Source organism: Macaca mulatta, chromosome 17, assembly GCF_049350105.2.
Source record: "Macaca mulatta isolate MMU2019108-1 chromosome 17, T2T-MMU8v2.0, whole genome shotgun sequence".
Classification (NCBI taxonomy): domain Eukaryota; kingdom Metazoa; phylum Chordata; class Mammalia; order Primates; family Cercopithecidae; genus Macaca; species Macaca mulatta.
In genome coordinates this window covers 24,626,584-24,747,031 of record NC_133422.1, presented here as the reverse complement: position 1 = coordinate 24,747,031, position 120,448 = coordinate 24,626,584, and the positions used below count along the sequence as shown (strand labels likewise).

Genomic DNA, 120,448 nt, shown 5'->3' with positions numbered 1-120,448 from the left:
AAGATCTTATTCAGATGTCAGTTTTGTTTGTCAAAATAGCACGTCTATGCATAAAAGAAAAAAACAAAAATAAATTTGTAAAAACAGATTTCAGTTTTGATCTCTTGATCACAACCCTGTGCGTAAGCAGAGTAGGGGTTATTATTTTCCATTTAAAGATAAGCAAATAAAACACAGGGAGATGAAGTGAGTAGTCAGAGACTTTTCAGAGGGTGAAGGAAAAAGGACACTTTTGTGGCAGGGGTTGATACGCTCTTTTTAGAGGGAAATTTGCCGACAACTATCAAAACAGAGGCTAGAGAAATGGAGAGTGAGACAGAGAGAGAAAGAGAGAGAGAATATAGTCCTTGGATCCAGCCATTCAATCTTTCTATCACTGGGAAATTATTCTAGAGAAATTCTTATATATGCAAAAAAGTACATTTACAGGACAGTTTTTAATGGAGAAAAATTGGACACACCCTAAATGTACATCAATGGGGCATAGTTTTGTTCCTGTTGCCAATTGCTATATAAAAAACTAATCCAGGCCAGGCGTGGTGGCTCATGCCTGTAATCCCAGCACTTTGGGAGGCTGAGGCGGGCAGATCGCCTGAGGTCAGGAGTTCGAGACCAGCCTGGGCAACATAGTGAAACCCTGTCTCTACTAAAAACATAAAAATTAGCCAGGCATGGTGGCAGGCACCTGTAATCCCAGCTACTCAGGAGGCTGAGGCAGGAGAATCGCTTGAATCTAGGAGACAGAGGTGGCAATGAGCCAAGATCACACCATTGCATTCCAGCCTGGGCAACAAGGGCGAGACTTCGTCTCACACACACACACAAAAACTAATCCAAAAATTGTGTGCTTAACAATCACCATTTTATTATTATCTCATGATTTTGTGGGTCAGGAATTTCCAAAGGGCACATTAGGAAAGATCTGTCTCTGCTCACAATGTCTGGAGCCACAGCTGCAATGACTCACATGGCAACAGGCTGGACAGTTGAAAACTGACCATGGATCTCTACATCCTCACATAGGCTCACAGCCTCTGTGTCCACTGTCTCCAGCCAGTCTCTCAAGCATAAAGACATCAGGGCATTTCGACTTCTTTCAAACCTGGCTCAAGGTTTGAAGAGGCTGTTCCCCTAGTCTTTTTTTTTTTTTTTTTTTTTTTGAGACGGAGTCTCGCTCTCTCCCCCTGGCTGGAGTGCAGTGGCACGATCTCGGCTCACTGCAAGCTCCGCCTCTCGGGTTCCTGCCATTCTCCTGCCTCAGCCTCCCAAGTAGCTGGGACTATAGGCGCCCGCCACCGCGCCTGGCTAATTTTTTGTATTTTTAGTAGAGGCGGGGTTTCACCTGGTCTCGATCTCCTGACCTTGTGATCCGCCCACCTCGGCCTCCCAAAGTGTTGGGATTACAGGCGTGAGCCACCGCGCCCGGCCCCCCTAGTCTTTTTTTGACCTTCATAGAAGGTCACTTGTGCTGACAGAGAGACAGAGAGAGAGAGAACACCATCACACCACCATGGACCGCCCAGAATCGAGAAGGGAAATTGACTCCACTTCTGAAGGAGAGCAGCTGCAAATAACTTGTAATATTTTTAATCTACCACAAACCTGATACTTTACAACCATTAAAAGGAAGTATTTTGTGGATTCTACTTCTATATAATCTGTGAATTACCTAAAGTCATGAGAAAATTTTCAAAAGTGATTAAAATGTTATTTTGGTATAGTGATGGTCTCCCAAGTATACACATATCCCAAAATTGATCAAATTGTACATTTTAAATATGTGTAGTATACACATGCACATGTAATGTACTTCAGTTATACCTTAACAGAACTGAAAGGGAGGGGAGAATTGAGTATATCTGTAAGTACCAACATGGAAGAAAGCTCACCATATATTATTGAATTTAGAAAGCAAGTTACATCAATTACAGTATGAATGTAATTTTGTTCCCAGAACCAAGCCAGGTTCGGCTGCGTTTTCTTGAGGCCCAATAATGAGAAGCGGATAGACTAGGAAATAAGAGAATTTATTGCTGTAACTGGATACAGGGAGAAGGTTGGAAATAATTCCACCAGACGAACTCAAAGTGTTACAATTTTCTTAGGGCTTATATAGGTTGGGATTATGTGCCTACATGCAATATAGCATTTGCCTAAGTCTACTGGTAACTAATTTTGTTTCAACTCAAGTCAGAGGCAAAAAATGCTTGCTAAGTCTGATTTAAAGGGCCCCAGTACCTTCAAGGCCTGTCTACTGTGGTACTGGACTGATTATTTCTATCTTATCTCCTTTACAGCTTGGTCCGAAGAGCTGCCTTAGACTCTCCGATGAATCTATTCAAACAGCTGCCTCTGTTACCTTGACTTGTCTCAGATTCCGCTGACCCGAGACAGGTCCTGGCACTAGGAATGTGAAACTGTCTCTATTATTTTGACTTGCTCCAGGTTAGGGAGAAGCCTATGCAAGGCTCCTACTGACCATATGTTTCATTTCTAGCTAGGATGTCTGGGCACTGGTTTCCCTAGGTTTAACTACTTGCTCAGTGTTGAGGCAGTGCTGTGGATTATCCCTCTGTAACTGGAGTGCTATGTAGACCTGTCTGTGTGATTGTCATGCACACCTGTGTGATTGTCAGGGAGAATTGGCCTGCCACAATTCCATTTCTGGTTCAAAAACACAGACACACAGAGTAAAAAAGTCTGAAAAAACACGTAGCAAATTGTTATTTGTAGTTAACCTCTACGGGTTGGATTGGCAGAGCAGGTAGAAGACAGTAGGACAAGGTCTTCCTTATTTTAAAATTACTGAAAAAGGCTGGGCGCAGTGACTCATTCCTGTAATCCCGGCACTTTGGGAGGCCGAGGCAGGTGTATCACTTGAGGCCGAGAGTTCAAGACCAGTCTGGCCAATGTGGTGAAAACCCATCTCTACTAAAAATAGAAAAAAACTAGCCAGGCGTGGTGGCACACACCTCAAATCTCAGCTACTTGGAAGGCTGAGGCAAAAGAATTGCTTGAACTTGGGAGGCGGAGGTTGCAGTGAGCCACCTTGAAAGAGGGTTGTTTTTAAAAAATGAATATTGAACTGAAGATCAGAGTGAATTCTAGTTCGAGCTCTGCTGCAACTAGCTCTGATTATGTAAATTAATTTCCTATAAACATGTAGAAAATGTACATATTTATAGCAATACTTTATATCCTATTAACACCTATTCAAACCCACACATATAGTCCCCGTGCCCCGACTCTCCTTCCAGGCTGAGGTCTAGGGCAGATGGTCTACAGTCTGCTCTGGGCCAGCGGGCACAGGCAGTCACCGGCACAAGGGGAGCTTTCTTCTTCTCCATCCTTAAGCACATTAGACAAGGTGTGTTTTCCACTCTGCTGGGGCCCCTCTTTATGGCACCTACCTTGTGTTCTAGAGGACTGTTTTAACACATAATACTATAAAATGTTTGCAATTATTATTACCGGACTCATACCCCATACGGAATCATTGCCATAGGCCAGAGACACCCAGCTTATCTGAGTCAACACAAGTTATGGAGGCCTCTTCCTGCTCCTTCCTGGGGTCAAGGCAGGTGGAAACAGCTTTGTAGCAATTTCGACCGTTGCCTGGGTAAAGTCTGCAGGCTTTAGTCAGGCTTTATAGCACAAGCCAGTGCCTGGTTATGTTCCCAAACGAAGGCTCTGGTCTTTTAAGAACAGAATTTGAGGCCGGGAACAGTGGCTCACACCTGCAATCCCAGCACTTTGAGAGGCCGAAGCGGGTGGATCACCTGAGGTCGGGAGTTCGAGACCAGCCTGATCAACATGGAGAAATCCCGTCTCTACTAAAAATACAAAAAAATTAACTGGGCATGGACGTGCATGCCTGTAATCCTAGCTACTCAGGAGACTGAGGCAGGAGAATCACTTGAACCCAGGAGGCAGAGGTTGCGGTAAGCCGACATTGTGCCATTGCAATCCAGCCTGGGCAACAAGAGTAGAACTCTGTCTCAAAAAAAAAAAAAAAAAAAAAGAATAGAATTTGAAGTTGGAAGAGAATTTTAAAATTATATAGTCAAGCCCTTTCTGTCTACAGACGAGCAAACTACAACCTGCAGAGGTGAGATAAGCAGCCTAACGTCCTGCAATCAGGTGGTTGACATCAGAGTCACCACTAGAACTTAGATATCCTGACTGTGGCTGACACCTTTTATATACAACAGAGTTTCTCCAAGTTGACTGTTGTACAAAGCCCTTAAAAAATCTGCACATCCCCAATGTTGATGTAAATAATTGTATTATATTGCTTAAGTATCAACAAAAATAAGACTTGACATAAGCTTTGGATGTTTATACCAAAATAGACTTGCAAGTTACATGCCAACAGAAATGTAACTAACATATAACAGTATATAACAAATAACATTCAAATTAACAACTCAAGTGAGATGTGGGATATTATTTTGCTGGAAAACGAAATTGCTTCTGGCAACACGAAGACAGTCCTGACTACTGCTATACAGTTGCTTGGGAGTTCACCATGCTTCTGTTATACCAGCAGCATGATGTGTTCCCTGCCATTTGAACTACTGGGAAGACTTGACTCAGGGTAAATCCCTAATACCATTTTGCCTCTATCTGGCTTGTACATATCGTTGGCATATTAAAACAACCCTGCTGTTTTTTAGTAGCTTAATTAAAAATACTTTATATGCACAAAGAAGGAAGGCAGAAGCTGAAATCATGTGGTAATCCTAAACTATAAAACTGTCATGTCGGTGATCCAGAATATGCATTAATACAGTTTTAAGAGTTGAAATAAGGCCGGCATGGTGGCTCACGCCTGTAATCCCAGCACTTTGGGAGGCCCAGGCAGGCAGATCACAGGGCCAGGAGATCGAGACCATCTTGGTTAACACAGTGAAGCCCCGTCTCTACTAAAAATAAAATTAGCCAGGCGTGGTGGCGGACGTCTGTAGTCCCAGCTACTCGGGAGGCTGAGGCAAGAGAATGGCATGAACCCGGGAGGCAGAGCTTGCAGTGAGCTGATTGTGCCACTGCACTCCAGCCTGGGCAACAGAGCGAGACTCTGTCTAAAAAAGAAGAGTTGAAATGAAAACAAGTATTTTAAAAATATAATCACAAGCTCAAGTTTGAGAAAGACTGCACCACATCCTACTGTCTACTGCCTAATAAAGACACAGACCATGGTTAAACTTTCCTATTACCTACTACAAGTGTCTGCAATTCCACATTTCTTTGCTTGCTAGGGTTTTTTACCCAGTAATATCTTAGAATAAGCCCCTGGAGATGGAAAAATGCCTAAGGGATAAGGGGCAGAAGTGCTCTAGATCGAGGAAAGGGAGAGATAGGGAAGGAGACGATGGTAAGGATCCAAAGACCTCCTTATAGTGGGTGCTTCATAGCCTCACCGTGGTCAGCCCTCCTCAATGACTCAAACCTGGACACTACAAAGGACCCCTGCTGATAATGTGGCATTGCAAGAATAGTTCATGTGATGGTTTCCAAAGCACCTCTCATCTGCTCCTCACTTTCACTCGGGTAGGTAGTTGGTGGATATTATTTTTTGCCCTATTTAATGAATGATAAAAACAAACTTCAGGGAAGTTTCTGCTCAGCATAACAGTTAGTAAAGGGCAGACCTGTCATTGGAACCAGGACACTGGGCAGGACCTTCTCTTTTTCGTCTACGCTAACACAAATGAAAGTGAGGGACACAAAGACGTACATTTGAATCCATTAGTACTTTTTTTGTCACAGGACATCTTAGCAAGCATGAGTTCCAAGGATGAGTATTACAGGCTCACAGAACTGCCTCCCAGCCTTCTATACTACTTCAAGGTTGTACTAGGGCCAAAACACTAAATCACGGCGTAAAAGAGGAGGAACGTTAGAACACACAGACTTCTCAGATCATTTTCCATTTTACTTCATTGCTTATAAAACAGCAAAGTTACAAAATGGAATAGTTCAAAAGAAATCATTCTTACGCACAGCTGCACATGTACAACTGCCTCGTGAATTTTCAGAGTGCGTTCATGTGGAATTGATGGCTTTCTTTATGTATACTCTTCAGCCTATTATCAGAAGAACCACTTCCCTTGTTATAGGTTTCTAGAGCTTCATCAAGGGTCTGAAGCTCTGTTTTCCTTTTCAAATTATTTCCTTTCTTACTCACTTTATCAATTTCTCATTCACACATCAGTGACTATATAAATCACTGTAAACTTTGACAATGTATTTAAATAGTAGCTAAGGCTTTATTTCATAATAACAGAAGAATTAGACAAATAGCACCCCAGCTTAGAATTCAGAATCAATATTTAGAATCAAGGCATGTTTTGAAGAAAGACATAATTACCTTCCAAGATTTCAACCTCAAAAAGTTATGAACTGCCTCTTTGCTAATAATAAAATTAAAACACATGCAATAAAGTCATGTATAAATGTTGGTAAAAACATTTTTGGAAATATCTATCAGTAGCCTTGAAATGCTCACTTTTTTTTACTTCCTTTTCCAGCACTTTTTCATAAATTGATAATCTCTTAAATTTTTTTAAAAAAGCTTTATCTACAAAGATGTTCACAGCAGGATATTAACAAACAATTAGAAACAATTTAAGTATAGAATTATGGTAAATTTACTTGATGGCTTATTAGACAGTCATTTTAATTACATTTAAATTTTACTTGTATTTTGTTTTTTAAACGTTTTTATGAGTATGTGTTATTTATAATGATAAACATATATTATAATTATGCCTATATGTTTGTTGTGTGTGTGCATGTGTGTGTATGTGCTTATTGTGCAGCATTAGAGATCTCATAACATTACAGATTACCCATTCATTCATTCGCTCATCCTCTTATTAAACATTTATTGTGTGTTGGGTTCTGTATTAGTCCGTTTTCATACTGCTGATAAAGACATACCTGAGAGCCAGGCACAGTGCTCACGCCTGTAATCCCAGCACTTTGGGAGGCCAAGGTGGGTGGATCATTTGAGGTCAGGAGTTCAAGACCAGTCTGACCAAGATGGTGAAACCCCATCTCCACTAAAAATGTAAAAATTAGCCAGGTGGTAGTGGCACACACCTGTAATCCCAGCTACTTGGGAGGCTGAGGCAAGAGAATCACTTGAGCCTGGGAGGCGGAGGTTGTGATGAGCCGAGATTGTGCCACTGCACTCCAGTCTGGGTGACAGAGTGAGACCCTGAATCAAAAAAAAAAAAAAAAAAAAAAAAAAGACATACCCAAGACTGGGCAATTTACAAAAGAAAGAGGTTTATTAGACATATAGTTCCACATGACTGGGAAGGCCTCACAATCATGGCATAAGGAAAGGAGGAGCAAATCACGTCTTACATGGATGGCAGCAGGCAAAGAGAGAGCTTGTGCAGAGAAACTCCCATTTTTTAAAACCATCAAATCTCATGAGACCCGTTCACTATCACAAGAACAGCACCAGAAAGACCCACCCCCATGATTCAATTAGTCCCCACCAGGTTCCTCCATGACATGTGGGAATTGTGGAAGTTGCAATTCAAGATGAGATTTGGGTGGGGACACAGCCAAACCATATTACATTGTGTGCTGGTCTGAGTATTCAATACTAAATCAGAACATTTCCCGTATTCAGGGAGCTTACAGTCTGGTAAGGTAAACAGACAAACACTGGCAAGTGCAATACAATATAAAATGTGGTGTCTGTGAATAAGCATAAGGTGATATTACAGGAAGCAAGGAAGAAAAGCATCTAATCCATACTTGGACGATGAGGGTAGGTTTCCTGTTAAAGGTCTACCTTTAACAGTGCTTGGCATACAGTAGATGCTCAATAAATATATTTTGAATGAATTGGGATCTGAACAGCAATAAGACAGAGAAGGAGAAACTTTTTCAAGTGAGAGGGAACAGTATATGCTAAGGCCTAGAAGCAAGACCATAGAACATCTGTGGGAAGTAAAAAAATTTGACAATATGATTAGAATTTGAAGTTGGAGGTAGAAAGATGACAAGAAATGATGTTAAAGAGGTGCATAGGGACAAGACTGTGAAAGCCTGGGTGCCATGATAAGGAGTTTGGCCTCTGTGCTGAGGAGATAGAGCAGTGAGGACATTGCCCATTGGCCGTATAGAAAAGTCCTGGATGGTGTGACATATGCATTGACTAGAAGCCAACCCAGAAGTGGGGACACAGAGTAGAGGCTGTTTCAGTCATCTGGGCCTGAATTAGGAGTGTTGGTGGACATGGAGAGAGGAGAGTGAATGGAAGAGATATCAAAAAGATAAAGTCCACTGGGATTGAGGTGTAATTGACTGGACATGAAGGAGTCAGGATGTCTGGTTTGGACACATGGTTGTGTCCTTCACTGAGAGGGGAGCATGGAAGAAGACGGCTTGGCAGAGGGTGACGAGTCCAGTGTTGGACACAAAGCATGCTGTGAGAATGTTTTCCACATACACAGAGCTCCCTGTCTATTCTAATGAGCCAGACTTCAGTATCCACCACCTAAACGGAGGATTGCCACAGTAGACCCAACAAACAACCATGTCACATGGACAGTTTTTGAGCTTTAAAAGCAGCCACTCAGTTGTAAAACAGGTATTGGGAAAATACACCTATTTTTGTCATACCTTAAGAAACTAGGTGTTTTAGAGAAGAGAGGGAGTCCACAGAAGGGAGCAGGATGGTGTCTTGCAGCAAGTGTTTTTGAGAAGGGGTTCTACAGTCTGGGTGGTGGGGATGAGGGTGGTTCACAAATGTTCTGAGAGCAGACAAAATATCTCTCTTGCTTCCTAAGTATGGTGTTAGAGAATGAAAAAAGCCCAGAGTACTCCCAAGTCCTAGAGTAGCACATGAACAATGGAGTAGGAATGCATGAGAAATTCTGTAGGCAGCTTCACAAAGACCCTTCACACAGACTCAAGCATAGTGCAGGGAACGACACATGCTATTCTATCTCCAAGGGTGGGAGAAGAGACCTTGGAGCTACAGTTGGGCCTGGAGAAGCCTGGAGTCCAGTAATTTGGGGACCATTACAAATGGCTAGATATCCCTCAGTTCTCAGCTTTAATGTCTTTCTCAGGGGCATCTACTCTGCAGCCTGGCTGAGGTCCAGCCTCCCATCATATACTTCTGGGGCCCTGTACTCCCCCTTGTCAAAGGATAATTTTCAGAGCATGGCTCTCATATACATGCGAAATGAAGGACGCCCTGCATGGTGGCACATGCCTGCAATCCCAGGTACTGGGGATGCTAAGGCAAGAGGATCACTTGATGCCAAGGAGTTCAAGACCAGCCTGGGCAACACAGCAAGACTCCATCACTAAAAAAAAAAGAAAGAAAGAAATCAAGAAGTAAATCAAACAGGGGAAGAAGACTATCAAAAATAGCCAGGCAGATTATAAAATAATCATATAAAACTATACAGTTGACCCTCAAACAACACGTGTTTCAACTGTGCAGGTCCACTAATACATGGCTTCTTTTCAACCAGACACAAATTGAAAATACAGTATTCACGGGAGGCACAACCTGTGTATACTGAGGGCCAACTTTTGGTATATGCAATTTCCGCAGGGCTAACTGCAGGACTTGAATATGCATGGAGTTGACTATATGCAGGTGACCCTGGAACCAATCTCCTTGCATATACCAATGTATAATTGTAATGATAAATTTATAGTTTTTTTAAAAACTATATTTTTTAAACAATCCTTAAAACTGAAAAATATTATTGTCAGAATTAAAATAGGTAAATAGTTGAAGAGAGAATTACAGTAAGTTGGAAAATAGATATAGAGACATTTCTCCAAATACAGCACGAGACAAGAAGATGGAAAACAGGAGGTTTAGGGACACAGAGGAAAGAACTAACAGATTGTATTTGGATAGGGTCCCATCAAGAAACAGAATTTATCTGAGATTGTTCAAATAAAGAGACTTTAGTAAAGGAAATAATTACAGAGGTGTGGGGATAGTTAAAGAGACCAATAATAGATGTTAAGGCACTGTATTAGTCTGTTCTCACAATGCTATAAAGAACTACCTGACACTGGGTAATTTATAAAGAAAAGAGGTTTGATTGGCTCATAGTTCTGCAGGCTGTACAGGAAGCATGGCTGGAGAGGCCTCAGGAAACTTACAATCATGGTAGAAGGCGAAGGTGAAGCAAGCACATCTTCATATGGCCAGCAGGAGAGAGAGAGAGCAAAAAGGGAGTTGCTACACACTTTTAAATGAGATATCATGAGAACTCTGTCATGAAAGAGCACTAGGGGGATGGTCTAAACCATTAGAAACTACCCCCATGATCCAATCACCTCCCACCAGATCCCATCTCCAACATTGGAGGAATACAATTCAACATAATATTTGGGTGGGGACATGGAATCAAGCCATATCAGGCACCTAGAGACTTAGCAATAGTGGGAAACCATTACCACCTGTAGGGTTGAGAAGACAAGGTTAGAAAATAGTGACAGCAGAGCCCAGTGGTAGTTGTAACTGTGGAGCTATCGCCAGGGACATGGCAGTGAAGCAGGGAGAGCATGAAAAAATACCATCTTCTCTCTCTGCCTCCAATTTCCTGCTAGTGTTTTCCATTGGTTAAATGCAATTGGAAGCCAGAAGGTAAGGGAATCTGAGTAATGTCTCTGAGTCATGCAAGAAGCCGGCATCCAAAAACATAGAGCAGGGCACAGAAATCATAGATCTGAGGGCAAATGGAGATTAACTATCTTGTCCTTGATCATGGATTCAAGATTTCCAGTCCTGGAGGTATATACATACTGGCTGGAGTTCTAAACACTTGGAAGATTTTCTTTTCCAACTATTTTTCAGTGATACTCATGACTGGGGCTGTCACAGTGTGGCAATTCATTTCTATCTGGTGCCTATATATTGTTCAGAACCATCAATAAATGAGGCCTCAGTTTTTTCTTTCTCTGTCGACTGGCCATAGGGAAATGCCTACGATGCTACACGTGTGGTCTGAGGGAAAGGCAGCAGTAGATATCTCAGCCTCGACTCATGCCTTCAGGAACTGTTTGAATTTGACACTGTATATACCATACCACCTCCATTTGCTGACAGAGTGCTGTTGTGCACACCCAGCTCATGATGTGAGCCACCGCGCCCAGCCAATTTTTAAAAATTTTTTGAGGCCAGGAACAGCGGCTCCTGCCTGTAATCCCAGCATTTTGGGAAGCTGAAGCAGGAGGGCCTCTTGAACCTAGGAGGTCAAGACCTGCCTGGGCGATATAGGGAGACCCCATATCTACAAAAAATTTAAAAATTAGCAGGGTGTGGTGGTGTGCACCTGTAGTACCAGCTACTTGGAAGGCTGGGGTGGGAAGATTACCTGAACTGGGAGGTGAAGGTTTCAGTGAGCGGAGATCACACCACTGCACTCCAATCTAGGTGAGAGACCTTGCATCAAAAAAAAAAAAACTTGAACTCCTGGGCTCAAGCAATCTTCCTGTCTTGGCCTCCCAAAGCACTGGGACTTTTACAGGCACCACCAGTTACTACAGGACCCAAAAGCAGCTGTGCACTGGACCACTCTGCATTGTGTTCGGTAAGGCCGTGTCTGTGTATAGATACAAGAATGCTGAGGAACAGCACTGAAGAGTGACCTAAACAGCAATCACCAACTGCTGGTGTTTGGCTTTGTTCCTCATATGAAAGGATTCGAAGCCCAGGGAGGAGGCTGGTTGAATGAAAAATATTTGCTTGGCACGATAGTTGCTATTTCTAGATCAGTTCAGGGAACTATGGGAGCCTCTCACAAGTGTGAAAAATCCAAGCATTCAGATGGAAGTTGGGGCTCTTATCTTCCAGCTTGGGCTGTACCAGGGCTACAAGGACATACAATGCTAAATAAATTAAAAGCCAAAATCTACTCAAAACCATTTATTTCAAAAAAGTTCTGGAGATGGATGGTGGTGACGGTTGCACAGCAATGTGAATGTGCTTAATGTCACTGAACTGGGCACTTAAAAATGGTTAGGATGGTCACGTTTTATGTTATATATATTTTACAAGTAAAACATTTTTTCATCTCAGCCTGAACTGAACACTAGCTGACAGACGTTTCGATTTCTTTGACCATCAAGGAATCTTGGCCAAGCGCGGTGGCTCACATCTCTAATCCCAACACTTTGGGAGGTCGAGGTGGGCGGATCGCTTGAATCCAGGTGTTTGAGATCAGCCTGGGCAACATGACGAAACCCTGTTTCTAGTAAAAATACAAAAATTAACCAGGCTCAAGCCACGATCATGCACCACTGCACTCCAGCCTAGGCAACAAAGCAAGACCCTGTCTCAAAAGAAAAAAAAAGAAAGAAATCTCAGCAGGCTGAGATGGAACTCATTCTTCTCAAGAAGAACATGGCAAGCCATTATACAGAGGGGCCGTAGTCTGGAAAGCAGGGGATGCTTACAGACATATAAGTTGTTTCCAATGTTTTGCTCTTGGTACTCATGGTTCCACTATTTACATCAACCTTTTGAGAAACAGATCTATACACTGTCTTCTATTTCCCTCCTTTGCCACAGAATGAATCTACTTGTAATCTACCAAAAATTTATCCTGTCACATTTCCCCAGCTGCTGGTTTAAAAATAAATATCCTGGATTTAAAGCCAATTGTGTCTAGCAGGTGCTGCCATCCAAGTGAGGATTTCACTGTTCACAGGCATTTGAGACACACCAGCAGCTGGCGGTTCTCACTGCTCTTCATATGGAGGCAACCATATATGGATAAGTCATTCAGTCTCTTAGGTAGGAGAATTGAGGCCAATCTCCCCACTTTTAGGACTGTGAAACTGTATGATACAATAATGGTGGATATGCATCACTATACAGTCATCCAAATCCACAGAATGTACAACACCAAGAGTGAACTCTACTGTAAACTATGGACTCTGAGTGACAATGATGCATCAAATAGGTTCATCAGTTGTAATAAATGCACTGCTCTGGTGCAGAATGTTGATCATGGAGGAGACAGGGGTACATGGGAATCTCTGTACCTTCCATTCAATTTTGCTAAAACCACCCTAAAAAATAAAATTAAAGAAAAAAAAATAGCTCCCCTCTTTCCCCCATTTTACCATTTATTTATGCTTTGTGAAATGGAGTCTCACTCTTGTCTCCCAGGCTGGAGTGCAGTGATCTCAGCTCAATGTAACCTCCACCTCCCGGGTTCAAGAGCTTCTCCTGCTTCAGCCTCCTGAGAAGGTGGGATTACAGGTGCATGACACCATGCCCAGCTAATTTTTGTATTTTTAGTAGAGATGGGGTTTCACCATCTTGGCTAGGCTGGTCTCAAACTCCTGAACTCAAGTGATCTACTGTACCTGGCTCCCAATGTTCGTTTTTAAATAAACAACTATGTTTAATTCACATGCTAAAACAGGCACCTAGAGAATAGTTTCAGCTAAAAAGATTAATGAACCCACTTCGCATTGAGTTAGCTGGTTGTTTTCTGCCACCCAGGTGTCCCTGCCTGGTCCACAGTTGACCAAGGATCCCTCCATCTGCCTCTAGCAACACCCAACACTGTATGAAGGGCTGAGGGGATCGGACAGTTCACGTCACTGACGTCCTCCCACTGGTATTTTCGAATGCGAAGCCAGTCCTCAAATCAAGTTCACTGGCTTGGACTGAGCTGCCAGGTATTTCATACATGGGAAGGGGGGATAGCGGGGGAGGAGAACCACACAGGTGCCAGGCAATGAGTAAGATTATCCCAGCAACTTCTCCATGCAGAGAGAAATGTCTGCAGCTGCAACAGTATTTCTACTCCAGCCTTCTAGACTCCACGTAGTTTGCCTTTGTTTGAATGTTTCCATTTATCTGAAATAACCAGAAATCATTTTTATTATTATATATTACTCCAGTTTATTAAATAAATGAAACAAGGCTTATGTCACATATTCCAACAATGTTTAAATAAAGAGCTTGAAATACAAAGGCTTATGAAAACTTCATACTCTATATAATGTGTACTATTTCTAGCACATGAATAAATATAAAGGACAGGAGCCACTTTTTATATTACGAATCCACAACATTAAGTATCAATGATTACACAAATCCATAAGCACACAAACAAAAAAAACCCATTGGTTATAAAAACTAGAATTCCTTTTGGCATATTTAAGAATACCCAAAGGTGGGGAGGGACTTACAGCCAGACCCCTGAAAACAAGGAGACCAAGTCTCCCGATTCCTTAAGTTGTTTCTTGGTTAGAAGCTTCAACAATTGCATTAACTCTTCCAAAAAAACAGAAAAAGTAGGTTAAGATCCTGTTCAATAAGGCACTTAACAAATCTACACTGAAGAAATACTATGCTTCTATCTTAAATCATGCTTAGTTTCACCATGAGGTTTGAATTTCTTTCCACCTTGGTAGGAACATGTACGTAATCTGAATAAACTGGTAATAATGAATACTGTCTGACATTCACTCTTTACATGGTCTGCAGAATGAATTTGCTTCTACTGTTTTAAAAATCGTATGCACATTTGAAAAAATAAAATTTTTCTACATTAAAAAAAGAGTGGTTCAAGAAAAGCAATCTTTAAACTCAGAGATCTCAACAGTGAAAGCCTCACTATAGAAAGTCTTTATAAAATCAATGGAATGTTTTGGAAAGAAGAAAAAGTCCTAAGGTGTAGTTTAGAACCAGGAGCAAGGCCTGAATGAGCTCTGGGGTCCTCTGCTGCCCTCTAGGATTGCCCAGGGAGAGGTGGACTTTCATCTGAGTCTAAGCAATTAACAGGTCACCCTACCCAAACCCTCCCATCTTTTATCCTCTCTTTTTGATGATTTTGTCTTAGCTCTCACTTTTGGAAATAATATTCAAAGGGACCATTCATTCATAAGGAAAGCAAGGGAAAAATGCCTGGGAGGAAAAATTATCTGATCCCCCACAAAACCCTGCATTCCTTCTATTCTGTCTCAACGAAGAGACTGGCCAAACTGGGAATTTGGCCGCACTACTGTGGAAGGAGAATGCCCTGGAGCCCCAGCTAGCATGTATTTAATGTTCTCAAAGGGGGAACCGAAGGGACCCAAATAAATATGTTCCCTGTCCTGTGGCTGCCTTCTGGAAGTGGAGGTTCTTGGGGTTCTCACAGTCATCTTTTGTTTTGAAAAGAGTAAGATGAAGACAAGAAGGAAGAGGGCTCTTTCTCTGAAGCAGGTTAGAGAAAAGAATAAGAAAATAGAAAAAGAAAAAAAGAAGAGGGAGAATGATTTATTGTGTCTATAGAAGGAAAGAAAAAGGGAAAATATTACATGTCACCTATCAGAAACTAGCTAAATAGATGCATTAAAGAAATCATTGTTAAAATTTCAAGCAGGTATTTTCCATCCAAACTAAACAGGAAGTCCAAGGCAGGCACAGCACAAACTAAAGTAAAAAGTGGAAAGCTGGAGAAATCAACTCTTTGATTCACTACCAACATTTTGCTAAGGAAAATGTACTAAAGCCTGAACTTATACAGTGTTCTTTCTTTAATAAGACCTTAACAAAGGGCTTCATTCACAATTACCATGACAAGCCCAGGATAACACGCTCCTCTTCTACATAGACTGTTTAGAGCTATTCCACAGCATGATGTAAACATACTTACATTTCAAGTCAAGTAGCAGCAGCTACTTTTTGTTCTTCATTTGACCCTCTACATCAATAGATGTTATTATCCCCATTTTACACATTGGGAAATACATTTTTTTTTTTTTGCTAAAAATCATAAAGCTAATTACTAACATTACCTAAGACAGAACCTAAGCTGCTTGAAAACACCTCCCACCAATACAGACCTTGCAACCTTCAAAGCCAACGCATAACACCACCACGAATTTAGAGATTATTACTTTGTAACAATTTCTCACAAATGTCAAGTCTTCAAAAGCTTAAAATCACTTATTATAAGTGGAAGATCCTGCCAAAATAGGAAATTATAAAGCAGTGCGATATTCCTAGGATCCATTTCCTGCACCGTTTATACCTGGGGTTGAACAGTCCAGGTCTCCATACATGAAATTTCTTCAGCTGACAAGGAGCAAAAGTTCCCAGAAATTCAGAAGCCACAATATCTTCTCGGAGGCTCCATTCCATGGTTCCGATGAGCTTTTCTAGAGCAGTCTGATGTTCTCAGTCATGAGCTGAGATGCATCAGGAGCTACTCTCCCTGAATAAAACAATCCAGAGCTCCTGATTTTCTTGCAAGTTTTCTTTAGCAAGAAACATGCATTTCATATATTATCTTTGATGTTGAAGGGTGCTCCAACGGTAAAGACTAGTGTTTGGATGTTAGTTTATGCCATTAAACGTTTGATGAAGAGCATCCAATGCCAACACACAGCAATCTGAACTAACCCAATCTTCATCTGTTGCTCACATCCCACAATCTGTGATGAGCCAAGCAGTGAGAAGCAGCGTGAAACACAGGAAGCTTTGCTGTTTCAGAAGTTACCATTTTCAGAAAGATGTCTCATGCAGCCTTGACTTGTCACAAATCCAATTTCTTCAACTGCTCGTATGTCACAAAGAACTGTGGTTATGGGTTAAGGATGACACAGAAAATGCCATCTTCACAACTCCAGTGCATAACAACAGACTTACAAATGACACACTTAATAACAAATAGGTACAGGCAGACCCACGCTATGGACACGATTAAATAAAAGGGGTTCCATCCTTAACTACATCAAACTATCTGCCCATAAGCCTTCCAAGGTCAGCTTGGAACAGAAAGATCACAGCTGAGATATGTAAATCCCGTGGCATCATCCTCTTCTGAGATGGCATCTACGCTGATTAGCTTTTGTGGCTTTGCTGTGGTGGAAAAACTTTCCAGCACGGTAAGCTTTTGAGAGAGAGAGAAAGACAGTTAGCAAGTCCTGGGAAGCTCTCCTCAAAGGCTTCCACTACGCAGCCTTCCTCGGGAGGCGGGAGCTGATAAAGAGCAACAAGAGGACGGCGAAAGCCAGCATTCCTGCTTCACCATTCTGCCCTTCCGTGTCTAATTAACTGCCTCACGGGCGCGGTGGCTCATGCCTGTAATCCCAGCACTTTGGGAGGCCAAGGGGCGGGTCACTTGAGGTCAGGAGTTTGAGACCAGCCTGGCCAACATGGTGAAACCCCATCTCTACTAAAAAATACCAAAATTAGCCAGGCATGGTCGTATGTGCCTGTAATCCCAGCTACTCAGGAGGCTGAGGCAGGAGAATTGCTAGAACCCAGGAGGCGGAGATGGCAGTGACCCGAGATTATGCCACTACACTCCAGTCTGCGTGACAGAGTAAAGACTCAGTCTCAAAAACAAAAAAAAAGTTACCTGCCTTTCCTTTCCTGCCTCCCACTGTGGCACACAGGAAGCGTGCCGGCCTGCCAAACAATTCCGGAGCTAATTCCTGTTTATCTTCAGGCGCGCTCTAAGATAGGCATTCTAAGACATCGTTGCCAACCACATCCTTCCCAAGGTGGCTAGGGCTATAAAGCCAATCCTTCTCTCTCTCTCTGAAATCATAAATATCCTCAGCTTCTAGAACAGAGTCTAACTAAACATTTTTAGTAGTATCATTACTTTTGAATAATATCACCGTCAAAGCAAGATTCAGTGTCTAGCACAGAGACTTTACACTTCCTAAAAAAGAAACTAGTGACTTCCTAGCATCAGAGGAACTCAAAAGAATCAGAACCTACTTCTAAATTGTAATTAATAACATGAGAGTTTATACAAATGGTATTCTTTAGCTATATCATTTTCTAGATCTATTGCAACAGAAAAGGATACAATGATATTCCAAGGACCAAGTCTCAACCAATTTGGCCAAAAGCCTTTATAGAGAGCAAAAAACCCTTCATTCTTCCATGTCTGTTAAAAGAAAAAAAAAAGTTAACTTCCAACTTTCTAATTATGCCAAATGCATTACTAATTAGTGGCCAGGCCGGGCACAGTGGCTTTCGCCTGTAATCCCAGCACTTTGGGAGGCCGAGGCAGGCGGATCACGAGGTCAGGAGATCGAGACCATCCTGGTTAACACAGTGAAACCCTGTCTCTACTAAAAATACAAAAACAAATTAGCTGGGCATAGTGTCGGGCACCCGTAGTCCCAGTTACTTGGGAGGCTGAGGCAGGAGAATGGCGTGAACCTGGGAGGTAGAGCTTGCAGTGAGCCAAGATCACGCCACTGCACTCCAGCCTGGGTGAAAAAGCAAGACTCTGTCTCAAAAAAAAAGAAAAAAAAAATAATAATAATAATAATAATTAGTGGCCAGACTGATTTGTTTTTCTTAAAAATAAAATCCTGTTTGGAAGGACTGCCTACGAAATCTTTGCTCTTTAGAGGCTTCTGTGTGGGTGAAAGACTAAGGCTCCACGCCCAACAACCCCAAAGAGGACTGAATGAACTCCACACAAAACAGATAAACAGTGTTGAATGAGTAACAAATGAGATTTAATTCCAATTAGGGTCTTTTGCTTCCGTGTCATGTGGGCTCCTGAACAGGTCAGAAATGAAGCAATAGTGGTAGAGATATCATTCAGAGTACCACTATTTCCCAAGTTGTTGGGTGGATGAATATGGTAAGTGTCTTTGCTTTATTAAGGCAACACCTGAAGGGTAAAATGTGCTGGTGTCATGTCGGAAAACAGGAACCACAAAAGCGGCCCCTGTAGCCATAAAAAAGAAATCACCTTCCTTGCAGCAACATGGATGGAGCTGCAGGCCATTATCCTGAGCAAACCAACGCAGAAAAAGAAAATCAAAAACCACATGTTCTCGCTTTTAAGTGGGAGCTAAACAATGGGTATATACGGACATAAAGATAGAAATAACAGACACTGGGGACTCCTAAAGGGGAGACGCTAGAGTTGAAAAATTATCTATCTGGTGTAATGTTCACTATTTGGGTAATGGGTACATTAGAACCCCAATCTAACAAACATGGACATGTATCCCCTGAATCTAAAATACATTGAAACTTGAAAATAAATAAATAAATACCACCTAAAAAAAAAAAAGTGGCTCCTAATCTGACCACTGGCAATCTAGTGAGGGAGCAGTTGAAAACTTTCACCCACTCATAAAACAGTAGGCCCAATTATTTAAACTGAGAATTAAAGTAAGATTGATGTGTTCCTTTAAGAAGAGATGTCTGAATGAGGGATATTCATACTAGTTTGACCCAAAAGGAAGAAAGTATATTTTGGAAGGAGACCCAGTTCTTCTATAATCACAGGAAATATTATTATTTTCTCACCTTTCACAGGAGAATGGAGGTATAAAGAAAACAACATTGTATTTATAAACGTTAAGCACACTATGGCAAAAATGGTCTCCTATATGTACATCTCAGGGCTTTAAAGCATCATTCATCTTAGTTTTAGTAGCTCTCATAATTCAGTTACTTCTTAGATCAAAAAATATATATAATTCACAATCCTGCAGAGACAGACATTTGCTCTTACCTGTAACAAGCAATCCAGGGTTCCTGTGTAGCCAGAGCATCTGCCATCTTGAAGGACTCTCTGATTCATCATACGTGTCCTCACAACATCAACAGGGTTTGAGGCCAGGGCCCCTGCCAGACCACAGGTGAAGCTTGAGCTATAAAGACACCATTGGAAAAAAAAAAAGTTAACCACCACTGAGCTACAACCACCATCGAAGGCAGAAAACAGCTTCTGACCAAACTATGGGGTTTTCTTGTTTGTGGTTTTTGTGTTTTGTTTGTTTTTGAGACAAAGTCATGCTCTGTTGCCCAGGCTGGAGTTCAATGGTGTGACCTTGGCTCACTGCAACCTCTGCCTCCCAAGTTCAGGCGATTCTCCTGCCTCAGCCTCCCAAGTAGCTGGATTTCAGGCACACTCTACCACACCCAGCTAATTTTTTTCATATTTTTAGTAGAGATGGGGTTTTGCCATGTTGGCCAGGCTGATCTCGGACTCCTGATCTCAAGTGATCTGCCCACCTTAGTCTCCCAAAGTGCTCAGATTACAGGCATGAGCCACCATGCCCAGCCCCCAAACTATGTTAAACTAACATATATCAACATGAAACATTATCAAGAAGGGCCGTATCTAGAGAGCTTGATAAACTGCTTAAATATTAGGACCGATTATACTAGCTGATAAATCCCAGCCACAGCTAAGAATACTTGACATTCTAGAATGTCAAAGGATCATAAAACATAAAGGAAATCCTCCAAGGATGATCTTTCCCATCTATTTACCTGTAAGTGGACATCAGAGTAATTCTAGCCATATCATAATTAAATCGTTTCCTAGACATCAAAGAAAAAGATCTCCCTACTATAATGCCCCTCAAAGGTCTTAGGTTCTGCTATATTTTCAGTCCCACAAGACTACCACGGACCATACTTTGTATCAATTAATTCAGAGCAAGGTTTCTCAGCCTCAGCACTAGCTATATCCCTGCCTCTCCCACTAGATGTCAGTAGTATTCCCCTTGGTTGTGACAATCAGAACAGTCTCCACACATTGCCCACCAATGGATTATATATGATTTTATATATATATATATATGTATGTATGATAATATATATGTATGATATATCCATACAATGTGATAATCTGCAGCTATTAAAAATAAACGAAGACCAGGCCTGCAATGGCTGACACCTGTAATCCCAGCACTTTGGGAGGCTGAGGTGGGTGGGTCACTTAAGTCTAGGAGTTTGAGACCAGCCTGGGTGACATGGCAAAACCACAGCTCTACAAAAAAATACAAAAATTAGCCAGGTGTGGTGGCTTGCGCCTGCAGTCCCAGCTACTTGAAAGGCTGAGGCAGGAGGATCACTTGAGCCCAGGAGGTAGAGGCTGCAGTGAGCCGAGATTGCACCACTGTACTCCAGCCCGGGTAACACAGTGATACCCTGTCTCAAATAAATAAATAAAGTCTGTAAGTACTGACATGAAGTCTGTAAGCACTCAAAGATATTTGGAATATGTTGTCAAATCATATTTTATTTTAGAGACAGGGTCTTTCTCTGTTGCCCAGGCTAGAGCTCAGTGGCCCAATCAAGGCTCACTGCAGCCTCAACTTCCTGAGCTCAAGCAATCCTCCTGCCTCAGTCTCCCATGTTGCTGGGACCATAGCCATGCACCACCATGCCCAGCTAAGTTTTTAATTTTTTGTAGAAATGGGGCCTCATTTTGTCGCCCAAGCTGGTCTTGAATTCCTAGGCTCAACTGATCCTCCTGCCTCGGCCTCCCAAAGTCCTGGGATTACAGGCATGAACTACTGTGCCCAACCTGTTGTTAAATTTTGAAAAGCAAATAAAAGAATGTAAAACATGATCTTATCTGTGTAATAAAGTTCATATAATACACTTTTGTAGACAATGTTTGCATACACATAGAAAACGCCTGGAAGATACTTATCAAACTGTTAACAATAGCTGCCTACGTACAGGAATAAGGACTTTTACTTGGTCCTGCCTCACTTCTGCACTGCAACTTTTCAAATATGAGAATATAATACTTTTATAATAAACTTGCTTTAGAATTTCTATAAATTTGTGCCAAATTTCCACCCTAAACTCATGCATACCTAAAAGATTAATTTTTTAAAAATCCATACACATACAGGAAGTGGGTGTACACAGTGTCTCCCATCAGGCCCGAGAGAATAAGATGCTTCTTGGTGATGTCATAGACCGGCAGCTCCACACCAACAACAATAGCAGCCCTCTGCGCAGTAAGGGACACACCCTGGGTAAAAACATTAACAATAAAAATGATTCTGATTTGCCTCTGTAGAACGAGTCTTGCAAATGTGCAAAGGTTCTAATCCATAAACTATGATCAATTTTTATCTTTTCCTCTGGGGAGGCAGAAATGTAGAGTGACAGAGTGGAAAAGATCACAGGGCAAGAACTCAAAAACTCTGAAGTCTAATTCTGATGCTGGCATTAACTATATGACCTTGGGCCAGACTTTGGCCAGGACAAGTCACCTCTCAGAGCCTCCGGTTTCCTTGTATGAACAGAGAGATCGCACTGGATGATCTTTAGGGGCTATTCTATGAACTGACAAGTCATTAGAATACTAGGAAATAACACTGTACACCGCATGCATGCCTAATAACAGACTTCAGTTACAAGCCATGAAATCGTATGGATCAAAACACCCAATGGAACTGTAACCTACTTCTCCATAAGAATTAAAAAAAAAAAAAAAAAAAAGAGCAAACGACCAAACAACAATAAAAAAAGTGCTTATCCTTCACACAACATCTTATTCATAAATTAGTCAAAGGGAACTTTAAAAATCCTGACATAGGCCAGGTGCAGTGGCTCACAACTGTAATCCCAGCACTTTGGGAGGCCAAGGCAGGCGGATCACCTGAGGTCAGGAGTTTGAGAACAGCCTGACCAACATGGGGAAACCCTGTCTCTACTAAAAATACAAAAATTAGCCGGGTGTGGTGGCGCATGCCTGTAATCCCAGTCACTCAGGAGGCTGAGGCAGGAGAATTGCTTGAACCCAGGAGGTGGAGGTTGCAATGAGCCAAGATTGAGCCACTGCACTCCAGTCTGGGCAACAGGGTGAGACTCCGTCTCCAAAAAAAAAAAAATGACATATTCCTTATATGCCCATTTTATAGATAGGAAAATAAAGAAAGATATTTGCATGGGCAGAAGATGCCACTCTTCTTCCCTTACTCCATTACGACACTTGGATTAAAATTAAGTGATAGAAATAGAACAAATAAATTCAAAAAAGGAAGAAAGAACTAAATAAATCAGTTGGATCCATCCTTCCGGCTTACCTTCCACAGCCCTCTTGTCCCCTCTTGCTGGTAAATGTTCATGAAGTTGCCTATCATCCCTCCTTGAATGGTGCTGCTTTGCGCTTGCATCCGAATCTAGAGATTATTTTAAAGACCAACATCAGAAAGAAACTACCACAATCCCAGCCCCAACCAATGGATACCTCTGACAGTCAGTCACTCAGTCAGTCAGTCAGTTGCTAAATAACCATTAGCAGAGAAAAAACTGTCATATAAATACTGCTATGATGCTACCTTAAAATGACTAAAAATTTTTTCTTAGGAACTCTGAGATCCCCAAAAAGCATCTAGGAGAGTCCAGAGTCCTACGCACAGCAGTTCATTAAGTGTCAAAAAAGAAATTGATTTTGTGAAAAACGTCTTTCTAGAAGGATAGAAAACAGCACACTTCCCTACTACTATATAGGTGAGAGAAAAGTTAATTACAAAGGTTTAATAAAATTAATGAGTTATCCAGCGTACTTGGCAGCATTAAGCATAGACAAGCATAGTTCTTAAATTAGCTGCTCCAAGCCACTACAGTCTCCAACCAGCTGAACCGAAGGTATGCAGGCGAGCTGGCCAAGCGAGAGCCACATGATACCTGCCACACTCTGTTACGCTTTAATTAGTGGAATCCACATGACCAAGATTCCAACATAAACATAATGTTTGATGTAGCTCTTTGCATTTTTAAGAATGAAAACAGATTTTTTACTAAAAAATGTGTACCTTATTTTTGTTTACAGAGCAAATACATTACCACTAACTTCTAAAGGAACTGTTCTTGCCACACTAACATGGGAAAATGAACCAAGATACAGGAACTACCTTCCCAGAAGGCCTAAGATATAATTAAGAAATTAATAAGAGGGTGAATATTTTTCTCTAGCTCTCTTACCCCACTACTGGTAAACTTATGGCAAAGGTACCTTGCATTTCTTCCTTACCCACGTGGTCCCTTTGCTACAATGCATGTATAACTGTAGTGTACCCAGAACACTGCAGATGGCTGTAATGCTTGTCAGAATTCCCTATTAGATTGAAGGCTCTCTGAGGGCAGGGTCCTTGTCTTACTCATTTTTGGATTCTAACCATGGCATATACCAACTGGTACAAGGTAGAAGCATAGAATACTAGTTAAATAGTGGGGCAGAAAAAGAAAAGAGGGGAGATAGGAAAGGAATACTCAGTAGGAGTTCAAAAATAAGTCATACTGAATTTTTATTTTATTTAATTACTTACTTCCTTGCTTTATTCCAAAAAGGAATTAAGAAGTTATAATATCCCTAGTATTTTCAATAAGGTCACCTAATGTGTTATGTAATCTAATTGTAGTAATTAAATTTTTTCATCTGTATTTCCTGAATTAAATTTAACAAAGAAGATGCAGGCGGGGCATGGTGGCTCACGCCTGTAATCCCAGCACTTTGGGAGGCAAAGGCGGGTGGATCACGAGGTCAGGAGATCAAGATCAGCCTGGCCAAGACAGTGAAACCCCATATCTACTAAAAATACAAAAATTAGCTGGGCACGGTGGCAGGCGCCTGTAATGCCAGCTACTCAGGAGGCTGAGGCAGGAGAATCGTTTGAACCCAGGGGGGCGGAGGTCGCAGTGAGCTGACATCGTGCCACTGCACTCCAGCCTGGGTGACAGAGTGAGACTCCATCTTAAAAAAAAAAGAAAAAGAAAAAAAAAAAGATGGATTCAAAAATAATCATTAATGAGCAGCCTAGATTTGTGCAAAACTTGCAGTCCATCTATATTTAATGAACCAATAAAACAAAGAAGATTTTCCATGAAAAACGAAAATCAAATGCAGGCCAAGCCTAAATTTTTTTTTCTCCTCAATCACCAAAACCTGTCTCCAAAATGAGCTCTACTTTTGAGTTCATCTGTATCAGTGGGAAACCCACCTTGTGGACATTGAAAAGTTAGAGTCTTCATGGCACTTAAATTATAAACAGATTCACATATACACAGATGCTACATTCACAGATTCCATTACCTGAATGTTGTTCTCAATAAGAAAATGTGGAATGTGCCTATAAGATATAGATAGCACAGCTTACTTTCAAAACATCAGTTGGATTAGCAATGGTTGAAGATATGACTCCAGAGAGAATTCCACATATCACATTTATCAGTAGAGTTTCATCTGTAAACAATGACACGTTATTTGACTCTACATATTTACAGAGTTCTTCCTGTGAGAAACTCAACTTATTTACACATTACTTGTTCACCTTAAGATTTAAAAACGTATGCTTCAGGCTGGGCACCGTGGCTCACATCTGTAATCCCAGCACTTTGGGATACCAAGGTGGGTGGATCACTTGAGGTCAGGAGTTTGAGACCAGCCTGTCCAACATGGTGAAACCCCGTCTCTACTAAAAATACAAAAATTAGCTGGATGTGGTGGCAGCTGCCTGTAATCCCAGCTACTTGGAGGCTGAGGCAGGAGAATCACTTGAACACGGGAGGTGCAGGTTGCAGTGAACCGAGACCACACCACTGTACCCCAGCCTGGGCAACAGACCAAGATGCCATCTCAAAAAAAAAAAAGTATGCTTCATGAATCCAGTAATTTTAAAAGGATTAGAAATTTCACTAATGAAGGAATTTTGCTTTGCAAACTTTCTTGATATCTAAATGTGAGTTTATTTTTTTTCTTTTGAGATAGGGTCTCACTCTGTTATCTAGGCTGGAGTGCAGTGGCACAATTACAGCTCCCTGCAGCCTCGACCTCCTGAACTCAGGTGATCCTCCCACCTCAGCCTCCCCAATAGCTGGGACTACAGGCGTGCACTTCCACACCTGGCTAATATTTTGTATTTTTCGTAGGGATGGTGTTTCACCATGTTGCCCAGGCTGGTCTGGAGCTCCTGGGCTCAAGTGATCCACCGCCTCAGCCTCCCCAAAGCACTGGGATTACAGGCATGAGCCACTGCACCCGGCCCCAATTCACATTTATGTATAAATTCAGACCATCGTAATTCAGATGAGCTATGTCTGTTAGGACAATAATTCCTATGAGATAACATGACGACTTATTTGGCACAGAAAGTTTTCATAGCACATCATATGTATTTAGTTTGAAATATCCTGAAGTATTTCCAAAGCATCTTAGCTCTTGTTTGCCACTCTCACATAATAGTGTCTGGTACTCAACCCATTGTGAAAAGAGATGAAGACAGGCAGTTCTATGGATTAAAACAAAGCCACAGAACCAAAAAGCTGCAGAGTATTAGCATTCAGTGTTGTTAACATTAAGAAATGTATTCACTGTTTTCCTGAAAACTAGATGACAATTCATATGATTTTAGCAAATTTTAAGTTGGATGGAATGGTCACAACACATCCCCTGGTCTAGGCATTTTGGAAATGGGGACAACTAATTAAAATGGTTGCAGAGATGGTTCCTTTTCATTATTTCTCCCCTCAATTGAGCTGATAACCAACTTGCTTTCAGCACAATTAACTTTACACCCAGAGTTCTTGTAGCGGCAGGAAAGTCACAAATAAGCTGAAGAAAACCTGCTCCAGAACCACTTGAATAGAAAGACAAACAACCCACCTCCTGTTCACAGCGGGAAAACAGATTCCCCACTCACCTTCTGGGCGTTCAACGAATAGTCGCTTCAAGCTCTGGTAAGTGCCTATCTTGATGGTGCCATAGGATGCCTGGCGTAACATCGCGGGGGCAATCCTGTTAAATCAATGTACAAAGGGACAAAAGCAATATAAAAATCACTTAACATGGGCTAGGCAACCCACAGGCAGAATGCCATCCATAATCAAACTACGTTCTCTAAAACAATATTTTTTATTTTTTGAGACATAGTTTTGCTCTGCCACCCATTGCACTCATTGCATTGAGTATAATGGTATGATCTCAGCGCACTGCAAGCTCTGCCTCCTGGGTTCAAGCGATTCTTCTGCCTCAGCCTCCCGAGTAGCTGGGAATACAGGCACCGGACATCACACCTGGCTAATTTTTGTATTTTTAGTAGAGACAGGGTTTCACCATGTTGGTCAGGCTGGTCTCGAACTCCTGACCTCAGGTGTTGGCCTCCCAAACCTGAGGCTGGCCTCCGCACCCAGCCTCTAAAACGATTTCTTAAAATTCAGAATCCAAAAAAAAAACAGGTGGGGCCAGGCGCGGTGGCTCACACCTGTAATCCCAGCACTTTGGGAGGCCAAGGCGGGCGGAACACGAGGCCAGGAGATTGAGACCATCTTGGCTAACACTATGAAACCCCGTCTCTACTAAAAAAACAAAAAATTAGCCAGGTGTGGTGGCAGGCACTTGTAGTCCCAGCTACTTGGGAGGCTGAGGCAGTAGAATGGTGGGAACCCGGGAGACGGAGCTTGCAGTGAGCCGAGATCGCACCACTGCACTCCAGCCTGGGTGACAGAGCGAGACTCCGTCTCAAAAAAAAACCAAAAACAAACAAACAAACAAAAAACACACAGGTGGGTCCAGATAAATCTGTGCAAATTATTAGCTCACTAAGTGAAAGTCTGGCCCCTCATATTTATTCTCAATGAAAATGTAAGTGAACGAGTTCAAGACAGAATCAGGAAAAACAAGCCTACTTTCCTCCATCCAATATGCCTGTCCTATTATCCTCTCCAAACCACAACCACGGTGTGGCATCGACACTCCCCAGCTCTCTTTCCGCAATTCCCCAATTCCTTCTTGAATTGCAATCAGGGTTTCTGCTGCCCTCACCCTCAAAACTCCCCTCATCAAGGTGACCAACTGACACTTTTGTTGCTAAGTTAAAATGGGGCTTTTCAAGTAGGATCTTGTATAGGCTCTTTGCAGTGTGTGCCACGGTTTACCCTTTGTCCTACTTGTAGCTTTCTCCTCCCTGTTCTGCTGTAGCATTACCCCCTCCCACTTCTCTTCTTTTCTCTACAGCATCCTACCTGTGTCTGCTCGGGTTCCCCAGAATTCTATCCTATGCTTCTTCTCTCCTTACTGTACATGCTCCCTGTGTGAGCTCATCTACTCCCAAGGCTTCAACTACCATCTAAAGACTGGCTGGGCATGGTGGTTCATGCCTGTAATCCCAGCACTTTGGGAAGCCAAGGCAGGCAGTCCACTTCAGCTCAGGAGTTTGAGAGCACCCTGGGCAACATGGCAAAACCCCATCTCTGTAAAAAATATAAAAGTAGCGCCCAGACGCGGTAGCTCACACCTGTAATCCCAGCATTTTGGGAGGCCGAGACAGCAGATTACTTGAGGTTAGGAGTTTAAGACCAGCCTAGCCAACATGGTAAAACCCCATCTCTACTAAAAATACAAAAAATTGGCCGGTTGTCGTAGCTGGTGCCTGTAATCCCAGCTACTCGCAAGGCTGAGGCAGGAGAATTGCTTGAACCTGGGAGGCAGAGGTTGCAGTGAGCCTGGGCAACCAAGTGAAACTCCGTCTAAAAAAAAAATTGTGTGTGGGGGGTGTGTGTGTGTGTGTGTGCGCGCGCACAGGTAGGTGCAGTGGCTTGTCGTGCCTATAGTTCCAGCCATGTAGGGGGCTGCAATGAGAGGATCACTTGAACCTGGGAGGTAGAGGCTGCTGTAAGCCATTTTGTGCCACTGCACTCCAGCCTGGGCGACAAAGCAAGATCCTGTTTCAAAATAAATAAATGAAAAATAAAATAAAAGACTGATGACTCCAAATCCATGCTTCCAACACAGATCCAAAGACATATTTCCAATCTTCCTAGAGTCTCAATTTAGATGTCCTGTGTATACCTTCAGATAGGGTACCACACTGAACTGCTTCTCTTCCTTCTCCAAACAATCATCTTTCCTCTTGTGTTTCCTAGACCAGGGCATGGAACCTCCAGCTACACACTGGCAAAAACCACCAATTGAGACATTAGCCTCGGCTCCTCCTTCTCTTCTACCCACTTCATGTATGGAAACCTCATATTAGGTCACATAGTGCTATTAATCCTACACCCTAAATAGTTTTCTAGCCTGTTTTCTTTCTCCTCATCCCCGAAACCAATTCAGATCCTCATCTAGTCTTCCTACATGACAGCCCTGCTTCTAGTGCTGTCTCTTAATTCTTTCTCTCCATGGCAGGCAGGTGATGTTTACAATGTAAGCTGATCAGGTCCATCCTCCTTCTTAAACCCTTTCAGTGGCTTCTGTCTGCCATAGATATAGCAAACTAAAATGCTGACAGGTACCAAGAAAGCAGATGCTAAGAGTGAATGATCCAGGCTGGGTCGAACTGCACACGCATATACTATGTGGTTGACAGAGGTTTTGTAAACCAGAGACAGTATCCTTCACCCCAGCTACCACTGTCATAACTGAACAAATGTGGGCCTAATGTTGATTTCTCTCGAGAAGATGGAGTCCCAGATTTTTACGTGCAATTTCTCATTTTTTTAAATATTGGCTCAGTTAAAAAACAAAAACCTTTGGGGATTGGTGGATCCATGGCAGGGCTATGGGTCACCAGTTTGTGGTGTGGTATACTGGAGAAAACCAAGAGGCTTAGCATGGCATGAGGCTGTCCATGTTCTGTTCCTGTAGGTATTCTGATATAGATCTCACTCACTTTCCTATCCAGTGCCTACAGAATACTGTTCATTAAATACTGAAAGACTGGAAGTAGTTCATGGCAACTCTTATCCACATCATACAATTTTCATTATGGCAAAAACCTCCTTAATTCAGAATATCTAAGGAAAAGTGCTATTTTCAAAGAGTTTAAAAACTGAACAGAATGTTTTTAAGCAAACAGAATTTTTTATTGTTGTCTGTCTGTACTTGAATATAGTAAAAGTTTCACCAAAACATTTGCCACATAATATATATACTTAGAAATTAGAGTTGAAATTAAAAGTGAAAAATCTATCATGCTCTTTTCAAACATACCTCAAACTGCTTACTTGTGATCTGTGCAGTCTTGGTCTGAAGTCTACCCATGTGAAACAGTGAACAGGGACACAGAAATGCATGAAGGCCTACTCACCCCGAGTAGAGTGCTTTCAGTCCTTCTTCTCTGCCTATCCTCACTAATGCATGCAACATTCCTCGATATCTAATTTCTTTAAATTTTGCATCATTCGTCTGGCCTTGAATCTGGAGCCGTGTCTTGGTTAAATCAATTGGAAATGTACCTTAAAATTTAAAAAGAAATTCACTTAATAAAAAGAAATTCCACTAACTAAAGGATACGTCGTGATATATTACTGAGGAAACATTCAGACTATAATGTGAACTAAGAAAGTGATTAAGAAATGGCACTTTGCAATCTTGTTTATATTTTTAAAAATTGAGGAATGAAAAGACTAATAAAACCCAAAAAATGCATAAATATATTTTCCTTTATCTTTTTATTTATACCTCATCTTATTCTACATAGGATTTGGGTAGGCAGCATTGTTGTAGAAAGCAGATACACAGTATGATTTACCTAAACAGGAAATCCATTGAAAAACGTAAGTTACTATTCTGTATATAATTGAAGGTTAAAGTTAGGTTCAATGTGAACAAAGAGGTAAAAAATTTCATTTTCTAAAGGAGTTTTTCCACTTGGGAGAGTGTTTTATAGTCTAAAATTAATCTGGGCCAGGCGCAGTGGCTCATGCCTGTAATCCCAGCACTTTGGGAGGCTGAGGTGGGCAGATCACCTGAGGTCAGGAGCTCGAGACCAACCTGGCCAACATGGTGAAACCCAGTCTCTACTAAAAATACAAAAATTAGCTGGGTATGGTGGCAGGCACCTGTAAGCCCAGCTACTCAGGAGGCTGAGGCAGGAGAATCGCTTAAGCCTCGGAGGCAGAGGTTGCAGTGAGCCAAGATCACGCCACCGTACTCCAGACTGGGTGACAGAGAGAGACTCTGTCTCTAAAATAAAATAAAATAAATCTGATAATGCAAATAAATATGTTAAATACTTTACCTAACAAATAGTCCACCCAAATATATAAAACCCATCCTTAGACAGTAACCTTGATTCACGGTGTCAACGAGAAAGCCCACCAGCCCAGAGAGCCTAAGCTGGTGAGTGGGTGGTTACCACGGCTCATGCAGCTTACCCCTTGGCCTCAATTCCCCCCAGCCCCACAGGGGTAGTATTCTGTTCTTGGACAGCAGTGACTGAGCCCTGGAAGCAATGATGTGTCCAACCCAGCACAGGGCATTCAACAGTTGCTCAATCAGTGTTTGTTGAATGAATGATTCCAGAGAATAAACAAACAGGGTCTGATGTGGAACCCAACCGATGAGGAAGTCACAAATGGGAACTAGATAATGTGCATCATCAGAAAGTGACTAGATAACTACAGTCCATCTTATCTGGCTCAGGGAACACCCTTGAGCTTCTCAAACCTCTTTACAGCCAAACAGGTTAACAGTGGCAAAGCTGGGGAAAGGACAAGGAAAACAGACAGATACAATCCAAAAATGATTCATAAAACTTGTGTTTGGGGCTGGGCACGGTGGCTCACGCCTGTAATCCCAACACTTTGGGAGGCCGAGGCAGGTGGATCTCTTGAGCTTGGGAGTCAAGACCAGCCTGGGCAACATGGCAAAACTCCACCTCTAATAAAAATACAAGAATTAGCCGGGCGTGGTGGTGCACATCTGTAGTCTCCCCTACGCGGGAGACTCAGGTGGGAGGACCGCTTGAACACGGGAGGCAGAGGCTGGAGTGAGCTGAGATCAGATGACTGCACTCCAGCCTCAGCAACAGCACCAGACCTTGTTTCGAAACAAAAAATTTTTAAAAATTTGTGTTTGGTCAGCAGGATCAACTTTCTCTCCACTAAACTTTGAACCCTAAACTGCTAATAGCAGCCAAAATGACTATTTTGCCTTAAAAAGCATTACCAAAAGAAAACTTATTTTTTTTTTTTGAGACTGGGTTTCATTCTGTCACCCAGGCTGGAGTGCAGTGGTGCACACGTGGCTCACCACAGCCTCGACCTCCTGAACTTAAGCAATCCTGCCACCTCTGCCTCCCGAATAGCGGGGACCACAGGCCTGTGCCACCACATCTGTCTAATTTTTTTTTTTTTAACAGAGATGGGGTTTCACTCTGTTGCCCAGGCTGGTCTAGAACTCCTAGACTCAAGGGATTCCCCTGCCTCAGCCTCCTAAAGTGCTGAGATTATACGCGTGAGCCACCACACCCAGCTAAAAGACATTTTGAATTCTGAGACAAACATTTCATCATCTCACATTCTACACTTGAACTACATTCACATCACACACCATCACGCACAGCAGGCTATGTGACCCACCACCCTCAGGTCCTTACCGCACTCAGCTGTGATGGAGGCCAGCCCCCCATACACAAATGGCTTCCAGTTGAGGGCTGACATTCTCACACTGTCTGTTCTTTGATTTACAGAAACATCGCCTCCAGCGCAGTTTTTCCTGGACACAACAGCAAGATATGATAAAGCTGTAACTTCTCACACAGGCAGTGTCTTCTCCAAACTCTTCCCCTAGGTTTTATTTGGAAAGTGCTATCACCAAAACCCCCTGTAGCCATTCCCAAGGGAAGCCTCCCCTTAATAAAGCAAAGCACCCCTATTTCCTAAACCTCAAGTCAGCAATTTCCAAGCTTACTTTATCAGTGGTCTTAATTTTTACTGTGACCTCAAGAAGTAATCAGCTACTTTGGTAACTTGGTATGCGTGCTACGTATTCAGTGTAGTGCAGTGGAAGCTGTTTTCTGAAAGTCTATTTTATCTTAAATCTATTCTTCATACAATAAGTATTTGCAGCGGGCATGATGGCTCACGCCTGCAATCCCAGCATTTTGGGAGGCCAAGGTAGGAGAACTGTTTCAGCCCAGGAGGTCAAGACCAGCCTGGGAAACACAGTGAGACCCTGCGTTAAAAAAAAAAAAAAGTATTTGCTATTCATTCACCGCTATCTTAGTGAGTCCTTATTGGGGGGACATCACATCCCTCGGGTGCACTGCAGCAGAAAAATGTTGCAAACTTGTGTCATAAGGTAAAATGACAATTACTTAAAATTACAAGCTACTTATTTTATTTATTTTTTTTAAGACAGAGTCTCACACTGTCACGAAGACTAGAGTGTAGTGGCACAAACATGGCTCACCGCAGCCTCAACCTCCCGGGCTCACGTGATCCTCCCACCTCAGCTTCCCAAGTAGCTGGGACCACAGGCACACACCACCATGCCCGCCTAATTCTTTTATTTTTTGTAGACTGGTCTTGAACTCCTGGACTCAAGTAATTTTGCAGCCCTGGCCTCCCAAAGTGCTGGGAATAGAGGTGAGAGCCGCCACGCCCAGCCACCACAGGCTACTTGTAATCTATATTCTATAAATATCGGCTCACTTCTCTTAGCCTTATTACGTTACCAGCTGTGAGGCAGCTTGGCATGAGGAAAGAGGTTGACTCTGCGGTCGAGCCACCCCACACCTTTCCTTGAGAAGTTCCCGCTCACCTGAGTCTCGGTTTTTTCTTCACCAACACCATCGTCACCACAGCAGACAACACAACCAATTAGGGGTACAGCCATACTTTTATTCACTAAGTTAAATAAATGTCAGGCTGTAGGCCTATTGTGTGGATTAAGCCGTATATATTTTAAAGACACTCACAAATGTTGCCCTCCATCTTCCTTTTCCGTAATAAGACCTTGCTCCCTGTGATGTGTACTCTCGTGCCACAGCTCAGGTCCTTCACATTCATGTCACGTTCTACAGTTGTATGTAATTAGAGCCGGTAAATGTGGCCTCATGCCCATTAACAGGAGACTCATACAACTAATACACTTTTGTATATATACTATCAACTATAGCTACTGTTGGTTTAAAACAAAATTTCTAACTTTTCAGTCATTATTGGCAGGCAATATGCCCAACATGTTTACTTTGCCTGTGTTTAGGAACTTCCCAAGTCTCCTTTTCCCAGGAGAGGGCTACCACGAGTCACCACTGCCCAGAATATCAGTTTCCAACGCTAAGATCCCCCCACAGAGCACCTTGAATAAACCTATTAATCATTATTCCTTGTTGATGGATACTAACCAAATTCATAGCAGTTACAAATGAGTAAAATAGAAGGTTCTGTAAGAATGAAACAAGAAAACCACTATGTTTTTAGGTATTTCAGTACCAAAGAGCAAGCCCTTTCCCAAAAGACTCCTATCAGCTCCCTATTATCCTTGAAAATATTTAGTAACTGCACTTAAGTAAATCCTAGCCTTATTAAATTGGTAACTCATATAATAATTAAGACTGTAAGTTAGAGATTGTAAGAACCTATTAATAATAAATCCAATAATTCATTTACCATCCAGTACTAACTTCCTCAACTTATTCTTAGACTTAGCTGATTGCCGATTAAAAAGCAAAACGAAGGCAGGTGTAGTGGCACACATCCGTAGTCCCTGAAATCTGTAGTCTTGAGCGTAGGAGTTCAAGACTAGCCTGGGCAACAGAGTCAGACTCCATCTTTTTTTTTTTTTTTTTTTTTTTGAGACAAAGTCTCACTCTTGTTCCCCAGGCTGGAATGCAATGGCGCAATCTCAGCTCACTGCAACCTCCACCAGGTTCGAGTGATTCCCCTGCCTCAGTCACCCAAGTAGCTGGGATCACAGGCATGTGCCACCACACCCAGCTAATTCTGTATTTTAATAGAGACAGGATTTTGCCATGTTGGCCAGACTGGTCTCGAACTCCTGACCTCAGGTAATCCACCTGCCTTGGCCTCCCAAAGTGCTAGGATTATAGGCGTGAGCCACTGTGCCTGGCCAGCTAGTTAAGTTTTAATGAGATCTGGCTACTTTTTCCTCTGTCGGTTTTGATATTAAGTTTTCAGCTGGTTAGGTTAAAATCCAGAGGCTCTCGGTTAATACTAACATGTAAATACTCAACTAGAGCTAAAAAATGTGATGGAATTGCTTCTTCATAGTTTTGAAACAAATGGGATGAATCACGTGCCCATTCATTCAGAAGTACCACCAATAAAACTTTTCTACAAATTATTGTCCACTCCCGGATCAGCATCCTATAAGCAAGTACTTCCATTCAATTACAATTTTTTAAAGTTAGCTAGTCAGGAGGCAAAAGAACTTTTTGGCCTTTCTCTTTTCCTTTCCAAAGCTAGGACTAGATCTCTAAGCAGTTAATATTACTGGAACTTATCAAGTCATTGTTTGCCGAGCAAAAGAATCATTTGGCTTAAATATGAACCAGAGAGCCGCAGTAGATGGGCAAACATCCAAATAAGGAAAAGGGGCGGGCGCGGTGGCTGATGTCAGTAATCCCAGCACTTTGGGAGGCCGAGGTGGGCGATCACCTGAGGTCAGGAGTTCGAGACCACCTGGCCAACATGGCAAACCCAGTCTCTGCTAAAAATACAAAACTCAGGCAGGTGTGGTGGCAGGTGCCTGTAATTCTAGCTACTCAGGAGGCTGAGGCAGAAGAATCACTTGAAACTGGGAGGCGGAAGTTGCAGTGAGCCAAGATCTCAACACTGCATTCCAGCCTGGGCAACAAAAGCGAAACTTTGTCTCAAAACACATACACACACACACACACCCCACACACACACACACACATGCAAATGGCTAGTTAGGACTGGAATAAGTAAGTAGATGTCCACCAGGTTGTACTGGCCACAGCAAGCTGTGACAGGGCTATAGTTATCTTAGGTTGAAACCTCTGTTCAGTAAACTAACCCATTTCTTTGTTTTGGAGCTCTTTCTGAAGGGGAGTCTCCTGAAACACTTCCTTAAATTCCAAACACAGTTGTTTGGAAAAATCCCAAGTGGATCTACAGAAGTCCCAAGGCTGCCAAGCCAAGACAGTCAGAGAGATTCATGTGTCCTTAGCAGTCAATAGTGTCTGGGCAGCAACTCGGGGAAGGAATTAAAACTTTGCAGAAATTCCAGTGTCGGGCAGTGGCTGTACACTGATTTTACACTCCTCTTACAGCCATGTTCTCTAAGCCATGCTAAAACCCAGTAATTCATTCCTTCTCCTTGCTGCATTATGAACATACTACTAACACTAGCAGTCATCCCTGAATACCTGCTGTCAGGCATTGCTATACATTTTCCTCACAATCCTATGAAAGAGGTATCATCAGCCACATCTCACAACTGACCAAACAGCCTCAGAGAAGAAAAGTAACTTTCCCTAGTCAAAGCTACCAAATATTCAAACTAAGGTCTCTCCGAAGGATCACATGACCATTCCTCTAGGGACTACTTTGCAGCCAAACACTATCTTCCAAAGGCTGTTAAAAAAAATATTAGTGGGTGCAGGGCAGGGAATTCTATACATGCATTATAAATATAGAATTTTCCAGGAGAGGAAACAAAAAATTTTATTTTTAAAAATGTTAGCTGTTGGCTGGGCATGGTGGCTCACACCTGTAATCCCAACACTTTGGTTGGTGGAGGAGGGTGATCACTTGAGGTCAGGAGTTCAAGACCAGCCTGGCCAACATGGTGAAATCCCGTCTCTACTAAAAATACAAAAATTAGCTGGGCGAGGTGGAGATGCCTGTAATACCAGCTACTCAGGAGGATGAGGCAGGAGAATCGCTTTGAACCCAGGAGGCGGAGGTTGCAGTGAGCGAAGATGGCGCCACTGCACTCCAGCCTGGACGACAGAGTGAGACTCTATCCCCCCCACAAAAAAAAAAAAAAAAAAAGAAAAACTTGTTAGCTGTTAGTGACTGGCTGAATAATTTTTTCTTTTTTTTTTGAGATGCAGTCTCGCTCTGTCACCCAGGATGGAGTGCAGTGGCACTATCTCCGCTCACTGCAACCTCCATCTCCCAGGTTCAAGCAATTCAGCCTCCTGAGTAGCTGGGATTATAGGCATGCGCCACCATGTCCAGCTAATTTTTGTATTTTTGGTAGAGATGGGGTTTCACCATGTTGGTTAGGCTGGTCTCAAACTCCTGACCTTGTGATCTGCCTGCCTCCGCCTCCCAAAGTGCTGGGATTAGGCATGAGCCACGGCACCTGGCCCAAATTTTTTTTTTTAACTTAAAAACAAACATGCCGGGTGCAGTGGCTCACACCTGTAATCCTAGCACTTTGGGAGGCCAAGGCAGGTGGATCACCTGAGGTCAGGAGTTCAAGACCAGCCTGGACAACACCGTGAAACCCCATCTCTATTAAAAATACAAAAATTAGCCAGGCATAGTGGTGGGCGCCTGTAATTCTAGTTACTCGGGAGGCTGAGGCAGGAGAACTGCTTGAACCTAGGAAGCGGAGGTTGCAGTAAGCCGAGACCGCGCCACTGCATTCTGGCCTGGGCAACAAAAGCGAAACTCCATCTCAAATAAATAAATAAATATATAAATAAATACAAAAAAAAGTGAAAAATACAAATTAAAAAAAAACAACAAAGTTGTTAGCTGGGCTAGTCACACATATCTGTAATCCCAGCTACTTGGGAGGCTGAGGCTGGAGAATAGCTTGAGGCCAGGGGTCCAAGACCAGCCTAGGCAACAGAATGAGATGACCATCTCTACTAAAAAAATCCAAAAAATTATCCAGGCATGGTGGTAGGCGACTCTAGTCCCAGCTACTCCGCAGGCTGAGGTGGAAGGGGCACATACGCCCAGGACTTCAAGGCTGCAGTGAGCTATGATCATGACACTGCACTCTGGCAGCCTGGGTGCCAGAGCAAGACCCTGTCAAGAAAGGTTAAAAACAAGTTTTCTGAATGAAAATGTCTATACAAATTAAGAATTTCAAAGGATTCTCCCTACACTTAGGATATATGCTAAGTTACACGTCCTGTCTACATTTTCTCTTATATGGTTGCTTAGTGTTTATTTTCACCCACCTGACCTCATGTGCACAGCTGTAAAGGGAGGTAATTAAATATAATACTAGCTGCTGGTACTTCTGAACGCTTTCCAAGTTTCTAATATTTATTTATTTAGAGGGGGAGTTTTGCTCTTATTGCCCAGGCTGGAGTGCAAAAGCATGATCTCGGCTCACTGCAACCTCCACCTTCTGGGTTCAAGCGATTGTCCTGTCTCAGCCTCCCGAGTAGCTAGAATTACAGGAATCCGTCACCACGCCCGGCTATTTTTGTATTTTTAGTAGAGACAGGGTTTCTCCATGTTGGCCAGGCTGGTCTCGAACTCCTGACCTCAGGTGGTCTGCCCGCCTCGGCCTCCCAAAGTGCTGGGATTACAGGCGTGAGCCACTGCTCCCAGCCGTTACTCTTATTTAATTCCTGATACGTTCTTTCAGTTTTACTTGCTGTTTCCGTTTCAGTCTGAACTCTTAAACTGTAATCGCACAGCCTTTAAGGCTTCTGTGCTCTCATACATTTTTGTTCCTTGCTGGACCGACTGCCCTTTCAATAATGCCCTTTCATGAACTTTTCCTATTTCCTGTTCTTTTTAAAGGTGCAGAAAGAAAACTAAGGTCATCACAGACTTCCAAAAAGCGGGGTTTAAAAGAAATCTTCTAAGTTATCATCTCGTTTCACGTTAATTAACTGAGTCCGCGGTCACAAAGCTTCGCAACGGCAAAGCCAAAAGCAAAATTCATGCCTTTCAACTTTCTCACTACCCAAGTAGGACGGCAAGCCGAATCCGCAGGGCAGTGCCAACACTGTTTTTGCTACTCTTGCGCAGAACAAAAATGCTAATCACTGCAACTGCTTTACATGAAATTGCACCTAGAAAGACTTTAAAACCCAGAGGTACATTAACTCTCCAGGCAATTTCCTCCCAGCCTAGCATGTGCCACGAGCGATTCCGAATGTGGTGTGCCCTCTCCCAGAATGCGAAGCTCGCGGGCGCTCAGGCTGCCGTTTGAATGAACCCACGAGTGGGAGGGACGTACAGGCAGGGTTGCAAGCCCGGGGCACGCGTGCAGACGCAGAGATGCCACGACGGGATTCGCACTCGGATCTCAATGACCCTGGAACAGGAATCACCCCACGCCAACAGCGATGCACCAGCCCGACCCAAGGAGGGAGCAGCCCGAGAAGAGGAGCCCTGTCCCAGTCCCCCGAACCTCGCGCCCCGCCGAGCCCCGCCCGGCCTGCGAACTGGAAAGCAAGGGCAGCCCAGAGCACGCCCGATTGCAAAGGAGGCTCCCAGGAAACCGCAGCCCAACCCTACCCCAGGCCCGGGTTCCGGGAGCCGCAGAGAAAGAGGGGCCGGCGGGAGGAGGCGCGGGCCAGGACTTACCTGGAGGCGGCGGCCCCACACCTCCTGCAACCCGGACTCAGTTGCTACAAGAACCGGAGGCCGCTCCAGGAAAGGAGAAAATGCCGCGCCGGCCCAGGAGCCTGCGCGCAGCCCCGCCCCGCCCCGCCCCGCCCCGCCCGCGCAAACACGCCAACCTCCTCAGTTCCCATTGGTTTCTGCCAGCACTAGCCACGCCCATGGCACGCCCCTGACCCCCCCCCCGACAGAGACACTTAGGGGCGGGGCCAGCCCCAAGTCCCTTTCGGGATCTTCCACTGCCGCTGCCTGAGGAGGAAGCTGCTTCGGACTCGGTGGCGCCTGATGTGGCCTCTGATATCGACTGGGAGGTGGAAGAGAAATTTGGGGAACGCATCGAGAACCCTGGAAAAGCAACCTTCTCAGGGGGCGGTTCTCTGTGCCCGCGTGAACCTTCACAGTTGGATGGAAGTAAATTTGCCCTTATTTTTTTATACCCCAGCTTTTAGCTTGAAAATGTACAGATTAGGCCGGGCGCGGTGGCTCACGCCTGTAATCCCACCACTTTGGGAGGCCGAGACGGGCGGATCACGAGGTCAGGAGATCGAGACCATCCTGGCTAACACGGTGAAACCCCGTCTCTACTAAAAAATACAAAAAACTAGCCGGGCGAGGTGGCGGGCGCCTATAGTCCCAGCTACTCGGGAGGCTGAGGCAGGAGAATGGCGTGAACCCGGGAGGCGGAGCTTGCAGTGAGCTGAGATCCGGCCACTGCACTCCAGCCTGGGTGACAGAGCGAGACTCCGTCTCAAAAAAATAAAAAAATAAAAATAATAAATAATAAAATGTACAGATTAGCGTAGCCGGACGTGGTGGCGGGCGCCTGTAATCCCAGCTACTCAGGAGGCTGAAACAGGAGAATCGCTGGAACCCGCGAGGCGGAGGTTGCAGTGAGCCAAGATCGCGCCACTGCACTCCAGCCTGGGCAACAGAGTGATACTCCCTCTCAAAAAAAAAAAAAAGAATATGTCCAAATAGACCAAAAAATTAAAAGAACCATACTATATGAGTAGAAACTTTTACATATATAATATATATAATATACATATATGTAAATAGTTGTATATTAATATATCACATTTTTTAATGGTATTGCAGTGTTTGTGTTCAAGTACACCCAGGTATATTTTTGTTTTGTTTTGTTTTGTTTTGTTTTGAGACGGAGCCTCGCTCTTGTTGCCCAGGCTGGAGTGCAGTGGCGCCATCTCGGCTCACCGCAACCTCCGGCCCCCAGGTTCAAGTGATTCTCCTGCCTCAGCCTCCCAAGTAGCTGGAGCCGGGTGCCGTGGCTCACGCCTGTAATCCCAGCACTTTGGGAGGTCAAGGCGGGCAGATCATCTGAGGTCGGGAGTTCGAGACTAGCTTGACCAATATGGAGAAACCCCGTCTCTACTAAAAATACAAAAAGTAGCCGAATGTGGTGATGGCACCTGTAATCCCAGCTACTCGGGAGGCTGAGGCAGGAGAATCACTTGAACCTGGGCGGTGGAGGTTGTGATGAGCCGAGATCACACCACTGCACTCCAGCCTGGGCGACAGAGCGAGACTCCATCTCGGAAAAAAAAAGAATAAAGAATAAATGCATATGTATAAAACTTGCATCTATTGATGCAAAGTGGTACTCCAGGAATCTTTACATTCCTTGATTCATTCAAGCCAAAGAAATGTTATTTCCATTTTACAGGTGATGAAACAGAGTTTTCATAACTGGCCTGTTACAGAACCAGGGCCCGGGGCCATCTATTTCATTTCCTTCTGTGTCTCCAGCTCAGGCCCCAGGCGGAGCTTAAACAATCCCTTTTCTGTCCTCCAAACTGGACTCTAGGTGAGTACCTGGATTTTTGCCACGCACTCTTTTGAAATCAATAAAATATGGACCCGTTTGAAGTATCCCCTGAATTCTGGCCATAAAAACAAATACAATCCCCAGCCTGTGGGGGAAAGTCATTGGAATGCTTGCCTTTCTAGGGCAGGGAAATAAGAACATGACGCTTTCTACCTCTCTCTCACCTCACCAAGTCCTTTCCAGACTCATGACTGTGTGGCACTGCATACTAAGTACTGGATTCCTCCCTCTCCTATAGAGCTTTTGGACACCCAAAGTCTACCATTACCCTAAGCCCCACCAGCCTGTGCTAATACTCACATAATACTTAGAAATACACAGGAATCGCCAAACTTCAAGTATGAAGATCCCTTTGTGGGTTTTTTTGTGCTTTTGTTTTGTTTTGCTTTTCAAGACAGGGTCTCGCTCTGTCACCCAGGCTGGAGTGCAGTGGCCCAGTCACAGCTCACTGCAGCCTCAAACTCCTATACTCAAGCAATCCTCTTGCCTTGGCCTCCCAAAGTGCTGGGAGTACAGGCATGAACCACCATGCCTGGCCAAAGATCTTTTGGAAAGAAAAATGAATTTTTTAAAACTCTGGAGTCCCTGTAAAATAGATGGTAGTATTCTCAGTGTCCATTATGAAAATGCATATTGAATTTGTGGGCCCCCTGCAGTAACCTTGGGTTCCCCCAAGGGTCTTGGCCCATGAATTGGAAACTATTTCTCTAGGGAATAGTAACTTGGTTGCAGCAGCATAACCAGTTTAGAAACAAGAATAACAAAAAAGTTCGGGCGCCGTGACTCACACCTATAATTCCAACACTTTGGGAGGCCGAAGCAGGTGGATCACCTGAGGTCAGGAGTACAAGACTAGCCTGGCCAACATGGCGAAACCCTGTCTCCACTAAAAATGCAAAAATTAGCTGGTCATGGTGCTGCCTGCCTACAGTCCCAGCTACTTGGGAGGCTGAGGCAGGCGAATTGCTGGAACCTGGTAAGCGGAGATTGCAGTGAGCTGAGATTGTGCCACTGCACTCCAGCCTTGGCAACAGAGCGAGACTCCATCTCCAAAAAAAAAAAAAAAAAGAATAACAAAAAAAGTAGTAAGTCCAGAAATATATCTATGAACTATTCAGTGCTAGTCCCTGTTGGAAGCAGCTTCTTTTTCATCTATTCTTTGGCTTCAACTTTCCCCCTATTTGGCTCTTTGTGCATGTTTTTTATCTGACTACAGTTAACACACCCAGGTAGCAATATGGAAATGAAGACCTAGGTTCTACTCAGTCCTGGTCACAACTTTATTAGCTCTCTGGCCTTGAGTTCATTAAAGTCCTCAGTTGCAAAATGGAAACAATACCCTCCCTACAGAATGTTAAATGAGGCGACGTGTGCAGAAACGTACTTTGTAAAATGTAAGTGCTGTAGAAATTTGAATTCATCTGGCCATGGCACTCACCAGTTTAAAATTCTTCATTGGCTCCCCAGTGTCCTCAAGATTAAAAGTAAGCCCTCAGGCTGGCACACAAGGCCCCTGACCAGTGGTCCTTAGAGCCCTCCAGCGGTAAGAATCTAGTTCCCTATCCGCGTCACTCATGTACTTGCCTCTCAATCCTGTATTCTAAAGTCCGGCCATATAGACACTTCTCAAGTAGCTGGACTTTTTTTGCCACTTAAGACTTTTATTAGCAAAGTGTTAAAACAGTAAGATCCATACAGCCAAAAGCCCTCACTACACTCCCTTAGGTGGATGATGCCAATCTCTATGAGGAGCTGGGCAGCAGGAACCATTTTTTACCCACATCCTGGTGTTCATCATCTTGGCAACTGGATGTGCACTATATAGTGGCAATAAAAAACAAATGCTTTGGAATCAACTACAATTTGGTAAATGTTTGTGTAACCACATTAAACTACAGGAATGGTGCAGATAATAGGGACCTGCATCTTGCCAAGAATGAGTCTAGCAGGTTTTTCTGGATGGGGGTCCCTCGGTGCTTGCAGAATGAAAGGCCTTAGTCAGACCTTTCAGGGGTAGCAATTGGTGGTTGGTGGAAGGAGGAGGTTGTATCTGACTGAGACATCTGGTCACCTCCTCTCCTTGGCAAAATGGAGCAGCAATGAGCCATTGCTACTCCTAACAAGAACACCTGGATAGGCCAGTGTTCCTAGCTGGTGTACTGGGAATGATCCCATGACATTCTTTATCATTATATTTTTTTGCAGCAGTTCTCAATCTCAATGAGATTTTGCCCTCCAGGAGACATTCGCAATGTCTGGAGTTTTTTGGTTGCCTCAACTCTAGATGCTTGCTACTGGCAAGTTGGTAGGGACCTGGGATGCTGCTAAACGTTCAACAATGCCCGGGAAAGTGGCAATAGTACTGAAGTTTGAGAAATCCTGTTTTATAGGAATGTTGCTTTGGGCATTTGTTTTTCCTGGTTACAGGTGCTTTGTTGAGAATGCATCTTTTGTGTAAGTCATTGAATGGTCGTATAAAATACTCATAGCTCCCCAAACACAGTGACACTCCCTTTTACCGCTGCGACTTGGCACACACTGCATTGCACCTGCTGAGTTATTTCTCTTGCTAAGTTCTTCTCATCCATCAGGCCTCAGTTTGGACACCATGTCCTCTAGGAAGTCTCTCCTAGTCCCTAAAAACTGGGTGCAGTGGGTGCCTGCCCACGTTGTGCATCCATGCTGCTATGAGAACAGTTACCGCACTTCAAAAGAATGAGCCGTTTTCTTGACAGTCTTCCCATGGAACCGTAAGCTCCTTGGGGTAGGGACCCAGTCTTGCTCACTACCGTATTCTTAGTGCTCAGCATAGCACTGGGCACTGTGGGCCCCCAATAAATACAAGCACATTTGGAGAGTCTCTATAATTTGAGAGTTGGCAGGAAGACAGAGGTCAGGACGGAGGCTTTTTCAAATTGTCTGTCCCTTCCCATTGATATCACCACAGTTGTAAGCCCTGCTCAAAAGTACTTCTGCTTCCTTAGATGTGTTCCAGTAGACACAATGGTAAGAACAACAGTGCAGGGAAACTCATGTGAAGTCTGGTGAGTTGTACTTAGAAATCTGGTTTATTTAATTTTGCGTTATTCTCTGCATTTATTTATTTTGATATCTTTTTAAATTTTATGCCCGGCCGGGCGCGGTGGCTCAAGCCTGTAATCCCAGCACTTTGGGAGGCCGAGACGGGTGGATCACGAGGTCAGGAGATCGAGACCATCCTGGTGAACACAGTGAAACCCCGTCTCTACTAAAACTACAAAAAACTAGCCGGGCGAGGTGGCGGGCGCCTGTAGTCCCAGCTACTCGGGAGGCTGAGGCAGGAGAATGGCGTGAACCCGGGAGGCGGAGCTTGCAGTGAGCTGAGATCAGGCCACTGCACTCCAGCCTGGGCGACAGAGCGAGACTCTGTCTCAAAAAATAATAATAATAAAAAAATAAATAAATAAATAAATTTTATGCCCAAGGGTTAGCAAATTATGGTCCATGGACCAATTTATCCAGTTGCCTGTCTTGGTATAGCCCCAGAATTAAGAATAGTTTATATATTTTTTTATTTTTTATTTTTATTATTATTATTTTTTTTGAGACTGAGTCTCTCTCTATCGCCCAGGCTGGAGTGCAGTGGCGTGATCGCGGCTCACTGCAACCTCCACCTCCTGGATTCAAGCGATTCTTGTGCCTCAGCCTCGAGAGTAGCTGGGATTACAGGTGCCCACCACCATGCCCAGCTAATTTTTAGTAGAGATGGGGTTTCACCATGTTGGCCAGGCTGGTCTGGAACTCCTGACCTCAAGTGATCTGCCCGCCTTGGCCTCCCAAAGTGCTGGGATTACAGGCGTGAGCCACCGCCCCCGACCCAGTTTTTATATTTTTTAAGTGGCTACATTTTAAATGGTTATGTAAGTATCTACAGAATCTCAGTTTTGCCTCCTGGGCCCTAAAGAATAAAATCTTCACAATCTAGTTCTTTACAAAAACTGTTTGCCGATCCCTATGTGAGCCTTTAGCAAAATTTGCATTTGAATATTCCAGTCTGGTCTCAGCTGTGCCTTAGCTGTCGTTTCCTGAGCCTGTTGGGGTTCATTTGGTAAAAGGGGAAATGGCACAGCCTGTAACAGCCTGTAACAGTAGCAGAAGCAACTGTCATGAGACCTTGAAGAAGACCTCCTGACAGCCTTACCGGACACTCTTGTAACAAGATTATCTTAATACAATCAGTACAATGTATACACTTTACCAAATTATCTCACACCTTCATTTTAAAGTCACAAATATAAAATCAATTGCACATTTTAAATTGAAATTGCAAGGTAATCTGTAAGATTCCCTATGAGAATAATTTCTTTCTTTACTACTACACTTCGCATGAATAGCAGACACATGCAGATTGTCTTACACTTAATGGTTAGTACTAAAAATATTAGTACTATGGGTTTGATTTAGCTCGTCGTTTCTATATTTAACTCTAAACCTTCCAGAGTTACATGATCATATAACAACAGATATACCAGCCTAGATGAGCTGGGTAATTGGATGATGAAAAAAAATCAGGACATTAATGAGACTGTTTATCTTGAAGAGATCTGAGACTGGGCACCAGGACTAGGGAACTATACTGGGCTGGGTCCTGAAACTGCTACCCCAAAACACGGTGCTTTGACATACTGAACTGAACAAGAGGCCACATCTCTCTAACTTTCCTCCCATCTTCCTGTCTCTCAATCCTCTGTCTCTCCCGTAGCACAGGAGGAAGTTGTACTCTGAAGGTCCTTTGTCTGCCTGAAGTCTGGATCCACCAAAAAAGAAAACAGTTACCTCTGGTCCCTTCCTCAAGTTTTCATTAACTGAACTCATTGCAAGAAGAAAGACAACTTGGTCCACACACATGGATAGACTTTCGTCACAAACCACTGTTTGCTCATTGGGTCCAACAGAGTTTGTCCCAGGCCGTTGTATATTTCAATTCCATTGACTTCCCCTGAAGATCATTTACTACCTTCCTAAATCATCCACGTTTCCCCATCTCCCTTTCACTCAAGAAGAGGATATGAGACCTTCAGGAAGACCTCCTGACAGTCTTACCGGATGCTCTTGTAACAAGATTCTCTACCCCACTGTGTGGTGAAGAAATCGCTCTGTGATTTTCCCCCATGCACATTAATAAATTTTGTCCGGCATTTCTCCTATTAATTTGCCTTTTGTGAATTTATTTTCAGCAAGGCTTCAGACAGCAAAAGGGAAGTTTTCCCTTGGCCCCCTACAATTTTTTTTTTTTTTTTTTTTGAAACAGATCTCATTCTGTCGCCCAGGCTAGAGTGCAGTAGTGCCATCTCGGCTCACTGCAACCTCCGCCTCCCAGGTTCAGGCGATTCTCCTACCTTAGCCTCCTGAGGAGCTGCAACTACACGCATGCGTCACCACTCTTGGCTAATTTTTGTATTTTTAGTAGAGACAGGATTTCATCATGTTGGCCAGGCTGGTCTCGAACTCCTGACCTCAGATGATCCACCCGCCTCAGCCTCCCAAAGTGCTGGGATTACAGGTGTGAGCCACCATGCCCGGCTCCCTACAATTATTATATGTCCCATTTTTATAGAGAAGTTGTGTCTGATCCATCAGCAGGGACCGTGAGGAAGGTAAGCCTTTCTGTTGTCATTGAGTTTTGCTACCTTCATCCCTGGGCATTTTTCTGCCAGTTATACCCTTCTCCAGTTTGTTCATGTTATTATTTTTTTCTTTTTTTGAGATGGAGTCTCGCTCTGTCGTCCAGACTGGAGTGCAGTGGCGCAATCTTGGCTCACTGCAACCTCCGCCTCCTAGGTTCAAGTGATTCTCCTGCCTCAGCCTCCCGAGCAGCTGGGACTACAGGCACATGCCACCACACCCAGCTAATTTTTGTCTTTTTAGTAGAGATGGGGTTTCACTATACTGGCCAGGCTAATCTCAATCTCTTGACCTCATGATCTGCCCACCTTGGACTCCCAAAGTGCTGGGATTACAGGCATGAGCCACCAAGCCCAGCCTTCTTTTAAACATTTTTTTTTTTTTTTTTTTGAGACAGAGTCTAGCTCTGTCACCCAGGCTGGAGTGCAGTGGTGTGATCTCTGCTCACTGCAACTTCCACCTCCCAGGTTCAAGCAATTCTCCTGCCTCAGTCTCCTGAATAGCTGGGATTACAGGTGTGCACCACCATGCCTGGCTAATTTTTGTATTTTTAGTAGAGACGGGATTTCACCGTGTTGGTCAGGCTGGTCTTGAACTCCTGACCTCGTGATCTGCCCGCCTCGGCCTCCCAAAGTGCAGGGATTACAGGCGTGAGCCACCGCACTCGGCCTCTTTTTAACTTTTAAAGCCTAATTTGGGTGGGGAGAGAGAGAGCGACAAAAAAAGAGAAACAAATCACAGTTAAAGGATTAAGAATAATGATAAAACTTCTCAATAGCAATTCTGGAAACTAGAAAATGATGGAGCAATGACTTAAATTTGAGGGGAAATCATTGCCAAACGATAATATCCACCTAACCACACCAGCAGTGGGAGAATTCAAAAGTTACATATGTGCGAGCTCTTTTTTTTTTTTTTTTTTGAGATGGAGTCTTGCTCTGTCACCCAGTCTGGAGTGCAATGATGCAATCTCAGTTCGCTGCAACCTCCACCTCCTGGGTTCCAGCGATTCTCAGGCCTCAGCCTCCTGAGGAGCTGCAACTACAGGTGTCTGTCACCACACCTGGCTAATTTTTGAATTTTTAGTAGAGATGGGGTTTCACCATGTTGGCCAGGCTGGTCTCGAACTCCTGACCTCAGGTAATCCACCTGCCTTGGCCTCCCGAAGTGCTGGGATTACAGGCGTGAGCCACCACACCCAACAGGTGCAAGCTCTTAAAGAATTGACCTCTTTCATGTATGTGTCCCCAAGAAAGCTAATGAAGGATATTCTTCCCCAGAACTAAGGAAGAAACTGAGAAACGGAGTTCAGGAAATAAGAGACCAGCAAAGGAGGATGGGGAAAGGAATTCTCAAGATAACACTGAAAAGAAATCTCCACTCCAGCCTGGGCGACAGAGCGAGACTCCGTCTCAAAAAAAAAAAAAAAAAAAAAAAAGAAAGAAATCTCAGAACAGCTGGGCACAGAAGACTCGGGAAGATGGCGAAACAGTTTCTACCAAAACAAACAAACAAAACCCAAAAAACAAAAATTAGCTGGGCATGATGGCACACACCTGTAGTCCTCAGCTAGTCAGGGGGCTGAAGTGGGAGGATCACCTGAGCCCAGGAAGGTTGAGGCTGCAGTGAGCCGTGTCGTGCCACTGCACCCCTGGGCAACAGAATGAGACCTTGGCCCAAAAAAAAAAAAGGAAGAAGAAATTCAATCTGAACCTTAACTGGAATTGCTTGTATTATCTTTTTTAGCCCATCATTTGGCTAAATATTTCACTCTCTAACTTTCCGAGTTGCTTTCACATAGGTACTGCCAAAGCAAGCTATCAGACTTAAGTTTATCACAGGCAAAATTTAAAGGGCAAATTGCAACCTCCAAGAGATGAAATGAATGGCTCTTTTCATGAAAAAGAAGTTGGGGAACTGTAAGTGATCCGGGGCACTGCATGCTGAGAGCTTCAAGCATAAAGGGTAGTAAACAGGTGGCTCCCAGGGGTAATTTTATCCAGAGTGTTCTGCAGTGTGGCTTTTCGGAGCGTCAGGGAGGACAGTGCCCCAGCTCGTCACTGCAGAAACGCCCTCTATCGTTCAAGTATATTCACAGAATAACCAAGGAGAGCACAGTCAGAACTGACACCGGTTTAGGAACTGGAAAATTGAAAGTTGTATGACCCTGTGAGGACTGTGTTCTCAGTTCTTGGAACTTGCCCTAAGAACAGACTGTCATGCTCCATTTTTGCCTCTGATAAAGAGCATACATGAGTTTAGCACAAGGACTCTGAACATAACCATGACATTTCCATCTGGCAATAGTGGAAGGGTCAGGGAAGCTGGCTGAGGCCCAAGGCTGGTGAAAAAAGTCTGAGCTGTTCTGACGGGTCCAAAGCCATTTATGTCCGTGGCTTTCAAACTTGTTAAACTATAACCCACATTAAGAAATGCATTTTACATCATAACCCAGTAAACACATATACACACAAACACACTACTGAGACAAACATTTCTAGAAGGAATACTTACTGTATCTGTAATGCACCGTATTCTTTATTATTCTATTTTATTTTTTGTTCATACTGTTCATAGCCCACTAAAATGAAAATCCAGTTTTGAAAAAAATACTGATTATAAAATTCCAATCAGGCTGGGCACAGTGGCTCATGCCTGTAATCCCAGCACTTTGGGAGGCCGAGGCGGGCGGATCACCTGAGGTCAGGAGTTTGAGACCAGCCTGGCCAACATGGTGAAAACCCATCTCTACTGAAAATACAAAAAACTAGCCAGGCATGGTGGTGCATGCCTGTAATTCCAGCTACTCAGGAGGCTGAGGCAGGAGAATTGCTTGAACCCGGGAAGCAGAGGTTGCGGTAAGCCAAGATCATGCCATTGCACTCCAACATGGGCAACAAGAGTGAAACTCCATCTCAAAAAAAAAAAAAAAGTCCAATCAAACCATACTCTTCGTTTTTTTGTTTCTTTGTCTTTTTGTTTTGTTTTGTTTTGAGTGCAATCCCAACACTTTGGGAAGCCAAGGCAGGCAGATCGCTTGAGGCTAGGAGTTCGAGACCAGCCTAGGTAACATGGTGAAACCCTGTCTCTACTAATTACAAAAATTAGCTGGGTATGGTGGTGTGTGCCTGTAATCCCAGCTACTTGGGAGGCTGAGGCAGGAAAATGGCTTGAACCTGGAAGGCGGAGGTTCCAGTGAGCCAAGATCGTGCCATCGCACTCCAGCCTGAGTGACAGAACAAGACTCTGTTTCAAAAATAAATAAATAAATAAATAGTTGTTTAGGTTGAGCAGCAGCTTACCCTCTGACAACTCATCTTGAGGCCTTATGCTGCTGGAAAATTCCTCTCCCAGTGGGTGAATTGAAGGAGAGCTTCTGTTTTTTTGTTAGACATAGCCACCTGTGACCTTGACAGTGACTTGGTTTGGTCATCATTTGTTTGTTTTTGTGTAAATTTAACTGCTATCTAAATAGCCATAAAATGGTTAAACAATAATCCTCGGTGAACACATAGCGTCTCACTGCAAATTCTGCAGCTGAGGGATGGCAGACCATGAAAGACCAAGGAGTTTCTGAGAATTGGGAGAGTTGCCCGAGACATTTGGTCAGGAAGATACCTTTTCCTTATGCAAAGTCAAGAAAGGCGTTTAGGTCCATAAACCTATAGCACCTGGGGCCAGTCTAGCAGGCAACGTTGACAGAGTCTTTTCAATACAGGAGAAATATCATCCCCAACACTCATGCACACTTGTTCAAAAACATATCTTCTGGAACCAGGTAAAGGTGATGGTTGCACAACACTGTAAACACACTAAATGTCACCAAGTTGTGCACTTTAAAACATGTAAATGGGTTGGGCACAGTGGCTTACGCCTATAACTCTAACACTTCGGGCGGCCATAGCGAGCAGATCGCTTGAGCTCAGGAATTGGAGACCAACCAGGGCAACATAGCAAAACCCCATCTTGACAAAAAATACAAAAATTAGCCGGGCACGGTGGCACGTGCCTGTAGTCCCAGCTACTCTGGAGGCTGAGGTGGGAGGATCACTTGAGCCCAGGAGGTCAATGCTGCAGTGAGCTGTGATGGCGCCACTGCACTCCAGCCTGAGTGACAGAAGAAGAGCCTATCTCAACAAAAGAAAACAGTTAAATGCTATGCAAATTTCACCTCTCTCTCTTTCTCCCCTTCTCTCTCTCTATTTCTCTCTCTTTATATATATATATATGCACATATATATATACAAACACACATATATATACATATACATACACACATATATATATTTTTTGGAGACAGAGTCTCACTCTGTCGCCCAGGCTGGAGTGCAATGGTGCGATCTCGACTCACTGCAACCTCCGCCTCCCAGGTTCAAGTGATTCTCCTACCTCAGCCTCTAGAGTAGCTGGCATTATAGGCATGCACCACCACACCAGGCTAATTTTTTATATTTTTAGTAGAGACGGGTTTTACCATGTTGGCCAGGCTGGTCTCGAACTTCTGACCTCAAGCAATCTGCCGGCCTCGGCCTCCAAAAGTGCTGAGATTATAGGCATGAGCCACAGTGCCCAGCCTATCAATATTTTTAATTAAAAAAAAAAAAAAATATATATATATATATATATATATATATATATATATATATATATATATGAACATACACCACCAAAGCAATACAAATGTGACCTTTTTGGTTATTATTTGTTCTGGTTTTCTGGCACCCTGCATAGTCAAGGCAGAAAGGTTTTAGGGATTTAATTTCAAGAAAATGAAGATAGAAAGATGAATGATTGTATAAATAGTGAAATAGCTGCATTTTTTTAAAATGGGCTTTGCAGATGCTGCCACCACCAGAAGCCTTGCACTATCAGCCACGGTCAACCCCACGGTGTTCTTTGACATCGCCATCGACGGCAAGCCCTTAGGCTGCGTCTCCTTCAAGTTGTTTGCAGACAAGTTTCCAAAGACAGCAGAAAAAAACTTTCACACTCTGAGCACTAGGGAGAAAGGATTTGGTTATAAGGTCCCTGCTGTCACAGAATTATTCCAGGGTTTATATGTCAGGGTGGTGACTTCTCATGCCGTAATCGCACTGGTGGAAGTCCATTTACAAGGAGAAATTTGATGACGACAACTTCATCCTGAAGCATACAGGTCCTGGCATCTTGTCCATGGCAAATGCTGGACCCAACACAAATGGTTCCCAGTTTTTCATCTGCGCTGCCAAGATTGAGTGGTTGGATGGCACGCATGTGGTCTTTGGCAAGGAGAAAGAAGGCATGAATATTGTGAAGGCCATGGAGCGCTTTGGATCCAGGAATGGCAAGACCAGCAAGAAGATCACCATTGCTGACTGTGTTTTATCTTAACCACCAGACCATTCCTTCTATAGCTCAGGAGAGTGCCCCTCCACCCCGTTTGCTCATAGTATCCTGGAATCTGTGCTCTCGCTCAGTTCCCTTTGGGCTCCATGTTTTCCTTGTTCCCTTCCATGCCTAGCTGGATTGCAGAGTTAAGTTGATGATTATGAAATAGAAACTAACAACCAAAAAAGAAAAAAAAAATGGCTAGTTTGATACAGCTTAGCAGATGGCCTAGAGCCAGGGTCCAGGACTAGCCATTGTTTCATTACCTCCTCCAAAGCCCCGGGGAGTCCATCTCACCCACAATCCCCTCTGAGTGTGATCAACAGTGGTTACACATGACCCATCACCCGGTCACACAGATAGGTCAAGGGAGACATGGATAGAGGCCCGAGGTGGCCTTGAGAGCTCTGCCCTATAGTGGCCCTCTGCTGGATGGTGAAGGCTGTCCCACAGGAACTCTCGGGACATTTGACATAAGGTACGAGTGAAAATCTGCTGATACAGACGAGAGCAGTAGAGTCAGAAGCAAAACAGCTCCATCCCTGTCATGGTGGAGCCCCAGACCAGGGATCCCCACAGTTGCCCAGTTCTGAAGAGTCACTTCTAGGTATTGTGATGGTGCCACCAGAGTTGCTATCAGAGCCACGGGGCTACAAGTACATCCCCGACCACTTCCTGTATGGCCTCATCACGTGGCCTGAGACAACTTCCTGTGTCCTTTATTTCCCCATGTAGCCTTATAATTGGCCTTCATTCATGGAAATAATCTGAGGATGTGCCTGCTCCTTGAAACCCTGAAAAATCTAATTTACATCTAAATGCCACAAAAGGAAGCCACTGAAAAGATTCTGGTCACATCTTCCTTCCCTAATGAAGGACTGGTGGGGACTCTCTAGAAGCCATTAGTAGGGCAACTTATTTCTAATCCTCCTCTGCTGTGCCAGCCTCCACTATGGAAGCTGAAAATGTTAAATACTTCTTTCCCGGTGGCTCACACTTGTAATCCCAGCACTTTGGGAGGCCGAGGCAGGCGGATCATGAGGTCCATGATTGAGACCATACAACATGGTGAAACCCCATCTCTACTGAAAATACAAAAATTAGCTGGGCATGGTGGCACATGCCTGTAATCCTAGCTACTCGGGAGGCTGAGGCAGGAGAATCACTTGAACCAGGGAGTCAGAGGTTGCGGTGAGCCAAGATCACACCACTGCACTCCAGCCTGGCAAAAGAGCAAGACTCCATCTCAAAAAACAAAACAAAACAAAACAAATTTCTTTCCCAGCCTTTCTTGCAGCTAAGCATGGCCACGTGACAAGTTCTGTACAACGAGACAAACATGAAACTCTTGGGCAGCGTAAGGGGGAGTGTTTGAGAAAGGCTTTACTTCTGCACAAAGAGGAGAGGCCGAGGAGCAGTGGTCACTGGCACTGCCCCTTCCCCATTCTCGTGCTTGAATACAAACATGGTACCTGCAGCTGTGGCCACAATCTCACTCTCACGAAGTAACAAGCATGTTAACAAAAGGCCCACGTGCTAAGAAAGGCAAGACTGAAAGACAGAAAGGGTCAGCGTCTTATTGACATTATCGGGCAGCTAAACCAATGCCAGCAACTTTCTACCTCCAGGCTTCTTGTTTCTTGAGAAAAAGACCACTTTAACTGGGTATTATTGCCTATGGTTTTCCTCACTGATAACACTGTATATGTAAAACTAATAACAAAATGTGCATCATAGGCCGGGCGCGGTGGCTCCCCCAGCACTTTGGGAGGCCGAGGCAGGCGGATCACTTCAGGCAAGAAGTTCAAGACCAGCCTGATCATCATGGTGAAACCCCGCCTCTACTGAAAATACAAAAATTAGCCGGGCATGGTGGTGGGTGCCTGTAATCCCAGCTACTCGGGAAACTGAGACAGGAAAACTGCTTGAACCCGGGAGGCGTTCAAAGATATGGGAGGCATCTGGCCGGGTGTGGTGGCTCATGCCTATAGTTCCAGCACTTTGGGTCCGAGGCAGGTGGATCACGAGGTCAGGAGTTTGAGACCAGCCTGACCAACATGGTGAAACTCCGTCTTTGCTAAAAATACAAAAATTAGCCGGGTGTGGTGGTGGGCGCTTGTAATCCCAGCTACTCAGAAGGCTGAGGCAGAAGAATCGCTTGAACCCAGGAGGCAGAGGTTGCAGTGAGCTGAGATTGCACCACTGCACTCCAGCCTGGGCAACAGAGTGAGACTCTGTCTCAAAACAAAACAAAACAAACAAACAAACACAACCTACAGGAGACATTTCCTGAGATGGAAGCCTCTGCACTCCAGCCTGGGCTACAGAAAAAAAAAAAAAAAAAAAAAAAAGTATCCTAGATTTATAACTTACTTAAGTAAACCTTTAAGCAAATCACATGTTATTGATTCCACAGCAGGATTCAGTCACTCCGACTATTTCTTGTACAACCTCAAGTGGTTTAATTTGGTGTTTTTTTGTTTTTTGAGACAGAGTCTCACTCTGTTGCCCAGGCTGGAGTACAGTGATATGATCTGAGCCACCACGTCCGACCATAAGTTTTAAAATCACTTTGGGTTTTAAGGAGAGTCTTGTGAGGGTCTCTGCATACACCAGTGTCCAAGCTCTGCAGACATGCCAGAAACAGAGTGCTTTCTGTTTGACTGTGCCTGCTCTTACACAGACACTACTCGTGTGCATGGTTGTGGATGGCTTCATGCAGTAAGAGTATAAAGACCTGACTCAAACACACAATTAAGCACACTTTATCACCGCTCATGTGAACGGGAGCTACTACAGAATCAAGGCATGAAATTGTTAGGGGTTGATTTGCGACAATACGGCTGGCCCTAAAGGACATTATGCTAGGTGAAATGAGTCAGTCACAGAAGGACAAATACTGCATGATGTCGCTTACATGAGGCCTTTAAAATAATCAAATTTAGAGAAGCAGAAAATACAATGGAGGCTGCCAGAGGATGGAGGAAATGGGGAGTTTTTCAATGGGTGTGAAGCTACAGTTACACAAGATGATTAAGATCTAGACATCTGCTGTATAACATAGTGCCTATGGTTAATAGTATACCATGTCATGCACTTAAAAATTTGTTAAGAGGGTAGATTTCATGTTAAGTGTTCTTCCTTGCATACACACACATAAAAAGGCAGAAAAAGGGGCACAACGAAACTTTTGGAGATGATGAACATATTTGTTACCTTGATTGTGGCAATGGTATCACAGGTATGTGTGCATTATAACCAAAGTCATCAAATTGTATATACTTAAATATGCACAATTTTTTGTGCATATTTGTACTTCAATTAAAGCTGTCCAAAAATTAAAGCATTGTAAGTTAAAGAAAAAGAAAAAAAAGAAAAGAAAAGAAAAGGTTGGGCACGGTGGCTCACACCTGTAAATCTATAAGGCTAGCACTTTGAGGGGCCAAGGCAGGTGGATCGCTTGAGTCCAGGAGTTGGAAACCAGCCTGGGCAACATGGTGAAACCATGTCTCTTAAAAAAAAAAAAAATACAACAATTAGCTGGGCATGGTGGCACACACCTGTGGTCTCAGCTACTCAGGAGACTGAGGTAGGCGGATCACTTGAGCCTAGGAGGCTGAGGCTACAGTGAGCTGAGATCACACCACTGTACTCCCCCTGTCTCAAAAAAAAAAAAAGAAAGAAAAGAAAGGAAAGGAAAGGAAAGGGACCCTGTACAGAATCTAATATGGACATAATGCATCATGTAAAAAAAAATTAGGGGATAGTTGTTAGAGAAATACATAGCCACACACATATTAAGTATCTTCCCAAAATGCTCAATGTATTTATGACCTAAAGAGCTGATACTTAGCTAGCCCACATAACAGGAGCTCTAAATAGAATAGACACTCAACCAATGCCGGGTAACTAACAAATTCCTCTGCAGAAGGGCAGCTCTAGAAGCAGATGCATTTCACCCTCGTGCTTATGCTGGAGCTGATAACAATGTCCTGCTGGGTTTCTCTCCTCGTCACGTCCTTCCCCACAGGTCAAGGCCAGATCTCAGTTGATGATTCGAGTCACAAGGACATGCATTCCTCTCAGAGTGGACAAATGCCAAACTTGCTCTGTGAACACCACATAAGGGTTTTTAATGGCTAGAGGTCTCTATATGACCTGGAACTCCTAGCCTTAATTTTGACTTTCCAATAGTCTAGGAAAAGTTCTATATCCAGAGATGCAAGTACTGACATTACCACCATCACCCTTTCACCTACTTACCTAAAAAGGGATAACTAGACCTTGGCTGGGGCTGATTGATCTAGGCAACAGAGTGCCCTCTGTACCTTGACACTCTGTCTATTCCTCAGATGTAATGCAATGTCCACATAAATAAACAGAATGACTCTTTCCCCAAATATGTTTCCTTTAATCAAAGTTCACTGAAAAACAAAAACCAAGGATGATTTAACAAAGTAGTTTGTATGTGGTGTTCATTGTCCTCTTTCCATTTATACTAAAAAGAAAAGAAGGCTGGGTGCAGTGGCTCACGCTTGTAATCCCAGCACTTTGGGGAGCTGAGGCAGGTAGATCACCAGAGGTCAGAAGTTTGAGACCAGCCTGGCCAACATGGTGAAACCCCGTCTCTACTAAAAATACAGAAATTAGCTGGGTGTAGTGGCGGGCACCTGTAGTCCCAGCAACTCTGAAGGCTGAGGCAGGAGAATCGCTGGAACTCAGGAGGCGGAGGTTACAGTGAGCCAAGATCACGCCATTGCACTCCTGCCTGGGCAACAAAAGCGAAACTCTGTCTAAAAAGAAAGAGAGAGAGAGAGAGAGAGAGAGAGAAGGAAGGAAGGAAGGAAGGAAGGAAGGAAGGAAGGAAGGAAGGAAGGAAGGAAGGAAGGAAGGAAGGAAGGAAGGAAGGAAGGAAAGGAGGGAGGGAGGGAGGGAGGGAGGGAGGGAGGGAGGGAGGGAGGGAGGGAAGGAAGGAAGGAAGGAAGGAAGGAAGGAAGGAAGGAAGGAAGGAAGGAAGGAGAAAGGAAGGAAGGAAGGAAGGAGAGAGAGAGAGAGAGAGAGAGAAGGGAGGGAGGGAGGGAGGGAGGGAAGGAAGCAAGGAAGGAAGGAAGGGAAACTTGATAGAATGGTCAGATGGCTTTTTCAGTGTAACTCTATCGTACACAGCATGATATGAGTGCTAAATAAATGTTAGGTAAGTTATCAGTAAAGCCAATCTGGAAATTTACAAGATTCGACTGAGAATTGTTTCCTGTCCTCGGTTGCTATGAGAATACCAGGGGAACACTACCAGGGCTTGTCCAGGATGAATGTCTTCAACTTCACACCTTATTACTTGCTCTTATGCACTAGTGCTTCACCTTAAAATGAATCATAACAGCAAGTTATCCAGCAAGAACATGACGGGAGGTGAACTGTCTAGCTGTGGTGCTTCCACAGCCAGCCACAGGAGGGGTTGTAAAGAGATTCTCTTGCCTAGGACAATGGCATTTCTGATTGCTAATTTTGTCTGACTGTGGTTTACAAATTCAACTTCCTTTGAAGATCTGCATTCACTTGATTATCTGGCCCAGCAAACTAGAACAGAATGTCTAGCTACCAATGTGTATCCTGAATATTTGTTTCCTCTTGGGTTTAGTAAAGTAGAAAATGAAACAGAACCACAAGAGGAAATATGCCTAGAAAAAAAACCTGATTAAATCTGTGGAGAGTGGTTGGTAAAAATGGAAACATTTCACATTTCACCAAAAATCTTACATGTTGCTGTGGAAAATAAATGAATTTTTTATTTAAATGCATGCATTTAACAACCACCGATTGATTGTCATGCTGGGTACAAAAGGTAGGGAAATGCCTATGCATTTAGAGATTTACAGTCTGATGGAAGAGGAAAAAAGAAAAAACAAAATTGTATAATGGCCTGGACAGGTTCATAGAAGTCTTCTTGGGAAAGGCCAGGCATGGTGGCTCATGCCTGTAATTCCAGCACTTTGGGAGGCCGAGGCAGGTGGATCACTAGGTCAGGAGTTCAAGACCAGCCTGGCCAAAATGGTGAAACCCTGTCTCTACTAAAAAAAAAAAAAAAAAAATTAGCCAGGCATGGTGGCAGGCGCCTGTAATCTCAGCTACTCAGGAAGCTGAGGCAGGAGAATTGCTTGAACCAGGAGGCGGAGGTTACGATGAGCGGATATTGCACCATTGCACTCCAGCCTGGGCGGCCGAGCAAGAAAAAAGAAATCTTCCTGGGAGAGATGACACTTTAAAAATAATAATAATAATAGGGCCAGGTGTGGTGGCTCATACCTATAATCCCAGCACTTTGGGAGGCCAAGGCAGGCAGATCACCTGAGGTTAGGAGTTTGAGACCAGCCTGGCCAACATGGTAAAACCCCGTCTCTACTAAAAATACACAAATTAGCTGGGCATGGTGGCACGCACCTGTAATCCCAGCTACTTGGGAGGCTGAGGCGGGAGAATGGCTTGAACCCAGGAGGCAGAGGTTGCAGTGAGCCAAGATCGCACCACTGCACTCCAGCCTGGGCAACAGAGTGAGACTCCATCAAAAAAAAAAAAAAGAGACAGGAGAGAGCTTGCTTCCTCTCTCTACTCTCTGCCAGATGAGAACAAGCAGAAAGTAGCTATCTGTGAACAAGGAAAAGGGCCTTCACCAACAACCAGCCTTGGCATAAGCAGAAATAATAGACACTGGCAACTCCAAAAGGGTGGAGGTTGGGAGGGGAGTGAAGTTGAAAAATTACCTAGGCCGGGCGCAGTGGCTCACGCCCGTAATCCCAGCACTTTGGGAGACCAAGACGGGCGGATCACGAGGTCAGGAGATCGAAACCATTCTGGCTAACACAGTGAAACCCTGTCTCTACTAAAAATACAAAAAAATTACCCGGGCGTGGTGGCAGGCACCTGTAGTCCCAGCTACTCGGGAGGCTGAGGCAGTAGAATGGTGTGAACCCGGGAGGCGGAGCTTGTAGTGAGCGTAGATTGCGCCACTGCACTCCAGCCTGGGCGACAGAGCAAGACTCCATCTCAAAAAAAAAAAAAAAAAAAAAAAAAAGAAAGAAAAATTACCTATCAGGAACCATGTTCACGATTTGAGTAATGGATACATTAAAGCCCAATCCCCACCGGTATGCAGTATGTCCATGTAAGAAACACGCACATGTACCCCCTGAATCTAAAACAAACCAAAAGAAAGAAAGAACCTGGCCGCGCTAGCACTCTGATCTTGAACTTCCAGCCTCCAGAACCATGAGAAACAAATGTTTGTTGTTTAAGCCACCCAGTCTGTGGTAATTTGCCACAGTAACCTGAACTAAGGCAGGACAAATAGGATAAACTTTGAAATGAAGGATACTGACTTTTCTTCCGAGAACGAAGTGAAGGGGAAAGGGGGATAAAGACATGATTTGGAGAGGAAGAAAAAGGCAAATGATAGCATCAGAGACACACTGAAGAGGAGATTACTGAGGATCGTTCCTGGCACACAGTTGGTCAGGAGTTGAGCGATAACATGTTTCCCCAAAAGACAAGAAAGCATGGTAGAGATGAGGGTTAGCTCTGTCACCGAAAGCCAGGTGATCCTGGTGAGCCTGAGTGACCTCTATGTTTCCTGCTTCCTTTAAGACGGGGGACTCTCTTCCCACTCGTGCTGAATACCTGATAGGTTCTTCCTGCCAGCTATACAAACAAAATCAACTCACGGAGACCACAGCACTGCAGTAAAGAAAGCATTTAATTCACCTGAGGCCAGCCACACCACGTGGGAGAGGCATCATCACGCAAATCAATCTTGTCCAAGGCCTGGAGGTTAGGAGTTTTTCAAAGGTAGTTTGGGGGAGGAAGCGGGTGCTTGCTGCTGATTGGTTGGGGGTGCCATCGCAGGGGTGTAGGAAATGGTCCTCCTGTGTGCCGATTTGCTTTGGGTGGGGCCACAGGAGTGGTTGGTGGGTCCAAGTGGAACCATCATCGGCATTAGACATGCAAAAAACCTGAAAAGGCATCTCAAAAAGCCAGTCTTAGGTTCTACAGTAGTGATGTTATTTGCAGGAGGCATTGCGGAAGTTGCATATCTTGTGACTTCCAGAATGATGGGTAGCAGTGGTTTATGTCTACACCTTAGCAGAATTCAGGCTCCTCTCCTCTGCCTAGCCTGGTGGTCTCTCAGTAGCTTTACATAGGCAGTTGAGTTTTGGGGAAGGTCTATTATTGAGTATCTCCCACAGTTAGCTTGGCCCAGTAAAAACTAAGGCAGCTTGAAGGCTATAGGCAAGAGGGAGTTGGTTAGATCAGATCTCCCCCACTGCTATAATTCTCTCACTGTTATAATTTTTGCAAAGGTGATTTCACTGGCCCTCTCTCCACCACCCTTCTCAAAGCCAAGGTAAGTCCTACTGAGCCCCAGGGAACCGAATCCTATCAGGTGCAGTGATGGCTGGTGTAACTGCCCAGTAGGTTCTCCTTACCCGCTGCTTAGATAAAGCTGATTTACTGAGACAGGGGAATTACAATGGAGAAAGAGTTTAATTCACACAGAGCCGGCTGTATGGGAGACCTGAGTTTTATTATTACTCACAACATTCTCCCCGAAAACTCTGGGGTTGGGGTTTTTAAGGATAACGTGGCAGGTAGGAGACAAGGGAGTGGGGAGTCCTGATTGGTCGGGTGGGAGATGAAATCACAGGGAGGGAGTCGAACCTGTCCTCTTGCACTGAGTCAGTTCCTGGGTGGGGGCCACAAGACCAGATGAGCCTGATTATGGGTCTGGGTGGTGTCAGTGATGCATGGGAATGAAGGGTCTGCAAAAAAGCTCAAGCCCTGATTTTAGACTTTACAACAGTGATGTTATTCCTAGAAGCAATTTGGGGAGGTTGAGAATCTTGAAGCCTCAGGATGCATGACTCCCAAACCATAATTATTTTCTGTTTGTTTGTTTGTTTGTTTTTTGAGACAGAGTCTCGCTTGTCGCCCAGGCTGGAGTTCAGTGGCGCGATCTCAACTCGCCGAAAACTTCACCTCTTAGGTTCAAGCAATTCTCCTGCCTCAACCTCCCGAGTAGCTGGGATTACTGGCGCCCGCCACCACACCTGGCTAATTTTTGTATTTTTAGTAAAGACAGGGTTTCACCATGTTGGCCAGGCTGGTCTCGAACTCTTGACTCAGGTGATCCACCCGCCTCGGCCTCCCAAAGTGCTGGGATTACAGACATGAGCCACCGGACCTGGCCCTAAACCATAATTTCTAATCTTGTAGCTAATTTGTTAGTCCCACAAAAGTAGACTGGTCCCCAGGCAAGAAGGGAGTCTGTTTTGGAAAAGGGCTGTTATCATCTTTGCTTCAAAGTTAAAGTATAAACTAACTTCCTCCCAAAGTTAGTTTGACCAGTAATGAGCAAGGATAGCTTGGAGGTTAGAAGCAAGATGGAGTCGGTTCAGTCAGGTCTCTTTCACTGTCATAATTCCCTCAGTTACAATTTTTGCAAAGGCAGTTCAGTGGGACAAGGTCTATTCACTTGAGTCTCCCACCCCTATAGGACCCTGCAGCTCCTGGTGTCCTGGTTGTAACAGGAAAAGCCATCCCAGCTCAGCAGAGACACTGACTCCCTCAGTTGGAATCCAGGGTGTCTGGGAGGTGACATCGCTGGTGCAGGTCCCATGGTTGTTGATCTCGACACTGCAGAGGGGCTGGGTTCAAAGCGCCATCATTCCCACTCTGCTTCCAGCTTTTCATTACGTGCCCCAAGCTTGTCCCTGACCTTTATCCTGCATGTCAGGCCAGGTTTCCGCATAACAGACCTTTTCTGACAAGACAGTGAAAGCAATTGACCTTATTTTGGAGAGCTCAGAGCTGCGCTGTTAAAAATTAAACCTCTGAACAATTCCCTTTCATTTCATCTCTTAAAAGGCTCCTGGGGCCGGGCGCGGTGGCTCAAGCCTGTAATCCCAGCACTTTGGGAGGCCGAGACGGGCGGATCACGACGTCAGGAGATCAAGACCATCCTGGCTAACACGGTGAAACCCCGTCTCTACTAAAAAATACAAAAAACTAGCCGGGCGAGGTGGCGGGCGCCTATAGTCCCAGCTACTCGGGAGGCTGAGGCAGGAGAATGGAGTGAACCCGGGAGGCGGAGCTTGCAGTGAGCCAAGATCCGGCCACTGCACTCCATCCTGGGCGACAGAGCAAGACTCCGTCTCAAAAAAAAAAAAAAAAAGAAAAAGAAAAAAAGGCTCCTGGTCCAGCAGATCCGTTGGGAAGAAAAAATTCAAATTATTTGCATACAGTCCCATAAATTCATCTTGGATTTTTCACACTGTCATTTCCCACTTTCTTCCTTTAACCTGTTATTGAAGGCCCAGCTGTGAAAGGAAAATAAATCTCAAGACCCTCAAATCAGTAAGCCAAAGGGAAAAGTCAAGTTGAGAACTGCTTAGGGCAAACCTGCCTCCCATTCTATTTCAAAAAAAATATTAGCTACTAAGATAAATTCCTGTGGACAAAGGACAGACAGAACTCAAAGTCATCCCTCTGCTTACTGACATAAATGCATATCTGATTGTTCCTTTGGAAAGGCTCATCAGAAACTCAAAAGAATGCAACTGTTTGTCTCTTACCTACCTATGACCTGGAAGCCCGCTTCCCAATTTGAGTTGTCTCGCCTTTCAGGACTGAACCAATGTACATCTTACATATATTGGCTGATGTCTCATGTCTCCCTAAAATATATAAAACCAAGCTGTGCCCACCTCGGGCACATGTCAGGACCTCCTGAGGCTGTGACACGGACACGTCCCTTACATTGGCACTCTATAAATTGACTAAGAAACCAGTATCTCACATATTTGGAGTTCACACAGTCAAACTTCCCACCCTCTAGAAAGGCTCAACAGGCCGGGCGCAGTGGCTCACACCTGTAATCCCAGCACTTTGGGAGGCCGAGGAGGTTGGATCACTAGGTCAGGAGATTGAGACCATCCTGGCTAACATGGTGAAATTCCATCTCTACTAAAAAATACAAAAAATTAACCGGGCGTGGTGGCGGGTGCCTATAGTCCCAGCAACTCGGGAGGCTGAGGCAGGAGAATGGTGTGAACCCGGGAGGTGGAGCTTGCAGTGAGCCGAGATCATGTCTCTGCACTCCAGCCTGGGCGACAGAGCAAGACTCCGTCTCAAAAAAAAAAAAAAAAAAAAAAAAAAAGAAAGGCTCAACAAATTGTTTGTTCACCAAGAAACCTAGGGCTTAGATGCCTAGAACCAAGTATGTTATGAATGAATAAATCTAACTCCATAAAAGGTTTTATTGATGCTATTATTCAGTAATTAATATTGACAATCAACCTATCTTGGTACATCTCTTGTATTATTTAACTTTAATAAGTTTATATCTCATATCTCAAATCTAGTGTTGATATCATGTCTTGATGCTTCTCTTTCACATCAGTGAGCACAATATTTTTATTTTTATTTTATTTTATTTTTGAGATAGGGTCTTGCTGTGTTGCCAAGGCTAGAGTGCAGTGACACAATCATGGCTCACTGCAGCCTCAACCGCCAGGCTCAAGCAATTCTCCCACCTCAGCCTCCCAAGTAGCTGGGACCACAGGTGGGCACCACCACACCAGGCTAATTTTTCTCTTATTATTTGTGGAGATGAGGTCTTCCTACGTTGCCCAGGCCGGTCTCTTAACTCCTGGGCAAAAGTGGTCTTCCCACCTCAAAATGCTGAGGTTACATGCATGAGATACCCTGCTTGCCCTAAGCACAATATTTTGAACATAATTGCGGTCCAATAATACTTGTTGTCTGAGAAAGACTCTAGAATTTTGCCAAAGAGCTTTCTTTTCCTCAACTCCCTCCAGACTCATCCTGACCTTGCATCTGTTCATCTTCTGACCTTTAACACTACCCTCCAGTAACATTTCTCACCTCCAGAAAAACCCGGAACAGTCAAGAGAAAACAGCAAGACTCCAGGAGGGCAATGAAATGGAATTAAGATTCCCTGGGAATCACTCCAGATGACTGAAGAAAATACCTTCAGAATAATTCTTCCAAACTTAAAAAGTCCCAAGGCCGAATAGCTACTTTGTACAGTAAACTGAATCATGAGCCACTATTCATTGGGAGGTGACCCTGGCGTAAGTAGTTAGAGCTGACAGAGGCAATAAAATGCAAATGCCACTGTGGAATTCAGCTTATGAGGATATTTTTTTAAACGTTTCCAGGGACTTAGTAGAAAACAAAGCGAGATCATACAATTCTAAGGTTTAATACCAAGAATTACACTATACCAAGTAAAATGTTAACTCAAGGAGGATTTTATAGGACAGCTTGGATGGACATATATGTCTTTTCTTATGTGTTGCTTTTGCTAATCACTCAAAATTAACCTTGGTAAGGGTCCGATTTTTCTTGCCTTTTTTTTTTTTAAGATGGAGTCTCGCTCTGTCGCCGAGGCTGGAGTGCAGTGGCGAGATCTCAGTTCACTGCAAGCTCTGCCTCCTGGGTTCACACCATTCTCCTGCCTCAGCCTCCCAAGTAGCTGGGACTACAGGCGCCCACCACCACGCCCGGCTAATATATATATATATTTTTTTGTATTTTTTTAATAGAGATGGGGTTTCACCGTGTTAGCCAGGATGGTCTCGATCTCCTGACTTCATGATCCACCTGCCTCGGCCTCCCAAAGTGCTGGGATTACAGGCGTGAGCCACCACACCCAGCCAGAGTCCAATTTTTCTAACTTCTGAACTAGTTAGTCTGGTTGCCAAAAGTTTGGTTCTCTCTTTGAAGTCTGGGTATTTGGTAAAAAAGAAAAAAGAAAAAAAAAAGGTTGGTTCACTGATAAAGCTATTCGTATTGTTATTAATTATAAAATTACACATACTCAATTGAAAATGTATTTCAGGGCTGGGCATTGTGGCTCACGCCTGAAATCCCAGCACTTTGGGAGGCCGAGGCGAGTGGATCACTTGAGCCCAGGAGTTCAAGACCAGCCTGGGCAACATATTGAGATTCTGTCTCTTTTACGTAGTACACATTTTTAAAAATAAAAAAATGTACCTCAGCAATTAATTCTTGGGCCCACAGCACATATATTAATGTCTGTGTGCTATGTGTGTTACATACGGTAAACCAAAAGTATCTGAGACAGGTCTCAATCAATTTGGAAGCTTATTTTGCCAAGGTTAAGAACATTCCTGGAAGAAATAAACAAGGAATCACAGAAACAGTCTCTGGTATGTGTCTTTCTTCAGAGATGATTTTGAGGGCTTCAAATATTTACAGGGGGAGCGTGCGCTGGAGTGAAAAGAGGGAGGTTATAGTCACATTACTGAATCCACATGTTGCAAGAGGGAAGGAGCAGGTAGGGGAATTGTCAATTACATATTTACCTGGCATCAGTAAATCAACATTTTACAGAAGATAAAGGGAACATAGAATAGCTACCTGTGGAGATATTTAACCCCTTATCTGTAGCTGTCTCTTAGGAACAAAAGAAAAGGCAGCTTCTTTTTGTTGTTGTTTTGTTTTGTTTTGTTTTTTTGAGACAGAGTCTTGCTCTGTCACCCAGGATGGAGTGCAGTGGCACCATCTCGGCTCACTGCAAGCTCTGCCTCCTGGGTTCACGCAATTCTCCTGCCTCAGCCTCCCGAGTAGCTGGGATTATAGGCACCCACCACCACATCTGGCTAATTTTTGTATTTTTAGTAGTGACGGGGTTTCACCATGCTGGCCAGGCTGGTCTCAAACTCTTGACCTCGTGATCCGCCTGCCTCGGCCTCCCAAAGTGCTGGGATTACAGGTGTGAGCCACCGCACCTGCCTCCCCACTCCTTTTTTTTTTTTTTTTTGAGACAGGGTCTCCCTCTGTTGCCCAGGCTAGAGTGCAGTGGCATGCTCTTGACTCACAAGTGTGCACCACCACACCCAACTAATTTTTGTATTTTTTTAGTAGAAATGGATTTTCCCCATGTTGCCCAGGCTGGTCTTGAACTCCTGGGCTCAAGTGATCTGCCTACCTCAGCATCCCAAAGTGCTGAGATTAAAGGATGAGCCACCGCGCCTGGCCTAAAAGGTAGCTTCTTGCATTACTCAGCTTTCAGCTTAATTTTTTTCTTTTGGCATAGTGAGTTGGGGTCCCAAGTGTTTCCTTTCTTTTCACAATACTTTATTCTGTTTTATCCTTGTAACAAACCATGGAAGATAGGAATTATTGCCCCCATTTTCCAGACACAGAAATTGAGGCTCAGGATGTAGATTTAACAAGCACCCTAATGATGAATCAATAACCTGTGTAGCTTTGCTTATTGGGAAAGGATGCTCTGAGCAGCAGATACAAGTTTCCCATCTATTCTATATTATTCATTGAATATAAAGAAAGTAGTATTCTGGGCCGGGCGCAGTGGCTCACGCCTGTAATCCCAGCACTTTGGGAGGTTGAGGCAGGTGGATCACGAGGTCAGGAGTTCAAAACCAGCCTGACCAATATGGGGAAACCCCATCTCTACTAAAAATACAAAAATTAGCCAGGCATGGTGGTGTGTGACTGTAGTTCCAGTTACTAGGGAGGCTGAGACAGGAGAATTGCTACAGCCTGGGCTAGAGAGCAAGACTCTGTTTCTGAAAAGAGAGAAAGAGAGAAAGAAAGAGAGAAAGAGAGGAAAGAAAGAAAGAAAGAAAGAAAGAAAGAAAGAAAGAAAGAAAGAAAGAAAGAAAGAAAGAAAGAAAGAAAGAATTCTGAATTTTATATATCAGATTCTCGTAAGACTGTTTGGTCTAGGCCGGGCGCAGTGGCTCACGCCTGTAATCCCAGCACTTTGGGAGGCCGAGGCAGGCGGATCACGAGGTCAGGAGATCGAGACCACCCTGGCTAACACGATGAAACCCTGTCTCTACTAAAAATACAAAAAATTAGCCGGGCGTGGTGGTGGGCACCTGTAGTCCCAGCTACTTGGGAGGCTGAGGCAGGAGAATGGCGTGAAGCCAGGAGGCGGAGCTTGCAGTGAGCCGAGATTGCGCCACTGCACTCCAGTCTGGGTGACAGAGTGAGACTCCATCCCCCCCCCAAAAAAAAAAAACAAAAACAAGACTGTTTGGTCTGAGAAAGTTTCTGGAACTAGTTTGATTGATCCAGTTTACAAGGCAGGACATGGTGGTATCAGGGCCCCTACTCCAACTCTGTCCCAACTTTTCCAGGCCAAGGGCAGCAGGCCTGGGAGAAGCACCTGAATACACACTGAATCTGGACTGTGCTTCACAGCATCAAGAGCCCCGAATAGTGGAGTTTGAGGGCCGGCAATGGCATTAATTACTCCCATTCCTTCTGTTGAGTGATTCAGGATAACAAAATTCTGATAATAGGCCTGATATTAAACTGAACAAGAAGGGCATCTTTCGGTCATCCCAGACCAATGTGGGCTTCTCTCGCTTCTCTGAGTATCCTACTCTTCACTTCCTTTCCTGACTGCTGACCACAAAACCCCATTCCTCAGCCCATCATCTTCTTTTTGATCCTGCTCCTTATGTCGTCCAAGTCAGAGCTCCAGGGTCATCTTTAACCCATTGTCTTCCTCACCTCCATCCACAAGTATTAGCGTGTCTCCCTCCTGCACCCAAAATGTGTCCCCTCCCACATGTCCCTTGAGCAGGTCCTGTGCTAGGCCATTCTTGCATTGCTATAAAAAAATACCTAAGACTGGGTAATTTATTAAGAAAGAGGTTTGTGGCCGGGTGCGGTGGCTCACACCTGTAATCCCAGTACTATTGGAAGCCGAGGTAGGTGGATGGCTTGAGGTCAGGAGTTTGTGACCATCCTAGCCAACCTGGCAAAACCCCATCTCTACTCAAATACAAAAATTAGCCAGGCGTGGTGGTGCGCACCTGTAATCCCAGCTACTTGGGAGGCTGAGGCAGGAGAATCACTTGAACCAGGGAGGCAGAGGTTGCAGTGAGCTGAGATCATGCCACTGCACTCCAGCCTGGGCAACAGAGCAAGACTTCGTCTCAAAAAAAAAAAAAAAGAAAAAAGAAAAAGGTTTGTTTGGCCCATAGTTCTTCAGGCTATACAAGCAGGGCTCCCTCATCTGCTTCTGGTAAGAACCTCAGGAGCTTTACAATTTACAGTCAGGGCGGAAGGCAAAGGGACAGCAGGCAATGGGACCTGGTGAGAGTGGGAGCAAGAGAGCAAGGTGGGAGGTGCCAGACACTCCTTCCTTCCCTCCTTCCTTCCCTCCCTCCCTCCCTCCCTCCCTTCCTTTTTATTTATTTTATTTTATTTTTTTTCTGAGACGGAGTCTCGCTCTGTCACCAGGCTGGAGTGCAGTGGCGCAATCTCAGCTCACTGCAAGCTCTGCCTCCTGGGTTTTTAAGCGCTTCCCCTGCCTCAGCCTCCCGAGTAGCTGGGACTACAGGTGCGTGCCACCACGCCCAACTAAAACACTCAGCTCTCCCATGAACTCACTCATCATCACCAAGGGGATGGTGCTAAGCCATTCATGAGGGATCCGCCCCCATGAACCAATACCTCCCATCAGGTCCCACCTCCAACACTGGGGATTACATTTCAACATGAGATTTGGAGAGAAGAAACATCCAAACTATATCAGGCCCCCACCATCTCCATACCTGCCCTGCTGTAACTCACCAGGACTCACTGGCCTCCTGCCTCTGGACCTGCCTGGATTACCTAACTTATTCTCCATATCCGGGTCAAAGGTCTTTCAAAAATGAAAATCTGGCTGGGCATGGTGACTCATGCCTGTAATCCCAAAAGTTTGGGAGGCTGAGGTGGAAGGATTATTTGAGGCCAGGAGTTCAAGACCAGTCTGGGCAACATAGTGAGACCCTGTCTCAACAACAACAAATACACACACGCACACGCGCACACACACACACACACACACACACACACAATGCAAATCTGCTCATTTCCTTCCCCTTTGTGATTCCTACTGTCTTCAAATGAAAATCCAAGTGCCCTGGCATGGCACCCAAGGGCCTTCTGGACCTGGGTCCTGCCTTCCTCTCTGGCTTCAGTCTCTCCTTCCTCCACACCATGGCGTGCAGAACTTCAGCTCTGGTAAGGCAGGAGCACTTCGCCACATCGGCAGTGCTTACACCTCCCAGTCTTCACACTGGGCTTTCTGCCTGGGCCCCTTCCCATTCCTTTGTTCTGGTTAACTCCTTGCTAGATTACTTGTAAAAATTGTCCCAATCTTTCCCCTCTCTGTATCCAGGCTCCTTTGCAAGGTGCCTCTGCAGCTTCAACCATCAGGAGATGGAGTCTGTCATCACATCGGCCAAATCTGGACTGGCCTGGGATTTGCTTTGACCAATAGAATACACTGGAAGTATGTTCTGAGCCTGGGCCTCAAGAGGCCTGCAGCAACTACTCGATCTCTTAGATCCTTATCCAATCACTATGTGAACTTGAACTTCATTTTTGGATATAAATAAAACAACATAACGTGAGTTTTGGGATATGATCTCCTGGGCAACCTCTGAGGAGGGGCTGGATGGAATAAACCAGAGGTTCTGGAGCGTTAACCACCCACAGTGAACCTTGACCAGTTGGAAATGGAGAATAGGAGGGAGCCAGACGACACTTTCCCTGCTTTCTGGCTCTGTGGACTGCTCTGCCCATCTATGCAGTCCTTTCTGTGGGTGGATGCATGCGTGCCTGCTGAGCGACCTGCTGTGTCTCCTCACAACTCATGGCAAAGTGGTGGCCAGGCAGTGTCCTCACAGCAAATCTAGGCATCTTTGTCTGCCTCACTTCTCCTTTTCTCTCACCCTCACCACCCCTGGCTTGCACCCCTAAATCCATTTGTTCAGGTCCTAACCTTTGCCTCAGGTCCTGCTTCCCAGATGACAAGGCCAGGGCAGCAGCCGATGTGCACAGCGTCATAGCTTGCGTCTAACTTAGATGCTTTGCTTCCCACTCCTCAGAAGCCAAGAAATCCCAGAAAGGACACGTATTCATTTTCTGTGGCCACTGTAACAAATTGTCACAAAGTTAGTGGCTTAAAACAACACAAGAGGCCGTGCCTGGTGGCTCATGCCTTTAATCCCAGCACTTTGGGAGGCCGAGGCAGGCGGATCACCTGAGGTCAGGAGTTCAAGACCAGTCTGACCAACATGGAGAAACCTCATCTCTACAAAAGATATAAAATTAGCCAGGCGTGGTGGCACATGCCTGTAATCCCAGCTACAGGGAGGCTGAGGCAGGAGAATCACTTGAACCCAGGAGGCAGAGGTTGCGGTGAGCCGAGATCACGCCATTGCACTCCAGCCTGGGCAACAAGAGCAAAACTCTGTCCAAAAATAAATAAATAAATAAATAAATAAAAATACAAAAATTAGCCGGGCGTGGTGGTGTGCGCCTGTAGTCCTAGCTACTCGGGAGGCTGAGGCAGGAGAATCACTTGAACCCAGGAGACAGGGGTTACGGTGAGCCGAGATCGCACCATTGCACTACAGCCTGGGCAACAGAGCGAGACTCTGTCTCAAAAAACAAACCAACAAAAACAACACAAGCGTACTGTCTTCCAGTTCTGGAGGTCAGATGTCTGAAATCAGTTTCATTAAAGCCAAAATCAAGGTGCTAGCAGGGCTGGTTCCTTCTGGAGGCTCTGAGAGGAGAAGCCATTCTTTGCCTTTTTCAGCTTCTGGTGACGTCCCTATTCCTTGGCTGTGGCTCCTTCCATCTTCAAAGTATGTCGCTCTAATCTTGGCCTCCATTGTCGCACTGTCATCTCCTTTTCTACAGGCAAATCTCCCTCTGTCTGTGTCTCATAAGGACTCTTGTGATGACATCTGCAGCCTACCCATGTAACCCAGGATAACACCCTCATCTCAAGATCCTTTACTTAATTTCATCTGTGGAGTCTCTTTCACCATACGAGTTAACACTCACAGGTTCCAGGCATTAGCACCTGGGCATCTTTGGGGGCCATTATCCAGCCTCCCACAGCCTATATAGTCTTTTTGCGCCCATACCTTCACACCCAAGTGTAACAACCCAGTTACCTGTCAAAGAGTTCTCTGGAGTAGGTTTCTACTGTAGTATCAGGCCTTTATGTAAAAATGAAAGGCTACGTTTACCACATAATTCATAGTTAATTTGAACAAATATTCTATCTCATCCTCTCATTGTTTAAATAAATGAAGCCTCTGAGAGTTCAATTGTCTCTGGTCATCACAACATCAAGCAGATAATTCGACCAGTGTGGACATCAGATGCCCCAATTTTATCTGGCTAGGCTGTTTATTTTACCCAATCTCTTTTTCCTTTACTGCTGGCAGGGCCCAGCTGGCTTTCAGACAATAACTTTTCATGGTTTCTAATTAGAAATTAGAGCTTAATGCACTAAACTGATACCATGCGTAATCTCCTTTATGACCCAATTTTAAGACTTACAGGAAATTCACTAGGCACCAAAAAGAAATTGAATGCAGATCAGCAGATTACCCGGTTGTCTAGATCTCATTTCCTCAATACTTTATTCTCAAAAAAATCTTATTCTTGATTTAGCCAATTTAAGTATGTCAAAACTGTGACGACAGTCTAGTTTAAGGCATTGATTTGATTGTGTTGTAAAAAATATATTCTTTCAGAAAGATAACATGCTTGTTCTTTCATTCAGTCAATATATATTTATTAATTGTATTGCTATGCCAGTGTCTTAGTTCATTCGTTTTGCTATAAAGGAATACCTGAGGCTGGGGTGGTACCATGTTGCCTAGAGTGGTGCCATATTTTCTGGGATAGCACTATGCTGGCTGGGATGGTGCCATGTTGGCTGGGGTGGCGCCTGCCTCAGCCTCCCAAGTAGCTGGGATTACAGGCACCTGCCACCATGGCTGGCTAATTTTTTGTATTTTTAGTGGAGACGGGGTTTTGTCATGTTGGCCAGCCTGGTCTAGAATTCTTCCACCCACCTCAGCCTCCCAAAGTGCTGGGATTACAGGCATGAGCCACCACACCCGGTTCAAATTTCTTTTATCATGCTCCATAGGCTCAATAGCAGGAAATGTGTAGAGATTCCTGTTGGTAACTGGTCATCATATCAGTTGGATGAGCTATAGACAGACCTTGAATTATCCTGTATCTTACTGTTTTGCTATCTTTGTACACTGCAGTTACATAGACATGTGTCACCTCCGCCCCACTATCCAGAAATATGGGCTCCTTTGTGCAGGGCCAGATCTGCTCCCCTGTGCATCCCCATCACCTGGCACCAGGCCTGCCCATGCTAAGCCTCCATAACATTGTTGGACTAAAAGGTGACATAGGATATTCAACTTCTCCCAGCCATATGTTTTCATGAATCAAATGGCAGTGCAGAAAGGGAATGTTTGCGGTTTCAGTGGGCCTTTCCGAGGGCACTGCAGGGCACACTTCTGCCATCCGGCCCTTGGTGGATAGAGTCGTGGGAGTTGCAGAATGGGGTCTCTTCAGAAGCCACTTCCAGAGCCACTACCAAGGGTAGCTCAGAAGGTCTGGTTTTCAATGAGTCCACTAGGGAAGTCCATGTATGACTGATTTGACTTTGATGCTTCTACCTCGCCAATTTTCCATCTGACCCATCTGACTCAATTCCTACATCTAATAGTAGGGTTCTAGGCTGCTCCATGAGCCAAATAAATTTTCTGCTCATTATGAATGACTCAGTCTGTGGTCTTGCGTTATAGTAGCACAAAACAGACTGAGGCACCATTCCAGAGATATGCAAATATTCAAATGTGAGTCTCCAGAAATGAGATAGCAAATTCAAGTTCAGCTCTGTCAGAAGTGACAAGAAGGTACACACAATGAGCATCACACGCATCTCCTACCTTCTGGGCACATGTGGTCACATCTAGCCAGTCTCCCTGAGCCAGCAGGTCCCAAAGCTGTCTTTGGATCATTGCTTCTCCATGACAATTTTTGCCAGTTCTTCGCTAGTCTGCAGCGTTCCTTTCAAGTAAATGAAGCAGAAAGGAGGCTTCAGGCACGAGAGTTTAGGCTCCTCAGCTGCCACAAGTGAAGAGCACCACTTGTATTTTTTATTACTACCTGCTATGGACTGAATTGTGTTCAGTTCATAACGGGTAGTAATAAAAATTTACAAGTCGAAGCCCTAATCCCCAGTATGATGGTATTTGGAGTTGCAGGGCGGGTGGGCTTTGGGAAGTGATTAAGGACAAGGTCAAGAGAGTGGGGTCCCCAGATGGGATTAGTGGCTTTGTACCAAGAGGAAGAGAGAACACAGTTCTCTCTCTCCTTTTCCCTCCCTCCCCCCACCTGTCTCTCTCTCTCTCTCTCTCTCTCTGTCTCTGCAATGTGAGGACATAGCAAGAAGGTGCCATTTGCAAGACAAGTAGAGAGCATCCTCCCCAGAAACTACGTCTGCTGCACCTTGATCCTGGACTTCCCAGTAAGAAATAAATGTCTGGACTGGGCATGGTGGCTCACACCTGTAATCCCAGCACTTTGGGAGGCCAAGGTGGGCAGATCATCTGAGATCAGAAGTTCGAGACCAGCCTGGCCAACATGGCAAAACCCTGTCTGTACTAAAAATACGAAAATTAGCCAGGCGTGGTGATGGGCGCCTGCAGTCCCAGCTACTCAGGAGGCTAAGGCAGGAGAATCGCTTGAACCCGGGAGGCGGAGGTTGCAGTGAGCTGAAATGGCACCACTGTACTCCAGCCTAGGCAACAGAGTGAGACACTGTCAAAAAAAACAAAAAACAAAACAAAACAAAACAAAAAACAGGAAACTCACCCAGTACCATTCCCTTCCTCCAAGTATTGACTCCTTTCTGAGATTCTGGCTTTTGATCTCTTAGTGACTTCAAGTAATTTTTCTGCACTTAGAGTTGTTATTTACAGGAGGTCATTCTGATAGTTTACCTGGCTACCACTGGAAGTGGCCCCTGTTGAGGATATTATGAGTAGACCAGCTGACTGCTTATCATTCACTTCCCTCACTTCCGTCCAGCCTCCCAGGAAGTTCATTCCCTCGCTATGAAAACAGAACTTGTCTACCTGAGAAGCCCTGTCCAAGCAGTGGTCATGCAGCTCACATGTCAATACAATTTGATAAATTAAAGGACCAGTTTGCTAAGCAGCCCAATCTTGAATTCAACCACTCTGAAGTGCTAAGGATTAAGATTCTAGAGGGGACCAGGTGCGGTGGCTCATGCCTGTAGTCCCACCCAGCACTTTGAGAGGCCGAGACAGGTGGATCACGAGGTCAGGAGATCAAGACTACCCTGGCTAACACAGTGAAACCCCATCTCTAATAAAAATACAAAAAAAATTAGCCAGGCATGGTGGCGGGCACCTGTAGTCCCAGCTACTCAGGAGGCTGAGGCAGGAGAATGGTGTGAACTCGGGAGGCAGAGCTTGCAGTGAGCTGAGATCGTGCCACTGCACTCTTTAGCCTGGGCTACAGAGCAAGACTCTGTCTCAGAAAAAAAAAAAAAAAGAAAGAAAAAGATTCCAGAGGGATGAAAACAGAGCCAACAGGCCTGTTAGGCCCAGTTCTTCCAGGAACCAGCAGTGTGACCTTAAACAAGTCACTGACCTTCTCTAACCCAGCAACATACAAGGAGACTATCATACCCGCCAAACCCCACCTGCGGGTTTGATTACAAAGATCAAATGAGGTAACATATGGGAAGCGCTTCGTAGACTGTGTCTGACATTGTGATTCTACTGTGACTTCCTGAAGTTTAAAGACAGAATTCTAGTCCCCAGGGCTTGACACCAGAGTAGGAGCTTATGTACTCAGAAGAATGAAGGGAATGAGTCTGTCCAGATTCTTTTCCAGACAGTGTCTAGTAAGACGTGTAAAATAAATGGTCACTCAACTTAGTCCTAAAGGGAAGAGGGTCTGCTTTTCTTTCTTTTAGAACCCAAAGCTGAAGTCATCTGTGTGTAAAATGCAGAATGAAATACAATCCTAACTAAGTTGTGTCACAAGACATGCTGCTCAGGAGCCCCCGCCCCTTGGGAAGCCATCCACAGGAAACATGAGCCCGAGGTGACTGGGAGGGCCAGATGGTGTCACTTAATACAAAGGAGAAAGAAACTAGGCACGTACTAGTAATAGACAGTTACACTAAAGGGAACTGGGTTTTAATTTCAATGGAAATAAAGCCCTGAGAACTTACAGGGAAAGCAAGGGGCACGGATGCGGGAATCTGGGGGCACAGAAGCGGGAAAGTGGGGGCACGGAAGCGGGAAAGCAGGGGGCACGGAAGCTGGAAAGCAGGGGGCACGGGTGCGGAAAAGCGAGGGGCATGAATGCGGGAAAGCGAGGGGGCATGGCTGCGGGAAAGCAGGGGGCACGGATGCGGGAAAGCACGTGGCATGGATGCACACAAGCGAGGAGCAGGGCTGGAAGGAAATTGAGATGGGGGCCATCATTCAGTGTGCCCTAGTTCAGTGCCTCCTGTGTGAAATGAGTTAAATGGCACCACCCACCTCTTAAAGCTATGCAGCTATTTTCCATATCCCCCCATCCCCAGTCCTCTCTGCCTCTGTGGCATTTGTCTTGAGGACAGGGAGAGTAGCTCCCTGTGTTCGCATGGCCTGGGGAGGGCCTTCCAGCAGCTTGACCAACCCGCAGCTGCCCTCCCTCCCTCTCCAGACGCAGCCTTTCCAGTGGGTGCTGGCTTTAGTTCCCGCTTTCTCTCTCCACGGGCTAAGAGGCCAGCTCCCTCTCCGCCCAGCACATGCTACTGGCCTCTTTCATGGCGTTCCCTCCTTCCGGTTCTCTGAACACACCAAACTCACTCCTTGGGGTTTTTGATAGCTTGCTTTTTCCTCTCTCCAGAAAGCTCTTCTCCTCACCTGGAGGTGCGGTCAGCGCTTTTTCATTGTCCAGATCACTGCTCAAATGTCAGCTCCCTGGAGAGGAATTCTTGGACCCACCAGCTTCAGCTCCCTGTTCCCAGCCACTTTCTATCACATTCCTGCGTTCTGGTTTCCTCAAAGCTCTTATCTCTACGGGAAATTATCTTGCTTATTTGTGTGGTTGTGATTGTCCGTGTTTCTCCATCAGAATGCATGTTTGCTCATTGCTGTATCCCCTGTGCCTAAGACCCTAGGATCACAGGCCACTGTAAAATGATAGTCATTCACTTAGCCAAAGTGATAATTCCAAAATTTATTTCTTTCTTTTCTTTCTTTCTTTTTTTTTTTTTTTTGAGACGGAATCGGGCCCTGTCGCCCAGGCTGGAGTGCAGTGGCTCGATCTCAGCTCCCTGCAGCCTCTGCCTCCCAGGCTCAAGCAATTCTGGCATCTTGGCCTCCCAAGTAGCTGGGATTACAGGTGCGTGCCACATGCCTGGCTAATTTCTGTGTTTTTAGTAGAGACAGAGTTTCACCATGTTGGCCAGGCTGGTCTCCAATTCCTGGCCTCAGGTGATCCTCCCACCTCAGCCTCCCAAAATGCTGGGTTACAGCCTGAGCCACAGGGCTTGGCCTAGCTCTATCTTTATTATTAGCTTCATTTTACAAGCTGTGATGCCGGGGGTTGGGGGTAGTACACAGAAAGATCGCGCAGCTAAAAAGCAACAGGGTTGGGAGTGGAAACCAGGTTTGTGTCCTCCTCTCTCCTTCAGCTCCCCAGTCGCCTTGGGGAGTTCCCACAAATGGGCCCCAAACCTCCTGATCATCAAAATCAACGGGAAACGTCTTCAAGAGGGTCCAGGGCCCGCCCAATTCCTGTGGAACCAGAATCTTTGAGAGTGCCGCCCAGAAGTCCTTGTTTTTCAAAAGCTCTCCAGATCCCAATACTCAGCGGGAACTTGGAAACCATGCTCTTTACCGGGGTGTGAAGCCACCCCAGCAGCTGGAAAGCGTCCTAGGAATGCGCTGAGGCCTCTGACTGTGGTCACTGGGAACATCATTCCGCGCTCCCTTGCCCGGCGGCTGGAGCAGCGTGTTCGCAGCGCCCTCTGCCGGACATTTGGCAAAACCGTAACTGCAGCCAACGCCCTCGGCGGGGTGTGGAGGGATGTCAAGCAAGCCGCGCTCACCAGCCCCCTTTGCAACGCGGGAGAATGTAATGCAGCTCCCTACCGCGAAGTGGAGGTGAGTACTAAATAATACCCGCTGACTGAGAAAGTGCAAGTTCATCCGATTTTATTAATAGGCCGGCGCGGTGGCTCACGCCCACTAATCCCAGCACTTTGGGAAGCCGACGCTAGAGGATCCCTGTAGCCCAAGAGTTTGAAACCAACAAGATAGTGAGATCCCCGTCTCGATCTTGTAGATAAACATTAAAATAAAATAAAATAAAAAAAAGGTCGGGCGCGGTGGCTCACGCCTGTAATCCCAACATTTTAGGAGACCGAGGCGGGTGGATCACTTGAGGTCAGGAGTTTGAGACCAGCCTGGGCAACAGGGCAAAACCCCTTCTCTACTAAAAATACAAAAAACTAGCCAAGTGTGGTGGCAGGTGCCTGTAATCCCAGCTACTCGGGAGGCTGAGGCAGGAGAATCGCTTGAACCTGGGAGGCCGAGATTGCAGTGAGCCGAGATCGTGTCATTGCACTCCAGCCTGGGCAACAGAATCAGACTGACTCAAAAATAAATAAACAAATAAATTATATTAAAGAACAAACAAATTAAGAATTTACTTCTACTTAGAACACTCCATACTAGCAAAACACACATAGGTTAAAAAGATGGGTACATACATGTTTATCCAATAGATTTGGCCACCACTAGGTAGAGTTGCGTCCTCAGGAGTTTCCCACACTTCTAGCTATCCCCTAGTGGATCCAGAAAGAGAAGGCGGAGAGAGGAGAGAAAGCCAGTGCCTGAGGGGAGCCAGGAAGGACTCACAAGACAAACACAGCCTAGAACTGTGCTCACATTGTGCTGGGAAAAAGAAATAGACACCAGATTCCTGCTTCCTGTTTCCTTATGTGAACCCAAAATATCTGAGACAGGTCTCAACCAATTCAGAAAATGTATTTTGCCAAGGTTGAGGACACGCACCCGTGACACAGCCTCAGGAAGTTCTGATGACATGTGTCCAAGGTGGTCGGGGCACAGCTTGGTTTTATACATTTTAGGGAGACATGAGACATCCACCAATATGTGTAAGATGGACGTTGGTTGGGTCCAGAAAGGCGAGACAACTCGAGGTGGGGGCGGGGCTTCCAGGTCATAGGTGGATAAGAGACAAACAGTTGCATTCTTTTGAGTTTCTGATGAGCCCTTCCTTGTGGAAGTAGGAATTTCCTTGTGGGCAAATTATGAGCAAGGTATGTAGCTTTTTTTTTTTTTTTTTTTTTTTAATCTTTGCGGCTCTCTTATTCAGGAAATAAAATGGGAGGCAGGTTTGCCTGAAAGTTCTCAGCTTGACTCCCTTGGCTTAGTGATTTTGGGTTCCTTGGAAAACGATTTATTTTCCATTCACACTTGTGGGAGGAAGTGGCCCAGACTCATGGGGTTTCGGTGTCAAATTCTAGGCTAGTATAGAGGGAGCCCATGTGCTTGTCTAAGTTTATTCATTTGTCTACACTAGCAGGTGGCAGCTGGCTGGGCGTGGTGACTCACGCCTGTAATCTCAGCACTTTGGGAGGCCGAGGCGGGTGGATCACTTGAAGTTAGGCGGGTGGATCAGTTGAAGTTAGGAGACCAGCCTGGCCAAGATGGTGAAACCCTGTCTCTACTAAAAATACAAAAATTAGCCGGAAGTGGTGGCAGACGCCTGTAGTCCCAGCTACTCAGGAGGCTGAGGCAGGAGAATCGCTTGAACCCGGGAGGCGGAGGTTGCAGTGAGCCTAGATCGTGCCACTACACTCCAGCCTGGTGACAGAGCGAGACTCCGTCTCTCTCTCTCTCTATCTCTCTCTCTCTCTCTCTCTCTCTCTCTCTATATATATATATATACACAAAAATTTAGCCAGGTGTGGTGGCACATGCCTGTAGTCCCAGCTACTCGAGAGGCTGATGTGAAAGGATCACCTGAGCCTTCATCACTGCAGTGAGCTGTGATGACTGAACAGGGTGAGTCAGCTTGGGGGCAGGTGCCTACAAGCCTTTGAGAGAGGGAGTTCACTCTGAGGACGGGTGGGTGGGGCTCAGGCATTGTTAGTCATATTCTTGTTCTCATTTCCTGTTATGCTTTTTTTTTCAATCTCTCTCTGCCACTTCCTTTGATTTCACCCATTTCTCCTCTATCTTATTATCTTCCCCCCTAAAAAGCTAAATATGATTTTAGCAATCATTTGTCCCCACAATCCCATGATAATAAAATGTCCTTGTCCTCATCAATTAATATGCTGATTTAATTTTTTTTTTTTTTTGAGACAGTCTCGCTCTGTTGCCCAGGCTGGAATGCAGTGGCGCGATCTCGGCAACCTCTGTCTCCTGTGTTCGAGCGATTCTCCTGCCTCAGCATCCTGAGCACCTGGGATTACAGGCACGCGCCACCACGCCCAGCTAATTTTTGTATTTTTAGTAGAGACGGGGTTTCAAGATGTTGGTCAGGCTGGTCTTGAACTCCTGACCTTGTGATCTGCCCACCTTGGCCTCCCAAAGTGCTGGGATTACAGGCGTGAGCCACTGCACCCAGCCAAATTTTTTTCTTTCACATCTGAGTTCTTGAAAATTGCTGCTGGATATGTTTTTTGTTTGTTTGTATTTCTTTATTTTGAGGTGGAGTCTTGCTCTGTCACCCAGGCTGGAGTGCAGTGGCACAATCTTGGCTCACTGCAACCTCCACCTCCTGGGTTCAAGCGATTCTCCTGCCTCAGCCTCCTGAGTAGCTGGGATTACAAGCGCCCACCACCATGCCAGGCTAATTTTTGTATTTTTAGTAGAGATGGGTTTCACCATGTTGGCCAGGCTCATTTTGAACTCCTGGACTCCCAATGTGCTGGGATCAGAGGCTTGAGCTACCGCGCCTGGCTTGTTTGTTGGTTGGTTGGTTTTGAGACACAGTCTTGCTCTATCGCCTAGGCTGGAGTGTAGTGACGCAATCTCGGCTTACTGCAACCTCCAGTTCCCGGGTTCAAGCAATTCTCCTGCTTCAGCCTCCCAAGTAGCTGGGACTACAGGCAAGTGCCGCCCTGCCCAGCTAATTTTTGTATTTTAAGTAGAGATGGGGTTCCACCATATTGGCCGGACTGGTCTCAAACTCCTGACCTGCAGTGATCCACCTGCCTCAGCCTCCCAAAGTGCTGGGATTACAGGGGTGAGCCACTATGCCTGGCCTACTGCCAGATATGTTTTTGTTTGTTTGTTTGTTTGTTTTTTGAGATGGAGTTTTGCTCTTGTTGCCAAGGCTGGAGTGCAATGTTGCAATCTTGGCTCACTGCAACCTCTGCCTCCCGGGTTCAAGCGATTCTCCTGCCTCAGTCTCCCAAGTAGCTAGGATTACAGGCATGTGCCACCATGCCCAGCTAATTTTGTATTTTGAGTAGAGATGGGGTTTCTCCATGTTGGTCAGGCTGGTCTCGAACTCCCAACCTCAGGTGATCCACCCTCCTCAGACTCCCAAAGTGTTGGGATTCCAGGCGTGAGCCACGATGCCAGGCCCAGATATGTTTAAGAGGATTTTGTCTCCATAGTGGGGAGAAGGGAAAGATGAATCCTCACCCTAAGGCCCAACAGTAGTTCAGGGAGGTACAATTCTATGCAGAATGGTCTCCCGTGTTTAGCCTGACAGGCCAGAAATACAGGTAGCTGACTCATTGGGGAACTTCTGCCATTTAAAAGAAACTATCCTTTTCTTAATTATAAAAGTATATTTTGTTGTAGAATTGGACTCCTGAAACTTTAATGAGCATGTGGATCCCCTGGGGGGCTTGTGAAGCAGCAGCGTCTGACTTGGGAGGGCTGCGGTGGGGTTGGGATGCCGCATTTCCAAGCTCCATGGTGGTGCTGAGATCACTGGCAGACAAACCACACTTGGGACTATCAAAAATTTAGCAAACAAACAAAAAATAGCTAGGATTGCATAAGCCAGCTGTAAATTTGCCTCCTCAAATGGGACACTGCTTTCCATTCCTCTCTCCACGCCGGACTAGCTCAGGGCTCCAGGCTTCCCTCTCCAACGTCACCCAGAGCACTGAGAGAGGGAACAGATGGAGATGAGGATGTAGAGTCGCTGGGGAGGCCAGAGGTTTGGAATGAGTGAGTGGGGTGGGGAGAGGTGGCCAGGGAAGGAGAAAATCAGAGGGGAGTCTCGTGCTGCTGCTGCCTGAGATAACTGATGCTTTGCCTCCTCACCTGAGGTGAGTCAGATGCAGGGATATGCAGAATGAAAGGGAGAATCCGGGCAAGAGCTCTGAGTGGGTGGGAAGCTGAGAAAACAGGTAAGGTGGACCAGACCCAGAAATCCACTTCTCCACCCTCCCCTCCAAGCCTAAGTCTGGAGAATGATAATCCAAGGGATGCCCCCTGCCAACCCCCCAACATCTCTCAGTGCTCTCCCTGGGAGGATGAAGAGAAAGCCCTGAGCTTGCTTCTCAGGTGGGGAGCCTTGGTGCCTGGGACTTTCCACTCCAGGGTGTGTAAGAGGCCATTCTTCCATTGCTACGAAAGAAAAAAAAAAAAGTACCGGCCGGGCACAGTGGCTAATGCCTGTAATCCCAGCATGTTGGGAGGCCGAGGCGGGCAGATCACCCGAGATTGGGAGTTCAAGACCAGCCTGACCAGCATGGAGAAACCCGTCTCTACTAAAAATACAAAATTAGCCAGGTGTGGTGGTGCATGCCTGTAATCCCAGCTACTCAGGAGGCTGAGGCAGGAGAATTACTTGAACCCGGGAGGTGGAGGTTCCCAGAATTAAAGAGAGATGAAAGACCTCAGACTGACAGAACCCATAGAGGCCACAGGGGAGAGATGAGGAAAATCTGACATCTACACATATTCTTGTGAATCAATAACATCAAAGACAAAGTCCTTAAAGTTTTCAGAGAAAAGGAGCAGATCACTGGCAAACACACCCCACTACACACACACAGCTTACTAAGTGAACATATATCAGAGGGTCCTTACACAGACGGGGGCAGGGAGAGAGGACAGCAGTGGGTAGGAGGGCTGAGGGGGACTCCCAAGGAACGTCTGCTTGCTGGCACCACGAGCAGACCCCGGGATACAGCAGTATCCTGGGAAGGGCCCTATGGAGTGGAAGGACCACCTCCGTACAGACCAAGACCGCACTCTTGGCTATTCCTAACATCAGTACCTCCTGGGAAGGGTGAGTGCTTCTCTTTTTTAAGTTAGCGAGTGCCCATGTAGAAATGTCTCAGACAGAGGCTGCCGGCTGCTCAGACAAGGCCCTCACTGAGGGTTACCACTGACAGGAAGCTGGTCCTCAGCTTTGCAAGTCAGGGGGCCCTGAAAGAGGATCCATGCCTGGGTGACTGGCACTTACTCAGGAGGAGCTGGGGATGGGCTTGCCTCTGGAAAGGCCCCTTGTGCTGGTGGCCAGGGACACCTTCCTTTTACCCCCAGCCACTAGCCTTTGCTGATTGGGGTGGAGACAGGGAGGATGGAAAATGAACACCTGACCCAAGTGAAGTGGGTTTCCCCTTCCTGGGACACTGAGAGTTGAGCCCGTGGGCTGCTTTGAGCTGAGCAGAACATGAAAAATGGGACCAAGATGGCGCCATGGTAAACCAAACACTGAGGAAGCCAATAAACAGAAAGGACAGTGGAGCAGATTCATGGAGGGAAAAATGAAAAGTAAGAGTTCCTCTAGCTCCCAAGACAGACAGAGAGCATCTGCAGATTCTAACCCTGCTTTGCTCATTCATCAGAAAAGAGATTTTCCTCATCACGTACCATGTGCCAGGCACTATTCTAGGCTCTGAAAATGCAGCATGGAACCAGGCAGCCAGAACCTCTGCCCTCTCGGAGCTTACCTTCTAGTGGAAGCAGGAAAAAGATAAATATACAAGCAGACCTACAAGAGCATGACAGCCTGTAATAGCAGGGGCTGTGGAGCAGCCACTGCAAAGGGTGGTCAGAGAAGCCTCTCTGAAAAGGGAGGAGATGGATGGACTCTGGAGCAGCAGCAGTGGAAACAGGAAGACTGTTAGTGAGGACACAGGTCCAGGGAGCAGTGGTGACGACTTCATCAAAATGTGCAGCCAAGACGGCAAGAAAGGGACGGATTTTCAATACGTGTGAATGGTCTGAATGACAGGACTTGCTGAAAGCTCAAACACGCAGGCAAGAAAGAGAGTCTATTCAAGGATGACTCCTAGGTTTGAAGCCTATGCAACCAGCAGGAATATATGCATTTACTGAGACGGGGAAGTGTGGAGCAGGGGAGAGGGCCAAGAGTTGAATTTTGAGATGCCTGTTTGATACCCAAGAAGGGACATCAAGTAGGCAAGTAAGTCTACGAATCTGGAGCACTTGGAAGAAATCAGGGCTGGAGGTGGGAATCTGGGTGTCGCCAGCACATTGACTCACACTGAAAACCCAGGGCCAGATGATGTCATCTAGAAAGGGTGTGGCATAGAAGACTCCCCACACAGAGGTCTGGGGCATTTCAAGGCACCTGGAGTAGAGCTGGCAGAAGAGTCTGAGAGGAGAGGCCAGTGAGGGAGGAGGGAAACCAGAGGATATATTTCCAAAGGAAGAAGAAAGCACCGATTCTGGCTAACACAGTGAAAACCCGTCTCTACTAAAAATGCCAAAAAAAAAAAAAAAAGCCGGGCACGGTGGCGGGCACCTGTAGTCCCAGCTACTCGGGAGGCTGAGGCAGGAGAATGGCGTGAACCCGGGAGGCGGAGCTTGCAGTGAGTCGAGATTGCACCACTGCACTCCAGCTTGGGTGACAGCGAGATTCTGTCTCAAAAAAAAGAAAGAAAGAAAGTGCCTCAAGCAAAAGGGTGTGGGCTGGGGCGGTGCTCACGCCTGTAATCCCAACACTTTGGGAGGCCAAGGCCGGCAGATTACTTGAGGCCAGGAGTTCGAGACTAGCCTGACCAATATGGCAAAACCCCATCTCTACTAAAAATATAAAAATTAGCCAGGCATGGTGGTGTGCGCCTGTAATCCCAGCTACTCCGGAGGCTGAGGCAGGAGAACGGCATGAACCCAGGAGGCGAAGGTTGCAATGAGCCGAGAGTCTGCCATTGCACTCCAGCCTGGGGGACAAGAGCAAAAGTCCCTCTCAAAAAAAAGGGGGGGGGAGGGGAGGGAAGGAGAGGGGGGAGGGGAGAGAGTGGTTAACTGTGCCACATTCCCCACATTGATTCATCAGCAAATCTGACTTAGGGTCTCTACCTTCAAAATGCACCAGTAGGATCAGATGTGGTGGCTTACATCTATAATCCCCATGCTTTGGGAGGCAGAGGGGGCAGGATGAGGCCAGGACTTGGAGACCAGCCTGGGCAAAATAGCCAGACACCCCATCTCTACTTTTATTTTATTTAAAGAATAGGCCGGGTGCGGTGGCTCACATATGTAATCCCAGGACTTTGGGAGGCCGAGGCAGGCGGATCACCTGAGATCAGGAGGTCGAGATCAGCCTGATCAACAAAAATTAGCTGGGCATGATGGCACATGCCTGTTTACTCGCAGCTAGTCAGGAAGCTGAGACAGGAGAATCACTTGAACCCGAGAGGCAGAGGTTGCAGTGAGCGGAGACCATGCCATTGCATTCCAACCTGGGCAACAAGAGTGAAACTCCATCTCAAAAAAATAAATAAATAAAAAATAAATAGGCTGGGTATGGTGGCTCATGCCTGTAATGCCAGCACTTTGGGAGGCCAAGGAGGGTAGATCACCTGAGGTCAAGAGTTTGAGACCAACCTGGTCAACATGGTGAAATCCTGTCTCTACTAAAAAATACAAAAGTTAGCTGGGTGTGGTGGTTTGCACCTGTAATCCCAGCTACTTGGGACGCTGAGGTAGGAGAATCGCTTGAACCCAGGAGGCAAAAGTTGCAGTGAGCCAAGATCATGCCACTGCACTGCAGCCTGGGTGACAGAGCGAGACTGCATCTCAAAAAGAAAAGAAAAAAAAAGAAATAAGCCATAGGAAACCCATTACTAAATTCACTGTAGGGGTTTCGTTGAGACTAAATCATATAATGAGGGCCCATGAGAGAAATGCCTTGTGTGAAGTCTACCTCTGCCAACTGTGCAGGACTTGATGACACATCCTTTGATATCATCCTTACCCCTGGCTTCACCTTACTGTCTTATTTGTATTTTCGGTTTGCACCAATGGCCTCCTTAATGTTTGAGGGAGCTATGCTACACAGAACTCTAAAAGCTGCTAGCAATAATTTTTCAAGCAAGGCAAAGCATAATGAAAAAAAATTAATACGCTTTCCAAATTCTGTTATCTCTAATTCCCACCTCACTATGCTCTTCACTTGAAAACTTATCTTCCTTCTGCGGCATGTTGGCAAGCATTCACCCAACTCCTCTTCACTACTCCCAAATAAGGACTTGCTGATATTTTTAGCAAAACAATTTATAGGTCCATTTTTCAAAAATCAAGCTAGTTCACCCGTGTGTGTGCTCATGCACGCACACACACACACACACACACACACTCACATACTGCTTAAGTGATCAGAAAACCCAGCCACACAATTTATTTATTTATTTATTTATTTATTTATTTATTTATTTATTTTTAAAAGTAGAGGCTGGGTCTTACTACATTGCCCAAGCTGGTCTTGAAACCCTAGGCTCAAGCTATCCTTTTGCCTCAGCCTCCCAAAGTGCTGGGATTACAGGCATGAGCCACGGCACGGGGCCAGCAATGTATGCATGGCCCTCCCTTAGCTTGTTTCAGGTATATATGCTTATTTCTTTAGTGCATTTTCCTTATATATTGTTTATACATGATATAAATACTTCCCCATACTTTATTTGCATTATTATGTTTGGTATCTGTGAGAATAATAATATTTTGGATATTCGAAACATTATTGGGGCAAATATCCAAGCATTAACAATTAATGCTATAGTTCCCCTTTATCACTCACTTTTCCCCAGCTGCCTCCCAGAATTAGCCACTGTTATCAGTTTGATGCATAACCTTCTAGATTCTCATGTTTGCTTTTGTAAATATATACACGTATCTAGAGCAGTCTATTGGTTTTTGTCATGTGTATGTGGGTGTTAAATGAAGGAGTGCTGTACAGGTTGTGCTGTTCTACAACTTGCTTTTTTGATTTAACTATGTCTTAGGCCACTTTTCTTCCTCCCAGGGAAGAGCTCTTTTCTATGTTTTTTTTTTTTTTTTGCAGGGGGGGAGGGTTGTTTGTTTTGTTTTGTTTTTGAGACGGAGTCTCACTCTGTCGCCCAGGAGGGAGTGCAGTGGCATGATCTTGGTTCACTGCAACCTCCACTTCCCAGGTTCAAGGGACTCTTGTGCCTTAGCCTCCCGAGTAGCTGAGATTACAGGTACACGCCACCAGGCTCAGCCAATTTTTTGTATTTTTAGAGACGGGGTTTTGCCATGTTGGCCAGACTGGTCTCGAACTCCTGACCCGAAGTGATTTGCCCACCCTGGCCTCCCAAAGTGCTGGGATTACAGGCATGAGCCACCGCACCTGGCCATAGGCATGGTTTCATGCACTGGGAATACAACTGTGAGCAAAAAACTCTCTTTACCTCCATGGCACTTACATTGTCTAGAGGGCCGACAGCAAACAAAGTAAGTATAAGAAAATAACATGTTGGGGCCAGGCATGGTGGCTCACACCTGTAATGTCAGCACTTTGGGAGGTCCAGGCGGGCGGATCACCTGAGGTCAGGAGTTCGAGACCAACCTGACCAACATGCAGAAACCCTGTCTTTACTAAAAATACAAAATTAGCCGGGTGTGGTGGCGCATGCCTCTAATCCCAGCTACTAGGGAGGCTGAGGCAGGAGAATCACTTGAACCTGGGAGGTGGAAGTTTCAGTGAGCCAAGATTGTGCAACTGCACTCCAGCCCAGGCAACAAGAGCAAAACTCCATCTCAAAAAAAAAAAAAAAAGAAAGAAAAAGAAAAAGAACATGTTGGTTAATGACTAGTCCCATAAAGAAAAATTTGGGATAAAAGAAAAGCCAAGCATGGTGGCGCATGCCTGTAATCTCAGCACTTTTAAAGGCCAAGGTGGGCGGATCACTTGAGGCCAGGAGTTCAAGACCAGCATGGGCAACATGGCGAAACCCTGACTTTACCAAAAATAGAAAAATTAGCCAGGCATGGTGGCATATGTCTGTAGTCCCAGCTACTCGGGAGGCTGAGGAGGGAGGCAGAGGCTGCAACGAGCTGCAATTGCGCCACTTCACAACCTGGGCAACATAATGAGATCCTGTCTCAAAAGGAAAAAAATCAAAAACATAGGGATTTCCAAGAGGCAGGGATTGTAATTTTAAACATGATGGTCCAGGATGGCCTGTGGAGACAGTAGCAGTTTGAGCGAAGTCTATGTCTTTCGTTTCTATAGACAGTAGCTTCTTTTTCAGAGGGAGAGAAAACTGAGGTGTTTTCTTTCTTTCTTTTTTTTTTTTTGAGACACAGTCTTGCTCTGTCGCCCAGGCTGGAGTGCAGTGGCCGGATCTCCGCTCACTGCAAGCTCCGCCTCCCGGGTTCACGCCATTCTCCTGCCTCAGCCTCCCGAGTAGCTGGGACTACAGGCGCCCGCCACTGCACCCAGCTAATTTTTTGTATTTTTAGTAGAGAAGGGGTTTCACCATGTTAGTCAGGATGGTCTCGATTTCCTGGCCTCGTGATCCGCCCACCTCGGCCTCCCAAAGTGCTGGGATTGTATACAGGCGTGAGCCACCATGCCTGGCTGAGGTGTTTTCAACGTTTTTTTTTTTTTTCCCCCATAGAGGTGGGGTCTCGCTATGTTGCCCAGACTGGTCTCAAACTCTGCCTGAAGTGAGCTTCCCACCTTGGCCTGTCCAGGCTGGAGCACAGTGGCATGATCTAGGCTCACTGCAACCTCCGCCTCCCAGGTTCAAGTGATTCTCCTGCCTCAGGCTTCCCAGTAGCTGGGATTACAGGCGCCTGCCATCACGCCCAGCTAATTTTTGTATTTTTAATAGAGACAGGGTCTCACCATGTTGGCCAGGCTGGTCTTAAACTCCTGACTTCGGGTGATCCACCCACCGTGCCTCCCGAAGTGCTAGTATTGCAGGCACGAGCCACTGCACCCGGCCGGCTTTTTTTTTTTTTTAACTAGTCAAGGACAGTAGTGAAAAAGGGAGGAGAGAAAAATAAATTTTCTGCAATCTCTTTTTTTTTTTTTTGGGACAAGAGTCTCGCTCTGTCGCCCAAGCTGGAGTGCAGTGACACAATCTCAACTCACTGCAACCTCCACCTCCCAGGTTCAAGCAATTCTCAGGCCTCAACCACCCGAATAGCTGGGACTACAGGCGCCTACCACAATGCCCGGCTAATTTTATTATTTTTAGTAGAGACGAGGTTTCACCATGTTGGGCAGGCTGATCTCAAACTCCTGACCTCAAGTGATCCGCCCAACTTCACTTCCCAAAGTGCTGGGATCACAGGTATGAGCCAGCTCACCCAGCCTGTTTTCAGCAATTTCTTTCCCGCCACGCAGCCCTCCTGCAGTTGCCTCAACTTACTTCCGAGACCTGACTGTGGAGCAGTTTCCTGCTAATATAGGGTCAGAATGATCACACTTCTCTCAGCCCCTACACAGCATGCCAGATCTCCACTTGGCTGTTTTCTCTTTCTGGCAAAAACTGTCCAAATGAGCTAGAGTCAAATATAAGTATTTGCAAAATATTGGGGCCATTAAAAAAAAATCATTTGCTGAAATTGAACAGTTTATGATGCCAAGTAATATATTCGAAAAGAAAATTTGCCCAAGTCAATGGATTTCAAAACATTTGACTTATATCCACAGGAAGAAATATATGTGGGATCTAGTACATTCATACATAACATAAATCTAAAACATACCTGGGAGTGGTGGCACGTGCCTGCAATCCCAGCTACTCAGGGGGCTGAGGCAGGAGAATCGCTTGAGCCTGAGAGCCAGAAGTTGCAGTGAGCCAAGATGGCACCACTGCACTCCAACCTGGGCAACAAAGCGAGATTCAGTCTCAAAAAATAATAAAATAAAAGTTTCACAAAATAATACTTACCTTTACTGTGATTCACCTTTATATGTGATTTTTCTTTTCCATTCTATCTTATTTCATTTTAAATAAAGTTTTTCACTATTCACTAAATTATTTCTCAACTGTCTGTTTATTCTCGGGGGTTGGGTGTTCAAGACCTTTTCTTTTCAGAACCCCCAATTTTATCAATAAACTTTTTGTTGTTGTTTGTAGTTTGAGACAGAGTCGCTCTGTCCCCCAGGCTGGAGTGCAGTGGTGCGATCTCGGCTCACTGCAAGCTCCGCCTCCCAGGTTCAAGCGATTCTCCTGCCTCAGCCTCCTGAGTAGCTGGGATTACAGGCGCCTGCCACCAGGCTCGGCTAACATTGTATTTTTAGTAGCGACTAGGTTTCACCATGTTGGCCAGGCTGGTCTCGAACTCCTGACCTCAAGTGATCCACCTGCCTCAGCCTCCCAAAGAGCTGGGATTACAGGCGTGAGCCACCGCACCCGGCCAAAGGCAAGATTTTAATCTAGGGTGCCTTGACTCTAACTTCAGTACTTTTTTTCAGCACGACTATATTTTTATAAAACTTGAAGAAATGTTTCGACCTGAATATGAGATTGGACAGGTGAGACTAATCTTTGAGGGTACTGCATGGGTCAATGATAGTATTTCCGAGTAGTTTGGAAATATTAAAACTGAGGAAAATAATTATACTTGCCGGGCGCAGTGGCTCACGCCCCTAATCCCAGCACTTTGGAAGGCCAAGGCGGGCGGATTGCCTGAGCTCAGGAGTTTGAGACCAGCCTGGCCAACATGGTGAAACCCCGTCTCTACTAAAAATACAAAACAATTGCACGGGAGTGATGGCAGGCGCCTGCAATCCTAGCTATTCAGGAGGCTGAGGCAGGAGAATCGCTTGAACCCAGGAGTCAGAGGTGGCAGTGAGCCAAGATCACGCCACTGCACTCCAGCCTGGGCGACAGAGGAAGACTCCGGCTGGGCGGGGCGGGGGGGAGGGGGTAGAAAATAATTATACTGTAATAATCTGGAAAAAAATATGTTCACACAGTATTAATGTGTGATCATCATCTCATACATTCCAGAAATGAGGTTTCAGAGAGCTTTCACTGACCATGTGTCATAAGATATCCATTTATTTTCGGATCCCTTTCATCCCATTTTCAGCTTCCTCCCAGTTGCCCAATGTCCCCTGGAGTTTTCTATCCAAGACCCCCATCTTCTTTTTTTTCCCCTTTCACCCCATTTTTAGCTTCCTCCCAGTTGCCCAATGTCCTCTGGAGTTTTCCATCCAAGATCCCCATCTTTTTTTCTTTTTTCTTTTTCTTTTTTTTTTTTTTTGATACTGGGTTTCACTCTTGTTGCCCAGGCTGGAGTGCAATGGCACGATCTCTGCTCACTGCAACCTCCGCTTCCCCGGTTCAAACGATTCTCCTGCCTCAGCTTCCCGAGTAGCTGGGATTACCGGCGCGTGCCGGGATTACAGGTGTGAGCCACCGCACCCAGTCCCCCCCATCTTCTTAAACGGGTCAATTTCTTGGCTCTTGCATTTTGACTTTTCCATCATTCCAACTGCCATCCTGTGTCCTGCTCTTTCCCAAGGGTTGCATTCTTACTCTGCTGAATGCTATATTATTGGATTTATGAACAATTGTTAATGTATTATAATTGTCTGATACTTTGATTTACCAAAATGAACACTTCTATGAGAGTAAGACTGGATCGAACTTGTTCACAATTAGGATCTTCGTGCATATCCTAGTTCTAAGGGATACAGAGCACAAAATATTTGTGAAATGGAACAAGCTTTCAGACTTCATACTAGCATATATCTTTGCCTTATGCCAAAGATGTGAGGATATGACTAAATATTGAAGTTTTGTTTTGTTATTGAGCCAAGGTCTTGCTCTGTCATCCAGACTGGAGCGCGGTGGTGCAATCATAGCTCAGTGTAACCTCCAACTCCTGGGCTTAAGCGATCCTCCCAGCTCAGCCTCCCTAATAGCTGGGATTACAGGCAGGCACCACCGCACCCAGTTAATTTTTAATTTGCGTGCGTGTGTGTGTGTGTGTGTGTGTGTGTGTGTGTGTGTGTGTAGAGACAGGGTTTCAGTAGTTGCCTCCCAAAGTTCTGGGATTACAGGTATGAGCTACCATGCAGGACCTGTTCTGTTTTAATACTTAGTTATTCGGTGTAAAGTCCTCCAAAGAACAGGTGGGGCAGGTGGGAAACTCCCTTTGTTTGTTTGACCCTCTAGCACCAGGGATAAAATTTCAACTTCATTTTAAAGTGACAACGTACTTTTCCAAGACCAAGTGCGAAACAGTAAAGGGAAGAGCTAGCTCCGTAGCTGTCCGCCACAGAATGCCACAAGCTTTCAATTATGGGACAAAATTGGAACACATGGAAACCCTGTGCAAACTCCCGTGACATCTTCCCTTCTCTCCAAGTCCCTTCCCACAGACCCTGCGCCCTCCACGATTATTCCCCAGGGGCCAAGCTGGACAACTCGGGTCCCACTACCCGGACTCAGCGGTGCCCCCACAAAGGCGTTCGAAAAACGCCGGGGCAGATGTGAAAAGTTGTCAGAGGCCCTCGGGCAGTCCCGAGATCTCCCCCAGGCCAGAGGGCCTGACTCTCCCTAAATGCCATGTTCCCCTACATCGATTCCCAGGTTCCCAGAAAAGGGTGGAATCTAGGTTGGACAAGGCGCAGCGCGAAAGTTAATTCATCTGAGCCCCACCCAGCCCCCAGCACCTCTCCGGGCGGCCCCGTGGGGTAGGGAGGAGCCGGGTCCATTAGACTCCGCTTCCCCCGCTCCGCCCACCCAGGGCTAGGGAGCACCCCAAGAGTTGGCCTCCTCCCACGCTGCGCGCGCACCTACCTGCCCCCACCCCCCACCTGCTGGCGTGCCCAGTGGAACAGAGCCTTGTGTCTCCCCGTCAAGTCCCCGGATGCTCACCTCCCCGACTCGCCCCCGCTGTGGCCCCGCCCCCGCGCGGCTCTTCGTGCCACGTCACCGCCTGCGTCTCTTCCGGAGGCGCAGCGGACGATGACGTAGAGGGACGTGCCCTCTATATGAGGTTGGGGAGCGGCTGAGTCGGCCTTTTCCGCCCGCTCCCCCCTCCCCCCGAGCGCCGCTCCGGCTGCACCGCGCTCGCTCCGAGTTTCGGGCTCCTGCTAAGCTAGCGCCGCCGTCGTCTCCCTTCAGTCGCCGTCATGATTATCTACCGGGACCTCATCAGCCGTGAGTGCTCACTACACTATCCTTACTGCAGCACATGGGGATCTGGGGTGCGGGTGGGGGCGGGGAAGGCGCCGCCGTCGCGGGCCCGGGGAACTCCGGCGGCCTTAGCCGAGCGCGGAGGGATCGGTGCCCGGGGCTCGCGGCCGGCTCTGTTGCGTTCGGGAGAGGCAGAAACCGCGTGCGGCCGCCGGCGCGGGAAATGCGGGAAATGGCGGCGCCGGGCGCTCGGTGACGGGCGGCTCTGTGTATCCGGCAGACGATGAGATGTTCTCCGACATCTACAAGATCCGGGAGATCGCGGACGGGCTGTGCCTGGAGGTGGAGGGGAAGGTGAGTCGGTCGGGCCTGCGCGTGGGGGAGGCCGGGCCGAGCGGGCTCGGGTTTCCGCCGCTCCCCCGCCTGAGGTTGTGCAATCCTCCCCGCCGCCTCCTGGCGGAGGAGACGCTCTTTCCGGGCTTGGGTTTTTCTAGAAAACTGGAGGCGGAGCTGATCCTGGAAATAGGCCCGCCGCCTCGGCGCCCATCCTCCTCCCGGGGTTGTCCAGGACACGATGCCTCCCGCTTAGGAGCCCCGAGCCCTTTCGTGTGCGCCGGGTCCCTACTTATCAGCCAGACGCACCACAGGCCCGCAACTGGAACCAACTTTTTAATGACCCCATTTTTTGTTCCGGCCAACAGACAACTCTTAAGTTGGGCCATTTTGAGAAATCCACGGGTCACAACTTCATTCCCGAAATAGTGCTTTTTTGATTTTCAGCAAGAACGAAGAATACTTCTTATCCGTGAACTATTGGCTTGGAAGGTGCTTTGGATGTGTTTGTGTTTTTTGCAACTATATTGCTTTTTCTTAATGCAGATGGTCAGTAGGACAGAAGGTAACATTGATGACTCGCTCATTGGTGGAAATGCCTCCGCTGAAGGCCCAGAGGGCGAAGGTACCGAAAGCACAGTAATCACTGGTGTCGATATTGTCATGAACCATCACCTGCAGGAAACAAGTTTCACGAAAGAAGCCTACAAGAAGTACATCAAAGATTACATGAAATCGTAAGTGATATTGGCAGTACCTAGCTGATGTCTGGAATCTTACGGGATTTAAAGATGGGCTAACTCTTGAGGTTCTTTCGCAGTGGATGGATATACTTTTGTGAAAGTCTTTGCTTTTTATTAATGAGTTCACTGAAAAGAATGGTTGCTTTTCTATAATGTGAGCATATTGAAGCCTGCAGTCTGGTTCCGTTTAGAATTAGAATAGTACTTTGAAAATGGTCAACAAGAAATGTAAACATTCTTGAAGGATACCTTCTGTGAACTAGTAATGTCTTAACAGCTGGTTGCCTTTTTCAGTGTTGTCTTTTTTTAAGCTTGGGTATTTTTTAAAAATTGATTTTACTGAAAATTCAGTACTTCAACCTGTTAATGAAATGTTGTTTTAGAATCAAAGGCAAACTTGAAGAACAGAGACCAGAAAGAGTAAAACCTTTTATGACAGGGGCTGCAGAACAAATCAAGCACATCCTTGCTAATTTCAAAAACTACCAGGTAAATACCTTAAGTATTTGGATCAAAGGATTGTACAATTTTAACTTCAAGAGCAAAAATTAAGTTGGTTAATCTTCAATTCTATACTAGTATTCAGGGTGTAGAAAGTGGCTTTCCCAGCTCTCAGGTGTTTCCAAATCCTGTCGTCTTGATTGAAAATTTGCTTCCCAGATGACATTTCTCAGTTTTTCTTTTCCTGAATTGCTTAACCACCTAAGTGTTCTTTGTTTTCTGTTTACAATTCTCATGTGTCTCATTGCTACTGGTCCTCCTTCTGATATATCTGAGCTTGTTAATTCTACTTTTGGAAAATATCAGTGGCTTTCCCTTTCCTCTAATTTTCCAACTTCATGCATTCCCTGGCCATAAGATACTTCCAAACTGTATGGTATATTCTATCACTGTCAGCCTTATATTCCCTTACAAGCATGCTCTAGGGTTTGGGATTGTATTTAGGACTGAGAGAGTAAAGGTTTCCAGAAAGCCTGGTGTTCCTGGATTGCTCTGTACATTATTTTTCTATGTAGGTCACTAGTAAGGTGCCTTAACCCAGTGAACAGATGTTTATAATAAGTGGGCATCAGTGCTTTTGGGTACTGGAGTTCTCCTGATTTTTGTGGTGTTCTAAACCTTCCCTTGTACTGTAGGGAATGGCATGTACTTGTATGTAATGGTCTAATTCTAGGTGTTTTGTTTGCTTCCCAAGTTCTTTATTGGTGAAAACATGAATCCAGATGGCATGGTTGCTCTATTGGACTACCGTGAGGATGGTGTGACCCCATATATGATTTTCTTTAAGGATGGTTTAGAAATGGAAAAATGTGTAAGTACAAGGGGGAGTGGGTTAAAATCAGTAATGTAAAAAAAAATGAAGATATTTTAGATGTGATTTCCAATTGTTTTGTGACACAGAATGAGTTTTACAGCATTCTGAAACATGGATTTAGTTTTCTCTTTGGGGATCAAGAGAATTGTGTTTCATATGTAAAAGATTCTTAGGGTATAAAAAGGCTTAGGACCTTGTTTGTGGAAAACGTTGAGTGCAGATGGAGCATAATAAAGTACAGTTTAGGCTGGGTGTGGTGGCTCACACCTGTAATTTCAGCACTTTGGGAGGCAAAGGTGGGTGGATCACCTGAGGTTAGGAGTTCGAGACAAGCCTGGCCAATATGGCAAAACCCTGTCTCTGCTAAAAATACAAAAATTAGCCAGGCATGGCGTTGGGCACTTGTAATGCCAGCTATTCTAGGGGCTGAGGCAGGAAAATCACTTAAACCTGGGACGGGGGTTGCAGTGAGCCGAGATCCCACCACTGCACTCTAGCCTGGGCGACAGTGAGGCGCTGTCTCAAAAAAATAAAGTACAGTTTGAATGCTGAAGGAGATCACAGAACACCATTGATCTTCCTCTAGATATGGCCTCGCTTTCACTTCATAATCATGTTTTGTTGTATACATATGGATCAGTATCAGTGTTTTTCACTTTGGTTTGCTGATAATTGGCAGCTGATCATTGAAAGCTTAGTGCAGTACTAGCTTTTAAGTAAATAGAGCTGACTGCTGAACTGGTATGCAAATTGCTTTACTAATATATATAACTCAGTGTCTCCTATGGAAGGAACTGCTGGAAGCTGTATAGAAACAAAGGCATTCTTTATCCTAGCTTTCATAGGCTTCTGTATAAATTAGGAAGAAGATAAACATAAGGCTATACTGAACAAGCAAGATCGAGAGTCAACAATAGACAGATTACTTAGAACAGTGTAAGATGACTTACCAAAGGGGTTATTCAGAGAGTATCTGAGGTTTTTGTTGGTAGAGCAGGGTGTGGGTGGTACATGCCACAGCCTTCTGGAAAATGAACTACCGCTGATTTGGTAAGGGTATTCTGCATCCACTGATAGACCTTGAACAATTTACTGTTGTTCTTTTGGTTTGCACTAGGATGCAAAAGAAAAATCCCTGCGCTTTCTGTCTGTCTTTGTGGCGGCCCAGATTGAATTGGGGAATACATCTATAGCCTAGAAATATAGGCTATGTTAATGGTAATGTAATTTTTGCAATGTAACGTTTGAAAAACATTAATATAGTTTTTGTTTTTACAGTAACAAATTTGGCAATTACTTTGGATCTATCACCTGTCATCATAACTGGCTTCTGCTTGTCATCCACACAACACCAGGACTTAAAAGACAAATGGGACTGATGTCATCTTGAGCTCTTCATTTATTTTGACCGTGATTTATTTGGAGTGGAGGCATTGTTTTTAAGAAAAACATGTCATGTAGGTTGTCTAAAAATAAAATGCATTTAAACTCAAATATTTGAGAGAATGCCTTTTAGTTTAATGCATAGTTAAATTCATCCTGTAGTGTTCCTGGAGGAGCTAGAGCCTGGTTGTAGGCTACTACTCATCAATTAACTTCTACAGTGGAGACTACTACTGGGACTGGAATATAAAAAAGAATCAAAGGTTTTGATTGTGAGTTGCAATAAAGGGAAAGACCATGCTCATAGCAGTGCCAACATCTGAAGTGTGGAGCCTTACCCATTTCATCACCTACAACGGAAGTAGTTAACTGGAAGAGATTACCAAGAAAATAAAAAGAGACTCATTCAGTGGAAGCAACTTTGTCTCAGCTTATTTAACATAGAGCCAAATCTGTTGGGATGAATGTTAAACTCCCTGGTAACTACAGCACAGGGACTGGCAAACTAGCCTGTCTGACCACCTGTTTTGTACACTTTAAGGTGGTTGGTTGCCTTTTTAAATGGTTGAGGGGAAAAGAATACTTTGTGGGATATGGAATTTAAGTTCGTGTCCAGTTTTACTGAAACGTGGCTATGCTCATTCGTTTGTGGATTGACCGTGGCTGTTGTCGCTGCATGAGCAGAGTTGTGTCTAAGACTAGAGCCTGTGAGTTTGCCAGCCCCTGATTTAAGAGATGAAGGTACACAGAATGTGGGCTGGCTGGTGGGCAGAGGGGTAAAAATGTTCTCTATATTGTATCTGAAAAGACTGGGTGTGTGAATGAATAAGAAAATGCATCTATTTGACAGACCTGGAGCAGTTCTACTACCTGCTGCTAAGGTTTCCACTACAGATGCAAGAAAAACATGTCCTTGCGCTTTCCGTCTGTCTAATTTGTGGCAGCTGAGATTGAATAGAGGAATACAGGGGAAAAAACGGGAAGAGAATTTTTGAGGAGGGTCGGTCACCCAGGCCTGGAGTGCAGTGGCACAAGCAGCTCACTGCATTCTCTGCCTCCTGGACTCAAGCCGTCTTCCCACCTCATGCTCACTAGTTGCTGGAACTACAGGCATGCACCCCTATGCCCAGCTAACTTTTGTAGAGACCAAGTATCACTTAATTGCCCAGGGTGGTCTCAACTCCTGAGCTCGAGATCTGCCCACCTCAGCCTCCCAAAGTACAGGCCCAGCCTGGAAGGGAAATTTTCAAAACGTGAGTTTTGGGAAATAGTTCCTACCAGCCTTACCTGGTTGATGACACTTGTGAAAGAAAAGTTAAAAGCAAGCCAGTGACTCTGGTCTGTTTGAACATGTGAATGCAGTGGTTTGAGCAATCTGGAGTTTGCCCTAGTGTCAAAATTCCAGACTCTGTCCGTAGTGTCCAAAACCTGAGGCAGATATTAATCATGTTAACCCCCACCCCCGTGATTGGAAACAAACCTAAATAAGTATTGGAAACTTAAAACTTCATAGCAATTTTAAGCATTCTGATAGTTTTTTTTTGCAGGGATGGGGACATGCCATGTGACCCAGGCTGGTCTGAAAACTGGCCTCAAATGATCCTGCTTTGGCCTTCCAAAGTGTTGGGATTACAGGTGTGAGGCATTGCACCTGGCTTAGCATTCTGATTTGACATTGTAATGAAAAGTGTTGTCTCATCTGCAGAGCCTTTTGTCCTCTGAAACTATAGCAGGAAGGGAGTTTTCAGGCAGTGGTCAAAGCTGGGATAGTGGAGAGGACCTTGAGGTGAGAGATGGAAGCTAATTGGTGAACTAGCCTTGGAAGCTTGAAACAGCAGACAAGTAGCAATTCAGAGGCTTTGTGGGCTCCACCGCCCCGACTTGTTTTGAAAATGTTCAGTTCTGCAAGAAGAGCCCCTGTTTCCCAAGTTGTCTTTTGCTCTTAGCTGTTTTCCCAACATCCAGATCCAATCAAGGTTGGGACATAGCATTTTATTATGTCTATTTAAGCCAGAAGTGATCAACCCTGGCAGTTTACCTCATAATAAACCTTTGAAGATTCCAGATAGAATCTTCTCAGGCCTTGAAGGCTGCCTCGTTTTATGTCTTTTTCTGGTTATTCCTAGGGTCAAGATGTTTTGGGCAAGAATAAGGACGTGCACATCAGAAAGCTCGTAACATTTTGTCTTTGAAGCAAGTTTAATACAGGCATGCTTTAGTAGCCTGTGGGCCCTCTGGTTTGTTAAAGTTCTCCAGAGTGGAGCCAGAGGTGTTAGAGGACTTTTCTAGGAAGATCCTTGTAATGTGACATTTGAAAACAAACGAAGGTGTGGAAGTAGGCCATGTGGATATCACGACAAACCATTCCAGGCCAAGACAACAGCAATTGGTCTGGAGTGTGATGTGTTCTGGGAAGAATGTGGCTGCTTTGCTAACCCAAGAAGACGGGAAGGGTTGTAAAGCAGCGTGAGTGCATAAGAAAGGAAGACCAGACCTCAAAACCACAGGCGCTCTGAGCAGAAGAGTTACATGATCTATCTCAAAATTTTCAAAGGATCACTTGGGCTGCCAGGTAGCAGGGTAAAAGCATAGAATAGTTTTTAAGTTTAAATTATTATTATTTAATAATAATGTGTTTTTAAGGCAAAGATGATAATGGTTTAGTCTAGGGTAGTAGACTGAGGTGGTAGGAAATGGAAGATAGAGACAACAGGATATGCTAATGGGTGAAAGGATGGATTTCATGTTGATATCAAGTATTTTGGTCTGAGCATTTGGAAGAAAGGAGTTGGCACTGAGATGGGAAATTGAGTTTTGTTTGTTTTGGATGTGTTAAGTTTGAGATGCTGATTCTTCAGAGAAGTCAAAGCTGGAGAACTATATAGAGAGTGGGAAGATATCAATAGACATTAACAGTCATGATACTGGATAACGTCATTTGGAGAGTGAGGATAGACTTTGCATTCCAACATGAGATTGGTTGACACAAAGAGAAACCAACAAAAGTAATTAAGAGGTGCTCCCACTGCACTTGTACTCAGAAGGCTGAGGTGGTAGGATTGTTTGAGGCCAGCCTGGACATCACAGGGAGACCCCATCTCAAATTTAGCCAGGCACCGTGGCTTATGCCTGTAACCCCAGGACTTGAGGTCAGGAGTTTGAGACCAGCCTGGGCAACATAGCAAGACCTAAAAAAATTAATTGGGCATCTGTAGTCCCAGGTACTCAGGGGGCTGAGCCCGAGAGGTTGAGGCTGCAGTGAGCTGTGATCATACACTACACTCCAGTCTGGGCGACAGCGAGACGCTATCTCAAAAATAAAAGTTTAAAAGTTTTTTAAGAAAAGAAGGAACTGCCCCTGAGGTAAAAACCAAGGGAGGGTCTCCCAGAGGTCAGGTGGAAAAAGTTTTAGGAAGGAGGAAGCAGTCAACAGGGTTACCTGTTGCAAAGTACTTAAGTAATATGAGGACTGATGGTGGTAAACTTGACTATCGTTGGACTTCACTAGTGGGGAAAAAAGCCTAATTAAAATGCACTCGAGACTAACAGTCGCGGGCATGAAATATAATACAGGTAAATGGTTTTTTATTATGTGTGCATCTGCTTCAGTGATAGGAGTGAATTACTCATTTGGATCATTAGGAGTTTCAAAATCTAGTTAAGTCACTAGATTTGTGTTGATGTAAATTCATTCTGAACTGCAGCGACTGTCAGTAACTTACTGCAAACTAAACTGGTGATGATAATTATGGTAAAATTGCAAGACGAGCAATAAATCTCAACCAACTTGAGAAAACACTGATAAAACATCCTTAAGGATATATGTGTGTGCACACAGGTGGACTGGAGTGACTGGCTGCCAGCAGAATACTCAGTAAAATGGAACTAAAACTAGGAGAATTTACTAATTTATAACTGGTAGGTCACTACTACACTAAAGAAACACATGCCAATTCCAGCTTTGTGGTAATTGGCATGTGTTTCTAGAGACTATAAGAAATGTGAGTGCAACTTGAGGTTTCTGGAAACATTTAATATTTCATTATTCCAAAGGAAAAGGCCTTGATTAAAGTGTTTTTAACATAAAGCAAGTAAAGAAAAAGGTGCCATAGCTAGGCACAGTGGCTTATGCCTGTAATCCCAACTACTTGGGAGGCTGAGGAGGGAGAATCACTTGAGCCTAGGAGTTTGAGCTTGGGGTGAGTTAATGGCTGTAACACTGCACTCCAGCCTGGGCGACAGAGGGAGGCCTTGTCTCTTGCAAGAGAGAAAGATGCCACATACCTTCCATTAAATAGAAGTTGGCTGCTATGCTAGCCATCTCAATTGGCTACACTCTAAACGTGGAGCTTGCAGATAAGTTAAAAATCATAATAGTGCTGATAGTTTCTATTTATCCCACTGAAATCCTCCAAGTCTATCCCTTAGTCAATGCAGCAATGATAAATCAGGCCCCTGTGCATGTCAGCAGTTCAAAACAGATTTTACTACTGTAGGGGCAGATTTTTAACTACCAGAATATTCCAGTTTATTTTTTGAGAGCCTGTAGATTTGTGCAGTTACACATAGTTTCAAATAATTGAGCCTGGAAGTTGGCATTGAAGTTTCCTTCATATGCTGGGCCATGAGAACCTTCGGGAATGGATGTGGTTTTAGCTGGAGTCAATACAATTCAATGAGAGAAACGTCAAATATGAGTTTAGGGGAAGATTCTTTCCAGGATAACTTGTGCAATGATGTTTCCCTCAATTACTTTCTCCTCCATTCATTTATATATGCATTCCACTCTTAGACTCTGAGTTCAGAGGTAGAACAAGGAGCACAAATTGGGGAGAACACTACGGTGCTGTTTTGTGTGTGAGTCACAATCTACAGACAAAGAAAAATTGAGACATCAAGGGACTCACTGCAGGGGCCCTCTGGGACACAAGCCACAATTATTACCTAAGAGTTATAATACAGTGTTTTTAATAATGGGACAGGAGAGCTACTAGCTACCATTCAGTCCTGAGTTTCTGGGTTTCTTTTTTTCTTTTTTTTGGAAAGTCAGGGTCTTGCTATGTTGCTGGAACTAATCTCAAACTCCTAGCCTCAAGTAATCCTCCTGCCTTTGCCTGCCAAAGTGCTGGGATTACAGGCATGAGCCACCACACCTAGTTACTAGAAATCTAGTTGTTGGCCAGATGTGGTGGCTCACACCTGTAATCCCAGCACTTTGGGAGGCTGAGGCGGTCAGACCACTTGAGCTGAGGAGTTTGAGACCAGCCTGGACGACATGGTGAAAGCCCATCTCTATAAAAAATAGGAAAAAAAAAATCTACTTGTATAGTTGTTGATTTTCTCCACGTGTAAAGAAAGCAGATAAGTCCTAGTTTATTATCGAATGCGGCTTGGACATGACCTCCTCTAGAGGACAGGGTTATCAAATTATTCTGCCGTTCCCCAAGCAGTTGGTAGAAAGGTGGTATTTTCTGGACATCTATTCAAAACAGAGCTATACATGTAATTTCCTTTTCCTTGAGTACATTCATTTGGGAGTTATCCTTAAGAACTACCAATTCATCGTGTAAGTCAAACACCCAAACTAGTACTCAACCTGGGGGTGGAAACTGGCAGTTAAAGAGGAAAATTACTGCACATGAAATTAGAAAGAAAAAATGAATACTTCTTTTGACTACCTCAATGAGGTGGAAGATGCATCAACAGATGGCAAGTGTAAAATTGGAAGCTAAGCAGACTCAGATCTTGGGCGTGATGCCCTGTAACCTTTTCTTCATTATGTTCCTAGCACCCCATCCTTCCTAAGCCTCTCCCATTAGCTTGAAGGGACTCAGTCCACAGTGGTGGATTTTGTCAGATGGAACACAGGCTGTGTGTTAGTACCCTTGGTGACTGCCATTATGTCAGCATGATGGTAACACCAACTGCTGGTATCTATTAAAAGTAAAAGTGACTAAGCTGAAATTTGGTTAAGTAACATGCAACCTGTTCGGCTCTGTTCCATAGACCAGGGAGGCGCAGGAGGACTGGGTGTGAGTGTGAAAAAAGCAGAGATTTTCGTGTAGGGGAGGAAAAATTGCTTTCCACACCCATTGCTAAGTTCATGACTGAGCCCCTATAACAAAAGACAGATCCACAAAAGCAAAGCATACACTTTGTTTTTTGTTTTTTTTTGACACAGTCTTACTCTGTCGCCAGGCTGGAGTGCAGTGGCACGATCTCAGCTCACTGCAACCCCCGCTTCCCGGGGTCAAGTGATTCTCATGCCTCAGCCGCCCGAGTATCTGGGACTATAGGTGCGCACCACCATACCCAGCTAATTTTATTTTTAGTAGAGACGGGGTTTCACCATGTTGGACAGGATGGTCTTGATCTCTTGACCTCGTGATCCGCCTGCCTCGGCCTCCCAAAGTCTGGGATTACAGGCGTGAGCCACCGTGTCCAGCTAGCATACACATTTTAAAAATGTTTTCTGTGACATGAGAGCCTTCATAAGGAAATGAGGACCCAAAGAAACAGGTGAGTTTGTGTATTTTTATGTTTCGGTTTAATGAAGAGTGAACGGTTGTGCAGAAGTATTGGACAAAGGGGATGATCTAATGGTAAACTCAGGGGAACTCAGCAAGGCCTGTTTGTTCAGATTCTTCTCTGTGTTTCTGTGTCTTCAGAGATGAGGATGTTTATTTCCCCTGGGTATATGGAGGGTACCTCTCAAATGAGAGTCATTTCTTTGTTTCTTTAAGACAGGGTCTCACTGTGTTGCCTAGGCTGAAGTGGTGTGATTATAATTCACTGTAGTCTCAAACTCCTATGCTCAAGAGATCCTCCCACCTCAGCTTCCCAAAGCATTAGGATTACAGGCGCGAGCCACTATGCCGAGCCTATACCACACCTATTGCATCAGAATATCCAGCATTTAATGTTTTGGGTTTTTTGTTTGTTTTTTCAGACAGAGTCTCACTCTGTCACCTAGGCTGGAGTATAGTGGTGCAGTCTTGGCTCACTACAACCCCTCTGCCTCCTGGGTTCTAGCGATTCTCCTGCCTCAGCCTCCTGAGTAGCTGCAATTACAGGTGGCCACCACCATGCCTAGCTAATTTTTGCATTTTTAGTAAACACAGGGTTTCGCCATGTTGCCCAGGCTAGTCTTGAACTCCTGACCTCAAGTGATGTGCCCGCCTCAGCCTCCCAAAGTGCTGGGATTACAGGCATTAGCCACCGCGCCCAGCCAGGATATCCAGCATTTTAAAAGCCCTTCTGGGATTTCAGCTCCCTGCTGGGGGTTGAGAAACCACTATTGTAGCAGGAACCATACGAAGGAAATGAGCTCATGAGATAAAGAAAAACAGCCCAGGCAGCTGGCTTGTGGTTACTGCCCTCTTGCTAAAGCGACATATAAAGCGCCAGAGTGGAAAGGAATCTAATGCGCCTGTCCGGTGCTCAGCATCCTTGACTTCCATCCCTCTTAACCACAGTGCCACAAAGGCCCTGCAGTTCCCCAGATGTGGCTTGGCCTCGTTTTCCACATGGCATGTTAATGCAATAATGTTTTTTTTTTTTTTTTTTTTTTTGAGACGGAGTCTCGCTGTGTCTCCCAGGCTGGAGTGCAGTGGCGTGATCTCGGCTCACTGCAAGCTCCGCCTCCCGGGTTCACGCCATTCTCCCACCTCAGCCTCCCAAGTAGCTGAGACTACAGGCGCCCGCCACCACGCCCGGCTAGTTTTTTGTATTTTTAGTAGAGACGGGGTTTCACCGTGTTAGCCAGGATAGTCTCGATCTCCCGACCTCGTGATCCACCCGCCTCGGCCTCCCAAAGTGCTGGGATTACAGGCTTGAGCCACCGCGCCCGGCCGCAATAATGTTTTAATGCAGCCTGAACCGACATTTGCTTCTTTGGGTAATATCAGACAGGAGACTTGTCTTGAATTTCTGTCAGGTAAAACCTGTCTTCATGCTTTGCTGCTGAAACCAGGTCTACCCCATCCACACACTGGTGCAGTTGGATTTGGGACTCACCGCACAGGAACTTATACTGTGATACCTTTTTCTCACTTGGCATACCAGATGTCTCAGCATCCGATGTGTACTTTAGACATTTTCCTTCCTAATTCCTTTTTCTTTTCTTTCTTTTTTTTTTTTTAATTCTATTTTAGTGCGGCTAAAACAAATAAAAGATAAGCGTCTGCATCAATTTGGCAGACTTACAAGAAAAAAGGCATTCTTTCAATTTTGGAAGAAGGCATGTGGAATTAGTACTGTGCTGTGGTGGTATTTTGAAATCTGGGTTCTAATAAAAGCCCCACCACTTGCTGTGAGAAATGCAGCATCTTAAACTTTCTAAGCCTCAGTATCTCCATCTAGAAAACAGATACTCATACTTACCTCATCGGCTGATTTGATAAGTAGAGGCTATCACAGGAGTGCCTTTACCGTGAGAAATTCTTACAATACTGGTCTCTACTGTGAATCAGTGCAAAATACAAGATGCCTGTTCACATTTTCTGACTTTTGTGTAGACTTGGGAAACTGCATCAAGAATATGTTTTAGGCCGGGCGCAATGGCTCATGCCTGTAATCTCAACACTTTGGGAGACCAAGGTGGGCGGATCACAAAGTTAGGAGTTCGAAACCAGCCTGACCAACATGAAACTCCGTCTCTACTAAAAATACAAAAATTAGCCGGGTGTGGTGGCAGGTGCCTGTAATCCCAGCTACTCAGGAGGCTGAGGCAGGAGAATCACTTGAACTTGGGAGGTGGAGGTTGCAGTGAGCCAAGATCATGCCACTGCACTCCAGCCTGGGCAACAGAGCGAGACTTAGTCTCAAAAGAAATGTATTTTAGCTCATTTGCATTACCTACTCTCTGGTAGCTGTCCTCACACCCTATTTTTCACTCAGAATCTCCTTATCACGTACTTGGTGATTTGATAGATGGCTGACCACATGGGTCTGGAGTAAACCCTGAATGGGGACCCATGAGTGCCAGCTCTGGTGCCAGCCCAGAACCCCAAAGCCACAGAGTCCTCCTCCAAAATGAGATGATTAAACTGGGTGATCCTACTTCAATCTCTAGGTCCTTTCTATCTTCTGTAAATGAGCCTACTTACTGAGACCTTAGAGACTTTGGTTGTTTATTAAGACTCATTTGAGGCCAGGCGTGGTGGCTCACACCTGTAATCCCAGCAGTTTGGGAGGCTGAGGTAGGTGGATCGCTTGAGGTCAGGAGTTCAAGACCAGCGTGGGCAACACGGAGAAACTCCATCTCTACTAAAAATACAAAAATTAGCTGCGTATAGTGGTGGGTGCCTGTAATCCCAGCAACTCTGGGGACTGAGGTGAGATAATTGCTTGAATCAGGGAGGCAGAGGTTGCAGTGATCCCAGATTGCACCACTGCACTCCAGCCTGAGCGATAGAGAGCGACTCGGTCTCAAAAAAAAAAACAAAACACAAATTCTTATCTATCCCTAGATTCTTCTTCAGGTTAACAAGCAGTTTGATGTCACTTTAAAATGGGCAACTCATACCTTCCCTGTACCATGTGAAACTTTGTGTACCTATATTCTTTTTTTTTTTCCCAAACATTGCCAGGTTGATCCTAGTCTTGAAAGTTCGGGCCTTTCCTCTTGGCCTGTTTCTGGAAGAAATGCTCATGAGGTGGATGAGAGGCAGGTGATATGTGCTGTTGCTCTGGCCCCACCCTGGGGATGCCAGGGGACAGCACCACAGCATTTTCAATAGGTGACCCACCTGAGAGGAGGAGGGACAAATGTGCCCAAGGCCATTATGGAGAACGAACACCTACGCAGTTGGAGAATGCTAAAGATACCCAAGGGTGTCGTCCTCTCCCTCCTGAGAGAAGCTAAGAAGTTCCAGGCTTAGGGTGCTACAGAAATAGAGATTTAGGATGGAAAAAAGGAAGGATTTCCTAACTACCACCAGGGCTATCAGGCACTGATCTGACTTATTTGTGAATACAGTTGTATAGAATTGTTATATGGCAAAGACGAAGATCATGCTAGAACGTCTTCCATGTATCCCTTGGTGGAGGCAGTGGGCAGCATAAAAGTACAAGATGGCAGGTGGAGTCTTTAACCTCGTGGTCTGGAGGCTGCATGATAGGGTTGCAGTGTATTTTCCTTCTCTACACGCTTGGGCCCTCGTTCTGTTTTCTCTCATTCACTCCATCCTAGTGTATTCTTGGATCCTGTCTCCCTCCCCTTGAGATTCTGGCTCTAACTAAAGCCAACTATCAGACCGACTTTACCTGTCTCATTACACCAATCACAGGCAGATTCTTTATTTTTCTTCCTTTTGAGACAGAGCCTTGCTCTGTTGCCCAGGCTGGAGTGCAGTAGCACAATCACAGCTCACTGCAGCCTGAAACTCCTGGGCTCCAGTGATCCTCCCACCTTGGCCTTCCAAGTAGCTGGTATTATAGGTGCGCCACGTCACGCCTCACTTAGTTTTTTTTTTATTTTTGGTAGAGACGAGGTCTGCTATGTTGCCCAGGCCAGTCTCGAACTTGAGGGCTCAAGTGATCCTCCTGCCTTGGTCTCCCAAAGTGCTGGGAATATAGGCATGAGCCACTGTGCCCAGCCTACATTTATTTTTATCTTTTTTTTTTTTTTAGACAGAGTCTCACTTTGTTTCCCAGGCTGGAGTGCAGTGGTGCGATCTTGGCTGGCTGCAGCCTCCACTTCCTGGGCTCAAGTGATCCTCCCACCTCAGTCCCCTAAGTAACCGGGACTACAGGCGTCACCACCAGGCCCAGCTCATTTTTTTTGTATTTTTTTGTAGAGACGGGGTTTTGCCATGTTGCCCAGGCTGGTCTTGATCCACTCACCTCGCCTCCCAAGGTGACAGGATGACAGGTGTGAGCCACCTCGCCTGGCTGTCTACATTTCTTTTTAGAGAGAAAAGATGGTTCATCAAACTTCAGTATAGCCAGGCTGAAAATGTTTCAGATTTGGGACATGTGATAAACTGGTTGCACTGATGGCCAAACAATCTCCTTGTATTTCTGCCTCTTGCAATGCAGCTTTGCAGCTGCTCCCACCAAGGGGGAGATCTACTTCCCCGTCCTTCACCACCGGCCCTGTGACTTGCTTTGACGGTGAGAATGTGACAGAAGTGTTGATGTGACAGTTCCAGGCCCAGGCTTCAAGGGGCCTTGAGCACTTCTCTCTCTCCAAACACTGCCTCCACTGGGAACGCAATCCTTGACTAGCTGCTGGAAATGAGAGACCGCGTGAAGCAGGGATGAATCATTCTAGCCAAGGCTATCCTAGCTGACATCCAGCTGTGCTACCAGCTGACAGCAGAGGCATGAGAAAGCCTACTCCAAATGACCCAAGACCAGAACTCCCCAGCTAATTAAACTTAGCCTAAATTGCTGATCCCCAAAATCTTAAGCTAACAAATGGTGGTTGTTTTAAGCCACTAAGTTTTGGGGTGGCTTTATGTAGCATAATTCTGGTAATAGGTAATTGTTTCAGGAGAAGACAGGAATGGTTCTGATAATTAGAACCACAATGACTCCCATATTTATGTCACTAGCCAACACTTCTCTCCCTTGAGTTCCAGACCCAAGTACCCAGCCACCAAACCAACATTTCTATAATCAGAACCAAGCTCTTGATAACACCCCAAAATTTACTCCTTCTATAGCCACAGCCTTTACTGTCTTGATAAAATGAATAACTTTCTATTTCCAGTTGCTTAGGCCTAATCCTTGCACTCATTTTTAAGATTACTTTCTTTTACATTCCATGTCCAGTTTATTAGCAAATCCTGTGGGCTCTACCTTCAAAATATATCCAGAATCTGCTCACATTTCACCAAATCTACGGATACTACTCTGAGCCAAGCCCCCACCATGTCTTGACTGGATTGTTCCAGCAGCCTCTTCACTTATTTTTGTTTCCAAGTTAATTGGGCACTTTGTATGTTACCTGGCAACCCTAACCAGGCCTGCTTCCACTTCACAGCTTTTGCATCTGCCCAAATGCTCTTCCCAAATAGCTGCATAGCTCACTCTATGACCACCTTAAAGTTTCGGTTCAGATGTTATCTTGTCAATATCGAGGCCTTCCTGGTCAGGCACGGTGGCTCATGCCTGTAATCCCAGCATTTTGGGAGGCCCAAAGCGGGTGGATCACTTGAGGTCAGGAGTTTGAGACCAGCCTGGCAAACATGGTGAAACCATGTCTCTTCTAAAATACAAAAATTAGCCAGGCATGGTGGCACGTGTCTGTAGTTCCAGCTATTCGGCAGGCTGAGGCACAGAGAATTACTGGGAGGCCGAGGCTGCAGTGAGCCAAGATCACGCCATTGCACTCCAGCCTGGGAGAGAATGTGAGACTCTGTTTCCAAAAAAAAAAAAGGCCTCCTGGACCACCACATGTATTTATTTATTTATTTATTTATTTATTTATTTTCTTGAGACGGAGTCTGGCTCTGTCACCCACACTAGAGTGCAGTGGTGTGATCTTGGCTCACTGCAACCACTGCCTTCTGGGTTCTAGCGATTCTTGTGCCTCAGCCTCCAGAGTAGCTGAGACTACAGGTGCGCACCACCACACTAAGCTAATTTTTTTTTTTTTTTTTTTAGACAGAGTCTCGCTCTGTCTTCCAGGCTGGAGTGTAGTGGTACGATCTCAGCTCACTGCAACCTTTGCCTCCTGGGTTCAAGCGATTCTCCTGCCTCAGCTTTCTGAGTAGCTGGGATTACAGGTGCCTGCCACCATGCCTGGCTAAGTCTTGTATTTTTAGTAGAGACAGGGTTTCGCCATGTTGGCCAGGCTGGTCTTGAACTCCTGACCTTGTGATCCGCCTGCCTCGGCCTCCCAAAGTGCTGAGATTACAAACGTGAGCCACCGCTCCCGGCCCACTCAGCTAATTTTTGTATTTCTAGTAGAGACGGGGTATCACCATGTTGGCCAGGCTGGTCTTGAACTCCTGACCTCATGGGATCTGCCCGCCTCGGCCTCCCAAAGTGGTAGGATTACAGGCGTGAGCCGCCGCGCCCAGCCAACCACCATGTTTAAACCTACCTTCCTGCCATGGTATGCCCAACCCTCTTATTTTTTTCTCCATGGCACTTATTACCATGTAACATACTATGTATTTTACTTACTTATTTGTCATCTATCTCAACCCCAATCCCATGCAAGCTTCAAGAAGGTTTGGTTTTTGCTCTATTTTGGTTTGCTCGCTGCTGTTTCCTCAGTGTTTAAAACAGCTCCTGGCACTTTGTAGGTGCTTGTGGTGGTTGATTTTCTGTGTCATCTTGACTGCACCAGGGGGTGCCCAGATTAACTATTGTTTCCGGTTGTGTCTGGGAGGGTGTTTCCAGATGAGATGAGCATTTCTGGCAGTGGACTCAGTGGAGTAGACGGCCCGTGTGAGTGGGCATCATCTAATCCATTGAGGGCCTGCACAGAACAAGAAAACAGAGGAAGGAGGAGTTCACTCCTATTACTGCCCGCCCACCTGCCTGAGCTGGGACATTTGGAATGGGATCTATATCACCAGCTACCCCGGTTCCCAGGCCTTTGAGCTTGGACTGAATTATACCACCAGCTTTTCTGGGTCTCTAGCTTGTAGATGCCAGATCATGAGACTTCCTAGCACCCACAGTTATATGAGCCAATTTCTCACTCACCTGAATGCTATATCCCCTTTTTCCATCTTGGTGAAACAGCCTCTAACAGTTTATTGGGAAGCTACCTTTTTTGTTTTCTTTTGTTTTTTGAGACGTTGCTTATATAAAATATCCGTATTTTCTCCTTACACTTGATTATTTGACTAAATATGGAATTCAAGATTAGGCAAACTTATCAGACAGATTTTTGAGGGCCTTGTTTCATTGTCTTCCAGCTTCCAGTGTTGCTGTTGAGAAGTCTGATGTCACTGTAATCGTCAATTCTTTACTTGTAATTTGCTTTTTTTTTTTTTTTTTTTTTGTCTCGTCTCTGGAAGCTTTTAAGATCTCTGTTTCTGGTACTGAAATGTCATCATGTTGTGCCTTACTATATGACTTTTGAAATTTCTTGTGATGGCTACTTGGTCAGTCATTTCAACTTGAAAACACATTTTTCATTTCTTAGAAACTTTCTTGAAAAAAATTTTGTTCTGATATTTTCATTTTCTCAGCTCTTACTTTCTGGATTTACTGTTAGCCAGATGGTGGGTCTTCTAGACCTACTCCTTGAGGGTGAAATTCAGCATAATCTGGGCATCACATAGGCATCAGGCTCACCAAGGAAGCCAGTTTATATCCAGGGCGTCAGGAGGCTAATTCTTCACTGCAGCCTGTGCCAATACTTCTCTGCTTCTGTTTCACAAATTAAATGAGAAGCCAGTAGGCCGGGAGTGGTGGCTCAAGCCTGTAATTCCAGCACTTTGGGAGGCCGAGGCAGGTGGATCACGAGGTCGGGAGATCAAGACCATCCTGGCTAACACAGTGAAACCCCATCTCTACTAAAAATACAAAACCAAAATTATCCGGGCGTGGTGGTGGGCGCCTGTGGTTGGGCACAAAGCCTCCCAGCTGCTAGGAAGGCTGAGGCAGGAGAATGGCATGAACCCAGGAGGCGGAGCTTGCAGTGAGCCGAGGTCGCGCCACTGCACTCCAGCCTGGGAGACAGAGCGAGACTCTGTCTCAAAAAAAAAAAAAAAAAAAAAAAAAGAGAGAGAAGTGACCACGTTGTTAATCCACTGTATTAGTCAGGGTTCTCCCGAGGGACAGAACTAATAGGATAGATGTATATATGAACAAAAGTTTATTAGGGAGAATTGGCTCACACAATCACAAAGCGAAGTCCTGTGATAAGCCATCTGCAAGCTGGGGAAGGAAGAAGCCACTGGTAGCTCAGTCGGATTCCAAAAGCCTCAAAAGCAGGAAAGCCAATAGTGCAGCCTTCAGTCTATAGCCAAAGGCCCGAGAGCCCTGGCAAACCACTGGTCTAAGTCCAAGAGTGCAAAGTCCAAAGAACCTGGAGTCTGATGTCCAAGGGCAGGAGAAACGGACAGAAGCATCCAGCACAGACGAAAGATGAAAGCCAGAGGACTCCGAAAGCCAGCTTAGCCCACCTTCCACCTTCATTGCTCTAGTCCCACTGGCAGCCAACTGGATGGTGCCTACCTATATCGAGGGTGGGTCTTCCTCTCCCTTTCCACTGACTCAAATGTCAGTCTCCTCTGGCAACACCCTCACAGACACATCCAGAACAATACTTTACCAGCTATCTAGGCATCCCTCAATAAAATCAAGCTGCCATCTAATATTAACCATCACACCCACCTTGTTATCATGTGGGTATGTGTTGAAACTGCAGGTTATGTTGAGAAGCTTTGTGAGAAACGAATACATGGAAGCTTCCAGAGGTTAAAGAAAATCAGAATACTGGCCAGGCACGGTGGCTTAGGCCTATAATCCCAGCACTTTGGGAGGCCGAGGTGAGTGGATCACTTGAGGCCAAGAGTTCAAGACCAGCCTGTCCAATATCGTGAAACCCCATGTCTACTAAAAATACAAAAATTAGCCAAGTGTGGTGGTGCGCACCTGTAGTCTCAGCTACTCTTGAGGCCCGCCTCAGCCTCTCAAAGTGCTGGGATTACAGGCGTGAGCCACTGCACCCAGCCTGTCTTTTTGTCTTGAGAACATGTCTGCATTCCTATTTCTTGGTGCATACTGCACTGTCACCATAGGCACCGGTGCGTTCTGCCTGCACATGCACACTGTGTGTTGTAATAGCGAGGCAGCAAGGCACAGGAGGAGGGTGTGTGTCATTATATAACATGATGCATTGTTGGGCACAAAGCCCAAACCCTGCCACCCGACCCAGATGGGAGTTATTACACAGTGACATTTCCCTGCAGTGTCTTGTAACATTAGACTTTCCTTTTCTTTCCTAGAATTCTTTAAAACGCACTTCCCCTGTATATAAATAACTTCTTAAAATATTGGAAAGTAGCTGTCCTGCCAGGTTATAGCAGGAGGTTAGCATAAGAAGAAAACTTCAATTTCCCCCCCCCCATTATTTTGTTCTTCAGTTATTTAATAGCAACCTAGACTTTAATCTGAATATAGTACAAGGTTTGGGGAACACTGCAGGAGTCTGAAATCAATAGTGATGTCATTAAATTGCCACTTTAAATTCGCTTATCCTGGCTGCTGACACCCCTTCCACTGCCTGGGCAAACTACAAGCTTTTGAACAGCCAACACTTACTTAGTGTGCTCTCTCTCTCTCCCCCAACAATCTAACCTAAACTATAAGAGAAAACTCTTGCCTTGCATTATTCTGACTCTAGGCCAGTACTTTCCAAAGTATCTGTGGTAAAGGACTGGTTTTCTTTTCTTTCTTTCTTTCAAGACAGAGTCTTGTTCTGTCACCCAGGCTGGAGTGCAGTGGTGCAATCTCAGCTCACTACAACCACTGCCTCCGGGGTTCAAGCAATTATCCTGCCTCAGCCTCTCCAGTAGCTGGGATTACAGGCATGCACCACCATGTCTGGCTAATTTTTGTGTTTTTATGTTTTTAGTAGAGACGGGGTTTCTCCACGTTGTCCAGGCTGGTCTCAAACTCTTGTCCTCAAGTGATCCACCCAATTCGGCCTCCCAAAGTGCTGAGATTACAGGCGTGAGCCACCGCGCCCAGTCTCAGGACTGGCTTTCTTTAAATTTTCAATCTGTTCGGACTGGTAACTTTTGTAAAATATAATAAATATGAATTACTATAAATATAAGTTGGAAAGAAAAACATGCAAAATACAGTTCCAAAAAATTTTTATGACATTGTATTTTTAGATTCAATAAACAAAATTATTCTATCATATTGCCTGAAAAGCTCCCTCCCTCTCTCCTTCCTTCCTTCCTTCCCTCTCTCTTTCCTTCTTTCTTTTTTTGAGACGGAGTCTCGCTCTGTCGCCCAGGCTGGAGTGCAGCGGCGCGATCTCAGCTGACTGCCGCCTCCTGGGTGCTGGGATTACAGATGTGAGCCACCTCATCCAGTTTCTAAATGTGTGTTCTCAATCTCTGTCCCACACTGTGGACCACATGTTGAGTGACTACGCTTTAGTTGATACTGGCCTGAACATTACACAGCTTTGAAGTTCTGAACTTGCAGTCAAATACTTTCACGCTCCCCTTTTCAAAAACTAGCAAACTTTTGGCCTTTCTTTCTTTTTTTTTTTTTTCACAGTCTCGCTCTGTCACCCAGGCTGGAGTGCAGTGGAGTGATCTCAGCTCACTGCAACCTCTGCCTCTGAGGTTTAAGCAATTCTTGTGCCTTAGCCTCCTGAGTGGTTGGGATTACAGGTGTGCACCACCACACCCAGCTAATTTTTTTTTTTTTTGAGATGGAGTCTTACTCTGTTGCCCAGGCTGGAGTGCAGTGGTATACGATCTCAGTTCGCTGCAACCTCCGCCTCCTGGGTTCATGCGATTCTTCTGCCTCAGCCTCCTGAGTAGCTGGGATTACAGGCAACCACCACCACACGAGGTTAATTTTTGTATTTTTAGTAGAGACAGGGTTTCACCATGTTGGCCAGGCTGGTCTTGAACTCCTGACTTCAGGTGATCCACCTGCCTCGGCCTTCCAAAGTGCTGGGATTACAGGTGTGAGCCACTGTGCCTGGCCTGTATTTTTCTTTAGTAGAGACCGGGTTTCACTGTGTTGGACGGTCTGGTCTCAAACTCCTGACCTCAAGTCATCCGCCTGCTTGGCCTCCCAAAGTGCTGGGATTACAGGCATTAGCCACTGTACCTGGCCTGACCTGACTTGCAAAACCTTCACAATGTGCCCCAAACCTACTTTTTAAAAATCACCAGAAGGCCCAGTTTTCTTTTTCATTTCATTTCTTTTTTTTGAGATGGAATTTCACTCTTATTGCCCAGGCTAGAGTGCAGTGACTCGATCTCAGCTCACTGCAACGTCCACCTCCCGGGTTCAAGTGATTCTCCTACTTCAGCCTCCTGAGTAGCTAGGATTACTGGCACCTGCCACCACGCCCGGTCAGTTTTTGTATTTTTAGTAGAGACAGAGTTTCACCGTGTTGGTCAGGCTGGTCTCAAACTCCTGACTTTTGGCGATCCACTCACTTTGGCCTCCCAAAGTGCTGGGATTACAGGCATGAGCCACTGTGCTCAGCCTCCAGTTTTCTTTTTCTTTTTTTTCTTTTTAAGACGGAGTCTCATTCTGTTGCCCAGGCTGGAGTGCAGTGGCGCGATCTTGGCTCACTGCAACCTCCGCCTCTCGGGTTCAAGCAATTTTCCTGCCTCAGCCTCCCGAGTAGCTGGGATTACAGGCATGCGCCACCATGCCTGGCTAATTTTTGTATTTTAGTAGAGACGGGGTTTCATCATATTGGCCAGGCTGATCTCAAACTCCTGACCTCAAATAATCTGCCCGCCTTGGCCTCCCAAAGTGTTGGGATTATAGGCATTAGCCACCGAACCTGGCTAATAAATGTTTGTTGAATAAAGGAACATAATTTAAAAAGTTTGGAAAGGGTCAGCATGTATGGTTTTTGAGAAAAGGAAATAGGTTAATGAATTGCAGAGAAGAAAGCTAAAGATGGGTAGAGTAGCTCCCTTGGGCCAACTGTATATGAAATAAGACTGGAACTTGTCTACCTTAAATGATGTGAAGTGTTATTTTAAAGGTGCCAAGATCAACTGATTCTCTGTACCTCAAAATAGCCCTCCTCCCATTGACCTGCTTGCACACCTGAAATTCCATTATTAACTATACATTCTTTTTTTTTTCTTCTTTTTAGACACAGGGTCTTGCTCTGTTGCCCAGGCTGTAGTGAAGTGGTGCAATCATGGCTCACTGCAACCTTGACCTTCCCTTGACCTTCAAGCAATCCTCTCACTTCAGCCTTCTGAGTAGCTGGGACTACAGGCATGCGTCACCGTGCCCAGCAGATTTTTGTAATTTTTTTAGAGATGGAGTTTCACCACGTTGCCTAGGCTGGTCTCAAACTCCTGGGCTCATGCAATCTGCCCACTCCGACCTTCCAAAGTGTTAGGATTACAGGCATGAGCCACCGGGCCCAGCCCTACGTATCCATTCCTACCTGGGTATTGAGTATCAATGATCGGAAATATCACAAAAAGAGAGACAACCAGATATCCGTTACATACTTCCCGATGGAAGAACACACCACCGACTATGAAATGGCCTTGTCAAAAGATCAAACCTAAAGCTGATTGACATCCATATACCAAATTACAGCAACTATAGGGACAGAGGGCGTATTATACGACACTACGGTGATGCCATTGCCGAAGCCCTGGCTGGGGAATTCTAAAGGACAAGCAACTTGAGTTTGTTTTTGTTTCTAACAAATAAATTGAAAGAAAAAAGAAACAGATAAACTCTAGATTAATAAGATATTTAAAAGATCAATGAATCACAATGTATAGACCTTATTTGTGTTACCGGAAAGCGGTCCCAGTCCAGACCCCAAGAGAGGGTTCGTGGATCTCGTGGAAGAAGGAATTCAGGGCCAGTCTGTGGAGTAAAGTGAAAGCAAGTTTATTAGGAAAGGAAAGGAATAACGAATGGCTACTCCTTACAGCAGCCCCAAGGGCTGCTGGTTGCCCATTTTTATGGTTATTTCTTGATTATTTGCTAAACAAGCAATAATCCCTTCTTTAGTGGATTATTCATGCCTCCCCTTTGTAGGCTATATTGGCATGCGCCTTTTGTTGCCATGGCATTAGTAAACTGTCATGGCGCTGGTGGGAGTGTAGCAGTGAGGACGACCAGGAGTCACGCTCATCACCATCTTGGTTTTGGTGGGTTTTGGCCAGCTTCTTTACTGCAAGCTGTTTTATCAGCAAGGTCTTTATGACCTGTGTCTTGTGTTGACCTCCTATCTCATCCTATGACTCACAATGCCTTAACCTCCTGGGAATGAGGCCCAGCAGGTCTTAACCTTATTTACCCAGCCTCTATTCAAGATGGAGTTGCTCTGGTTCAAATACCTCCGACATTTGATCCTGATTGAAGCAAACTATAAAAAAAGAAATTGATGACATTGATGATATTATGGTTATTTTTTCTAGTCTCTTTTTACCTTTAGTTTCTTTTTTTTTTTTTTTTACTTTTATTTTAGGTTCGGGGGTCTATGTGCAGTTTTGTTATCTAAGTAAACTCGGGTCACAGGGCTTTGTTGTATAGATTATTTCATCACCCAAGTACTAAGCCTTATACCCAAGAGTTATTTTTTCGGTTCTGAAGTCTTAATCTTTTAGAGAACATTATCTCTTGAGATTTGTTTTAAAATAATATAGCAAGCGAGAGGTGAGTGGCGAGATAGATGAAGCCAAACTGGTTCTGGTTGATAATATTGAAGCAGGACGACGGGTTATACAGGTTATTCTTGAAATTTCCCATAATTAGAAAAGTTAAAATTAAAAAAATAAAACAGACTGCCCCTCAGCCAAGTCTTCCGGGCTCCAAAGGGCCTTTTTAAAAAATGTTAGCCCTCGCAGTGGGTTAATATAGTGACAAATGATTAATCATTAACATTTTAGTCTCTGATGGTTTCCAGCAGCTTCACTGAAATGCCTGTCTTCCGCAGCCCAGCCTTTCACCCTTCAGCCCACCTCTCCAGCTTCTCCCTCCCTGAGCCCCCCGCAGCCCCAACATACCCTCCACTCCCCTGCACCCATCCCCTTGCTGCTGGTGCCATTTTGCCTCCTGCAATGACCTCTCTGCCATCCTCGACCTGACCTAGGCTGCTTATGTTTACCAGTCCAGATAAATGCTGCTTCCTTCGTGAGAGCTTCCTCCTCCTCTTCTCCTCCTCCTTCTCCCACTTCTCTTCCTCCCCCTCCTCCTCCTCTTCCTCCTCTTCCTCTGTCAGAAGCCATCACTCCCCTCAAAAAGCTCTGATTCTACTGCTCTTTCTATATACTTAGCACCTTATGTTACATTTTCTTTCTTTCTTTCTTTCTTTTCTGGAGGGCGGTGGCGCGATCTCAATCTCTGCTTCCCAGGTTCAAGCGATTCTCCTGCCTCAGCCTCTCAAGTAGCTGGGACTACAGACACATGCCACCATGCCCGGCTAGTTTTTGCATTTTTAGTAGAGATGGGGTTTCACCATGTTGGCCAGGCTGGTCTGGAACTCCTGATCTCAAGTGATCCTCCTGCCTTGGCCTCCCAAAGTGCTGGGATTACAGGCGTGAGTCACGGCGCCTGGCCTTTATGTTACATTTTCACTTAATAGTCTGGGTTTTTCATATAATATTCCAACTTAAATTAAGATGGACATTTTTGGCAGATTAACTATTTGGGTTAATCTATTCTGTCTACTCTAATCTCAGTCAAGGCTGGACAACCTTCATTTAAAGGCATTTGGCCTTTGGCCAGAGTTCAGCAGGCCATACTCAGGCTGGATGGGCTGCAGGGCTGCAAATTTGAAACAGCGACAGGTGCCGACAGGCCAATCAGCTGGGGAGAGACTGGCACAAAGGAATGCACATGCCCTGGCCCAAAGGCATGCCCACCTCCCAGCTGCAGGGGACTGTGGACCCTAGGTTAAGGGATCCTTTAAATACTCATTCTCCCACCTCACTTTGGATTCATTATTTTATATTCATTTCCTTAAACGAGGCCTCACAAATGGTATCAATTTAGGCCCTAGAAAACCTGGGCCCTGGGGATGGGCGTGGTGGCTCATGCCTGTAATCCCAGCACTCTGGGAGGTGGAGGCAGGTGGATCATCTGAGGCCAGGAGTTCGAGACCAAGATGGCCAACATGGCGAAACCTCGTCTCTACTAAAAATATAAAAATTAGCTGGGCATGGTGGCGCACACCTGTAATCCCAGCTACTCGGGAGGCTGAGGCATGAGAATTGCTTGAACCTGAGAGGCTGAGGTTGCAGTGAGCCAAGATTGTGCCACTGGGCCCTGCTCCCTGGCTGCACGTTCCACCTGTTCTTGCTGATTTGGAGTTGAGTCCAGTCTCTCCCCACTGTGGAACACTCCTTATATGTATGGTGATGGTCCCCTGACTAAAGTCTGCCGTACCACTTTAACAAGTGTCAGTAGTGATTTTTTCTTTCTCTTTTTATTTATTTGTTTATTTTTTTGAGATGGAGTCTTGCTCTGTCGCCCAGGCTGGAGTACAGTGGCACAATCTTGGCTTACTGCAACCTCCGCCTCCCAGATTCGAGCGATTCTTCTGCCTCAGCCTCCCGAGTAGCTGGGATCATAGAAGTGTGACACTACGCCCGGCTAATTTATGTGTTTTTAGTAGAGACGGGGTTTCTCCATGTTGGCCAGGCTGGTCTTGAATGCCTGACCTCAAGTGATCTGCTCATCTTGGCCTCCCAAAGTGCTGGCGTGAGCCACCACGCCTGGCCATGAGTAATTTTATTCTGTAGCACACATCCGGCAGGTCCCCTCTCCCTCACCCAGCTCAAATCGCTCAGGCCTCCCCAGTGCCCCTCAAACATCTGTCCCAACACCTAACCTTACACTCGCTCTGCTTCCATGGAGCCCCATGTGGCTTACACTCTCATTTCTCTTTCTTTCTTTCTTTTTTTTTTTTTTTTTGAGAAGGAGTCTTCCTCTGTCCACCAGGCTGGAGTGCAGTGGTGCAACCTCGGCTCACTGCAACCTCTGCCTCCTGGGTTCAAGCCATTCTCCTGCCTCAGACTCCCAGGTAGCTGGGACTACAGGCATATACTGTAGTCAGGCATGAGATCCTGACTTGCTGTTACCGTACCCCCCATCAGAATGACACCCATTAGAATAGAAGGACCATGAAAGCAGGGACAAGGGTTCTGTTTTAGCTTTCATGTTAAGAACACACTTTGTGGGTACTTAATTGTGGATACTTCATAAATATTTGCTTTTTAAAACACAAAACAAAAAAATCAGATCAGAAAAGAATATGGGCTTTAAAACCTAACAAGACCAGGCACGGTGGCTTACGCCTGTAATCCCAGAACTTTGGTAGGTAACATGGTGAAACCCCATCTCTACCAAAAATACAAACAAAACAAAACAAAACAAAAAAACAAAAAAAAACCCCAAAACAAAAAACACTGGGCATGGTGGCCATCACCTGTAGTCCCAACTACTAGGGAGGCTGGGGTGGGAGAATCGCTTGAACCTGGGAGGCAGAGGTTGTAGTGAGGCGAGATCATGTCACTGCACCCCACCCAGCCTGGGTGACCAAGCAAGACCCTGTTTTAAAAAAAAAAGAAAAAAAAAAAAAAAAAAAAAAGAGGCCAGGCGCAGTGGCTCATGCCTGTAATCCCAGCACTTTGGGAGGCTGAGGCCGGCAGATCACGAGATCAAGAGATCGAGACCACCCTGGCCAACATGGTGAATCCCCGTTTCTACCAAAATACAAAAATTAGCTGGGCGTGGTGGCGTGTCTGTAGTCCCAGCTACTCGGGAGGCTGAGGCAGGAGAATTGCTTGAGCCCAGGAGGCAGAGGCTGCAGTGAGCGGAATCGCACTACTGCACCCCAGCCTGGGCAACAGAGAGAAACTCCGTCTCAAAAAATAAAATAAAATAAGATAAAATTAGCAGGTCACGTGGCGCCCGCCTATAATCCCAGCTACTCAGGAGACTCAGGCAGGAGAATCGCTTGAAACCGGGAGGCGGAGGTTGTAGTGAGCCGAGATCATGCCACTGCACTCCAACCTGGGAGACAGAATGAGACTCTGTCTCAAAAATAAAAAAGAAGGCCAGGCGCCATGGCTCACGCCTGTAATCCCAGCACTTTGGGAGGCCGAGGCGGGCGGATCACGAGGTCAGGAGTTCAAGACCAGCCTGACCAACATGGTGAAACCCCGTCTCTACTGAAAATACAAAAATTAGCCGGACGTGGTGGCGGGCACCTGTAATCCCAGCTACTCTGGAGGCTGAGGCAGGAAAATCGCTTGAACCCAGGAGGCGGAGTTTGCAGTGAGCCGAGATTGCGCCATTGCACTCCAGCCTGGGCGACAGAGTGAGATTCCGTGTCAAAAACAAACAAACAACAACAACAACAACAACAAAAATTAGCCGGGCACAGTGGCAGGCGCCTGTAATCGCAGCTACTCGGGAGGCTGAGGGAGGAGAATCGCTTGAACCTGGGAGGCAGAGGTTGCCGTGAGCCGATATTGCGCCACTGCTCTCAAGCCTGAGCTACAGAGCAAGGTTCCGTCTCAAAAAAAAAAAAAAAAAAAAAAAGGTAAAGTAAAAGAAATACTGGGAAAAGGCCTAAGATCGCCAAATCCACACTTCCGTAGATTTTTGTTGTTGTTGTTGTTTTTGAGACGGGGTCTCTGTCGCCCAGGCTGGAGTGCAGTGGCACGATCTCGGCTCACTACAACGTCTGCCTCCCTGGTTCAGATCCTCCCGCTTCAGCCTCCCAGAGTGCTGGGTAGCTGGTACTACAGGTGCCCGCCA

The 120,448-nt window shown here is 45.3% G+C and overlaps 3 protein-coding genes, 2 non-coding genes and 1 pseudogene across 11 annotated transcripts; 5 read left to right on the top strand and 1 right to left on the bottom strand.

Annotated features, from left to right (window-relative positions):
- Positions 1 to 13,892: 13,892 nt before the first annotated feature.
- On the bottom strand, positions 13,893 to 92,090 carry SLC25A30 (solute carrier family 25 member 30). Of its 6 annotated transcripts, none has more exons than XM_077974326.1 (12): positions 91,985 to 92,090; positions 88,857 to 88,974; positions 72,780 to 72,900; positions 32,122 to 32,240; positions 29,830 to 29,977; positions 26,446 to 26,540; positions 24,904 to 24,989; positions 22,831 to 22,926; positions 21,646 to 21,770; positions 19,506 to 19,644; positions 17,829 to 17,909; positions 13,893 to 16,583 (listed from the first exon to the last, which is right to left on the bottom strand). In XM_077974326.1, exons 4-12 carry the CDS (start codon positions 32,183 to 32,185, stop codon positions 16,542 to 16,544), a joined length of 876 nt encoding a protein of 291 aa, XP_077830452.1. In that variant the 5' UTR covers positions 32,186 to 32,240; positions 72,780 to 72,900; positions 88,857 to 88,974; positions 91,985 to 92,090; the 3' UTR covers positions 13,893 to 16,541. The 6 variants fall into 6 exon arrangements, with proteins under 6 accessions (XP_077830452.1, XP_014976501.2, XP_028693114.1 ...); XM_015121015.3 differs by having other exon boundaries at positions 91,907 to 92,003; XM_028837281.2 differs by lacking the exon at positions 17,829 to 17,909 and having other exon boundaries at positions 13,893 to 16,898.
- LOC106994252 (uncharacterized) lies at positions 38,102 to 46,088 on the top strand. 2 transcript variants are annotated; one of them, XM_077974328.1, is made up of 3 exons: positions 38,102 to 39,469; positions 40,743 to 40,883; positions 45,651 to 46,088. In XM_077974328.1, the coding sequence occupies exon 1, from the start codon at positions 38,646 to 38,648 to the stop codon at positions 39,309 to 39,311; it is 666 nt and encodes a 221-aa protein (XP_077830454.1). In that variant the 5' UTR covers positions 38,102 to 38,645; the 3' UTR covers positions 39,312 to 39,469; positions 40,743 to 40,883; positions 45,651 to 46,088. The 2 variants fall into 2 exon arrangements, with proteins under 2 accessions (XP_077830454.1, XP_077830453.1); XM_077974327.1 differs by having other exon boundaries at positions 45,646 to 46,088.
- On the top strand, positions 51,265 to 52,064 carry LOC144336317 (peptidyl-prolyl cis-trans isomerase A pseudogene; annotated as a pseudogene).
- A 53-nt stretch (positions 92,091 to 92,143) lies between the features above and the next one.
- On the top strand, positions 92,144 to 96,142 carry TPT1 (tumor protein, translationally-controlled 1). Its single transcript, NM_001266379.1, is given in 6 exon segments — positions 92,144 to 92,269; positions 92,526 to 92,599; positions 93,125 to 93,315; positions 93,705 to 93,810; positions 94,517 to 94,633; positions 95,915 to 96,142. Coding segments are annotated over 6 exon segments (519 nt in total). The 5' UTR covers positions 92,144 to 92,241; the 3' UTR covers positions 95,918 to 96,142.
- LOC114673615 (small nucleolar RNA SNORA31) lies at positions 95,698 to 95,825 on the top strand. Its single transcript, XR_003724392.1, has one exon. It is a non-coding gene; the product is annotated as a small nucleolar RNA SNORA31 (small nucleolar RNA).
- A 710-nt stretch (positions 96,143 to 96,852) lies between the features above and the next one.
- On the top strand, positions 96,853 to 96,989 carry LOC114673616 (small nucleolar RNA SNORA31). Its single transcript, XR_013408066.1, has one exon. It is a non-coding gene; the product is annotated as a small nucleolar RNA SNORA31 (small nucleolar RNA).
- Positions 96,990 to 120,448: the final 23,459 nt, after the last annotated feature.

What these genes read in the sequence shown, in the direction of transcription:
- SLC25A30 (XM_028837281.2), bottom strand. Translation starts at nt 32,185, where the DNA reads ATGTCAGCCCTCAACTGGAAGCCATTTGTGTATGGGGGGCTGGCCTCC. An exon ending in ATTCGTTGAACGCCCAGAAG is followed by an intron (nt 24,990 to 26,445) that starts GTGAGTGGGGAA and finishes CATTGTTTACAG; the next exon opens with ATGAAACTCTACTGATAAAT. An exon ending in ACTGTGTACACCCACTTCCT is followed by an intron (nt 19,645 to 21,645) that starts GTATGTGTATGG and finishes GTGTCTTTATAG; the next exon opens with CTCAAGCTTCACCTGTGGTC.
- LOC106994252 (XM_077974328.1), top strand. Translation starts at nt 38,646, where the DNA reads ATGAACCCACGAGTGGGAGGGACGTACAGGCAGGGTTGCAAGCCCGGG.